The sequence below is a fragment of the Stegostoma tigrinum genome, chromosome 6, assembly GCF_030684315.1.
Source record: "Stegostoma tigrinum isolate sSteTig4 chromosome 6, sSteTig4.hap1, whole genome shotgun sequence".
Lineage (NCBI taxonomy): Eukaryota > Metazoa > Chordata > Chondrichthyes > Orectolobiformes > Stegostomatidae > Stegostoma > Stegostoma tigrinum.
This window is the reverse complement of record NC_081359.1, coordinates 114,041,202-114,185,380: the sequence shown is the minus strand read 5'-3', so window position 1 is coordinate 114,185,380 and position 144,179 is coordinate 114,041,202. Positions and strand designations below refer to the sequence as shown.

General features: G+C 47.5%; 1 protein-coding gene across 5 annotated transcripts; it reads right to left on the bottom strand.

Moving 5' to 3' along the window:
* Positions 1 to 77,165: 77,165 nt before the first annotated feature.
* On the bottom strand, positions 77,166 to 143,458 carry LOC125453449 (tripartite motif-containing protein 2-like). Of its 5 annotated transcripts, none has more exons than XM_059646905.1 (12): positions 143,349 to 143,458; positions 128,419 to 128,591; positions 127,977 to 128,211; positions 122,091 to 122,242; positions 121,607 to 121,787; positions 119,228 to 119,951; positions 116,513 to 116,616; positions 116,058 to 116,225; positions 113,635 to 113,815; positions 84,841 to 84,911; positions 83,527 to 83,667; positions 77,166 to 78,880 (listed from the first exon to the last, which is right to left on the bottom strand). In XM_059646905.1, the coding sequence occupies exons 2-12, from the start codon at positions 128,550 to 128,552 to the stop codon at positions 78,728 to 78,730; spliced, it is 2,244 nt and encodes a 747-aa protein (XP_059502888.1). In that variant the 5' UTR covers positions 128,553 to 128,591; positions 143,349 to 143,458; the 3' UTR covers positions 77,166 to 78,727. The 5 variants fall into 5 exon arrangements, with proteins under 5 accessions (XP_059502888.1, XP_059502889.1, XP_059502890.1 ...); XM_059646906.1 differs by having other exon boundaries at positions 113,647 to 113,815; XM_059646907.1 differs by having other exon boundaries at positions 113,635 to 113,707.
* Positions 143,459 to 144,179: the final 721 nt, after the last annotated feature.

Genomic DNA, 144,179 nt, shown 5'->3' with positions numbered 1-144,179 from the left:
ACAAACCTTATTGAGTTCTTTGAGAAGGTGACCAAACAGGTAGATGAGAGTAAACCGGTTGATGTGGTGTATATGGATTTCAGCAAGGCGTTCGATAAGGTTCCCCACAGTAGGCTATTGTACAAAATGCGGAGGAATGGGATTGTGGGAGATATAGCAGTTTGGATTGGAAATTGGCTTGCTGCAAGAAGACAGAGGGTGGTAGTTGATTGGAAATGTTCATCCTGGAGACCAGTTACTAGTGGTGTACCGCAAGGGTCGGTGTTGGGTCCACTGCTGTTTGTCATTTTTATAAATGACCTGGATGAGGGCGTAGAAGGATGGCTTAGTAAATTTGCAGACGACACTGGGGTCGGTGGAGTTGTGGATAGTGACGAAGGATGCTATAGGTTGCAGAGAGACATGGATAAGCTGCAGAGCTGGGCTGAGAGGTGGCAAATGGAGTGTAAGGCAGACAAGTGTGAGGTGATGCACTTTGGTAGGAGTAACCGGAAGGCAAAGTACTGGGCTAATGGTAAGATTCTTGGTAGCGTAGATGAGCAGAGAGATCTCGGTGTCTATGTGCACAGATCCTTGAAAGTTGCCACCCAGGTTGACAGGGCTGTTAAGAAGGCATACAGTGTTTTAGCTTTTACTAATAGAGGGATCGGGTTCCAGAACCAAGAGGTTATGGTGAAGCTGTACAAAACTCTGGTGATGCCGCTCTTGGAGTATTGTGTACAGTTCTTGCCACCGCATTATAAGAAGGATGTGGAAGTTTTGGAAAGGGTGCAGAGGAGATTTACTAGGATGTTGCCTGGTATGGAGGGAAGATCTTATGAGGAAAGGCTGAGGGACTTGAGCCTGTTTTCATTAGAGAGAAGAAGGTTGAGAGGTGACTTAATTGAAACATATAAAATAATCAGAGTTAGATAGGATGGATAGGGAGAACCTTTTTCCTAGGATGGTGACGGCGAGCATGAGGGGGCATAGCTTTAAATTGAGGGGTGAAAGATATAGGACAGATGTCAGAGGTAGTTTCTTTACTCAGAGAGTAGTAAGGGAATGGAACGCTTTGCCTGCAACAGTAGTAGATTCGCCAACTTTAGGTACATTTAAGTCGTCATTGGACAAGCATATGGACGTACATGGAATAGTGTAGGTTAGATGGGCTTGAGATCAGTATGACAGGTCGGCACAACATCAAAGGCCGAAGGGCTTGTACTGTGCTGTAATGTTCTATGTTCTATGTTATATATCTGGACTTTCAAAAGGCTTTTGAGATGGTTTCACACAAGAGATTAGTCAGGAAAAGTAAAGCTCATGGTATCAAAGGTCATGTATTGACATGGATAGAGAACTAGTTGGCAAATGGAAAGCAGAGGATTAGAATAAGTGGGTCATTTTCAGAGCAGCAAGCAGTGATGAGTGGGATTCTTAAGGATTCAGAGCTGGGACTTCAGCTACCCACAATATACATTAATGATTGAATGAAGGAATTGAATGCAATATCTCCAAATTTGCAGATGGCTCTAAGCTGGGTGGCAGCATGTGCTGTGAGGAGGATGCTAAGAGGCTGCAGGGGGACTCAGACAGACTGGCTGAGTGGGTAAATACTTGGAAAATACAATATAATGTGGATAAATGTGAGGTTCTTGCTATTCTTTTCTCTCATTCTTGCCGTTGAGGGAGTCTAGTGAAGGTTCACCAGACTGATTCCCAGGATAGCAGGACTGACACATGAGGAAAGACTGGAATGACTGGGCTTGTATTCACGGGAATTTAGAAAAATATGGGGGATCTCATAGAAACATATAAAATCCTGATGGGACCGAAGGATGCTCCCATTGTTGGGGAAATCCAGAACTGGGGGTCAGGGTCTACGAATAAAGGATAAGCCATTCAGGACTGAGATGAGGAAGAATTTCTTCACTGAGAGTTGTGAACTTGTGGAATTCTCTCCCACAGGAAGCTGTTGGGGCCAGTTCATTAGATATATTCAAGAGGGAGCTGGACATGGCCTTTGCAGCTAAAGGGATCAAGGGGTATGGGGAGAGGGTGGGAGTGGGATACGGACACTGCATGATCAGCCATGATCTTATTGAATGGGGCAGCAGGCTCAAAGGGCTGAAAGGCCTCCTCCCACACCTATTTACTGTGTTTCTATGTTGCCACACTGTCCCTCATCAAATACTCCCAGGACAGGGATGACACAGAGTTAGATACAGAGTAAAGCTCGCTCTATACAGTCCCCCCAACCAGGGACAGCACGGGGTTAGGTAAAGCTGTAATGTTGAAGTTGTTGAAGTTCACACAGAGGTGAAGCTGATGGATGGAAGTTTGTCACTGGCTCTCCCACAGTCTGTTAGTGCCATCATGCAGTCTGTTATTTCGGGGTTTTGTTATGGTAACTGTGAGAAGTGGAAAGCCCTTGGCTAATTCCCATGACATGAGACTGAGCTGACTGCACACTGCAGTGAGATCACGCTTTTATCTGGAGCCTGTGTCCCCCCTCTGCACTGACACATCCCATCCCCTCATTCGTCAGGAGGTTGTATGACAGGAGCCTTTATTCCTTTCAACAGAAACTGTCCCCCCCCCCCCCCCCCCCCGCGACAGAGACAAAAGAAGCTCACACATTCATCAATTTACACTCAATCGCCACATTTCTGTCCCTCAGCTGTGGGAACAGGCTCACTCCTCCCCACCCCCTGCCCCGTCCTCCTTCCTACTAAAGGTCACACAGACAGGCTCCTGAGGCCAGAGTTTCATAAAACAGTGATTGGTCCAGGAGAAAGTTGAACCATTGTCCCAAGGTGTTGGTGTGTATGGCAATAGCAAAATGAGGAATATCATTTGCACATAGTGAGTGCTTATGTTCAAAAATGCACAGCCTGAACGCATGATTAGATGCTCTGTAGCAGCAGTGTGTATTACCCACAAGATACACTGCAGAAATTCACCAAAGATCATTAGAGAGCTCATTCCAAACCCATGGCCACTTCCATCGAGAAGGACAAGGGCAGCAGATACCTGGGAACACCAGCCCCTGCAAGTTCCCCTCCGAGACACTCACCATCCTGTCTTAGAAATATATCGTTCCTTCACTGTTGCTGGTTTAAAATCCTGGAATTCCCTCCCTAAGGGACATTGTGGGTCAACCACAGCAGGAGGACTGCAGCGGTTCAAAACAGCAGCTGACCACCACCTTCTCAAGGGCAACTAGGGATGGGGCAATAAATGCTGGGCTCAGGCAGTGATACCCAGAGCCCATGAGTGTATAATAAATGTACCTTGTTACGTTTGTGTTTTTTAAAATTGTGAATTGAAATGAGAACAAACTGTTTTCAAGGCAGTGTTTTAAAGAATTGCTGCATGTTGTGAAAAGTAAGTAAGCTATCGCTAAAGGCAAACGGCCAATTGGACATGCAGGGTTAAAGTAATTCCAGGCGAACTGGGTCTGACAAGCAGTTTACAGATTCGAGCTGGCTAGTAATTAGAAATCAATTGGTCTATGAACTAGTGTCCAGTTATCGATGACAAAGACATTTTACCTGCCAACAGCCATGTTATTGGTTCAGAGATAACAGGAACTGCAGATGCTGGAGAATCCAAGATAACAAAGTGTGGAGCTGGATGAACACAGCAGGCCAAGCAGCATCTCAGGAGCACAAAAGCTGACATTTTGGGCTTAGACCCTTCATCTGATGAAGGGTCTAGGCCCGAAACGTCATCTTTTGTGCTCCTGAGATGCTGCTTGGCCTGCTGTGTTCATCCAGCCTCACATTTTATTATCTAGGGTGAGGATAGGTCAGTCCAAGGAGGACGGGCAGGTCAAGGGGGCGGGATGAGGTTAGTAGGGAGGAAATGGAGGTGCGGCTTGAGGTGGGGGGAGGGGATAGGTGAGAGGAAGAACAGGTTAGGGAGGCTGGGATGAGCTGGGCTGGTTTTGGGATGCGGTGGGGCAAGGGGAGATTTTGAAGCTGGTGAACTCCACATTGATACCATTGGGCTGCAGGGTTCCCAAGCGGAATATGAGTTGCTGTTCCTGCAACCTTCGGGTGGCATCATTGTGGCACTGCAGGAGGCCCATGATGGACATGTCATCTAAAGAATGGGAGGGGGAGTTGAAATGGTTCGCGACTGGGAGATGCAGTTGTTTATTGCGAATCGAGCGGAGGTGTTCTGCAAAGCGGTCCCCAAGCCTCCGCTTGGTTTCCCCAATGTAGAGGAAGCCACACCGGGTACAGCAGATGCAGTATACCACACTGGCAGATGTGCAGGTGAACATCTGCTGGATGTGGAAAATCATCTTGGGGCCTGGGATGGGGGTGAGGGAGGAGGTGTGGGTGGTATGTGAGAACGAGGGGGATTCTCTTTTGGCGGTTATTGAGGGGACGGGGTGTGAGGGTTGAGTTACGGGAAATGCGGGAGACACGGTCGAGGGCATTCTCAACCACTGCAGGCGGAAAGTTGCAGTCTTTGAAGAACGAGGACATCTGAGGTGTAGGAGAGTGGAATGCCTCATCCTGGGAGCAGATGCATTGGAGGTGAAGGAATTGGGATTAGGGGATGCCATTTTTGCAGGAAGGTAGGTGGGAGAAGGTATATTCCAGGTAACTGTGGGAGTCGGTTGTTGCCTGAGATGGCGACAGAAAGGTCCAGGAAGGTGAGGGATGTGTTGGAGATGGCCCAGGTGAACTTGAGGTTGGGGTGGAAGGTGTTGATGAAGTGGATGAACTGTTCAAGCTCTTCTTGGGAGCACGAGATGGCGCCGATACAGTCATCAATGTAACGGAGGAAGAGATGGGGTTTAGGGCCATGTTATTGATTCTTGGCTTACTGAGCAGCTTGGGACTGGGAACGAGAAGCCGTGGGAAGTGTTCAGATGTGCACCAGCTCAGAAGATGTGTCTTTGTTCTCTGCAGTTAAAACCCAGTTTAAACCTGAAGGAAACCAGTTTATCTTTCTTTCTGCAGTTGCTGAAAGCTGTGACTTTTAACTGATAAGTCCAAGTCTTTTTGTCAATGAAACCAGCCACTGTGTGCCTTTTACAAACTGGTGGAAGGAATACTGGAAAGGAACCTTCAGATCAACTGGAACTAACTCAACAGACTTTGTAACAATGATTGGTGAACCATTTCTCTTGTTTCCTTCTGCCCATATTGTTTCCCCATCTGCTTCTGCTGGTCTGTGTCTGTAAGGAGAACTTTATGAGAAGGTTAGAGTTTATATTGGTCATGTTATATGCTAGTGGTGCATAGCTGTTTACTTGTAGCTAGAGCCTAATAACTTGTAATAAATAGTAAGCCTTGTTAAATACAGGAACCTGGTTCATGCTTTCTGTTAACCTGGGTCTGAAACTCAGACAAATTGGGGAATTGTTGTACTCATTTTAAAATCTATAAGTGCTGCATTGACCCTGGGAGTAAGAGTAATTGATTTCCAGTACACTCCCCCAGGGAAGTGTAACACAATTTTAACTCATACCACTTTTGTTTGTTATCAGGGAGGCGTGGATTTGATAGCTAAATCGCGATTTTTAAAGGAATGAACTGAGACTGTGGCCAAACTGTCTCCTCTTTGAAGTTAAGTGAGGGGGTGATGGCCCGTTGATACTATCACTAAACTAATCCAGAATCTCAGGTAATGTTCTCCAGCATCTGCAGTTCCCATTATCTCTAATGTTTTGGGGACCCTGGTTTGAATCTTGCCATGGCCATTGGTAGAATTTGAATTCAATAAAAAATTCTAGAATTAAGAATCTAATGATGACTGTGAAACCATTGTTGATTGTCAGGAAACCCACTGCCATCCTTACCTCGTTTAGCCGACGTGACTTCAGACCCATAGCAAATGTGGTTGATTCTCAACTGCTTCAGAGATAGTAGGAACTGCCGATGCTGGAGAAGCTGAGATAACAAGGTGTAGAGCTGGATGAACACAACAGGCCAAGCAGCATCAGAGGAGCAGGAAGGCTGACGTTTCGGGCCTAGACCTGTGACAGATGGTGTTGGTGGTGGGTCAGTAGATTTTTAAGAAAACAATCGCAATCAAAGGCACAGTGATTTTGGTCACGGGTGGGGTGGGGGGGTTGGGGGGCATTGCTCAGTTGTGTGTGATCATACACCTGGGTAGAAAAGTAGTCAAGCAGACCCCAGAACTCTCATGGCACCGCGGTAGTGTCCCAACCTCTGAACCAAAAGGCCCATCTGCTCCATAGGTGTGTAATTGCATTTCTGAACAGGTTGATTAAAAAAAAGTAGTTCAGTTGAATCTAGTCAATATTTTCTGTTAATTTGAGTTTATCAAATGGAAAATCAGTGTTTTGGAACAATTTGATTAAATCTTTCAGTTTTATTACAACCTTGTGGGCAGTGGGGCACAAGGATCCCGAGTTGCTGTGACAAGCAGCTGCCCCTGTTTTGGCTCTATGCCCCCGGGGTAAATAAGCAGGATAAGGACTGCGAGAGATAATGGGAACTGCAGATGCTGGAGATTCCAAGATAATAAAATGTGAGGCTGGATGAACACAGCAGGCCAAGCAGCATCTCAGGAGCACAAAAGCTGACGTTTCGGGCCCAGACCCTTCATCAGAAGGGTCTAGGCCCGAAACGTCAGCTTTTGTGCTCCTGAGATGCTGCTTGGCCTGCTGTGTTCATCCAGCCTCACAGGATAAGGACTGCTTCGGCCGTTGTTGTTGCTGGTGTCGAGGTCAATGCCGGGTCACGCCCAGTTTCATTAATTTTCCTTTCTTGTGGTCAGAGGACTGTGGGTCTGGAGTTACATGTAGGTCAGACCAGGCGCTACAGCAGGTTACCTTCCCTAAGATGGGCATTTACAACAATCAGTAAGAGCCTCATGTCCACTGCAGCCAGTTTTCTTTCATATTTGCAGGTTAATTAATTATTTGAATATAAAAGCTGCCAGCTGCTGTAGGGTCACGAGAGTGACTCAGTGTTTGTTCAGGAATGCATTCACTTTCTGGCTTTGCCTCATTCCGAAGACTGGGAACTCCAGCCTTCTCTTCCAGCGATTTCCCCCCAGCCCGATCCTTATGGAGGGGAAACGGAGGCAATCTGAAACAGTGGGAGGGGATTCACTGGCTAGGGGTCAATAGCCCAGACAGGATGGGCCGATTGGTCACTCTGCACTGTTGAAGCTGCCTTCAGTCTCATGCAGCCATTCCCAGTGGCTCCCAGGTGAAAGTGCACAGCTCTCAGCGAGAGAAGCCTCCAACAACTGCGAGCTGGGACCATGTCTGCGATTCGATAGCAGATGGCAGCCAATCCTGCCTCCCTCAGGGAGACAGCAAAATCTCCCACATTTAAACACAGAATCTGCCGGTTCCTGTCATGTTCAGGAAACAGCTGCAGAGACACACCTGAGAACGGCGAGAATGATCCCAAAATCCCAGACAGAGCAGCAGAGACAACAAACTCAGTACAAATTACAGCAGCAGCTCAGCAAGATGGAGACAATCACTTTCCAAACTGTTACTAATCAACAAACTTTGGAGCCAACTTGTACACAGCAAGATCCCAAACACAACAAGTTCAAATCGAGTTGATAATCTACAACAGTGATACTCAAAGAGGGGAAATAGTGACCACGAAAACCGGGCCGAACCCCTCTTCATCCTCCAGACAAAGCCACTCAGTCTGTAACAGAAATTGAGCAGAACACAGCTCACAAACCAGCTTCAAAATAAATACTTCACAGTGCGGCGCTCCCTCAGCACTGACCCTCCGACAGTGCGGCACTCCCTCAGCACTGACCCTCCGACAGTGCGGCGCTCCCTCAGCACTGACCCTCCGACAGTGCGGCGCTCCCTCAGCACTGATCCTCCGACAGTGCCCACTCCCTCAGCACTGACCCTCCGACAGTGCGGCGCTCCCTCAGCACTGACCCTCCGACAGTGCCCACTCCCTCAGCACTAACCCTCCGACAGTGCGGCATTCCCTCAGCACTGACCCTCCGACAGTGCCCACTCCCTCAGCACTGACCCTCTGACAGTGCCCACTCCCTCAGCACTGACCCTCCAACAATGCGGCGCTCCCTCAGCACTGACCCTCCGACAGTGCCCACTCCCTCAGCACTGACCCTCCAACAGTGCCCACTCCCTCAGCACTGACCCTCCGACAGTGAGGCATTCCCTCAGCACTGACCCTCCGACAGTGCCCACTCCCTCAGCACTGACCCTCTGACAGTGCCCACTCCCTCAGCACTGACCCTCCAACAATGCGGCGCTCCCTCAGCACTGACCCTCCGACAGTGCCCACTCCCTCAGCACTGACCCTCCAACAGTGCCCACTCCCTCAGCACTGACCCTCTGACAAAGTGGCGCTCCCTCAGCACTGACCCTCCAACAGCGCCCGCTCCCTCAGCACTGACCCTCCGACAGTACAGTACTACCCAGCACTGTCACTCTGATATATGATGAAATATGAATTCCATTAATATCTGAAATTCAGAATTTAGTGATGCTCATGAATCCATTTTCGATTGTTGTAAAAGCCCATCTGGTTCACCAAAGTCATTGTCGGAATTGAATCTGCCACCCTTAGCTGGTCTGGCCTACATGTGGTTCCAGACACACATGATGATTCTTAACTGCCCTCTGGGCAATTAGGGATGGCAATCAATGCTGGTCTAGCCTGTGACACCCACATCCCATGAATGATTTTTTAAAAATGCTGTAGTCCCTATCATTGATTTGGCAAGAGTGCCACAGTCTGATGGAATACTCCCCACTTGCCTGGATGGGTGCAGCCCCAACAACACTGACTTCGGTCCGCCTCCTCCTCTCTCCCTATTTATTCCAGTTCCCTCACCCCATCCCCCTCTCTGATGAAGGGTCTAAGCCTGAAACATCAGCTTTTGAGCTCCTGAGATGCTGCTGGGCCTGCTGTGTTCATCCAGCTCCACACTTTGTTATCTTGGATTCTCCAACATCTGCAGTTCCCATTATCTCTGAACACTAAAGAAGCTTGACACCATCCAGAACAAAGCAGCCGCTTGATTGGCACTACATCCCACTCCCTCCACCACCGATGCTCAGTAGCAGCAGTGTGTACCATCTACAAGATGCACTGCAGAGATTCACCAAAGATCCTCACACAGCACCTTCCAAACCCATGACCACTTCCATCTAGAAGGACAAGGGCAGCAGATACATGGGAACACCATGCCCTGTAAGTTCCTCTCCAATCCACTCCACATCCTGACTTGGAAATATATTGCTGTTCCTTCACTTTCGCTGAGTCAAAATTCCCTACCTAGTGGCATTGTGGGTCAACCCACAGCAGGAGGACTGCAGCGGTTCAAGAAGGCAGCTGACCCCCACCTTCTCAAGGGGCAACTAGGGACAGGCAATAAATACTGGCCCCAGCCAACAACAGGGAATAAAAATATTTCTAAATACCTCATACTGGTGTGAATAAATGACTGGAGTGTGAGAGTGTTATGTTTTTGTTTGATTGGGATGTTGAGGAACTGATAGACAGACTATCCAAGATTTGATTTTCTGCAACAGAAGATGTTAATTAATTGTCTTCATGTGAGCAAGTCTTTCGGGAAGAGTGACCATAACATGGTAGAATTCATCATTAGAATGGAACATGAAGTTATTCAATCCAAAACCAGGGTCCAAAATGGAAATAAAGTAAATGATTAACACATGAGATGTCTAAGATTCACTGGATAATTTTTTAAATGGCTTAACAGTGGGCAGGGAATTGTTAATATTGAAAGAACGAGTGCATGCATCGTAACAAGTATAAAACAGAATGGGAATATTGACCCAACCAAGGTCAGCAAAAGAAGTTAATGTCAGCATTAGACCCAAAGGGGCATCATATAAAGTTACTAGAAACTCACAAGTCTGAGGACTGGAAGCAGTTTAGAATTCAGCAAAGAAGGAGTAAGGTGTTGATTAAGAAAATAGAATGTGGGTAAAACAGAAGTGGGTTGCAAGTGCTTCTGTAATTATGTTAAAAAACAAAGATCAGTGAAGACAAATGCAGACCCTTTACAATCTGACACAAGAGAATAGTTATTCCCAGAATCCCCAGCCTGGAAGCAGACCATTTGATCCAGTGAATCCACACCAACTCTCTGAAAAGCATCCCACCCAAACCCCTCATCCCTGTAACATGGCTGAGGATGCAGAAAGGGAGCCAGTAGAGGCGAGTGTAGGTAGGGAGGTGGGATGTGGCTTGGTCAGTGGGAAGGGAGGTGTGGGTAGGTGGGAGGGAAGACGGACAGGTCAAGGAGGTGGAAATGAGGGTAGGAGGTAGGAAGTGGGGGTGGGGGTTGGTCAGTGAGGTTGGATGAGCGGGTAGGTGGGAGGGAAGACGGGCAGGTCAAGGAGGCAGGGATGAGATGGGCTGGTTTTGGGACACTGTTGGGGGTGGGAGATTTTGAAATTTGTAAAGTCCACAATGAGATCATTGGGCTTCCGGGTTCCCAGGCAAAATATGAGGACCATACCACCTGAAGCCACCTGATGCCACCCGAAGGTTGCAGGAACAGCAACTCATATTCCGCTTGGGAACGCTGCAGCCCAATGTATCAATGTGGATTTCACAAGCTTCAAAATCTCCCTTCCCCCCACTGCATCCCAAAACCAGCCCAGTTCGTCCCCTCTCCCCACTGCATCCCCAAACCAGCCCAGCTCGTCCCCTCTCCCCACTGTATCCCAAAACCAGCTCAGCTTGTCCCCGCCTCCTTGACCTGCCCATCTTTTGTCCCACCTATCCGCTCCTCCCACCTCACTAACCAACTCCCACCCCCACTCCCTACTTACCAGACTCATCCCCACCTCCTCGGCCCGTCCGTCTTCTCCCCTCCTATCTGCTCCTCTACCCACTTTCTATCATCGCCTTCCATTCTCTCTCCAATTATTTCAGAGCCCTCTTCCCCTCTCCCATTTCTGAAGAAGGGTCCACCCTGAAACATCAGCCCTTCCTTCTCCTCTGATGTTGCCCGGCCTGCTGTGGTCATCCAGCTCCACAACTTGTTATCTCAGATTCTCCAGCATCGGCAGTTCCTACTGTCTCCCATGAATTCAAGCCTGTTTCTCCCACACCAATCTTTGAGCCACGTGCTTACCTCTTTAATTTTGTTGAGCCTATGCCAATTTGTTTGTGGCTCAGGTGGTAATCTGGCGATCATTAACTTTTTAGTTCTGCTTTATAATTTAGCCCCTAGCTGCTCATATTTCCTAGCAGTTTCTCTTTCCTCTTTCTACTGATGTCATGGTCCATGTAGGTAGCAATGATAACTGGATCTTTCTCCTCCCAATCCAAATTCCTCTGCAGCCCAGGCGAGATATCCTGAATCCAGGCACCATGCAGGCAACACGGCATTCGGGACCCTCAATCTTGACAACAGAAAACTCTGTTCATTCCCCTGACTGTGCTATCCCTGATGATGAGAATTCCATTTCTCTTTTCTCCCCCTTCTCGAATGGCGCTCTGTATCATGGTGTTGTGGTCAGTTTGCTCATCCTCCCTGCAGTCCCCCCACACAACCATTTGGGGAGGAAGAATCTCAAACCTGTTAGTCAAGCTCAAGGGCTGAGCTCCTTCAGCACTGCATCCTGGATCCCTTTGCCTGCCCTACTGGTGGTCACAGCCTTTGTGTCCCTGAGCACTGTCTGCTAATTAGTTAATCTAAGAGGCGTGACTGCCTCCTGAAACATCGCGACCAGATAATTCCAATTCCAACTGATATGTCATAGTGTTCTGAACTCAGATACTAGATCATCCTCTCCTAGGCAGACACTTAGTCCCAGCTCCACCCTCTGCAACTGGATCCTCAGCGCTCTGAACCACAGACTGCACTCTGTGAGGATAGGTAACTGCACCCCCTCCACAATAACTGCAGCCCCCCAAGGACGCATCCTTGCCCCCAACAGTACTCGATGTACACTCACACTGTGCTGCCAAATTTCAAATGAAGCCACCTACAAGTTTTCTGACAACTCCACGGCAGTGGGATGGATATCTAATAATGACGAGTCAAGCTGCAGAAGGGAGGTAGAGGGCTTGGGGATCTGGTGCAATGAGAACAAGCTGTCTCTCAATGTCGGCAAAACTAAAGAACTAATCACTGACTTCAGAAAGAAAGGGGGAGGACACACCCTCATCTACATCAACAGAGCTGAGTTTGAGAGGGTGGACAGTGTCAGAACGTCCTACGAGTAACAATAACCAGCAACTTGTCCTGGACTTCCCACGTAGATGAGACAGTCAAGAAGGCACAGCAAATGCCTCTTCTTCCTCAGGCAGCTCAGGAAATTTGGCATGTCCATGAGGACATCACCAACTTCTACAGATGCACCACTGAAAGCATAATGGCCTGATATGGCAACTGCTCTGCCCAGGACCATGAGAAACTACAAAAGGTGGTGTGCACTGCCCAGACCATCATGGACGCCAACCTTCCATCCATGGGCTCTATTTACTCGGCTCACTGCCGCACAAAGGCAGCCAATATCAAAGACCCATCCTACCCCAGTAATCATCGCCTACAGCCTCTTCCGTCAGGCAGAAGATACAGAAACCTGAACACACACACCAGCAGGTTCAGGACCATCCCCTTTCCCAGCATTATCAGACTGTTGAATGGGCACTAGCCTCAAATAATGTAACCTGTATGTCTCTTTGCTCTTTGTGATCTGTACATCCTTTGCTTGCTGTGATCTGCCTGTACCGCTCGTAAATAAATCTTTTCACTGTATTTCGGTACAAATGGCAATAAGTCAATCCTCAAGAACCAACATTTGCTGCAGATGTGATCAGAGATAACGGGAACTGCAGATGCTGGAGAATCCAAGATAACAAAGTGTGAAGCTGGATGAACACAGCAGGCCAAGCAGCATCTCAGGAGCACAAAAGCTGATGTTTCGGGCCTAGCTCTGATGAAGGGTCTGGGCCCGAAACATCAGCTTTTGTGCTCCTGAGATGCTGCTTGGCCTGCTGTGCTCATCCAGCCCCACACTTCGTTATCTTTGCTACAGATGTGATCACTATGAACCACAATGTTATCCACCAGCTCCCACATGATGTGGATGCAACACACCGCCTAGACATTCATCTCTATTTTATTTACTTAGTTCTTAATTTGATTTTTATTTAAATCGCACAGGTCTTTTAGATTGTAGCCTGTAAGTATTTCCCCTATTTATCGTTAATCTGCATGTTACACATTGGAAAATTAACAGCTATCACCGACTTGTGGTTTACCTATGTCAGTCCTGTACTGGGCCCCTGATCCGGGGTTTCAATTTATCCTGATTTTAAAAACTCTTTAAAAGTATGAGCCAAAAAATGCAAAAAGCACCTCTTCTACTCTGCAGATATAGTAGGAACTGCAGATGCTGGGAATCTGAGATAACAAGGTGTAGAAGGGTCTAGGCCCGAAACGTCAGCTTTCCTGCTCCTCTGATGCTGCTTGGCCTGCTGTGTTCATCCAGCTCTACACCTTGTTCTCTCTTCCACTCTGCACCCAATTGCCACAGTTCTTCCAAATTCCCTGAACTATATCATCACTCGTGCAGTGTCTCACGCTGGAAAGGATGTGATTAAAGGGTCAGACAGAGATGACAAGTTTCCAAAAGGGAATGGCATTGATAAACCGTGGACGTTGATGATCTGAAGTGAAAACAGGGAATACCGGAGAAAGCAGGATGGCAGTGTCTGTGGAGAGAGAAACAGAGTTAATAGTTCTGGTGCAGTAAGACTCTTCTTTGGAACACAATGAAAGGGAAATCATGTTTGCCACACGTCCTGGTATTTTTGAGGATATAACTGATAGAATAATTGAGGGTGAACCAAGGGATGTGGTTTGCTTGAATTTTCAGAAGGCTTTTAATAAAACCCCACACGAAAGGTTATTGCACACATTTAAAGCACATGGCATTGTGGCATGATACTGGCTCCAGTTGAGAGCTGCAGACAGGAAGCAGCAGGAATTAATGGGTCTTTTTCTAAATGGCAGGCAGGGACTAGTGGGTACCACAGGTGTCAGTGCTTAGACCCAGCTCTTCACAACGTACATTAATAATTTAAACAAGGAAACTAAGTGACATACTTTCAAATTTGCAGATGGCACGAAACTGGATGGGAGGATGAGCTGTGAGAAGGATGCAGAGATGAGGCAGTGTTCAGACAGGCTGAGTGGGTGGCCAAATCCATGGCAGATGCTGTAAAATGTGAACAAATGTGAGGATATCCACTTTGGGAGGAGCACAGGGAAGGCAGATTATTACCCGATTGGCTGTAAACTGAGAGAGAGGAATGAGTGCCCTTGTGCACCAGCCACTAAAGGTGAGTGTGTAGCTGCAATAGGGTGATGAAGAAGGTAAATGGGATGCTGGCCTTCACAGTGAAAGGTTTCGAGTACAGGAGCAGGAGCAATTTGCTGCCATTATACAGGACATGGGCCCTTATCTGAGGAAGGATGTTCTCACTGTAGAGGGAGTGCACACTGTGCACATCAGGGTTGGTGCAATCTCTGTGTTGTCTCTTGGGGCACAGTGGTAGTGTCCCTACCTCTGGGCTGGGAGGTCTGGGTTCAAGTCCTCCCTGCTCTAGAGATGTGTAAAAATATCTCTGAGCAGGTTAGCCACACAATATCGCCCTGGATTATGCCTTGCCTATGTAAAATAATTTAACTGGGAAAGTACAAGACACCGGTGCACCCCTGTCAGAGGAACATCCTAGTGATTATCAGGAGCTGAAATGAGCTGCTCTAAGTACATATCGCAGAGGATTAGCAGTTTAAGGAAATAGCATGAACCAATTGATACCGAGTTTGAAAGAGTTAAACACAATAATTTTGATCAGTCAACAAGCCAATTAAAGGCTGAGAATAATTATGATGCTTTTAGATTTTAGAATAATTTAAATCTTCCTTACCTTCCAAAGGGTAGGCATGATGTGGGGTTTCCAGTCGGGATGGCCAGCCCACCCTATACGCTTCACCCTTACGAAGGAGCGAGACTCCAAAAGATTGTGTTTTCAAATAGACCTGTTGGACTATAACCTGTTGTCTTGTGACTTCTGACCTTGTCTAAGGGATAGCAACAGCTAGAGAAGTAGACTATCGTTGCTGCTGATCATGAGCTGATCCATTAACCCCCAGAAATCTGAACAAAATAAAATGTGAGAGAGTGAAAGGAAGGCAGATAGCTGGGGTGGGTGTTTGATAGAAGAAACAGCCCAACAGCTCCTCCCCAGATTAGGACAGAAATTGCTGAGGGTGGAGGTGACGCTTGGAAGCTTAAATGTTTGTTGTAATAAGTCAGGTCACATGTTGTTGGAATGTCAGGAGTCATAAGATAAACCCATGGGACTTACAGCAGTCAGTAAAAATGAGTCAGAGGAGGAGCTGCAGAAAGTTAATCCCTAGGAGCAGGTTACAGTTCAAACCGCAACAGAAAGTTCGGAGGTGAATTTGGTCTTTAATAAAGAAAGTTGTCATGGGTGATGAACCAGAAGATCTACCCCCTTCTGAAGTCCAGGCCTGAGGTGTTCAACATGTCAGGTATAACCATGCTCTATACAGGAAATCTAGGTATGACCTTCACAAAGCCATCAGGGACTCCAACAGACAATACCTGAGTAAGCTGGGGTCCCAAACAAACACACAAACACACAGCAACTGTGGAACGGTCTACTCATTGTAACGGGCTACTAAGCAAAATCAAGTAAAATTCCTGGCAACTATCGCATCCCTCTCCAATGAGCTCAATGCAATCTGAGATAACAGGGTGTGGGGCTGGATGAACACAGCAGGCCAAGCAGCATCAGAGGAGCAGGAAGGCGATAGGGTCTGTGCTCATTTCAAACAGAATGGCAGTGAAATGCCGCTGGCCCCAACAGGCTCAGGTGAACCTGTACCCACCGGATTGGTATTTCTGAGGGTGACCCCACAGGAAGTGTCCCGGGTGGAGACCTCGGCCATGCACTCGGGTCCTGCATGAACGAGCTGGCAGGAGTATTCACAGACATTTTACTCCTTATTTGATTTGATTTGATTTGATTTAATTTGTTTTTTTTTGTCACTTGTACTGAAGTTCAGTGAAAAGCTTTGTTTGTGAGCATTACAGGCAGATCATATAGGAAACAAAGATGTACAGACCATACGGTGAAAGAACTTGGGCACAGTAAAGCATACAGGTTACATTGCACAGGATGTCTGTGAGGTAAGATCAACTCTCTATTTCTGAAGAAGGGTCCTGACCTGAAACGTCAGACTTCCTGCTCCTCTGATGCTGCCTGGCCTGCTGTGTTCACATTAACTGTTACTCCTGACTGGAGGAAAAAGAATTGATTATGTCCTGTGAACATGTTGAAACAACTGAGAAGAGAATGAAAATGTCCCAGTGGGTGATGTACTGAGTGTGGTCAGGGAGGTTAGAAGAAAGAACAATGAGAGCCAAAGAGCATTGGGTAACTCGCAAAGTTAGAATTAGATGTAACTTTATTCTAATTCTGATTAGACACTGAAATATGAGAGATAGCAGAGAAATTAGACACTGCACTTTAGTGAGTGGAGCAAGATCAACAGGAAGGTGCAATGACATTGCTCAGGAGCTATTGAGAAGTTTACGAAGATTCACTTGGGCGCGTCACTTTTACAAAGAGGAATTGAAAAGTTTGGGTCTATACTTGCTGGAGTTTAGTAGAATGAGGTGTGATGTAAATTAGGTCTATAAGATGCTAAAGGGGATTGACAAAGTAGGTGTAGGGAGGATGTTTCCCCTTCTGGGAGCAAACTAGAAAGAACCGTCACAGTTTTAAACCAAACAGGGTGGCACATTTAAAACAGAGATGAGGAGAACTTTCTTCCCTCAAATGGTCGGGACTCTGTTGAACTCATTCCCCCAGAGGGCATTGGATGCTGGGGCATTTAGGAGATAAATTTGATGGGATAGAGTGATTTTTAATTCGTAACAAGCGGTAGAAAGACTGGCAGAAAAGTAGAGTTAAGGCTGAGATGACATCAGCCATAATGGCATCAAATGTCAGAGCAGGCTTGAGGGGCTGAATGGCCACACCCTGCTCCAATTCTTATATTTCCTACATTCTTTAGTGAATATGATGTGAACGTTCACAACTTAGACCCGATAAAATAAACCCCATGTCAATTAAACACAGAGAAACAGACCAAAATAACAAAGGAAATCCAATCCATGTTGGACTGAGTCAGAATAATTGGAGTTCAAAATGGCAGAGGAACTTGTCCCCATGGAATGCGTCTCCTGTATTGTGTGGGAAACCAGGGACACTGCCAGTCTCTATGGTGATTATGAAAGCCGGAAGTGGACCAGCTACAGCTCCTGATCTGCTGCATGGAATGCGTATGGAGCTGCATGTGGAAGGACTCACTATAGAGAATCCATGAGGCTGAGGATGTCATGGGATAGCACATTTAACCAGCTGCTCACATCACAGTAAGGGCAACACAGCCAGACAAGTATTGGGTGACCACCAGGAAGACAAGTAAGCATGAGCAGGCACCCCACTGTGGCTATAACAGATTGAACAATGTGGGAGGGATTAGCATTTCCAGGGAAAGCAGCAACAGGCATCCAAACAGTCACACCACGACCGACTGTTGTCCTGCCAGGAGAGCCCAAGTGTAAGCAAGCAATAGTGATAGGGGGTCCTATTGTCAAGGGCTCAGATTGCCACTTTCCTGGCCACAAGCAAGACTCCAGGACGGGGTGTTGCCTCCCTGGTGCCAGGGTTAAGGATTTCGAGTGGACACAATGTTACTCTGATGGGGGAGGGTGAGCAGCTAGAGGTTGTGGTCCATACCGGTACTGATGACATGGGCAGACAGAGAGATAAGATCCTGTAAAGAGAGTTCAGGGAGTCACTTAGGAAGTTGAAAAGCAGGACACCTAACCTCAGGATTAACTTCCTGTGCCATGTACCAGTGGGTCTAGGAAAAGGAAGATAGCACAGTTAAATATATGGTTAAAGAGCTGGGGTAGGGGGCAGGGCTTCAGGTATATGGATCATGGGGATGTCTCTGAGGCAGGTGGGATCTGTACAAGAAGGATGGGCTGTCCCTACAACTGGAGGGGCACCAATATCCTGGCAGGGATGTTTGCTAGTGCCAGCCAGGAGGATTTAAACTAGTGTGACAGAATGGGGAGCAGGAGGTGAGCATGTGGAATGTTTGAGGAGAGAGGGGCTAAATCAAAAAAGTCTAGTAGGAAGAATAGGCAGGGCCAGGTGAATGAACACAGTGGAACTAGTGGTCTGAAGTGTATTTATTTACATGTAATGAATATAGTGGGTTAGGTAGATGAGCTTAGAACCTGATACAGTGCATGGGACTACAATGCTGTGGCCATTACAGGAACTTGGTTAAGTGAAGGGTAAGACTGGCAGCTTAACATTCCAGGATTTTGATGTTTCAGGTGGGATAGAGAGGGATATAAAAGGGTTGGGGGAGGTGCATTAGACACTGTATTGGGGATAATCCTGACCAACTGATTGAAGTTTCGGTGGGAGAGCATTTTGGGAACAGTGATCATAATTCCATTGGTTTTAAGATAATTATAGAAAAGGATAAGGTTGGTCATTGAGTATAAGTGCTAAGTATGGAGAAGGTTAGTTACAATGGTGTTAGGCAGGAGCTAGAGAAATTAGATTGGAGGTGGATGTTTGAGGGTAAATACACATCTGACATGGGCAAGTCTTTTAAAGGCCAGTTGATCAGAGTTCAGGACCAGCACGTTCCTGTGAGGAAGATAGAGAAGGATGGCAAGATTCAGGAATCATGGAAGATGACAGATGTTGTAAGTTTAGTCAAAAAGAGAATGGAAGAATATGTAGGGTTTAGAAACAGAAATCAAACAAAGCTCTTGAGGATAATAAAGGAAGCAAAACATAAAAAAAGAAATGAGGAAGGCTTTGAGGGGCCATGAAGTGTCCCTGGTACGTAGAATCTCAAGGCATTTTTTATGTATATGAGGAGCAAGAGGAAATGAATGCCAGTTTGCTCACTGAGCTGGAAGGTTAGTTTTCAGACGCTTTGTCACCATTCTAGGTAACATCATCCGTGAGCCTCCGATGAAGCGTTGGTATTACGTCCCGCTTTCTATTTCTAAATCTTCTCAAAACTCGCTCGCAAGAGGAAAGCTAGGGAAAGGACAGTCCTCTCAAGGACAAAGGAGGGAACGTATGCATGGAGCCAGAGGAACTGGGTGAAGTCATTGACGTGTACTTTGCATCGGTATTCACCAAGGAAGACATGGATGATGGCAAGATTAGGAAGGGGTACGTTCATATTCTAGGAGATGTCGACATTAAGGTGTGAGAGATGGTGTTGAGTATCTTGAAAAACATTAAGGTAGAAAAGTCCCCAGGGCTTGACAGGATCTACCTCAAGATACCGAGGGAGGTAAGGGAGGAGGCTGCTGGGTCCTTGATAGAGGTGTTTGATTCATCTTTAGTCACAGCGTGGTCTCAGAGGACTGAGAACAGCCAATGTTATTCCTTTGTTTAACAGCAATAGGGGTAATCCAGGAAATTAAAGGCCAGTGAGTTTTACATTAGTGGAAGGAAATTATTGGAGAAGACACTGAGAGAGAGAACTTAACTGTATTTGGAGAAGAATGAGCTTATTAGGAATAGTCAGCATGGCTTTATGCAGGGGAGGTCTTGCCTCGCAAATCTGATTGAGATTTTTGAGGAAGTGACGAAGATGATTGATGAGGATAGGCAGATGATGTTATTTACATTGACTTTATTAAAGCTTTTGGTAAGGTTAGGGTTAAGGATAGAGTTAGAATTAGGTTGTTCCAAAAGATCAAATTGCACAGAATCCATAGTTAGTTAGAAAGTTAGATACAAAATGGCTTGGTCATAGAAGGCAGAAGGTATTATTGAGGTAGTATGAGCTGCTGATGCTGGATAATCTGAGATAACATGGTGTGGAGCTGGATGAACACAGCAGGCCAAGCAGCATCAGGGGATCAGGAAAGCTGACGTTTTGGGCCTGGACCTTTCTTTTTCTGAAGAAGGGCTGAGACTCCAAATGTCAGCCTGCCTGCTCCTCTGATGCTGCTTGGCTTGCTGTGTTCATCCAGCTCCACACTGTGTTATCTCAGGTATCATAGCGGGGTGTCTTTCTAAGTGGTAGCCTGTAATCAGTGGTGTTCCACAAGGATTAATCCTGGGAACTCTGTTCTTTGTAATATGTAAAAGTGATTCAATGAAAATGTTGGTGGGCTGATTAATGCATTTGTCCATGACATGAAAATCGGTGAAGTTATGGATAATGAAGAAGATTGTGAAAGAATACAGCAGTGTAACTCCATGTCTTGCAGCAGCGTGAGTGGTGAGAACGAGGGCCAGGGGCTGCCGGGAGAAAAGGTCTCCATATCGGTAGTGCAGCTAAGTGGGAGTGGTCGAACTGTGCTCTTAAAACATGAGTGAACTGATATATTTGGGCAGTGGCTAAACCCAAGACACTACACGTGTAGCGTCTCCCATCCGCCTTCCTCCTCTGACCAAAAAAAGACAACTCTGGTGTGTTGATAAGGTAAGTGTTTTTCTTTTTTTTTAATCGTATGCTGATAAGTAGAATGATTTGGTACAAATTTTTTTCATTTCATCTATCTAGGTATTCGATATCATAGTAGGACTAAGTTAAGCTTAAAAGTAAAAAATGGCAGGAGATCCCAGACCTGGGTTATGCTGCTCTGCAAGTGTGTCCAGCTGCAGCTCTTGTTAGACTGGAGCTGCGGGTTGACTCACTTTGGAGCATCCGTGATGCTGAGCAAGTCGTGGATAGCACGTTTAGAGAATTGGTCACACCGCAGATTAGGATCACTGAGGGAGAAAGAGAATGGGTGACCAAAAGGCAGAGAAAAAGCAGGCAGGCAGTGCAGGTCTCCCTTGCCGTCATCTCTCTCCAAAACAGGTAAACTGCTTTGGATACTGTTGGGGGAGATGGCTCACCAGAAAAAGGCAGCAGTAGCCAGGTTCATGGCACCGTGGCTGGTTCTGCTGTAGAGAAGGGCAGGAAAAAAATAAGAGTAGAAGGGCTTTAGTCATAGGGGATTCAATTGAAAGGGGAGTAGATAGGCAGTTCTGCGGTTGAAAACGAGACTCCCGAATGATAAGTTGCCTTCCAGGTGCACGGTTCAGGGAGGTCTCAGATCGACTGCAGGACATTGAGGGGAGAGGGAGAAGAGCCAGCTGTGGTGGTGCATATAGGCACCAATAATATAGGTCGAAAATGGGATGAGGTCCTACCAGCGGAATTTACGGAGTTAGGAGCCAAGTTAAAAAGTAGGACCTGAGGTAGGATTCTCAGGATTGCTACCAGTGCCACGTGCTAGTCAGAGTAGAAATGAAAAAATAGGCAGGATAAATGAATGGCTTGAGAGATGGTGCAGGACGGAGAGGTTCAGATTTTTGGGACATGGGAACGGTTCTAGGGAAGGTGGGACTAATACAAATTGGACGGTCTATACCTGGGCAGAACCGGAACCAAAGTCCTAGGGGCTGCTTTTACCAACGCTGCTGGGGAGGGTTTAAACTAATGTGGCAGGGGGATGGGAACCAAATGAGGAGGTTAGTGGACAGTAAGGAGGTAGCAACTAAAGCCTGGAAGGAACTAGATAATGAAGTCAGTGTGACTAAGGGGAAGAGTAGGCAGAAAGCAGATGATGAACACAGAGGAACAGGTGGCGTGAGGCACATTTGTTTTCATGCGAGAAGTGTAGTAGGTATGGCAGATGAACTTAGGGCTTGGATTAGTACCTGGAAGTATGATGTTATTGCTATTACTGAGATTTGGTTGAGGGAAGGGCCAGATAGGCAACTAAATATCCCAGAATACAGATGTTTCAGGCAGGATAGAGAGGGAGATAAAAGGGGTGGAGGAGTTGAATTACTGGTCAAAGAGGATATCACAGCTATGCCGAAGGAGAGCACAATGGAGAACTCGAGCAATGAGGCAGTATGGGCAGAGCTCTGAAATAGGAAGGGTGCGGTGACAATGTTGGGGCTTGTACTACAGGCCTCAACAGCCAGTGCGAGATAGAGGCACACATGCGTACACAGATTATGGGAAGACGTAGGAGCAACAGTGTAGTGGAGTTGGGAGATTTTAATTTTCCCAACATTGACTGTGATTCATTTAGCATTAGGGGTTTAGATGGAGCAGAATTTGTAAGGAGCTTCCAGGAGGGTTTTCCGGAGCAGTATGTAAATAATCCAACTCAGAAAGGGGCCACACTGGACCTGGTGTTGGGGAATGAGCCCAACCAGGTGGAAGTTACAGTAGGGGATTACTTAGGGAATAGCGATCACAATTCCGTAAGATTTAGAACACTGATGGACAAAGATGAGAGTGGTCCTAAAGGAAGAGTGGTAAATTGGGGGAAGGCCAACGACAGCAAAATTCGGCAGGATCTGGGGAATGTGAATTGGGAGCAGCTGTTTGAGGGTAAATCCACATTTGGTATGTGGGAGGCTTTTAAGGAGAGGTTGATTAGCACGCAGAACAGACATGTCCCTGTGAAAATGAGGGATAGAAATGGCAAGATTAGGGAACCATGGATGGCAGGTGAAATCGTGAGACTAGCTAAGAGGGAAAAGGAAGCATACATAAGGTCTAGGCGACTGAAAACAGACAAAGCTTTGGAAGAATATCAGGAAAGTAGGGCCAATCAGAAATGAGGAATTAAGAGGGCTAAAACCAGTCATGAAGTATCTTTAGCAAACAGGGTTAAGGAAAATCCCAAAGCCTTTTATTCATACATAAGGAGCAAGAGGGTAACTAGAGAAAGGGTTGGCCCACTCAAGGACAAAGGAGGAAAGTTACACTAGGAGTCAGAGAAAATGAGTGAGATTCTTAATGAGTACTTTGTGTTGGTACTCACTGAGGAGAGGGACATGACAGATGTTGAGATTAGGGGTAGATGTTTAATTACTCTAGGTCAAGTCGGCATAAGGAGGAGGGAAGTGTTGGGCATTCTAAAAGGCATTAGGGTGGACAAGTCCCTAGGTCTGGATGAGATCTATCCCAGGTTACTGATGGGAGCAAGAGAGGAAATAAGCGTGGGTGAGGTCTCGGAGGACTGGAGAATTGCTAATGTTGTCCCCTTGTTTAAAAAGGGTAACAAGGATAATCCAGGTAATTATCGACTGGTGAGCCTGACGTCAGTGGTAGGGAAGCTGCTGGAGAAGATACTGAGGGATAGGATCTATTCCCATTTGGAAGAAAATGGGCTTATCAGTGATAGGCAACATGGTTTTGTGCAGGGAAGGCCATGTCTTACCAACTTAATAGAATTCTTTGAGGACGTGACAAAGTTGATTGATGAGGGAAAGGCTGTAGATGTCATATACATGGACTTCAGTAAGGCGTTTGATAAGGGTCGCCATGGCAGGCTGATGGTGAAAGTGAAGTTGCATGGGGTCCAGGGTGTACTAGCTAGATGGATAAAAAAAACTGGCTGGGCAACAGGAGACAGAGAGCAGTAGTGGAAGGGAGTTTCTCAAAATGGAGAACTGTGACCAATGGTGTTCAACAGGGATCCGTGTTGGGATCACGATTGTTTGTGATACACATAAATGATCTGGAGGAAGGTATAGGTGATCTGATTAGCAAATTCTAAGATGACACTAAGATTGTTGGAGTAGCAGACAGTGAAGGGGACTGTCGGAGATTACAGCAGAATATAGATAGATTGGAGAGTTGGGCGGAGAAATGGCAGATGGAGTTCAATCCGGGCAAATGCAAGGTGATGTATTTTGGAAAATCCAATTCAAGGGTGAACTATACGGTAAATAGAAAAGCCCTGGGGAAAATTGATGAACAGAGAGATCTGGGTGTTCAGGTCCATTGTTCCCTGATGGTGGCAACGCAGGTGGATAGAGTGGTCAAGAAGGCATATGGCATGCTTTCCTTCATTGGTTGGGGTATTGAGTACAAGAGTTGGCAGGTCATGTTGCAGTTGTATAGGACTTTGGTTCGGCCACATTTGGAGTACTGTGTACAGTTCTGGTCGCCACATTACCAAAAGGATGTGGATACTTTGGAGAGGGTGCAGAGGAGGTTCACCAGGATGTTGCCTGGTATGGAGGGTGCTAGCTATGAAGAGAGGTTGAGTAGATGAGCATTATTTACATTAGAAAGACAGAGATTGAGGGGGTACCTGATTGAGGTCTACAAAATCATGAGGGGTATAGACAGGGTGGATAGCAAGAAGCTTTTTCCCAGAGTGGGGGACTCAATTACTAGGGGTCATGAGTTCAAAGTGAGAGGAGGACAGTTTAAGGGAGATATAAGTGGAAAGTTCTTTACACAGAAGGTGATGGGTGACTGGAACGTGTCGCCAGCGGAGGTGGTAGAGGTGGGCACCATAGTGTCACTTAAGTTGTATCTAGACAGATACATGGATGGGCAGGGAGAAGAGGGATACAGATCCTTGGAAATAGGTGATAGGTTTAGGTAGAGGATCTGGATCGGCGCAGGCTTGGAGGGCTGAAGGGCCTGTTCCGGTGCTGTAATTCTCTTTGTTCTTTGTTCTTTGTTTCAATCATTTGGAAAGTTGGGTGGAGAAATAGCAGATGGAGCTTAATCTGGACAAGTGTGAGGTGATGCATTTTGGGAGATCAAATGCAACAGGAAAGCACACAATAAATGGCAGGACTCTTAGCATTGATATACAGAGGGACCTTGGGATGGCAGTCCATAGCTGCCTGAAAGGGCCAACACAAGTGGATAAGGTGCTAAAGAAGGTATATGGCATGCTTGTCTTCATTAGCCAAGGCACTGAGTATAAAAGTTGGCAGGTCATATTGCAGCTTTATAAGACTTCAGTTCGGACACATGCAGTGTATTGTGTGTCATTCTGGTCGCCACACTATATGAAGGATGTGGTAGGTTTGGAGAGGTCCAGAAGAGGTTTACCAGGATGTTGCCTGGATTGGAGTGTTTTAGCTATAAGGAGAGATTGGATACACTACAGCATCAGAGGCTGAGGAGTGACCTAATAGCAGTAAATGAAATTACAAGAGGTGTTGATAGGGAGGATAGTCGGAGCCTTTTTCCCAGGATGGAAATGTCAAATGCTGGGAGGCACAGGATCCCAACAGTGTGGAAGCAGGCCATTCAGCCTATCAAATCCACACCAGCCCTCTCAATAGCAACTCACCCAGACCCACCCCACTATTCTATCCCTGTATCCCTGCATTTCCCATGGCTGAAACACCTAGCCTGCACACCCCTGAACACTACGGGTAATTTAGCATGGCCAACCCACCCTAACCTGCACATCTTTGGACTGTGGGAGGAAGCCCACGCAGACACGGGGAGAATATGCAAACTCCACACATTTGTCCAGGGCTGGTATCAAACCAAGGTCCCTGGCACTGCCAGGCAGTCGTGCTCTCCACTGAGTCATTCCTTTAAGGTTTAAGGTGAGAAAGGAACCGTTTTAAAGAGATGTGCGAGGAAATTATTTTTACACATAGGGTGGTAGGTGCCTGGAATGCTCTGCTCAAGGAGGGGTACAAACAAATACAATAGTTACATTCAAATGGCATTGAGACAAATGCAAGTTTTTCCGTCGTCTTCGCCTCCACGCTCACTTCTCTAACCGGGAGTCTGACCCTCCCTCCACTGGCCCCTTCACCCTCTTCCAACACAAGTCCTCCTCCTGGACACCACCCCCAGGCCTCCTACCTTCCCTCGACCTCTTCATCTCCAACTGCCGTCGAGACATTAACCGCCTCAACCTCTCCACCCCTCTCACCCACTCCAACCTCTCCCCTACAGAACGGGCAGCCCTCCGCTCCCTCCGCTCCAACCCCAACCTCACCATCAAACCCGCAGACAAGGGTGGCGCAGTGGTAGTATGGCGCACTGACCTCTACATCGCCGAGGCCAGACACCAACTCTCCGACACCACCTCCTACCGCCCCCTCGATCATGACCCCACACCCAAGCACCAAACCATCATCTCCAACACCATTCACGACCTCATCACCTCAGGAGACCTCCCACTCACAGCCTCCAACCTCATTGTTCCCCAACCCCGCACGGCCCATTTCTATCTCCTTCCCAAAATCCACAAACCTGCCTGCCCTGGTCGACTCATTGTCTCAGCCTGTTCCTGCCCCACCGAACTCATCTCCACCTATCTGGAGATAATAAAACGTGAGGCTGGATGAACACAGCAGGCCAAGCAGCATCTCAGGAGCACAAAAGCTGACGTTTCGGGCCTAGACCCTTCATCAGAGAGGGGGATGGGGTGAGGGTTCTGGAATAAATAGGGAGAGGGGGGAGGCGGACCAAAGATGGAGAGAAAAGAAGATAGGTGGAGAGGAGAGTATAGGTGGGGAGGTAGGGAGGGGATAGGTCAGTCCAGGGAAAACGGGCAGGTCAAGGAGGTGGGATGAGGTTAGTAGGTAGATGGGGGTGCGGCTTGGGGTGGGAGGAAGGGATGGGTGAGAGGATGAACAGGTTAGGGAGGCAGAGACAGGTTGGACTGGTTTTGGGATGCAGTGGGTGGAGGGGAAGAGCTGGGCTGGTTGTGTGGTGCAGTGGGGGGAGGGGACGAACTGGGCTGGTTTAGGGATGTGGTGGGGGAAGGGGAGATTTTGAAACTGGTGAAGTCCACATTGATACCACTGGGCTGCAGGGTTCCCAGGCGGAATATGAGTTGCTGTTCCTGCAACCTTCGGGTGGCATCATTGTGGCAGTGCAGGAGGCCCATGATGGACATGTCATCTAGAGAATGGGAGGGGGAGTGGAAATGGTTTGCGACTGGGAGGTGCAGTTGTTTGTTGCGAACTGAGCGGAGATGTTCTGCAAAGCGGACTCCAAGCCTCCGCTTGGTTTCCCCAATGTAGAGGAAGCCACACCGGGTACAGTGGACGCAGTATACCACACTGGCAGATGGGCTAGGGTTCACCTATCTGGACTCCATTCTCTCCCCTTTGATCCAGGAACTCCCCACCTACGTCCGTGACATGATGGGCTGAAGGGCATGTTCCTATACTGTTCTTTGTTCTCATGTAGTACAGGCTCCTAAAGTAGACAGTTCAAAGAGATTCTTTGTAGGCTATAGGGACATGAATACAGTGACAAACACACATCCTGGATAACAAAGTGTGGAGCTGGATGAACACAGCAGGACAAGCAGCATCTCAGGAGCACAAAAGCTGCCGTTTCGGGCCTAGACCCTTCATCAGAAAAGGGGGATGGAGAGAGGGTTCTGAAATAAATAGGGAGAGAGGGAGAGGCGAACCGAAGATGGATAGAGGAGAAGATAGATGGAGAGGACAGTATAGGTGGGGAGGTAGGGAGGGGATAGGCCAGTCCACACTTTGTTATCTCGGATTCTCCAGCATCTGCAGTTCCCATCATCTCTGATCACATTCAAATCCTATTCACAGACAAGAAAGTTGCATTGAAAAGGTTAGTAGTCCGCTATTTTGTCTAAAATTGAAGTGTTAAAAAAAGAAAATTGGCAAGTCCCATTGGGAACAAGAGATAAGAAAATTTCAGTTTTTGTCTCACCCAGTGGATTTTCCCAATGCTGGGCTGCGCCATTTGGATTTGAGAATGTCCCGGCCACGTTGCAACAATTAATGAAAGGACAGAGAGCAAATGAAATGTCTAATTGTGTCATTTACTTGAATGACACTGTACCACACGGCAGAACACAGAACAGTTTGAAAATTACACAGTTACAGTCAGCTGCATTGCCGTTAAATCTAGCAAAAAGTGCATTTGCTAAAACAGAAGTGATGTGTTTGTGACATATTGTCAGCCAAAGACAAATGGTATCCAGAACAGCAAAAGGAAGGGCTTTGATTGGCTCCTTCACCCCTAAAACGAGACAAGATATAAAGATCAAAAACAAAGTTGCTGGAAAAGCTCAGCAGGTCTGGCAGCAACTGTGAAGGTGAAAACAGAGTTAATGTTTCGGGACTGGTGACCCTTCCTCAGAACCTGACCTCACCGACCCCAAAACGTTAACTCTGTTTTCTCCTTCACAGATGCTGCCAGACCTGCTGAGCTTTACCAGCAACTTTGTTTTTGTTCCTGATTTACAGTATCTGCAGTTCTTTTGGTTTTTATCCAGATATAAAGATGTTATTTCGTCAAAAGTTTCTACATAATTTCAGTGCAATAGCTGTCCCTGGCCAGTGTCTCTGTGGATTCAACTCTCTGGTCAGTGTCACTCTGGGGACTCACTCTGACCTTTGGTCAGGGTCACTCTCAGGACTCACTCTGACCTCTGGTCAGTCATGACTGGGTGTAGGGAATGAGCCTACTCTCTGTGTTAGATCTGATTTAAATGGTCTACAAGTTGGAGTAACCTAGAGGGAAAGTGAAATCTGAGGTTGGGGGACCTTGAGAGTTATGGGGAAAATTGAGGCAGATCGCAAATGCTTCTCTTGAATCTGCTGATGGAAAATGTTTTTATGAGCCTCTCAAAACAGATCCTCGGAACCACAACTACAATGTTCTTCAGCAAGCTCTCACATTCCTTTGCTGCAGCATGTTTTGGAATGTTGGATCAACTGTAAGGATGTGGGAAGGTGTCTGCTCCAAGCACATAACGCCCCACAGGGAGAGATCCCAGTCAGAACAGAGTCATTTATTTTACAGTCTCAACTGAGTGCTGGCTTCCTCAAGCCTGAGCAGAAGTGTGAGGCTGCTGCCATGCTGTGGGTGATTGGGGTACTGCAGCTCAGTTATAAAACTGCCCGCAGAGCCCTGTTCTTTTTAATTATTAATACACACGATGTGAGCATCACTTGCCGAACCAGCACTTCTTACCCAACCCTAACTACCCACAGGAGAGTTGAGAGTTGACCACATCGCAGTGGGTCTTTAGTCACGTGGAGGTCAGACCAGGTAAGGATGGCAGTTTCTTTCCATAAACGATAGTAGACATTTTCTGTGTTATAGAGATCTACAGCACAGGAAAGGCCCTTCAGCCCATCAGTCTGTACCAGACAAAAATAACTAACTTACTACTCTAATCCCATTTCCCAGCACTTGGCCCAAAGTTTTATATGCCTTGGCACTACAAGTGTGCATCTAAAAGTATGTTCAATATTCTGAAGGTTCCTGCCTCTCCCAGCCTTACAGGCAGATTCCACCCCAATCCAAATCTCCACACAAGGGGAAAAGCTCCTTATAGTCTCCCCTGTCTATGACTGTCATAATTATTCCAACAACACTGCAACAATAAATAGAGGGGGAGCAGTCACAGATTGTGGTCCACTGACAGCAGTAACAAGAGCCCTGTGCTCCTGCAGTCAAGACTTTTGGGAACTAGAATGTAAATTAGAAAGCGGGAGCTCAGAGGTAGTTACCTCAGGGTTACTCTCAGTGATGCGTGTCAGAGAAATCGGGAATAGAAGAATAAATTAGGTGAACATGTGATTGGAGAAATGGTGTAGAACCGAGACATTCAGATTGTTGAGCCACTGGAACTGATTCTGGAACAGGAGGGATCTGCAGAAGCTGGGCAAGATCATGTGGGATCTTAGATATCACGGTGTGGAACTGGAGGAGCACAGCAGGCCAGGCAACATCAGGGCAAGGGTCCTGACCTGAAAGGTCAGCTTTCCTGTTTCCCTGGTGCTGCCTGGCCTGCTGTGCTCCTCCAGTTCCATACAGTGTTATCTCTGATTCCAGCATTGGCAGGTCTTACTATCTCCAAGGATCTTAGATACTCTAACTTAATTTCCTTAACCAAAACTTTTGTGCCTTTGTTCCTAAGATGGCAGTGGAGAATGGCTACTCGGTAAACTTTTCACTGTACTCCTATATCTGTGTACTTCAATAACAATAAAACCTGACTTTAATTGTAAATACTTCAATTAAGTCACTCATCATCCTCCTTAATGTCAATGGAAACAAGCCCAATCTTTATAAAGCAACCCGGTCATTTCATGTAACAATCTCATAAACGTCCTCTGAACCATATCCAACATATCCTTCTTTAAACTGGGAGACTGAAACTATCCAGAGTATTCTTGTTTCACTAGTACCCAATAATACTGAGGCATAACAGCTTCACCTTTGGGACAGGGAATAAAATGCTAGCCAGCTGGCAATGTTCACATCACCTGAGCAATTAAACAAAACTTATAAAGCAAAAAAAACTATGAATGCTGGAAATCTGAAACAAAGACAGAATGTAGAAACCCGACAGGTCTAGCAGCATCTGTGGAGTAGGAAACAGCTAACATTTTGAGTTGAGGGAGGTTTTGTCAGAACAATCCGACTGTTTCTCCAGCACCTGTTGTTTTTGTCGTCCTCACTTTAATGTTCGCTTCCTTTTGTAGTGTCACCCTCCCTATGTCCTGCAGCTACATTATGACCTTGTATCACTGATGAACCAGAACATCTCACATGTCCCTCTGCACTTTAGAATCCTGCAGTTGTTCTGTATAGATACAGGGAGAAGAGTCTCCAAGCTGCAGCAAGGACATGGGCTGAATCTGGTAGCTTTTGTTTGGCTAAATCTGAGTTGTGTGGAGTTTTATGGAAGCTGTGAGGTCTGGCTGGTTGTCTCACCGTAACTCACTGTGATGCATTGCATTCATTACCATGGCCTGGAGGGTACGTCTCACTTCCTGCCTTCACCAACTCCCCAACACAGTGCTGTTCTCTGACCAGCTTGCTATTCACTGAAATATCCTTCCAAAGGCTGGCATTCCTGGCACCTGTATTAGGGTTAGGGTTGGGGTTAGGGTTAAGGGTTAGGGTTAAGGGTTAGGGTCAGAGGTAGTTTCTTTACTCAGAGAGTAGTAAGGGCATGGGATGCCCTGCCTGCAACGGTGGTAGACTCGCCAAGTTTAAGGGCATTTAAATGGCCATTGGATAAACACACGGATGATAATGGAATGGTGTAGGTGAGATGGGCTTCAGATTGGTTTCACAGGTTGGCACAACTTCGAGGGCTGAAGGCTGTAATGTTCTATATTATATGTTCTAACAAATTCTCCCCCATCCAAGCCCCTGTCAGTGGGGGACTCTCAGTCAATATAGGGGAAGTTAAAATCACCCACAAAAACAGTTTTCCATAAGCCGTCCACACCTCTGTCCTCTGTCACCTTCTGGCTGTTAGGTGGTCTGTAGTACAATCCCATGAAAGTGATTGCATCCGTCGTACTCCTGAGCTTTACCCACGTGGCCTGGCTAGATGAACCCTTCAAGGTGTCCTCTCTCAGCATAGCTGTGACATTTTCCCCTACCTCCTTTACATCCCTGTGTAGCTCAGCTGAAACATTTGTAACCTGGAATGTTAAGCTGCCAGTCTTGTCCGCACGTCAACACAACCTTTGTAATAGCCACATCATAGTCATCTGTATTAAGGAGCCTGTCGGGAAGCCGGTGAGTCGGAGATTTTAAATCTTTAAAGAGTTATAGATGGGGAAGGGCAATTATAATGCGATCAGGCAAGACTTAGGAGGCATAGAATTGGGTAGCAAAATGCAGGGGATGGGAAATCGAAATGTGAGCTGGTTTAATGAACAGATATTGCGTGTCCTTGATAGGTATGTCCTTGTCAGGCCAGTTGGAAGTGATAAGGTAAGGGAACCGTGGTTTACTAAAGAAATTGTATCTCTTGTTAAGCGGAAGAGGGAGGCTTATGTGACGATGAGACCAGATGGTTCAGATGAGGCGATGGAGCGTTACAGATTAGCTAGGCAGGATTTAAAGAGAGAGTTAAGAAGAGCAAGGAGGGGACATGAGTAGACATTAGCAGGTAGAATAACGGAGAATCCTAAAGCTTTCTATAGGTATGTGAGAGAATAAGAGGATGACTAGGGTAGGAGTAGGACCAGTCAAAGACAGAAGTGGGAAGTTGTGTGTGGACCCTGTGGAGATTGGAGAGGTGCGAAATTATTCTTTCTCATCTGTTTTCACTGAGGAACAGGAGAATATTGCAGAGGAGATGAGTGAGTTATGGGCTACTAGAATTGAAAGGATTAAGGTTAGTAAGCAGGAGGTGCTATCAATTCTAGAAGGTGTGAAGGTAGATAAATCTCCTGGACTGGATGGGATTTTTCCGAGGATTCTCTGGGAAGCTAGGGAAGAGGTGGCGGAGCCTTAGGCTTTGATCTTTGAGTCCTCATTGTCTACAGGTTTAGTACCAGAGGACTGGAGGATTGCAAATGTTGTGCCCTTGTTCAAGAAGGGCAGTAGAGATGACCCAGGTAATTGTAGACCAGTGAGCCTTACGTCTGTTGTAGGAAAAGTTTTGGAAAGGATTATAAGAGATAGGATTTATAGTCATCTAGCAAGCAACAATGTGATTGGAGATAGTCAACATGGATACATCAAGGGCAGGCCATGTCTCACAAACTTCATTGAGTTTTTTGAGAAGGTGACCAAGCATGTGAATGAGGGAAGGGCAATTGACGTGGTGTACATGGACTTCAGTAAAGTCTTTGATAAGGTTCCACATGGTAGGCTATTGGAGAAAATACAGAGGCATGGGATTGAGGGAGATTTAGCAGTTTGGATTAGAAACTAGCTTTCTGTGAGAAGGCAATGAGTGGTGGTTGATGGAAAATATTCAGCCAGGAGTCAGGTCACTAGTGGTGTGCCTCAAGGATCTGTTTTGGGATCACTGATGTTTGTCATTTTTATAAATGACTTGGACACAGGCTTAAGTGGATGGGTTAGTAAGTTTGCAGGTGACACTAAAGTCAGTGGAGTGGTGGACAGTGTGGAAGAGTGTTGCAGGTTGCAGGGAAACTTGGATAAACTGCAGAATTGGGCTGAAAGGTGGCAAATGGAGTTCAATACGGATAAATGTGAGGTGATTCACTTCGAGAAGAATAATAGGAAGGCAGAATACCGGGTCAATGGAAAGATTCTTGGTAGTATAGATGTACAGAGGGATCTTGGTGTCCATGTACATAGATCCCTGAAAGTTGCCACCCAGGTTGATAGTGCTGTTAAGAAGGCTTACTGTGTGTTAGGTTTTATTGGTAGAGAGATTGAGTTCCAGAGCCGTGATGTCATGCTGCAACTGTACAAAACACTAGTGCGGCCTCACTTGGAATATTGCGTACAGTTCTGGTCGCCCCATTACAGGAAGGATGTGGAAGCATTGGAAAAGATGCAGAGGAGATTCACCAAGATGTTGCCTGGCCTGGAGCGCAGGCCCCATGAAGAAAGGCTGAGGGACTTGGGTCTGTTCTCATTGGAGAGAAGGAGGCTAAGAGGGGATTCAATAGAGACATACAACATGATCAGAGGATGAGATAGGGTGGACAGTGAGAGTCTTTTTCCGTGAATGATGACTTCAGCTTGTCCAAGGGGGCATAGCTACACATTGAGGGGTGATAGATTTAAGTCAGATGTCAGAGGCAGGTTCTTTACTCAGATAGTGATAAGGGCGTGGAACGCCCTGCCTGCCAATGTAGTTAACTCAGCCACATTAGGGGCATTTAAACAGTCCTTGGATAAGCATATGGATGATGATGGGATAGTGTAGGGGGAGGGGCTCAGATTAGTTCACAGGTCGGCGCAACATCGAGGGCCGAAGGGCCTGTTCTGTGCTGTATTGTTCTATGTCCTATGTTCTAACCCAAACTATGAGATCATCTGCCTCAACTGTTGTACACCTCGCACTAAAACAAGTACACCTCAGGCTGCCAGTCACACCATATGCAATCATTTCTCCCTGTCTGTTCTTCCTCTGATCGTTCCTGGCCTTTGTCTCAGACTCCTCCTCGGTCATTCCACATGCTCACCTCCTGCTCCCCATTCTGTCACACTAGTTTAAATCCTCCTGGCTGGCACTAGCAAACATCCCTGCCAGGATATTGGTGCGCCTCCAGTTGTAGGGACAGCCCATCCTTCTTGTACAGATCCCACCTGCCCCAGAGACATCCCCATGATCCATATACCTGAAGCCCTGACCCCTACCCCAGCTCTTTAGCCATATATTTAACTGTGCTATCTTCCTTTTCCTCGACTCACTGGTATATGGCACAGGAAGTTAATCCTGAGGTTAGGGGTCCTGCTTTTCAACTTCCTAAGTGACTGCTGCAGGGGTTCGGGGCAGTCGATAGTTTTCTGCCTGTGTCAGGTACAGGCAGAATCAGAGGGTAACTAGGGACGGGCAATAAAATTCCGGCCAGCCAGTGATATCCACATCCCATGAGTGAATAAAAAAAATGGAATTTTTTTTGGCCAGTCTAAGACAGCCAAGCTGTTTGAGGTTGGTTGGTTGAATAAACATGAAGTTAATCTGAATATCTGAGTGCAGTAGACAAGGCAGATGAGCTTAGGGCTTGGATGGGTACCTGAAGGTATGATGTTATTGCTATTACTGAGGCTTGGTTGAGGGAAGGGCATGATTGGCAACTAATTGTCCCGGATATCAATGCTTCAGGCGGGATAGAAAGGGAGGTAAAAGGGGTGGAGGAGTTGCAATACTGGTCAAAGACGATATCACAGCCGTACTGAAGGAGGACCCCATGGAGGACTCAAGCAGTGAGGCAATATGGGTAGAACTCAGAAATAGGAAGGATGCAGTAACAATGTTGGGGCTGTACTACAGGCCTCCAAACAGCGAGCGTGAGATAGTGGTACAAATATGTAAACAGGTAAAGGAAAGGTGCAGGAGAAACAGGGTGGTGGTGATGGGAGATTTTAATTTTCCCAACATTGACTGGGATTCACTCAGTGTTAGGGGTCAAGGTGGAGCAGAATTTGTAAGGTGTGTCCAGGAGGGTTTTCTAGAGCAGTATGTATGTAGCCCAACTCGGGAAGGGGCCATACTGGACCTGGTGTTGGGGAATGAACCCGGCCAGGTGGTTGATATTACAGTAGGGGACTACTTTGGAAATAGCGACCACAATTCTGTACGTTTTACAATACTCATGGACAAGGATGGGAGTGGTCCTAAATGAAGAGTACTAAACTGGGGGAAGGCCGACTATACCAAGATTCGGCAGGATCTGAGGAATGTAGATTGGGAGAAACTGTTTGAAGGTAAATCCACATTTGGTGTGTGGGAGGCTTTTAAGGAGAGGTTGATTAACGCACAGGAGAGACATATTCCTGTGAAAATGAGGAATAGAAATGGCAAGATTAAGGAACCATGGATGACAGGTGAAATTGTGAGACTAGCCAAGAGAAAAAAGGAAGCATACATGAGGTCTAGGCGACTGAAGACAGACGAAGCTTTGCAAGAATATCGGGAATGTAGAGCGAATCTGAAAAAAGGGATTAAGAGGGTTAAGAGAGGACATGAGATATTGCTGGCAAGCATGGTTAAGGAAAATCCCAAAGCCTTTTATTCATATATAAAGAGCAAAAGGGTAACTAGAGAAAGGATTGGCCCACTTAAGGACAAAGAAGGAAAGTTATGCACTGAGTCAGAGAAAATGGGTGACATTCTTAACGAGTACTTTGCATCAGTATTCACCAAGGAGAGGGACATGACAGATGTTGAGGTTAGGGATAGATGTTTGCTTACTCTAGGTCAAGTAGACATAAGGAAGGAGGAAATGTTAGGTATCCTAAAAGACATTAAGGTGGACAAGTCCCCAGGTCCGGATGGGATCTATCCCAGATAACTGAGGGAAGCGAGAGAGGAAATAGCCGGGGCCCTAACAGATATCTTTGCAGCATCCTTAAACTTGGGTGAGGTCCCGGAGGACTGGAGACTTGCTAATGTTGTCCCCTTGTTTAAGAAGGGCAGCAAGGATAATCCAGGTAAATATCGACCAGTGAGCCTGACGTCAGTGGTGGGGAAGCTACTGGAGAAGATGCTGAGGGATAGGATCTATTCCCATTTGGAAGAAAATCGGCTTATCAGTGATAGGCAACATGGTTTTGTACAGGGAAGTTCATGTCTTACCAACTCAATAGAATTCTTTGAGGACGTGACAAAGTTGATTGATGAGGGAAAGGCTGTAGATGTCATATACACGGACTTCAGTAAGGCGTTTGAAAAGGTTCCCCATGGCAGGCTGATGGAGAAAGTGAAGTCACATGGGGTCCAGGGTGTGCTAGCTAGATGGATAAAAAACTGGCTGGGCAACAGGAGACAGAGGGTAGTAATAGAAGGGAATTTCTCAAATTGGAGACCTGTGACCAGTGGTGTTCCACAGGGATCTGTGCGGGGACCACTGTTGTTTGTGATATATGTAAATGATTTGGAAGAAGGTGTAGGTGGTCTGATCAGCAAGTTTGCTGATGACACTAAGATTGGTGGAGGATCTGATAGTGAAGGGGACTGTCAGAGATTACAGCAGAATATAGATAGACTGGAGAGTTGGGCAGATAAATGGCAGATGGAGTTCAATCTGGGCAAATGCGAGGTGATGCATTTTGGATGATTCAATTCAAGGGAGAACTATATAGTAAATGGAAAAGTCCTAGGGAAAATTGATGTACAGAGAGATCTGGGTGTTCAGGTCCATTGTTCCCTGAAGGTGGCAACGCAGGTCAATAGGGTGGTCAAGAAGGCATCCGGCATGCTTTCATTCATTGGGCGGGGTATTGAGTACAAGAGTTGGCAGGTCATGTTGCAGTTGTATAAGACTTTGGTTCGGCCACATTTGGAGTACTGTGTACAGTTCTGGTCGCCACATTACCAAAAGGATGTGGATGCTTTGGAGAGGGTGGAGAGGAGGGTCACCAGGATGTTGCCTGGTATGGAGGGTGCTAGCTATGAAGAGAGGTTGTGTAGATTAGGATTATTTTCATTAGAAAGACAGAGATTGAGGGGGACCTGACTGAGGTCTACAAAATCATGAGGGGTATAGACAAGGTGGATAGCAAGAAGCTTTTTCCCCCCCAGAGTGGGGGGCTCAATTACTAGGGGTCATTAGTTCAAAGTGAGAGGAGGAAAGTTTAATGGAGATATGTGTGGAAAGTTCTTTACACAGAGGGTGGTGGGTGCCTGGAACGCGTTGCCAGCGGAGGTGGTAGACGCAGACACGTTAGCGTCTTTTATGATATATTTGGACAGGTACATGGATGGGCAGAGAGCAAATGGACACAGACCCTGAGAAAATAGATGACAGGTTAGACAGAGGATCTTGATCGGCGCAGGCTTGGAGGGCCGAAGGGCCTGTTCCTGTGCTGTAGGTTGCTTTGTTTCTGTGTTTCTTTGCTCCCACAGTTTGTGTGAGGTGACGAGCTGCAGCAATTGGTTGTGTCAGCAGGACAATCACTGTTCCTATCATGCGGTGAGAGTCTTTAGTTCCCACCCACAGGTTTTGCAGTAAGCCTATCCGAGGACGGTCTAGTTGAGTATCGAAAGGACCTGAAGGAAGGTTGTGGGATGGGGAGTGTTGAGCAGAGGGAGGCAGGGTGTAGGGATTAGGGGGCTGCTATCTGGCACTTGATCACAGTGACCGGACCAGTGTTGAGTTTCAAGCTTTCAGAGCTATTGAGATCACACTATATTGAGATTGTGATTGGACATTGGTTGGCCGTTAGTTGAACTGACCTGCTATTGGTGGATCTTCATGTTGGTTTTGGCCAAACACAAATTCAGGGAAAAGCCAGCCTAGAGCTGTGACCAGCCTTGCCCCAGGCCAGTGAGTTCTGGAATACAGTCAGGGTGATTGTGAAAAAAGTGGAGGAAGGATCGCCGATCAACTGGACCTTCTCTGTGAAGAGAGTCCTCTTGGACTGTTGTGGGTTCCAAGCAGCAGAAGTGTTCTGCCTGCAGGATTTTCTCACTGGGGGCTACTTCGATGCGACCTTCAATGAACTCCTGAAGTTCATTCTCCACTTCAGGAATGTGAGCAATGTCAGCATCTCCTGAAGGTATTCAAGGAAAAAGGAGGTGCGAGTCTCTTCTCCATCCTGTCTGTGGCACCATTGTTCATTCTCCCTGCACAGCGGGGGGTCGGGTTGTAACTATCTGTTTGTATAAGCCCCATGCCCCAGCAGCACAAGTCCTGACCATCCTGGGAGGGGACAGACAGTTTGATGGAGGCAGCGCTAATGCCATGGACCCTTTCGGAATGGGGACCAGCAAGCGGCAGGTGAAGGTGACCCTGAGGTTGGATTCCAGCAGGAACATCCTCCAGCCACCCTCGGGATTTGCGAACGGAGGGATCCGAGGCTTCCTGACGTACACGGAGCAGCCTGGAGTGTGCCAAACCTGCAGGAGGACAGAGCACAAAGCAGTAGGCTGCAAAGTAACCCTCTGCAGGAACTGCGAATATCAGAGCCACCTGACTAAGGACTGCGAGGAGTCCAACAGCTGCAGCCTGTGTGGGGAAGCAGCCACCCATACAAAGCCTGTCCAAGGCAGTGAGGGTGGGGGGGTGGGGCACATACGGACAGAAAGCTGCAAGTGGCAATGTGAGCCATCAACCCCCAAAGGGCAGTAAGGTGCCACCTCACAGGAAGAAAACTGACTTAAGAGTCACCCAGAAGGAAGGACAGGCCGGAGAGGAGGGAAAGGCACAGGAACGAGGACCCAACCTCCACCTGGACAGACACAGATGATGGAGGAGGAGGAGGAGGAAACAAAAGAGCTGGGGAAGTGGATACCAGAGAGAAACAACCGGAAAAGGAAAACACATGGCGAAACGGAAACAGGCAGCTGGGTGGTGGCTATACCAACAGCTCCTCTGATAATGAAGATATGCAGAGGGATAGCCATCACAAAAATGGGGCAGAGCACCACGAAGGAGAGGAGTGGCCCCACAACCTGGAAACTCCAGATTCCCCGAGGGGCCCAACATCCAGCTGGTGACAGCCAGGGGGTACCCACCAGACCATAGCGCCAGGTCAGTGGGAGCAGGGATGCCCTGGCAGACCCTCAGTCAGGCTCAGAACCAGACCCTGCTGGCTTCATTCTCACCCCAACCACACCATGGCAGGGCAATCCCTCCAGGGAGAAACAGTTCACCCAAATCACGGGGGAGTGCATGGAGACCCCCAGTGACAAGACCAGGGTGAACGGACGCTGGGTAATGCTATAAACTTTTAAAATGGGTGCTAAAATTTCCAGCACTAACGTGCTCAGTGTTAAATCTAATATGTGATGTGGTTCCATGTTGGTGTGCCTGGTTGATGTTAAAGCAGATCTCCTGCTTCTGCAGGTGTGTGGGATACCACATCTTAACAGCTACAAGAGATAGTTGAGCTTATGGGCCCATGGCCCTTCAGGGAAATGATATTTATTCCTCACGGGTGCCTCCTCGCAGCAGACATTACTTACAGGAATCTTCCCCCGAGCCTAATTAATGTGTATGCCCCAGTGAGAGTCTGGCTGGATGTCCAGGCCAGCCATTCTGGAAGGAGACTTCAACAGCATCATTGACACAGATGGATGATCTGGAGGGCTGACAGTGAGCTGGGCTCCACGTCCAGATTCCTGAGGGAATCGGTTAAACTTGCCAAGCTGCACAACATCTTCAGCACCCCTACAGATGGAGTGCAGTGTCGATACACCTGGCCACAGCTAAAGGGTCTATCTGCTCAAGCATAGACTTCCTGCTTGCACATCACACATTCTCGGTCAGATCCCCTGATGTCAGGTCAGTGTTCTTCTCTGGCCAATTGTCACCTACAGAATCCCAGCGGGCTGGCAAGGTAATGTGGAAGCTAAACTGCTGACCCCAGAGAACATTGAGGAGCTCAAAAGGGATTACACTGGTTGGACAACTGTGAAACCCTACATTGAGTCTCCGGGTGGCTGTTGTAGAACATTCAGAAGGAACATCAAGAGGTTCTTCATCTTCAAAGGTGTTCGGAAGGTGAGAGAGAGGTGAGGAAAGCTGTCATGGCTCCAGAAAAGGACACAGAACCTGCTCCTTCTGCAGTCGATGGAGGTTGATGTCATGGAGGATCTCCGCGAGGTGAGGGGCCAGCAAGCCTTGCTCTTTGCCATGGAGGCCTCCAGGATAATCTTCTGGTCCAGGGTCCGCTCTGTGGAGCAGGACGAGACGTGCTCGCGTTTCTTCTTCCAGAAGGTGCTCAAGGAGAGCTCTGTGCTCAGCAGGTTGAAGGAAGAAGATGGCTCAGTAACGTCATCTCAGCCTGACATCCTGAGGATCAGCAAATCCTTTTATGCCAGACTGTACAATACGAAGCCCACAGACAGCACGGCCTCCCTGTCGTTCCTGTCCTTGATCACAGAGGTATTGGAGAACAGTGTGCGGGAGAGGCTGGACCAGCCAATATCTCTGGATGATCTGATCAAGGCTCTCGAGTCCTTTGCAAAGAGTAAAACTCCCAGAAGTGATGGCTTACCATCTGAGCTGTATCCGCTCTGTGGGACTTGATTGGCCAGGACCTGCTGGGCATGTACAGCAGTAATGTTTCTGGCAGGTACCATGTGCAAATCCATGATGAATCATCACCCTCATCTACAAAGGGTGCATGGCCTCTCTTGCCTCGGCTCACAAGGCCAGTCCAAACTGGTTGCAGGTGCTTGTGAGTCTCCACCCCGACAGCTGATCCAAGCAGAAAATGGTGGGGTCATCCATGTATGGGGAGGCTTTGACCTGCAGGCCTCCTCTGCATGGGATAGTCACCCGCACCCCCATGACTATGGCGGGTGGGTGCTCGTAGAGACTGTCACACATCTCCTTCTGAAATGTGCCTTTGCAAAGGAAATCAGAAGAAAATGCAGTGGTTTATGCCCAGTTTCATCCCGAGCAGCTCAGTGATGCAGGACTCTGTGCTCTATGGTCTGTTCCCTGGCACACACACCAAGACAAATATCACCTGTGCCTGGGGGACCTTCAACTCAGTGAAAGACTCTCTATGATCAGCCCAAAACTTGTCGGTCTTCCAGAGCAAGGAGTTGACCCCAACTGAGTGTTGCAGCCTGGCACATTCCAAACTCCAGGGCTACCTGCTGAGGGATGCCCTAAAGCTTGGGGCAGCTGCTGCCAAAGTGCAGTGAGGAAAGACCATTGTCTGAGGTTTTTTTTGCCGAAGACAGATGGGGGTCTGTTGAGTTATCGGATCCTCCCAGTGTGTCAAATATATGTAAATATTAGTCTAGGAGAGGTCATTGATTTTGTAGATATTCAAATGCCAACATTTTGTATATTTACTTGAAATGCTATGCAGAACTGAACTGCTTCTGTGTCAATGTGTATATAAAGATATTTTTATGAAAAGTACATTTTTGAAATTTAAAAAAAAGCAAGGAAGCTGCAATTTGTGAGCAGCCTGTCACTGGTGCAGTGCAGAACTGGCCAGAGCACCAAACCATCAACTCCCAGATCATCGACAACCTCATCACCTCAGGTGACCTCCCATCCACAACCCACAACCTCATTGTTCCCCAACCCCGCTCTTCCCGCTTCTATCTCCTTCCCAAAATCCACAAACCCACCTGCCCTGGCCGACCTATTGTCTCCGCCTGCTCCTGCTCCATCAAACTTATCTCCACCTATCTCGACTCCATTTTCTACCCCCTGGTCCAGGAACTCCCTACCTACATCTCTGACACCACCCACACCGTCCACCTCCTCCAAAACGTCCGATTCCCTGGTCCCCAACACCTCGGCTTCACCATGGACGTACAATTCCCGCACACTTGCATCCCCATGCAGATGGCCTAAAAGCTCTCTGCTTCTTCCTCTCCCGCAGGCCTGACTAATCCCCCTCCACCGTCACCCTCATCTGCCTAACTGAACTCCTCCTCATTCTAAACAACTTCTCTTTCAATTCCTCCCACTTCCTACAAAGGGGGTGGCCACGGGTACCCGCATGGGCCCAAGCTATGCCTGACTCTTTGTAGGTTACGTGGAACTGTCCCTCTTCCACACCTACACTGGCCCCAAACCCCACCTCTTACTCCGTTACATCAATAACTGTATCGGCGCCGCCTCGTGATCCCAAGAGGTTCATCCACTTCACCAACACCTTCCACCCCACCCTCTAGTTCACCTGGACCATCTCTGATACCTCTCTCTCCTTCCTGGACCTCTCTATTTCCATCTCTGGCAACCACCTGGAAAACGATGTCCATTTCAAGCCCACTGACTCCCACAGTTACCTAGAATACACCTCCTCCCACCCACCTTCCTGCAATAATGCCATCCCCTATTCCCAATTCCTTCATCTCTGCCACATCTGCTCCCGAGATGAGGCATTCCACTCCCAGACTTCCCAAATGTCCTCGTTTTTCAAGGACTGCACTTACCCCTCCTCAGTGGTTGAAAACACCTTCAACCTGTAACTCTTGCATTTCCCGCACCTCAGACCTCACACCCCTTCCCCGCAATAACAACCAGAAAAGAATCCCCCTCATCCTCACATACCACCCCACCAACCTCTGGATCCAACGCATCATCCTCCGACACTTCCGCCATCTGCAATCCGACCCCACCACCAAAGACATTCTTCCCTCCCCACCATTATCTGCTTTCCGGAGAGACCACTCTCTCTGGGACTCCCTTGTCCGCTCTGCACTCCCCACTAGCCCTAACACACTCGGCACTTTTCCCTGTAACTGCAGGAAGTGCTACACCTGCCCCTACACCTCACCCCGATCCCAGGCTTCAAGAAAACCTTCCACATTAAACAGATGTTCACTTGCACATCTGTCAATGTGGTATACTGTATCCATTGTACCCGGTGTGGCCTCCTCTACGTCAGGGAAACCAAGCGGAGGCTTGAGGACCACTTTGCAGAACACCTCCGCTCGGTTCGCACTAAACAACTGCACCTCCCAGTCACGAACCATTTCAACTCCCCCTCCCATTCTTTAGATGACATGTCCATCCTGGACCTCCTGCAGTACCACAATGATGCCACCCATAGGGACAGCAACTCATATTCCGCTTGGGAACCCTGCAGCCCAATGGTATCAATGTGGACTTCACAAGCTTCAAAATCTCCCCTTCCCCCACCGCATCCCAAAACCAGCCCAGTTCGTCCCCGCCTCCCTAACCTGTCCATCTTTTCTCCCACCTATCTGCTCCTCCCTCCTCACTATCCAACCCCCACCCCCAACTCCCTACCTACACTCACCTTTACTGGCTCCATCCCTGCCTCCTCAGCCTGTCCATCTTCTCTCCACCTATCTGCTCCTCTATCCACATTCTATCATCACCTCCCGCTCTTTCTGTTTATTTCAGAGCCCCCCTTCCCCGTTTCCGAAGATGGGTCCAGACCCGAAACGCCAGCTTTCCTGCTCCTGAGATGCTGTTTGGCCTGCTGTGTTCATCCAGCTTCACACCTTGTTATCTCAGATTCTCCAGCATCTGCAGCTCCTACCAACTCCTAGTAAAATGTGAGATGTGTTGCTGGGGGTGTCTGATCCAGTGGTTGAGCACTGGGAATATCTCATGGGAATTGAGATTGAATTGATTTGGAATTTAGACTTTGGTTGAAGTTCCTGGCCGCTGAGGTATTTTACACTGTGAGAAGTTAGGATCACAAGTTAGGCTGTAGGAGCTGCACTGAAAGCTGTAGAATTGTGTGATGGTGATTACGGATACGCTCTTGGTAGACTTTTGAAAGAGATTCTGAAAGGAACAACCAAGTTTGAAAGAGTTTGGAATAATCGCGGTAACTGTGCCATCTCTGTGCTTACAACTGGACAAGGACAATAAAAGCTGCAGGAAGCAATGATGGCCAGCAGGAGGGGCAATGTCTCACACACACACACACACACACACCAATGTGGAACACAAGGAGAAGGCCAACATTGCAACTCGAGTAACCAGATTCTGATTTACAGATGGATCATGAATAATTCTTCTCTTTGATTTAGCTCAAACGAAAAATGTCAGGAAAAAAACAGCAGCTGTGACCACACACTCTCTCTCTCTCTCTCTCTCATCATTTAGAGCACGTTTCCCACTCTCCAATATAGTAAGTTGGAACTGGTGTGCAATGTCCTCTTAGACAGAGCCGGGACACAGGCTGATTTGATGGATGTAGGTCTGTCCAGCACAGTTATAGCAAGTTCATGACCCAGAATACGATGCTAAATGAAGACAGTGAGGGCCCTCAGTGAAAACTGGATTGTTCTCACAGGAAAGGTAACAAAATGTGAGGCTGGATGAACACAACAGGCCAAGTGGCATCTCAGGAGCACAAAAGCTGACGTTTCAGGCCTAGACCCTTCATCAGAGAGGGGGATGGGGGGAGGGAACTGGAATAAATAGGGAGAGAGGGGGAGGCGGACCGAAGATGGACAGAGGAGCAGATAGGTGGAGAGGAGATAGACAAGTTAAAGAGGCGGGGATGGAACCTGTAGAGGTGAGTCTAGGTGGGGAGGGAGGGAGGGAATAGGTCAGTCCGGGGAGGACGGGCAGGTCAAGGGAGCAGAATCAGGTTAGTCGGTAGGGAATGGAGGTGCGGCTTGAGATGGGAGGAGGGGATGGGTGAGAGGAAGAACAGGTTAGGGAGGCAGGGACACGCTGGGCTGGTTTTGGGATGCAGTGGGGGAAGGGGAGATTTTGAAGCTGGTGAAGTCCACATTGATACCATTGGGCTGCAGGGTTCCCAAGCGGAATATGACTTGCTGTTCCTGCAATCTTCGGGTGGCATCATTGTGGCACTGCAGGAGGCCCATGATGGACATGTTGTCTGACGAATGGGAGGGGGAGTTAAAATGGTTCGCGACTGGGAGGTGCAGTTGTTTATTGTGAACCGAGCGGAGGTGTTCTGCAAAGCAGTCCCCAAGCCTTTGCTTGGTTTCCCCAATGTAGAGGAAGCCACACCGGGTACAATGGATACAGTATACCACACTGGCAGATGTGCAGGTGAACATCTGCTTAATATGGAAAGTCATCCTGGGACCTGGGATGGGGTGAGGGATGAGGTGTGGGGGCAGGTGTAGCACTTCCTGCGGTTGCAGGGGAAGGTGCCAGGTGTGGTGGGTTTGGAGGGGAGCGTGGAGCGGACAAGGAAGTCGTGGAGAGACTGGTCTCCCCAGAAGGCAGACAAGGGTGGGGATGGAAAAATGTCTTGGGTGGTGGGGTCGGATTGTAGATGGCGGAAGTGTCAGAGGATGATGCGTTGGATCCGGAGGTTGGTGGGGTGGTATGTGAGGACTAGGGGAATTCTCTTGGGGCAGTTATTGCGAGGGCGGGGTGTGAGGGATGAGGTGAGGGAAATGCGGGAGACACGGTCAAGGGTGTGCTCGACCACTGCAGGGGGGATGTTGCGGTCCTTGAAGAACGAGGACATCTGGGATGTGTAGGAGTGGAATGCCTCATCCTGGGAGCAGATGTGGCGGAGGCGGAGGAATTGGGAATAGGGGATGGAACTTTTGCAGGAAGGTGGGTGGGAGGATGTGTATTCTAGGTAGTTGTGGGAGTCGGTGGGCTTGAAATGGACATCAGTTTCTAGCTGGTTACCTGAGATGGAAACAGAGACGCCCAGAAAGGTGAGGGATGTGTTGGAGATGGTCCAGGTGAACTTGAGGTGGGGTGGAAGGTGTTGGTGAAGTGGATGAACTGTTCGAGCTCCTCGTGGGAGCAAGAGGCGGCGCCGATACAGTCATCAATGTAAAGGAGGAAGAGGTGGGGATTGGGGCCTGCGTAAGTGTGGAAGACGGACTGTTCCACATAACCTACAAGGTCAGGCATAGCTTGGGCCCATGCGGGTACCCATGGCCACCCCCTTAGTCTGTAGGAAGTGGGAGGAACCAAAAGAGAAGTTGTTGAGGGTGAGGACAAGTTCTGCTTGGCAGATGAGGGTGTCGGTGGAGGGGGACTGGTCAGGCCTGCGGGACAGGAAGAAGCAGAGGGCCTTGAGGCCATCTGCATGAGGAATGCAGGTGTATAGGGACTGGATGTCCATGGTGAAAATGAGGTGTTGGGGGCCAGGGAATTGGAAGTTCTGGAGGAGGTGGAGGGCGTGGGTGGTGTTGCAGATGTAGGTAGGGAGCTCCTGGACGAAGGGGGAGAAAATGGAGTCCAGATAGGTGGAGATGAGTTCGGTGGGGCAGGAACAGGTGGAGACAATGGGTTGATCAGGGCAGGCAGGTTTGTGGATTTTGGGAAGGAGATAGAAACGGGCTGTGCAGGGTTGGGGAACAATGAGGTTGGAGGCTGTGGGTGGGAGGTCACCTGAGGTGATGAGGTTGTGAATGGTTTGGGAGATGATGGTTTGTTGCTCAGGGGTGGGGTCATGATCGAGGGGGTAGTCGGAGGAAGTGTCGGAGAGTTGGCGTCTGGCCTCAGCAATGTAAAGGTCAGTGCACCATACTACAACTGCGCCTCCCTTGTCTGCGGGTTTGATGGTGAGGTTGGGGTGGGAGCGGAGGGCTGCCCGTTCTGCGGGGGAGAGGTTGGGGTGGGTGAGAGGGGTGGAGAGGTTGAGGCGATTGATATCTCGACAGCAGTTGGAAATGAAGAGGTCGAGGGAGGGTAGGAGGCCTGGGGGTGGTGTCCAGGAGGAGGACTTGTGTTGGAGGGGGGGGTGAAGGGGTCAGTGGAGGGAGGATTAGGCTCCTGGCTAGAGGAGTAAGCGTGGAGGCGGAGGGGGTGGAAAAACTGCTCGATGTCCCGACGTGACTGGTATTCGTTGATGTGTGTTCTCGCAGGAAGCTCTGTTCCAGTGAAAGCTTCCTTCACATTCAAGTGTCGACAACAGAGGAGCTGAAAACAAGGAGAAAACTGCAAACATCCCAAATTTAACACGAGCTTCATCAAAGGAGATTAAAAAGTGAATTACACTGTGAGTAGAACAACATAAATATCAATATATGAAATGCATCCAATTGGAACAGAATGCTTGATGTGAGTGAGATGAAGCTAAGAGAAAGTACAAGACAACATCACTTGGTGAATGGTTTTGTCAACACGTCCCAATACAGCAGCAAGTTTATTCTTTCTGTTGGCATCTTTTAAACTCCTCCTGTGTGGTGAGATTTGTGATTTTGCGCAGGACAAAGTTTCAGATTTCTAAATTGACAGGTACATTTAGACATTGTTAATCTAAAACATTGTCAAAACATTAAATGTATTCAAGAGGCAGCATGTTACAGTACTTGCGGCAAATGGGATCATAGGTTGCCGGGAGAAAGCTGGATTAGACTAAAGAGTTGGACAATCTGCCATGATTGTGATAAATGGTAGAGCAGAGTTGAAGGGCCGAATGGCCTCCTTCTGCTCCTTTCTTCTATGTCTATGTTAACCTATTGGGCTTTGTCCAGGGTCTCAGTGGATTTTGCATTTCTGTCAATCGATTAATTCATTCATTCATTTGTTTATTGTCATTTGTACCGAAATATAGTGAAAAGCTTTGTTTACGAGCAGTACAGGCAGATCACAGTAGCAAAGGATGTACAGATCAAAAAGACTCAGAGGCATTAAGGTTACATTGCAGGTTACATTATTTGAGGCGAGAGTTCATTCAACAGCTGGGAAAAGCTGTTCCTGAACGTGCTGGTGCGTGTGTTCAAACTTCTGCACCTTCTGCCTGATGAAAGAGTTTGTAGCAGATTGTTACCGAGGAGCAATGAGTCTTAGATGATGTTGGCTGCCTTTGCGCGGCAGTGAGCCGAGTAAATAGAGCCCATGGATGGAAGGTTGGCGTCCATGATGGTCTGGGCAGTGCACACCACCTTTTGTAGTTTCTCATGGTCCTGGGCAGAGCAGTTGCCATATCAGGCCATTATGCTTTCAGTGGTGCATCTGTAGAAGTTGGTGATGTCCTCATGGACATGCCAAATTTCCTGAGCTGCCTGAGGAAGAAGAGGCATTTGCTGTGCCTTCTTGACTGTCTCATCTACGTGGGAAGTCCAGGACAAGTTGCTGGTTATTGTTACTCGTAGGACGTTCTGACACTGTCCACCCTCTCAAACTCAGCTCTGTTGATGTAGATGAGGGTGTGTTCTCCCCCTTTCTTTCTGAAGTCAGTGATTAGTTCTTTAGTTTTACTGATGTTAAGAGAGACCTTGTTCTCATTGCACCAGGTCACCAAGCCCTCCGTCTCCTGTCGTGTATTCTGACGCACCTTTGTTAGCTATCTGTCCTACCACTCGCCAGCGAGCTTGTCATGAAAAACCTGTCTGGCACAGCAATTTGGTTGATTGCTAACTGCCCTGTGGGCAATTAGGGATGGCCAATAAATGCTGGCCTAAGTAGTGATGCCCAATTCCATGAATGAATAAACAAAAAGACCCTGAGCTTCCAGTTGCCTGCCACTTTAACACACCATCCTGTTCCCTGGCCAACATCTCTGTCTCAGGCTTGCTGCAGTGCTCCAGTGCAAGCTGGAAGCATGTCACCTCAATTTCCATCTGCGGAACCTACAGCCTTCAGGACTTAATATCAAGTTAACAATTTTAGGGCTTGGGGCACATTCTCCCATGTCCTATCCCCAACCCTCACACACCAGGCCTTGTTATCACATGGTCTGCTATGACAGACAGCCCATTGTCAGCCACTAACAATTCCCATTAACAGCTATATATTCTGCCAGACTGATTTTTACCCATTCCTTTGTTTGATCAACTATCTTACACTCTCTCAGAGTTCCGACTCCACTTATTGTTGACTTGTTTATCCCACACCCCTCCCACCCACTCATTTTCAGCATTCCTACCAACATTTTCCCAGCTGCCACCAATTCCGATGAAGGGTCACTTGACCCTAAACCTTATTCTCTCCACGGACGCTGCCAGACCTGCTGAGTTTATCCAGTAATTTCTAATTTTATTTCTGACTTCCAGCATCCGCAGTTCTTTGTTTTGCTTTGGTTTTCTCTTGAAGATATGCAAATGCTTGCCTGCGGGGTTTTTTAAAGCGAACTGATTTGGATCATTTGGCTGCTGCTCCAATCATCGAGAGCAGACACGATGACCTTTCCCAACTTCTGATCTTTCAACCCAATCACCTTGAAAGTCAAGAATGTCTGGCATGATCTTGAGATGCTGGTGTCAATGTGCAGAAGTGATTGTTACTCTGAAGGAACTGACATGAGGAAATTCATTGATGAAGGTTCACTGAAGATACAGACATGTACATCAGAATAGCCTTTGTGGTCTGGAAGAAATTTATATGTTAAGGCACTGTCACATTATTCAGAGAGAGAAACTGACTTTACAACAATCAAAGTGGTGTTGTGAGAGGGAATGGTTTGGGTTTGGGACAATTGAAGGCCAACCTGGGAAATAAACTTAACAAGAACACTTCACAAGGTGGGTAAAGACACGATCTGTTTGTCATCAAACGTACTGAAACCACTAAGGATGAGCTAAAGCCCTCAAAGGATGGTGCAACACTTTCATTGCAGAGACAGGGAGGACAGTGAGAGGAGTCAGGGTTGAGAGTCACAGAGTCTTACAGCACGGAGACAGGCCATTCGGCCCAAACTGGTCCATGCTGACCAAAATGCCTATCCGTGCTAACCCCATTTCCCTGCGCTTGACCCATATCCTTCGAAACCTTTCCGATCGATGCAATGTACAAATTCCTTTTACATGTTGTTAATGTGCCCAGCTCAACTACTTCTGTTGGCAGCTTATTCCATATCTGTACCATGCTCTGTGTAAAAAAGCTGCCCCTCCGGTTCCTATGTACTCTTTCCCCTCTTACCTTAAACTGATGCCTTCTAGTCCTCGATTCCCCAACCCTGGGAAATAAACTGAGTTCATTCATCCTACCAGCATCTCAGGAGCACAAAAGCTGACGTTTCGGGCCTAGACCCTTCATCAGAGAGGGGGATGGGGAGAGGGAACTGGAATAAATAGCGAGAGAGGGGAAGGCGGACCGAAGATGGAGAGAAAAGAAGATAGGTGAAGAGGAGCGTATAGGTGGGGAGGTAGGGAGGGGATAGGTCAGTCCAGGGAAGACGGACAGGTCAAGGAGGCGGGATGAGGTTAGTAGGTGGGAAATGGAGGTGCAGCTTGAGGTGGGAGGAAGGGATGGGTGAGAGGAAGAACAGGTTAGGGAGGCGGGGATGAGCTGGGCTGGTTTTGGGATGCGGTGGGGGAAGGGGAGATTCTGAACCTTGTGAAGTCCACATTGATACCATTGGGCTGCAGGGTTCCCAAGCGGAATATGAGTTGCTGTTCTTGCAACCTTCGGGTGGCATCATTGTGGCACCGCAGGAGGCCCATGATGGACATATCGTCTGAGGAATGGGAGAGGGAGTGGAAATGGTTCGCGACAGGGAGGTGCAGTTGTTTATTGAGAACCGAGCGGAGGTGTTCTGCAAAGCGGTCCCCAAGCCTCCGCTTGGTTTCCCCAATGTAGAGGAGGCCACACCGGGTACAGTGGATGCAGTATACCACATTGGTGGATGTGCAGGTGAACATCTGCTGGATGTGGAAAGTCATCTTGGGGCCTGGGATGGGGGTGAGGGAGGGGGTGTGGGGGCAAGGGTAGCATTTTCTGCGGTTGCAGGGGAAGGTGCCGGGTGTGGTGGGGTTGGAGGGGAGTGTGTAGCGGACAAGGGAGTCACGGAGAGAGTGGTCGCTCCACAGGACAGACAAGGGTGGGGATGGAAAAATATCTTGGGTGGTGGGGTCGGATTGTAGATGGCAAAAGTGTCGGAGGATGATGCGTTGTATCCGGAGGTTGGTAGGGTGGTGTGTGAGAACGAGGGGGATCCTCTTTGGGCGGTTGTGGCGGGGGCAGGGTGTGAGGGATGTGTTGCAGAAATGCGGGAGACGCAGTCAAGGGCGTTCTCGACCACTGTGGGGGGAAAGTTGCGGTCCTTGAAGAACGTGGACATCTGGGATGTGCGGGAGTGGAATGCCTCATCGTGGGAGCAGATGCGGCGGAGGCAGAGGGGCACCACCCAAGCCATTTTTCCATCCCCACCCTTATTCGCTTTCCCGAGAGACCATTCTCTCCATAACTCCCTTGTCCGCTCCACACTCCCCTCCAACCCCACCACACCCGGCACCTTCCCCTGCAACCGCAGGAAATGCTACACTTGCCCCCACACCACCTCCCTCACCCCTATCCCAGGCCCCAAGATGACATTCCACATTAAGCAGAGGTTCACCTGCACATCTGCCAATGTGTTATACTGTATCCATTGTACCCGGTGTGGCTTCCTCTACATTGGGGAAACCAAGCGGAGGCTTGGGGACCGCTTTGCAGAACACCTCCGCTCGGTTCGCAATAAACAACTGCACCTCCCAATCGTGAACCATTTTAACTCCCCCCTCCCACTCCTCAGATGACATGTCCATCAAGGGCCTCCTGCAGTGCCACAATGATGCCACCCGAAGGTTGCAAGAACAGCAACTCATATTCCGCCTGGGAACCCTGCAGCCTAATGGTATCAATGTGGACTTCACAAGCTTCAAAATCTTCCCTTCCCCCACCGCATCCCAAAACCAGCCCAGCACGTCCCCTCTCCCCACCGCATCCCAAAACCAGCCCAGCCTGTCTCCGCTTCCCTAACCTGTTCTTCCTTTCACCCATCCCTTCCTCCCACCTCAATCCTCACCTCCATTTCCTACCTACTAACCTAATCCCGCTTCCTTGACCTTTCTGTCTTCCCTGGACTGACCTATCCCCTCCCTATCTCCCCACCTATACTCTCCTCTCCACCTATCTTCTTTTCTCTATCTTCGGTCCGCCTCCAGTTCTCTCCCTATTTATTCCAGAACTGTCTCCCCATCCCCCTCTCTGATGAAGGGTCGAGGCCCGAAACGTGAGCTTTTGTGCTCTTGAGATGCTGCTGGGCCTGCTGTGTTCATCCAGCTTCACATTTTATTATCTTGGATTCTCCAGCATCTGCAGTTCCCATTATCACTCATTCACCCTACCCATGCCTTGTAAGGTCGTATACACTTCTAAAGATCCCCCACCACCACCCCCCCACTCAGTCTCCCACACTCTAAACGGCAGGGCAAATCCAACCTGACCAATTACTGCCCCATCAGTCTCCTCTCGATCATCAGTAAAGTGATGGAAGATGTCAGTAACAGCGCTATCAAGCAGCACCTGCTCAGCAATAACCTGCTCAGTGACGCCCAGTTTGGGCTCTGCCAGGGCCACTCAGCTCCTCATCTCATTACAGCCTCGGTTCAAACATTGACAAAAGAGCTGATTTCCGGAGGTGAGGTGAGACTGGCAGCCCTTGACATCAATGCTGCAGTCGATCAAGTGTTGCATCACGGAGCCCTGGCAAAATTGGAATCAATGGGTATAAGGGGCAAACTCTCCAGTGGTTGGAGTAATACCTGACACATAGGACAATGGCTATGGTTATTGGAGGTCAGTCATCTCAGCTCCACGACATCTCTGCAGGAGTTCCTCATTGTAGTGCCTCAGGGTACTGTCCTAGGCCCAACCATCTTCAGCTGCTTCATCAATGACCTTCCCTCCATCGTCAGGTCAGAAGTGGGGATGTTCGCCACACATTGGTTATACAATGTTCAGCACCATTCATGACTCCTCAGATACTGAAACAATCCATGTTCATATGCAACAAGATCTGGACGAATATCCAGGCTTAGGCTGACAAGTCACAAGTTCAGAGAACATAGAACACAGAACAATACAGCGCAGAACAGGCCCTTCGGCACTCGATATTGCGCCAGCCTGTGAACTAATCTAAGCCTCTCCCCCTACACTATCCCATCATCATCCATATGCTTATCCAAGGACTGTTTAAATGCCCCTAATGTGGCTGAGTTAACTACGTTGGCAGGCAGGGCGTTCCACGCTCTTACCACTCTCTGTGTAAAGAACCTGCCTCTGACATCTGTCTTAAATCCATCACCCCTCAATTTGTAGCTATGCCCCTTGTACAAGCTGAAGTCATCATCCACGGAAAAAAACTCTCACTGTCCACCCTATCTAATCCTTGATCATCTTTAATGTCTCTATTGAATCCCCTCTTAGCCTTCTTCTCTCCAAGTCCCTCAGCCTTTCTTCATAGGGCCTGCACTCCAGAACAGGCAACATCCTGGTAAATCTCCTCTGCACCTTTTCCAGTGCTTCCACATCCTTCCTGCAATGGAGCAACCAGGCCTCCATGCAATATTCCAAATGAGGCTGCACTAGCGTTTTGTCCAGTTGCAGCATGACATCACGGCTCCGGAACTCAGTCCCTCTACCAATAAAACCTAACACACCGGAAACATTTTTAACAGCACTATCAACCTGGGTGGCAACTTTCAGGGATCTATGTACATGGACACCAAGATCCCTCTGCACATCCACACTACCAAGAATCTTTCCATTGACCCGGTATTCTGCCTTCCTATTATTCTTCCCAAAGGGAATCACCTCACATTTTTATCTACATTGAACTCCATTTGCCATCTTTCAGCCCAATTCTGCAGTTTATCCAAGTCTCCCTGCAACCTGCAACATTCTTCCACACTGTCCACCACTCCGTCTTTAGTGTCATCTGCAAACTTACTAACCCATCCACCTCTGTCTGCGTCCAAGTCATTTATAAAAATGACAAACAGAAGTGGCCCCAAAACAGATCCTTAAGGCACACCACTAGTGACCTGACTCCAGGCTGAATATTTTCCATCAACCACCACTCGTTGCCTTCTTACAGAAAGCCAGTTTCTAATCCAAACTGCTAAATCTCCCTCAATCCCGTGCCTCTGTATTTTCTCCAATAGCCTACCATGTGGAACCTTATCAAAGGCTTTACTGAAGTCCATGTGCGCCACGTCAACTGCCCTACCCTCATCCACACGCTTGGTCATCTTCTCAAAAGACTCAATGAGGTTTGAGAGACACGACCTGCCCTTGACGAATCCATGCTGACTATCTCCAATCAAATTGTTGCTTGCTAGATGATTATAAATCCTATCTCTTATAATCCTTTCCAAAACTTTTCCTACAACACACGTAAGGCTCACAGGTTTATAATTACCTGGATCATCTCTACTGCCTTTCTTGAACAAGGGCACAACATTTGCAATCCTCCAGTCCTCTGGTACTAAACCTGTAGACAATGAGGACTCAAAGATCGAGGCCAAAGGCTCCGCCACCACCTCCCTAGCTTCCCAGAGAATCCTCGGAAAGATCCCATCCGGCCCAGGGGATTTATCTACCTTCACACCTTCTCAAATTGATAGCACCTCCTCCTTACTAACCTTAATCCCTTCAATTCTAATAACCCGTAACTCAGTCTTCTCTTCTACAATATTCTCCTGTTCCTCAGTGAAAACAGATGAGAAATAATCATTTAGCACCTCTCCAATCTCCACAGGGTCCACACACAACTTCCCACTTCTGTCTTTGACTGGCCCTATTTCTACCCTAGTCATCCTCTTGTTCCTCACATACCTATAGAAAGCTTTAGGGTTCTCCTTTATTCTACCTGCTAATGTCTGCTCATGTCCCCTCCTTGCTCTTCTTAACTCTCTCTTTAAATCCTTCCTAGCTAATCTGTAACGCTCCATCGCCTCATCTGAACCATCTGGTCTCATCGTCATATAAGCCTCCCTTTTCCGCTTAACAAGAGATATAATTTCTTTAGTAAACCACGGTTCCCTTACCTTATCACTTTCTCCTGGCCTGACAGGGACATACCTATCAAGGACATGCAATATCTGTTCCTTTAACCAGCTCCACATTTCGATTGTCCCATCCCCTGCATTTTGTTACCCCATTCTATGCTTCCTAAGTCTTGCCTAATCGCATTATAATTGCCCTTCCCACATCTATAACCCTTGCCCTGTGGCATGTTCCTATCCCTTGCCATCGCTAAACTAAACATAACCGAATTATGGTCACTCTCTCCAAAGTGCTCACCTACCACTAAATCAAACACCTGGCCTGGTTCGTTACCAAGTTCCAGATCCAGTGTGACCTCCCCTCTTGTCGACCCTTCGACATACTGTGTCAGGAAACCCTCCTGCACACATTGGACAAAAACTGATCCATCCGACGTACTAGAGTTATAGCATTTCCAGTCAATGTTGGGGAAGTTAAAATCTCCCGCAATGACCACGCTGTTCCTTTCACTCCTGCCCAGAATCAGTTTGCCGATCCTCTCCTCCACATCCCTGGAACTTTGCGGAGGCCTATAAAAAAAACTCCTAGCAGTGTGACCTCTCCTCTCCTGTTTCTGACCTCAGCCCATACCACCTCAGCAGATAAGCCCTCATCAAAAGTTCTTTCAGCCACCGTTATACTGTCCTTGACTAACAAAGCCACACCTTCCCCTCTTTTACCACCTTTCCTGACCTTAATGAAAGATCTGAACCCTGGAACTGCAACATCCATTCCTGACCCTGCTCTATCCATGCCTCCGAAATGGCCACATCGAAGTCCCAGGTACCTGTCCATGCTTCAAGCTCACCCACCTTATTCCGGATACTCCTGGCGTTGAAGTAGACACACTTCAAACCAGCTTGCTGTCTGTCAGCACACTCCTGTGACAGTGAGATCCTGCCCATGTCCTCCCTACTCTCTTCCTCCTGTATACTGGAACTACACCTCAGTTTGCCATCCCCCTTCTGAGCTAGTTTAAATCATGTGCCACACAGATGCCAGGCTATGACCATCACCAATAAGAGACAATCTAACCATCAGCCCTTGACATTCGATGGTGTTCCCTTCACTGAATCCCCCACCATCAACATCCTGGGGGGTGAGGTTGGTACCATGACAGGTGCTCACCCAGACTGAAGACTCACTCCCCGCCATGGACAGGACCAGTGTCATCTACAAGATCCCCTGCAGAGACTGTGAGAAACACTACGTGGGACAAACAGGAAGGAAACTAACAGCAAGAGCACATGAACATCAACTGGCTACAAGAAGACACGACCAATACTCACTCATCTCAATCCACATGGACAAGGAGAACCACGACTTTGACTGGGACAACACCAAGATCCTGGGACAGGCTAGGCAGAGACAAGCACGAGAATTCCTAGAAGCATGGCACTGCATGAAGCTTGTCATTAATAAACACATTGAACTTGAACCCGGAAGTGAGGCAATCCATCGCAACGGACCCCAGAGTTTAAGAACCAGATGGGAAAACACACCAATGCTTCATCAGAGGCTGCACTGAGGATGTTACCGAGCATGGTAACGAAACGTCTACGCAACAACGAACCAGCTCAGCGAGCCAGCCAACCTCAACACCCACAACCCGAGCTACAGATCTACTCCAAAACCATGGAGATCCTGGGAGTTGCCATTGACCAGAAACTCAACTGGACTAACCACATAAACACAGTGGCTACAACAGGCCAGAGGCTAGGAATATTGCAGCGAGTAACTCCCCTCCTGACTCCCCAGAGCCTGCCCACCATCTACAAGGCACAAGTCAGGAGTGTGATGGAACACTCCCCACTTGCCTGGATGGGTGCAGCCCCAACAATACTCAAGAAGCTTGACACCGTCCAGGACAAAGCAGCCGCTTGATTGACACTACATCCACGAGCATCCACTCCCTCCTCCACCGATGCTCAGTAGCAGCAGTGTGTAATATCTACAAGATGCGCTGCAGAAATTTGCCAAAGATTCTCAGACAGCACCTTCCAAACTCATAACCACTTCCATCTAGAAGGGCAAGGGCAGCAGATACATGGGAACACCACCACATCCAAGTTCCCCTCCAAGCCATTCACCATTCTGATGTGGAAATATATCACCGTTCCTTCCCTGTTGCTGGGTCAAAATCCTGGAATTCCCTAACCTATAGTATTGTGGGTCAACCCACAGGAGGAGCACTGCAGCAATTCAAGAAGACAGCTCGCCACTACCTTCTCAAGGGGGCAACTACGGATGGGCAAGAAACGCCAGGCCGAGCAGTGATGCCCACATCCCACAAAAGAAGAGAAAAAAAATTCAACCTGGCCAATTACTGCCCCATCAGTCTACTGTCAATCATCAGTAAAGTGATGGAAAGTGTCATCAACAGCACTATCGAGCAGCATCTGCTCAGCAATAACCTGCTCAGTGACACCCAGTTTGGGTTCCGCCAGGGCCATTCAGCTCCTGAACTCATTGCAGCCTCAGTTGAAACACAGATAAAAGGCCTGATTTCCAGTGGTGAGGTGAGAGTGACAGCCGTTGACATCAAGGCTGCATTCAACTGAGTCTGGCATCAAGGAGCCCGAGCAAACCTGGAATCAATGGGTATTGGGGCAAACATGCCAGTGGGTGGAGTCTTCATGGCCTCGTGTGAGGGAGGTCAGACATCTCAGCACCAGGACATCTCTGCAGGAGTTCCTCAGGATAGTGTCCTAGACCCAACCATCTTCATCTGCTTCATCAATGACCTTCCCTCCATCATAAGGTCAGAAATAGGAATGTTCACCAATGATTGCACAATGTTCAGCACCGTTTGCAACCCCTCGGATACTGAAACAGTCCATGATCAAACACAACAAGATCTGGACAATATCTAGGTTTGGGCTCACAAGTGGCAATTAACATTCATGCCACACAAATGCCAGACTATGATCATCGCCAATGAGAGACAAATCTAACCAGTGCCCCTTGACTTTCAATGGTGTTACCATCACTCAGTTGACAACTATCAACATCTTTAGGGTTATCTTTGATCAGAAATTCAACTGGACTCACCACGTTAACAAAGTGGCTGCAACAGCAGGTCAGAAGCTGGGACTACTGCACCGAGTAACTCACCTCCTGACACCCCAAAGCCTGTCCACCATCTACAAGGCACAAGTCGGGAGTGTGATTGAATTCTCCCCACTTGCCTGGATGGGTGCAGCCCCATTAACACAAGAAATGTGACACTATCAAGAACAAGAGATAATGAGAACTGCAGATGCTGGAGAATCCAAGATAACAAAGTGTGAAGCTGGATGAACACAGCAGGCCAAGCAGCATCTTAGGAGCACAAAAGCTGACATTTTGGGCCTAGACCCTTGATCAGAAAAGGTGGAGAGGGGAAGGGTGCTGAAATAAATAGGGAGACAGGGGGAGGCAGATCGAAGATGGATACAGAAGATAGGTGGAGACGAGACAGACAAGTTAAAGGGGCGGGGATGGAGCCTGTAGAGGTGAGTGTAGGCGAGGTGGAAGGGAGGGGATAGGTCAGTCTGGGGAGGACGGACAGGTCAAGGGGGCGGGATGAGGTTAGTAGGTAGGGAATGGAGGTGCGGCTTGAGGTGGGGGGAGGGGATAGGTGAGAGGAAGAACAGGCTAGGGAAGCGGGGATGAGCTGGGCTGGTTTTGGGATTCAGTGGGGGGAGGGGACGAGCTGGGCTGGTTTTGGGATGCAGTCGGGGGAGGGGAGATTTTGAAGCTGGTGAAATCCACATTAATACCATTGGGCTGCAGGGTTCCCAGGCGGAATATGAGTTGTTGTTCCCGCAATCTTCGGGTGGCATCATTGTGGCACTGCAGGAAGCCCAGGATGGGTATGTCGTCTAAGGAATAGGAGGGGGAGTTAAAATGGTTCAGCACTGGGAGATGCAGTTGTTTATTGCGAACCGAGCGTAGGTGTTCTGCAAAGCGGTCCCCAAGTCTCCACTTGGTATCCCCGATGTAGAGGAGGCCACAACGGGTACAGTGGATGCAGTATACCACATTGGCGGATGTGCAGGTGAACATCTACTTGATGTGGAAAGTCATTTTGGGGCCTGGGATGGGGGTGAGGGAGGAGGTGTGGGGGTAGGTGTAGCACTTTCTGCGGTTCCAGGGGAAAGTGCCGGGTGTGATGGGGTTCGAGGGGAGTGTGGAGCGGACAAGGGAGTCACTGACAGAGTGGTTTCTCCGGAAGGCAGACAAGGGTGAGGTTAGAAAAATGTCTTGGGTGGTGGGGTCCGATTGTAGATGGCGGAAGTGTCGGCGGATGATGCATTGTATCCGGAGGTCGGTGGCGTGGTGTGTGAGGACAAGGGGGATCCTCTTATGGCGGTTATTGCGGGATCGGGGTATGAGGTGAGGGAAATGCGGGAGACACAGTCGAGGGCGTTCTCGACCACTGCTGGGGGGGGCGTTGTGGTCCTTGAAGAATGAGGACATCTGGGATGTGCGGGAGTGGAATGCCTCATCCTGGGAGCAGATGCAGCGGAGGTAAAGGAATTGGGAATAGGAGATGGAATTTTTGCAGGAAGGTGGGTGGAAGGAGGTGTATTCTAGGTAGCTGTGGGAGTCGGTGGGCTTGAAATGGATATCAGTTTCTAAGTGGACATTGGTTTGTAAGTGGTTGCCTGACATGGAGACAGAGAGGTCCAGGAAGGTGAGGGATGTGTTGGAGATGGCCCAGGTGAACTTGAGGTTGGGGTGGAAGGTGTTGGTGAAGTGGAAGAACTATTCAAGCTCCTCCTGGGAGCACAAGGCGGCACCGATAAAGTCATCAATGTAACGGAGGAAGAGGTGGGGTTTACGGCCAGTGTAGGTGCAGGAGAGGGATTGTTCCACATAACCCACAAAGAGGCAGGCATAGCTTGGGCCCATGCGGTTATCCATGGCCTCTCCCTTAGTCTGTAGGAAGTGGGTGGAATCAAAAGAGAAATTGTTGAGGGTGAAGACGAGTTTGGCTGGGTGGAAGAGGGTGTCGGTGGAGGGGGACTGGTCAGGCCTGCGGACAGGAAGAAGTGGAGGGCCGTTAGGCCATCCGCATGGGGAATGCAGGTGTATAGGGACTGGATGTCCATGGTGAAAATGAGGTGTTGGGAACTGGGGAATTAGAAGTTCTGGAGGAGGTGGAGGGTGTGGATGTTGTCACGGACATAGGTAGGGGGTTCCTGGGCCAAGGGGGAGAAAATGGAGTCCAGATAGGTGGAGAAAAGCAGCCCACTTGATTGGCACCATGTCCACAAGCATCCACTCCCTCCACCATCGACGCTCAGTAGCAGCAGTGAGTACCATCTACAAGATGCACTGCAGAAACTCACCAAAGATCCTGAGACAGCACCTTCCAAACCCACTACCATTTCCATGTAGAAGGACAAGGTCATCGGATACATGAGAACACCCGCAAGTTCCCCTCCAAGCCACTCACCATCCTGACTTCGAAATATATTGCTGCTCCTCCACTATCGCTGGGTCAAAATCCTGGAACTACCCCCACAAGGGTATTGTGGATATATCCATAGCTTGGACTGCAGCAGTTCAAGGAGGCAACTCAGCACCACCTTTTCGAGGGTGGCTAGGAACGAGTAATAAATGCTGGCCAGCTAGCAATGCCCACATCCCAAAAATGAATAAATTTTTAAACATTCAGATCCATTATATACCGACAGAGCTATGTTGTCATGTCTTGCCTGTTTTTGAACGTGTGCATTTAGGATGAAGAGGCAATAGTTTCACTGCATTGGTAGCTTAGCTAATTATCAGTTTCTTCACTTGTTTAAAACGTTAGTTGGTTATTTATAAATTAGCTACTTTGAGCATATTGAAGTAACCTGATGGCCACCACTTTAGTTCTAGGTAACAGGAACAAAGAGAAACAAATTGAATGTTGTAATGATAACAGAGCGCATTTAGAGATTTGCTGCAGCTGTGGCAATAGTAGGCTCAATTTCCAGCAAGGTCCCTCAAGCAGAGTCATTACACCTTAGTCCATACTCAGCCTGCCATTTTGATCTGCAGTATCTATCAGCATACTGTAAAGCCTGGTCTGTTCTGCCATGAATGTGTTCTGGCTATTGATTAACAACCTGAGCACTGGTCTACATTCCAGTTCTTCACAGAAATACATCTGTCTTTATAACACCATTAACAATCTTTTTAAAGGCATTTAGATACATGCTTGAACAGGTGGGGAATGACGGGATATGAACCATGTGTAGGCTAATGGGTTAAGTTTAGAATGGTGTCATGGTTGGTGCTGACAAGGTGGGCTGTGCTGTACTGTCTGATGCCCTATGTTTATGCACTGCATAGCAAAAGGCAACTTACAAGTACTAAAAAGGAAATCTGCGATCCTCACATGATCTGGCCTCTATGTGGCTCCAGATTCACAGCAGTACAGCTGCCTCTTAACCACTCTCAGAAATCAGTTCAAGAGAAGTTAGGATTCAACAAGTGCTGGTCTCCAATGATGACCACATCACATGATAAAATTTCAATAAACTCACTTAAAGGCTCCCAGCTGAAACTCTGAGGCGATATAGAACATAGAACAGTACAGCACAGAACAGGCCCTTCAGCCCACAATGTTGTGCCGACCATTGATCCTCATGTATGCATCCTCAAATTTCTGTGACCATATGCATGTCCAGCAGTCTCTTAAATGACCCCAATGACCTTGCTTCCACAACTGCTGCTGGCAACGCATTCCATGCTCTCACAACACTGTGTAAAGAACCCGCCTCTGACATCCCCTCTATACTTTCCACCAACCAGCTTAAAACTATGACCCCTCGTGCTAGCCATTTCTGCCCTGGGAAATAGTCTCTGGCTATCAACTCTATCTATGCCTCTCATTATCTTGTATACCTCAATTAGGTCCCCTCTCCTCCTCCTTTTCTCCAATGAAAAGAGACCAAGCTCAGTCAACCTCTCTTCATAAGATAAGCCCTCCAGTCCAGGCAGCATCCTGGTAAACCTCCTCTGAACCCTCTCCAAAGCATCCACATCTTTCCTATAATAGAGCGACCAGAACTGGACGCAGTATTCCAAGTGCGGTCTAACCAAAGCTTTATAGAGCTGCAACAAGATCTCACGACTCTTAAACTCAAACCCCCTGTTAATGAAAGCCAAAACACCATACGCTTTCTTAACAACCCTGTCCACTTGGGTGGCCATTTTAAGGGATCTATGTATCTGCACACCAAGTTCCCTCTGTTCCTCCACACTGCCAAGAATCCTATCCTTAATCCTGTACTCAGCTTTCAAATTCGACCTTCCAAAATGCATCACCTCGCATTTATCCAGGTTGAACTCCATCTGCCACCTCTCAGCCCATCTCTGCATCCTGTCAATGTCCCGCTGCAGCCTACAACAGCGCTCTATACTGTCAACGACACCTCCGACCTTTGTGTCATCTGCAAACTTACTGACCCATCCTTCAATCCCCTCATCCAAGTCATTAATAAAAATATCACCCTCAAATCAACGGTCAGCTAATTGTGCTTTGTGTTTATCTTTAACGTTACTCACAGTTTTCTCTCTTTTGCCAATTGGAGCTTGGCCAGGGGATGTGGGAAGGTAACAGAGAAATTAGAAACAGATCCCAATTCAGGGATGGGATAGAAAGAAACCTTCGTTTCCTGAACCTCAGACAGTTTCTGAAACCAGCCCATAATCGAACATTGAATTGTCCATGTATTTCAGCTCCGTCAATACCCAGCTACTATGAATAAATGAAAATATCAAAGCTCAAAATGGATGTATTGGGTAAGAAGCGCACGCACACACACACACAGCCCTAGATCACTTTACATTGCATTTTTAATTAATGCATTTGTTTACTGAAAGACACCTGGCTCAGAGTCGAAGGTCCGAGAGCAGCTGTGATGCTCATTCACCACAGCAGAGATTTCACATCAGCTCCTTCATATCCTCACCTTCCTCAGTCCACTCCCTCGGCCTTAACCCCACACCCTCACCTGCCTGATCTTCGCACCCACACCCTTATCCACTTCACCCTATTTCACCCTCACTCGACACATTCACCCACTCACTCAACATCCTCACCTCACTCATGTCATCCTCACCCTCACTCTGCGCTCTTACCAACCTCACCCTCACCAATATCAGAAAACCAAACACTAACTGGAATTGGGATTAGGATTGACACTAGGGTGAGTACAATTTTTTTTCTGAAACAGATTCATCTTGTATATGCAACCCACCTTTGGCGCACCAGTCAGTCAGGAAGAATGTAGAACAGTACAGCAGAGGAACTTGCTCTTTGCCCACCGTGTCTGTGCTGACCATGATGCCATTCTAAACTAATCTCATTTACCTGTATGTGATCCATACTCCACTATTCTCTGCCTGGTCATGCATCTGTCTAAATCTCTCCTAAATGTTACCGTTGTATCTGCTTCTACCACCTTCCCTGCAGGGTGTTCCAGGCATCTACCATTCTCTACATAAAAATCTTTCTTCATACAACTTCTTTAAATTTTTCCCCTCCCACCTTAAAGCTCAGTCCCCTAGTATTTAACATTTCCAACCTGGGAAAAAGGCTCTGACTGACAACCCTATCCATGCCTCTCATTATTTTATTTACTTCTATGAGGTCACTGACACTCTGGAGACAACAATCCAAGTTTAAACAATCTGTCCTTTAATCCCGGCAACATCCTGGTAAACATCTTCCAGACTTTCTCCAAAGCCTCCACATCCTTCCTATGCTGTGGCAACTAGAGCTGCACACAGTACTCCAAATGTGGCCTAATTAAAGTTTATTACAGCTGCAACATGACTTGCCAACCTTCATAGTCAATGTTGCACCTGATGAAGGCAATCCTGCCTGATCCACTTGCATTGCCCATTTTTCTGTCAACATTACCAGCTGATCCACATTCTGCCACATCCTTTGATATACTTCCTCATCATCTGCAGCTCCCTAATCTTTGTGTTGTCTGCAAACTTACTAATCAGACCACCTACATTTTCATCCAAGTGATTTATATGCATTACAAACAGAGGTCCCAGCACTGATCCTTGAGGAACACCATTGATCGTAAACCTTCAGACAGAAAAATACCCCTACACAATTAACCTCCATCTTCTAAGACAAGCCAATTTTGTGCCCAATTTACCAACTCACTGTGGATTCCATGTGACTTAATCTTCTGGACTAGCCTACCACCAGGGATCTTGTCAAATGCTTCAGTAAAATCCATGTGAACATCCACTGCCCTATCCTCATCAATCATCTTTGTCAGCTGTTCAAAAAACCAAATCAAATTTGTGAGACAAGACTTCCCCTGCATAAAGCCATCCTGACGCTTCCTAATAAGTCCATTCTTCTCCAAATGTGAGCAAATCCTGTTCCTAAGAATTTTCTCCAATAATTTCTGATGTCAGACTCACCAGACTATAATTTCTTTGATTATCCGTGTTGTTCTTAAACAAAGGAACAACAGTGGCTATTCTCCAATCTTTCTGGATCTTGCCTGTGACTAGGAAGAATACAAAGATCTCTGTCAAGGCCCCAGCAATCTCCTCCCTTGGCATTCTGGGATAAATCCCATCAGGCCCTTGGGAATTATCTGCCTTCAAGTTTTTAAAGACACCCAACACCACTTCCTTCTTAATATTGATATGCCCTAGAAAATCAACAACCCCTCCCTAATCTTACAATCACCCATGTCCTTCTCCTCAGTCAATATTGATGCAAAATATTTATTAAGAATCTCACCCAATTCCTCCAACTCTGCCTATCCTACACCTTTGTGTACCTACTCTTCCCTAGCTATCCTTTTGGTCCAAATATATGTCCCCTTCTAGCCATCCTAATTTGTTGTTTAAATTTTTTCCTACTTTCTTTCTATTCCTCAAGACCCTTTTCTGATTTCAGTTTCCAAAACCTTCCATTTTCTTTTTGACTAAGCTTTCTTTAAAAGACTCCCATGTCAGATGCAGATGTACCCTCAAACAGTCTCTCCCAATCTAATTTCTCCACTTTCTGCCTAATAACAGTGTAATTAGCCTTCTCCAAATTTAGCATTTTCACCTGAGGATCAGCCTTATCCTTATCCATGATTATCTTAAACATTACGGAACTATGATCAGTTCCCAAAACGCTCCCCCACTGAAACTTTGATCACCTGGCCGAGCTCATACCCCAGCCCAAGGTCTAATTTTGCCCACAAAAACAAAGTTGCTGGAAAAGCTCAGTGGGTCTAACAGCATCTATGAAGGAAAAAAAAAGTTAACGTTTCATGTCCAGTGACCCTTCCTCAGTTCTGTTAACTGTTTTTTTCTTCACACCTATTTCCAGACTCGTTAAGCTTTTCCAGCAACTTTGTTTTTGTTCTTGATTTACCGTATCCGCAGTTCTTTTGGTTTTTGTCTAATATTGCTCCTTCCTTCCTTGGACTATCTACATTTTGTTTAAAGAAACTGTCCTGGATGCACCGAACAAATTCTGCCCCATCTAAACCTCTGGCACATAGGGATTCCCAGTCAATGTTTGGGAAATTAAAATCATTCACGCCAACCAGCGTGTTGTTCACACAGCTTTTCATAATCTGTTTGTGTGTCTGTTCCTTTATCTCCTACTGGCCATTGGGAGGCAAATTGTATAACCACACTACAGTAATTACATCTTTTTTTATTCCTGACAGATATTAAACAATCTGAAAGGGTCATTAAGCAGTCAGGAGGAGATATAAACCAATCAGAAAGGTACATTAGCCAGTCAGGAAGGGGCATTAACTGGGACCCACTTCAGTTGACTGATTTGCTTGTGGTATTTTAAATCGCCCTCATTGACTGGACTGGAAATGATAATGAGGTATTCCAGCCTCTGGCTGATTTTGCCAGAGTGAAGGTGGCATCAGCCAGCTGCCAAGTAGTTGGGTTGTCCCTGAGGAACCTTCACGGCATCTTTGCCAATCCCTGATCCCAGGTCAATCCGACAACACCCAGCAGTTACACCAGGAACCACTGGATGAAACTCCAGAGGCCCAGCGATGGGGGTGTGGGGATGAAAAAGCACAACACAGTGAACAGCTAGCTAGCCAGCCAACGTATTCACCCTGGACTGCAAGGTGCTGCAGGCCTTTCTCCTTTGGAAGGTCTGAACAGAACAGGAGCCAGCACATACAGCTCTGGTTGGCATGCACACCTCTGACACACTCTGTTTGCCCTTAAATGCATGGCAAACACTGAGGCAGCAAATTTAGATTAGGCCCGTGATCAGATTAGGATCAGGGTAAAGATCATGCTCAGGATCAGTGTGAAGGTCACATTCAGGGCAAGAGTTAGGGTAAGAATTGCCAAATAATTCTGTTCCTTGAAAATTATTTCGCAGTGAACTCATTTGATGATCCCAGTGAGATCCTGAGCACGGCTAGATCCCAAAGCAGTACTTACAAGCAAAGCATGATTACCATTTATTCCTCTTCCTCTACATCCCTGTGCCCCAGCAAACTCCTGGTAATGGCAATTGGTGCAAATCAGAATCAACCCTTCAACATTTGACCCACATTCCTGGGGCTGAAACTCCAGCTGACATTGAGGAGTCAGGCTTACTCAGACTGAATTCAAACCCAACCTCAAATGTGGTGATTTCTGATTTCTCCCAGTGTGCCATGGGCAAGTGAGTGCAGAAATATATGGTAGATAAATGCATGACTGGAAGAATTGTACAGGAGGAGGCAGTTTAGATTCTTACCTTACCCTAATAATAACATCTCTGGTGCAAACTGGACAACTTACACTTGAACAGAACTGGGACAGAATTCTTCAGGGTGTGCGTTGTTTGTGCTACTGAGGAAGGATTTAAAAATATGCAGCTAGAATGTGAGAATCAGAAAGTAAAAACAGGAAACAGGAAATGCTTGGAAAGACAGAAAGCATGAAAATAGAGAAAAGTACGTTAATAGGTAGAGTTGGAGTAAGGGAGAAGAAATGAAATTTATATCAGGGTCACATTGCACTATCTAGCAGAAAACACTGGGGACTTACCAAGAACGCTTGGCTAATACTGGGGATGGCAGAACTGTACTTTGAGGAGAGACTGGTTCTACTGGGCTTGAATGCTTTAAAGTTTTGAAGGATAAGAAGAGCTGGACAGACCAGATGTAAGAAAGATGTTTCCCCTGTGATGGGGAGTGCAGAGCCAGGAACAATGCAATCTCAGGCTATGAGGGTAGGCTATTTAGGACTGAAGCCACTTCAACTGAGGGACTCAAAAGAGCGATGTTTCCACTGAAATCAATGTGCAGGATTATGGGGTACAGCAATTGGGACCAGTTCCTGGACAAGTGGGACAAGTAATCAAGGACAAGATGACAGAAAGGAGAATAAGAAAAGTGACAGAGAAATCCAGGGCCAAACAGGGCCACAGCAAAAGATAAGTGGGAATCATAGAATTCCTACAGTGTGGAAACAGGTCCTTCAGCCCATCAACATCAAACCTCAGAGCATCCCACTCAGACCTATCCCCCTATAACCCACTTAATCTACACACCCCTGAACACTACAGGCAATTTAGCATGGCCATCCACTCTAACCTGCACATCTTTGGACTGTGGGAGGAAACTGGAGCACCCTGAAGAAACCCACGCAGACACGGGGAGAATGTGCAAACTCCACACAGACAGTTACCCGAGGCTGGAATCAAACCCAGGTCCCTGGTACTGTGAGGAAGCAGCATTAATTCCTGAGCCACCAGAATGGGACAAGTAATGTTAAAAAGACAAGTCTTGAGGCTTTGTGCCCTAAAGCATAGAACATTCACAATAACATGGATGAATTAAACATACAAGTAAATGAAAGCTGGTATCATATAATTGGGATTACGGAGACATAGCTGCAGTGTGACCAGGGATGGGAACTGAATGTCCCAGGGTTTTCACTTTTGAAAAGAGCAGACAGAAAGGAAAAGGGGGCAGAGTTGCATTGCTGGTTAAAGGGGAAATTAATGCAACAATGAGGAAGGATAGTGAAATCTTTAAGCGTCAAGCCTAGGAATACTAAGAGGGAAAGAACAATCATGGGGGTTGTATATTCACCTGCAAATTGTAGGCATGATGTTGGCAATGGAATTAAATAGGAAAACAGACACACACAATAAAGGATCATCTGTAGTTATGGGTGACATTGATCTGTACATAACTTGGGTAAATCAAATCAGCAACAATATTGTAGAGGAGGAATTCCTGCAACGTACATTGAATAATTTTCTGGGCCAATACATTAATGAACAAATTGGAGAACAGACCAACTAGACGGGGACAGGAGGATAAAGTGTTACAAATGGGACAGATTTGGCATCAGTGGGACCTGTACAAGCTGGAGGGGTTGCAACTGAACCAGAATGGGTCCCAATGTCCTTGCTAGGAGCTTTGCCTGTACTATTGAATAGGTTTTAAACTGACTTGGTGGGGGGGGATGAGCGGATGGGGGGATGCAAGAACAAAATAGATTTAAAGTCAGGAGCAAGGTCCAAACAGATGTCGAAGGAATGCTGGGACAGTCATGTTGGCCTGGCCAGTGATGCCATGAATGGATTAAAAAAAGGGCTTTGACAAGGTCCCACATGGAAGGCTGGTCCAAAAGCTGAGAGCCCATGGGATCCAAGGCAATTTGCCAAATTGGACCCACAACTGACTTCCAAATACAAAGCAAAGGGTGATGGTGGAGGGATGTCCTTGCAATTGGAAAATTAGGGGGTACTACAGGGCTTGGCAGTGGGCCCCTCAACTTTTGTTACGGACATTAACTACTAAGATGTGAACGTTTAAAGTATAATTAGCAAGTTTGCAGGGGGCTCAAAAATTGCATTGATAGTGGGAAGGATGGTCTCAGGCTAGAGTCTGATATTGAGTAGCTAGTAAATAGGGCAGAGCAAGGCAGATTGAATTTAATCCTGATAAGTACAAGGTGATACATTTCGGTATGTTTAATAAGGGAATGATGGAACACAATGTATGGGTCTTCCAAATGTCTTCCAAAGTATGGGAGTACTTTCCAAATATTGACTGGGAACACTATAACTTTACAAATATTGACTGGGAACACTATACTTTCCAAATATTGACTGGGAACACTATAACTTACCAAATATTGACTGGGAACACTATAGTTCGAGTACTATAGATGGGTCAGTTTTTGTCCAGTGTGTGCAGGAGGGCTTCCTGACACAGTATGTAGATAGGCCAACAAGGAGGCCAACAAGGGGTGAAGCCACATTAGATGTGGTACTTGGTAATGAGCCCGGCCAGGTGTTAGATTTGGAAGTAGGTGAGCACTTTGGTGATAGCGATCACAATTCTGTTATGTTTACTTTAGTAATGGAAAGGGATAGGTGTATACCACTGGACAAGAGTTATAGCTGGGGGAAAGGCAATTACGATGAGATTAGGCAAGATTTCGGGAGCATAGGATGGGGAAGGAAACTGCAGGGGATGGGCACATTAGAAATGTGGAGTTTATCAAAGGAAAAGCTCCTGTGTGTCCTAGATAAGTATGTACCTGTCAGGAAGGGAGGAAGCTGTAGAGTGCGGGAGCCGTGGTTTATGAAGGAGGTGGTATCTCTGGTCAAGAGGAAGAAGAAGGCTTATGTTAGGATGAGATGTGAAGGCTCAGTTAGGGCACTTGAGGGCTACGAGGTAGCCAGGAAAGACCTAAAGAGAGAGCTCAGAAGAGCCAGGAGGAGACATGAGAAGTTGTTGGCGGATAGGATCAGGGTAAACCCTAAGGCTTTCTATAGGTATTTAAGGAATAAAAGAATGACGAAAGTAAGATTAGGCCCAATCAAGGATAATAGTGGTAAGTGGTGTGTGGAGTCAGAGGAGATGGGGAAACGCTAAATGAATATTTTTCAACAGTATTCACTCTAGAAAACGACAATGTTGTCAAGGAGAATACTGAGATACAGGCTACTAGACTAGGTGGGATTGAGGTTCACAAGGAAGAGGTATTAGAAATCCTTCAGAGTGTGAAGATAGATAAGTCCCTTGGGCCGGATGGGATTTATCCTAGGATCCTCTGGGAAGCCAGGGAGGAGATTGCCGAGCCTTTGGCATTGATCTTTAACTCGTCAGTGTCTACAGGAATAGTGCTAGATGACTGGAGGATAGCAAATGTGGTTCCCCTGTTCAAGAAGGGGAGTAGAAATAACCCTGGTAATTATAGACCAGTGAGCCTTACCTCAGTTGTTGGTAAAGTGTTGGAAAAGGTTATAAGGGATGGGATTTATAATCATCTAGAAAAGAATAAATTGATTAGGAATAGTCAGCACGGTTTTGTGAAGGAAGGTCGTGCCTCACAAAACTTACTGAGTTCTTTGAGAAGGTGACCAAACAGGTAGATGAGAGTAAACCGGTTGATGTGGCGTATATGGATTTCAGCAAGGCGTTCGATAAAGTTCCCCACAATAGGCTATTGTACAAAATGCGGAAGAATGGAATTGTGGGAGATATAGCAGTTTGGATTGGAAATTGGCTTGCTGCAAGAAGACAGACGGTGGTAGTTGATGGGAAATGTTCATCCTGGAGACCAGTTACTAGTGGTGTACCGCAAGGGTCGGCGTTGGGTCCACTGCTGTTTGTCATTTTTATAAATGACCTGGATGAGGGCGTAGAAGGATGGGTTAGTAAATTTGCGGATGACACTAAGGTCGGTGGAGTTGTGGATAGTGACGAAGGATGCTGTAGGTTGCAGAGAGACATAGATAAGCTGCAGAGCTGGGCTGAAAGGTGGCAAATGGAGTTTAATGCAGACAAGTGTGAGGTGATGCACTTTGGTAGGAGTAACCGGAAGGCAAAGTACTGGGCTAATGGTAAGACTCTTGGTAGTGTAGATGAGCAGAGAGATCCCGGTGTCCATGTACACAGATCCTTGAAACTTGCCACCCAGGTTGACAGGGTTGTTAAGAAGGCATACAGTGTTTTAACTTTTGTTAATAGAGGGATCGAGTTCCGGAACCAAGAGGTTATGGTGAAGCTGTACAAAACTCTGGTGCGGCCGCATTGGAGTATTGTGTACAGTTCTGGTCACCACATTATAAGAAGGATGTGGAAGCTTTGGAAAGGGTGCAGAGGAAATTTATTAGGATGTTGTCTGGTATGGAGGGAAGGTCTTACGAGGAAAGGCTGAGGGACTTGAGGCTATTTTCATGAGAGAGAAGAAGGTTGAGAGGTGACTTAATTGAAAATATAAAATAATCAGAGGGTTAGATAGGGTGGATAGGGAGAGCCTTTTTCCTAGGATGGTGACGGCGAGCACGAGGGGGCATAGCTTTAAATTGAGGGGTGAAAGATATAGGACAGATGTCAGAGGTAGTTTCTTTACTCAGAGAGTAGTAACGGAATGGAACGCTTTGCCTGCAACGGTAGTAGATTCGCCAACTTTAGGTACATTTAAGTCATCATTGGATAAGCATATGGACGTACATGGAATAGTGTAGGTTAGATGGGCTTGAGATCGGAATGACAGGTCGGCACAACATCGAGGGCTGAAGGGCCTGTACTGTGCTGTAATGTTCTATAAGGTCAGTTCCCAGAGACTACTGAAGAACAAAGAGACCTGAGTGCACTGGCGAAAGTCCAGAGGAGATTCACCAGGATGCTGCCTGGAACTAAAAGTCTCAGTTATGAGGAAAGTCTGGATAGGCTGTTTATTTTCCTTGGAGCAGAGGGTGCTCCGAGTGAGGTACATAACATTATGACAAGTACAGATAGGGTAGATTGTGAGAATCTTTCCCCCATGGCAGATGTGTCTAAGACCAGAGGGAATAAATTTAAGATGAGGAACAAGTGGTTTAGAGATTTGAGAAAAATGTCTTTCACCCTGAGAATGGTAGAAATAAGGAACCTGCTGTGTGAGAGGGTAGTGGAGGCAGGTACTCTCACAACATTGAAGAACCATCTGGACGAGCACTTAAAATGCCAGGGTATAGTAGGCTGTGGGCCTAGTGCAGGTAAATGGGATTAATGTAGTTTGGTGACGGCAAGAACTGCAGACGCTGGAGTCAGAGACAACAGGGTGGAGCTGGAGAAACACAGCAGGCCAGGCAGCACCAGAGGAGCAGGAACATTGACGTTATGGGTCAGGAATGGCGGGGTGGGGGGGGGGGGGGGGTGGGAGGAGTACAGCTGTATGTTACAAACGACAAGACCTTCTGGTCGCGAACTATTTCAAACACTCCTCCCACTCCCTGGGTGATATGTCCATCCTGGGCCTTCTCCAGTGACACAATTAGACCACCCACAATGGCCGAAACATGGAATTCACCAGTTTTAAAATCTCCCCATCCCTGGCCTCATCCCATGGCCAACCCTCCCCCTCTCATCCCTGCCTCCGTGTCCTGACACAAACCATCTATCTTCTCTCTCACCCGTCCACCCCATACACCTCAGTGACCAATCCCCACCACTGCCAACCTGCACTCACCTTCTCCAGCCCCACACACCCTCTCTACTTATTTGAGCTCTCTTCCACCAGCCCCATTTTTGAAGAAGGGTTCCAAACTGAAACATCAGCTTTCCTGCTCCTTTGATGCTGCTTGGTCTGCTATGCTCATCCAGCTCCACACTGTGATGTCTCTTAATGTAGTCTGGTGTTTGATGGTCGACACATGGCACTCCAGTATTGACTAAGCCATTTAGGAATTTGATGAGGAGGAATGTCTTCACCCAGGGAATTCACTGTCAGAAAAAGCATCAGGGCTAAAGTGCTACGATCTCAAGGAGTCAGATGCAGCAATCAGGGCTAAAGGGTCCGAGGGAAAAGCAGGAACAGGACCTTGAGATGAACGATCAGCTGCGATCAAATGAATGCCGGAGCAGGTTGAACAACGCACTGCTGGTCCATTTCTGTCTCAGCGCTCCCTCAGCACTGACCCTCCGACAGTGTCCACTCCCTCAGCACTGATCCTCCGACAATGTGACACTCCCTCATCACTGACCCTCCGACAGTGTCCACTCCCTCAGCACTGACCCTCCGACAGTGCGGCACTCCCTCAGCACTGACCCTCCGACAGTGCGGTGCTCCCTCAGCACTGACCCTCCGACAGTGTCGCGCTCCCTCATCACTGATCCTCCGACAGTGCGACACTCCTTAAGCACTGACCCTCCGACAGTGTGGTGCTCCCTCAGCACTGACCCTCCGACAGTGTCGCGCTCCCTCATCACTGATCCTCCGACAGTGCGACACTCCTTAAGCACTGACCCTCCGACAGTGTGGTGCTCCCTCAGCACTGACCCTCCGACAGTGCGACGCTCCTTCAGCATTGACCCTCCGACAGTGCGACGCTCCCTCAGCATTGACCCTCCAACAATACGGCGCTCCCTCAGCACTGACCATCCGACCGTGCGGCGCTCCCTCAGCACTGTCCCTCCGACAGCGCGGCGCTCCCTCAGCATTGACCCTCCGACAGTGCGGTGCTCCCTCAGCACTGACCCTACGACAGTGCCCACTCCCTCAGCACTGATCCTCCAACGATGCGGCGCTCCCTCAGCATTGAGCCTCGAACAATACAGCACTCCCTCAATACTGACCCTGCGACAGTGTGGCGCTCCCTCAGCACTGACCCTCCGACAGTGCGGCGCTCCCTCAGCACTGACCCTCCGACAGTGCGGCGCTCCCTCAGCACTGACCCTCCGACAGTGCCCACTCCCTCAGCACTGACCCTCCGACAGTGCGGCGCTCCCTCAGTACTGACCCTCCGACAGTGCCCACTCCCTCAGCACTGACCCCCCGACAGTGCAACGTTCCTTCAGCACTGACCCTCCGACAGTGCCCACTCCCTCAGCAATGACCCTCCGACAGTGCCCATTCCCTCAGCACTGACCCTCCGACAGAGCTACGTTCCTTCAGCACTGACCCTCTGACAGTGCCCACTCCCTCAGCATTGACCCTCCGACGGTGACCACTCCCTCAGCATTGACCCTCCAACAATACGGCGCTCCCTCAGCACTGACCCTCCGACAGTGTCGCGCTCCCTCATCACTGATCCTCCGACAGTGCGACACTCCTTAAGCACTGACCCTCCGACAGTGTGGTGCTCCCTCAGCACTGACCCTCCGACAGTGCGACGCTCCTTCAGCATTGACCCTCCGACAGTGCGACGCTCCCTCAGCATTGACCCTCCAATAATACGGCACTCCCTCAGCACTGACCCTCCAACAGTACGGTGCTCCCTCAGCATTGACCCTCCGACAGTGCAGCACTCCCTCAGCATTGACCCTCCGACGGTGACCACTCCCTCAGCATTGACCCTCCAACAATACGGCGCTCCCTCAGCACTGACCATCCGACCGTGCGGCGCTCCCTCAGCACTGTCCCTCCGACAGCGCGGCGCTCCCTCAGCATTGACCCTCCGACAGTGCGGTGCTCCCTCAGCACTGACCCTACGACAGTGCCCACTCCCTCAGCACTGACCCTCCAACGATGCGGCGCTCCCTCAGCATTGAGCCTCGAACAATACAGCACTCCCTCAATACTGACCCTGTGACAGTGTGGCGCTCCCTCAGCACTGACCCTCCGACAGTGTCGCGCTCCCTCATCACTGATCCTCCGACAGTGCGACACTCCTTAAGCACTGACCCTCCGACAGTGTGGTGCTCCCTCAGCACTGACCCTCCGACAGTGCGACGCTCCTTCAGCATTGACCCTCCGACAGTGCGACGCTCCCTCAGCATTGACCCTCCAACAATACGGCGCTCCCTCAGCACTGACCATCCGACCGTGCGGCGCTCCCTCAGCACTGTCCCTCCGACAGCGCGGCGCTCCCTCAGCATTGACCCTCCGACAGTGCGGTGCTCCCTCAGCACTGACCCTACGACAGTGCCCACTCCCTCAGCACTGATCCTCCAACGATGCGGCGCTCCCTCAGCATTGAGCCTCGAACAATACAGCACTCCCTCAATACTGACCCTGCGACAGTGTGGCGCTCCCTCAGCACTGACCCTCCGACAGTGCGGCGCTCCCTCAGCACTGACCCTCCGACAGTGCGGCGCTCCCTCAGCACTGACCCTCCGACAGTGCCCACTCCCTCAGCACTGACCCTCCGACAGTGCGGCGCTCCCTCAGTACTGACCCTCCGACAGTGCCCACTCCCTCAGCACTGACCCCCCGACAGTGCAACGTTCCTTCAGCACTGACCCTCCGACAGTGCCCACTCCCTCAGCAATGACCCTCCGACAGTGCCCACTCCCTCAGCACTGACCCTCCGACAGAGCTACGTTCCTTCAGCACTGACCCTCTGACAGTGCCCACTCCCTCAGCACTGACTCTCCGACAGTGCGTCGCTCCCTCAGCACTGACCCTCCGACAGTGCCCACTCCCTGAGCACTGACCCTCCGACAGTGCAACGTTCCTTCATCACTGACCCTCCGACAGTGCCCACTCCCTCAGCAATGACCCTCCGACAGTGCCCACTCCCTCAGCACTGACCCTCCGACAGTGCAACGTTCCTTCAGCAAAGACCCTCCGACAGTGCCCACTCCCTCAGCAATGACCCTCCGACAGTGCCCACTCCCTCAGCACTGACCCTCCGACAGTGCGACGTTCCTTCAGCACTAACCCTCCGACAGTGCTTCTCTTACTCAGTACTGATCATTGGACAGTGCGGCTGATTGTTGAAATACTTTCTCCTTGCAATTCCAACAACGTTCAAGAAGCTTGACACCTCCTAGGGCAAAGCAGGCCACTTGGCATCGCGCCAACAAGCATCCACACCCTCTGTCACCAACACTCAGTCGCAGCAGTGTGTACCATCTACAAGATGCACTGCAGAAATTCACCAAAGATCCTCTGGCAGCGCCTTCTAAACCCACGATCACTTCAGGAAAAACAAAGACAAGATACATGGGAAGACAAACAGAAGTTGCCATAAGTTCTGTGCTGTCTTGTTGTATGTATGTATGTAAAAGCTCAGCAGCTCTGCAGCCATCTGTGGAGAGAAACCAGAGTTCGCATATCGGGTCCAGTGACCATTCTTCAGTACTGAAAGTAGCCAAGAAAAGATTGGTATATACGATAGATACGGTGTAGGGGGAAGCTGATGGAATAAACACTGGCTGGAGATAGAGCCGATAGAGAGAAGAACAGTTGGACAGACAAGGGAGTGGATAACGGTCAGTGTAGAACAGTGAATTGCTAATGGGGACTATTAGTGACTAACCATAGGTTGTGTGTAATAGCAGACCATGTAATAACAAGGCCTAGTGTGTAATGGAATTGGGCTACGGACATGGGAGAAGTTGCTTTAAGCCCTAAAATTGCTGAACTCGATATTAGGTCCAAATGTGGTGCTAGTTTATGAGCTTGCACTGAACTTCAGTGGACACTGCAGCAAGCCTGAGGCAGAGATATTGGTTAGCGAACTCAGTGGTGTGTTGAAGTAGCAGGCAACTGGAAGCTCAAGGTCATTTTTGTGAACAGGACATAGGTGTTCTGCGAAGGGGACCTCTGTGCTTTGTTTCCCCAATGTTGAGAGAGGAAGTAAATGGGCAGGTACTACACCTTCTGCAGTTGCAGGGGAAGATTCTGTGGATCTATGTAGGCTGTTGGGAGTGAAAGAGGAGTGTGCCAAGATATATCAGAGGGAACAGGCCTTGCACAAGACTGACAAGGAGAGCAGAATATGTGTCTGGAGGTTGCAGATTTGGCAGCTAATAATCCTCTGGTTGCAGATGTTAGTGGGATGGTGGTTGAGGGCAAGGGGGACACCATCGCTGTTGTGGAGAGGAAACAAGGAGGTGAGGGGTGAAGTGTGGGAGATGGATCAGAACCAGCTGAAAGTCCTGTCAGACTTTCAAGGTGCTGAGGAATCCTTGGGAGAGGAAAAAGGTGGACATTTCAGAGGCTGCCTTGTTAAAGTTGGCCTCATCAGAACAGACGCAATGGAGGCAAAGAAACTGGGAGAATAGATAGAGTCTTTACAGGAAGCAGAGTGAGAGCAAGTACGGTCAAGGTAACTTAGCGAGTCGGTGGGTTTGTAATCGAAAGAAGGTCACCAGAAAGGAAACGTTGAACTTGATTGTTCTCCACAGATGCCGCCAGACCTACTGAGCTTTTCCAGAAATTTCTGTTTTTGATTCAAGTTTCGAGCAGCACTGTTTTCTTTTTTAACACGGGAACACCACCCCCTGTAAGTTCCCCTCTAAGCCACTCACCATCCTGTCTTGGAAATATATCACCGTTCCTTCATTCCCTCCCTAAGGGCATTACGGGTCTACCCACAGCATATCAACTGCAGTGGTTCTAGAAGGCAGCTCAGCAACACCTTTCCAGCTTGTACAAGGGGGCATAGCTACAAATTGAGGGGTGATTGATTTAAGACAGATGTCAGAGGCAGGCTCTTTACTCAGAGAATGGTAAGGGCTTGGAACACCCTGCCTGCCAATGTAGTTAATTCAGCCACATTAGGGGCATTTAAACAGTCCTTGGATAAGCATATGGATGATGATGGGATAGTGTAGGGGGAGGGGCTTAGATTAGTTCAAAAGGTCGGCGCATCAACGAGGGCCGAAGGGCCTGTTCTGCGCTGTATTGTTCTATGTTCTATGTTCTCTAGGGCAACTAGGGACGGGCAATAAGTGCTGGACCCAGCTAGTGACACCACATCTCAAGAATGATGAAAAATAAAAGTGCAATTGAGCAAATGGATGGAAATCAGAATGTCGATTGTCTTTGTAGCTGTTAATTTCCTATTATTTACAACCCCCCAACATGATCCACAGAAACTTACGTATTAATGCTCTTGATTCCAGGCACAAAACATCAGCAGAACACTGATCACAGCAATTAGCACTTTCAACAGTACAGAATCTATCTCAGAATACACAGCACCTGATCCCCCACACACAGTGACTCTCACTGGGCTACAGTCCCACACACTGACTCTCACTGGGGTACAGTCTAACACACTGACTCTCACTGGGGTACAGTCCCACACACACTGACTCGCACTGGGGTACAGTCCAACACACACTGACTCTCACTGGGGTACAGACCCACACACATTGACTCTCACTGGGGTACATTCCCACACACACTGACTCTCACTGGGGTACAGTCCCACACACTGACTCTCACTGGGGTACAGTCCCACACACACACTGACTCTCACTGGGGTACAGTCCCACACACACTGACTCTCACTGGGGTACCGTCCCATACACATTGACTCTCACTGGGGTACAGTCCCACACACACTGACTCTCACTGGGGTACAGTCCCATACACATTAACTCTCACTGGGGTACAGTCCCACACACACTGTCAATGGGATACAGTCCCACACACACACTGACTCTCACTGGGGTACGGTCCCACACACACACTGACTCTCACTGGGGTACAGTCCCACACACACACTGACTCTCACTGGGGTAGAGTCCCACACACACACTGACTCTCACTGGGGTAGAGTCACACACAGACACTGACTCTCACTGGAATACAGTCCCACACACACACTGACTCTCACTGGGGTACGGTCACACACACACTGACTCTCACTGGGGTACAGTCACACACACACACACACTTGACTCTCACTGGGGTATGGTCCCCCACACACACTGACTCTCACTGGGGTACGGTCACACACACACTGACTCTTACTGGGGTACAGTCCAACACACACACTGACTCTCACTGGGATACAGTCCCACACACACACTGACTCTCACTGGGGTACGGTCACACGCACACTGACTCTCACTGGGGTACAGTCCCACACACACTGGCTCTCACTGGGGTACAGTCCCACACACACACTGACTCTCACTGGGGTACAGTCCCACATACACTGGCTCTCACTGGGGTACAGTCCCACACACACACACTGACTCTCACTGGGGTACGGTCCCACACACACTGGCTCTCACTGGCTTATATTTCCACACACACTGACTCTGATACTTGCCCACTGTCATCAGTTCAGCGTCGGAGAGGTGGCCCTGCATGTTGGACAGTCTGCATTGTGGCAACTGCTATAATGGGCCCATTCCCCCTCTTTGCTTGGGAAGTTTGTCTTCAGGAGCATCCGTGGAGATTGGTGGGACTTTCTGGGCAAGCCCCTTTGAGTCAGCATTGCAGTCAAGTGTTCACTTTGTGTCTGGGCAATGGGATTGCCCACTGGTGAACTCTGACCTTGGGCCTTGCTCAAACATTGCTGCTCTCTGTATTTACAACAAAAACACAAAACCCAAAAGCATCACTTGTCCTGCAATGGACAAAATGCACAGCAAATTAAAGTAGGCCTCGTGTTTGGGCCTCTGACAGAGTTATGGAAGGGATGGTCACTGCAAGTATCGGTAAATCTTGAAGCAGTGATTCCCCGAGTCAGCAACAGCCACGTGTCCATCTGAGGTCAGTGCCAGGCCCTGTGGTCCATACAGAGGGTCAGCAGAGGTGTTAATGTAAGACAGGAAGGATCCAGAGCTATCAAACACCTGTGGAAAGAGAGACAGAGAGAGAAGAGTGAGAGTGGGGAGAGAGATAGACACACTGACAGAGAGGGACGGTGAGGTTGGAGGTGAGAGAAACACAGAAGGAGAGAGAGTATTATGAAATGAGAAATAATAATTGTCAGTCTAGCTATGTGAAGCAACATGGGAACGAACAAGCAGAATATGATAGAATTCCTCACTGAAATGGACGGTGAGGTAGATGACTCTGAGAGCAGGGTCCTGCACCTAAACAGAGGAAGCCATGCTGGTGCAAAGCACGAGCTAGTGATCATGCACTAAAGCTCCCTCTGCAATGCCCCCTCAAGAAATACACCAGGATAGGTACAACAGGGGGTAGAGACAGAGTACAGTTCCCTCTGCACCGTCCCTGATCAAACAATCCCACAATAGGGACAGTACAGGGTTATGTACAGAGTTAAGCTTCCTCTACACTATTAAACACTCCCAGGACAGTGACAGCACAGAGTTAGATACAGAGTAAAGACCCCACTACACTGTCCTCCTCAAACACTCCCAGGACAGGGACAGCACAGAGTTAGATACAGAGTAAAGACCCCACTACACTGTCCTCCTCAAACACTCCCAGGACAGGGACAGTATGGGGTTAGATACAGAGTAAAGACCCCACTACACTGTCCTCCTCAAACACTCCCAGGACAGGGACAGCACAGAGTTAGATACAGAGTAAAGACCCCACTACACTGTCCTCCTCAAACACTCCCAGGACAGGGACAGTATGGGGTTAGATACAGAGTAAAGACCCCACTACACTGTCCTCCTCAAACACTCCCAGGACAGGGACAGCACAGAGTTAGATACAGAGTAAAGACCCCACTACACTGTCCTCCTCAAACACTCCCAGGACAGGGACAGTATGGGGTTAGATACAGAGTAAAGACCCCACTACACTGTCCTCCTCAAACACTCCCAGGACAGTGACAGCACAGAGTTAGATACAGAGTAAAGACCCCACTACACTGTCCTCCTCAAACACTCCCAGGACAGGGACAGTATGGGGTTAGATACAGAGTAAAGACCCCACTACACTGTCCTCCTCAAACACTCCCAGGACAGGGACAGCACAGAGTTAGATACAGAGTAAAGACCCCACTACACTGACCTCCTCAAACACTCCCAGGACAGTGACAGCACAGAGTTAGATACAGAGTAAAGACCCCACTACACTGTCCTCCTCAAACACTCCCAGGACAGTGACAGCACAGAGTTAGATACAGAGTAAAGACCCCACTACACTGACCTCCTCAAACACTCCCAGGACAGGGACAGTATGGGGTTAGATACAGAGTAAAGACCCCACTACACTGTCCTCCTCAAACACTCCCAGGACAGGGACAGTATGGGGTTAGATACAGAGTAAAGACCCCACTACACTGTCCTCCTCAAACACTCCCAGGACAGGGACAGTATGGGGTTAGATACAGAGTAAAGACCCCACTACACTGTCCTCCTCAAACACTCCCAGGACAGGGACAGTATGGGGTTAGATACAGAGTAAAGACCCCACTACACTGTCCTCCTCAAACACTCCCAGGACAGTGACAGCACAGAGTTAGATACAGAGTAAAGACCCCACTACACTGTCCTCCTCAAACACTCCCAGGACAGGGACAGTATGGGGTTAGATCCAGAGTAAAGACCCCACTACACTGTCCTCCTCAAACACTCCCAGGACAGGGACAGTATGGGGTTAGATACAGAGTAAAGACCCCACTACACTGTCCTCCTCAAACACTCCCAGGACAGGGACAGTATGGGGTTAGATACAGAGTAAAGACCCCACTACACTGTCCTCCTCAAACACTCCCAGGACAGGGACAGTATGGGGTTAGATACAGAGTAAAGACCCCACTACACTGTCCTCCTCAAACACTCCCAGGACAGGGACAGCACAGAGTTAGATACAGAGTAAAGACCCCACTACACTGTCCTCCTCAAACACTCCCAGGACAGGGACAGTATGGGGTTAGATACAGAGTAAAGACCCCACTACACTGTCCTCCTCAAACACTCCCAGGACAGGGACAGTATGGGGTTAGATACAGAGTAAAGACCCCACTACACTGTCCTCCTCAAACACTCCCAGGACAGTGACAGCACAGAGTTAGATACAGAGTAAAGACCCCACTACACTGTCCTCCTCAAACACTCCCAGGACAGGGACAGCACAGAGTTAGATACAGAGTAAAGACCCCACTACACTGTCCTCCTCAAACACTCCCAGGACAGGGACAGTATGGGGTTAGATACAGAGTAAAGACCCCACTACACTGACCTCCTCAAACACTCCCAGGACAGGGACAGTATGGGGTTAGATACAGAGTAAAGACCCCACTACACTGTCCTCCTCAAACACTCCCAGGACAGGGACAGTATGGGGTTAGATACAGAGTAAAGACCCCACTACACTGTCCTCCTCAAACACTCCCAGGACAGGGACAGTATGGGGTTAGATACAGAGTAAAGACCCCACTACACTGTCCTCCTCAAACACTCCCAGGACAGGGACAGTATGGGGTTAGATACAGAGTAAAGACCCCACTACACTGACCTCCTCAAACACTCCCAGGACAGGGACAGTATGGGGTTAGATACAGAGTAAAGACCCCACTACACTGTCCTCCTCAAACACTCCCAGGACAGGGACAGTATGGGGTTAGATACAGAGTAAAGACCCCACTACACTGACCTCCTCAAACACTCCCAGGACAGGGACAGTATGGGGTTAGATACAGAGTAAAGACCCCACTACACTGTCCTCCTCAAACACTCCCAGGACAGGGACAGTATGGGGTTAGATACAGAGTAAAGACCCCACTACACTGTCCTCCTCAAACACTCCCAGGACAGGGACAGTATGGGGTTAGATACAGAGTAAAGACCCCACTACACTGTCCTCCTCAAACACTCCCAGGACAGTGACAGCACAGAGTTAGATACAGAGTAAAGACCCCACTACACTGTCCTCCTCAAACACTCCCAGGACAGTGACAGCACAGAGTTAGATACAGAGTAAAGACCCCACTACACTGTCCTCCTCAAACACTCCCAGGACAGTGACAGCACAGAGTTAGATACAGAGTAAAGACCCCACTACACTGTCCTCCTCAAACACTCCCAGGACAGGGACAGTATGGGGTTAGATACAGAGTAAAGACCCCACTACACTGTCCTCCTCAAACACTCCCAGGACAGGGACAGTATGGGGTTAGATACAGAGTAAAGACCCCACTACACTGTCCTCCTCAAACACTCCCAGGACAGGGACAGTATGGGGTTAGATACAGAGTAAAGACCCCACTACACTGTCCTCCTCAAACACTCCCAGGACAGGGACAGTATGGGGTTAGATACAGAGTAAAGACCCCACTACACTGTCCTCCTCAAACACTCCCAGGACAGGGACAGTATGGGGTTAGATACAGAGTAAAGACCCCACTACACTGTCCTCCTCAAACACTCCCAGGACAGGGACAGTATGGGGTTAGATCCAGAGTAAAGACCCCACTACACTGTCCTCCTCAAACACTCCCAGGACAGTGACAGCACAGAGTTAGATACAGAGTAAAGACCCCACTACACTGTCCTCCTCAAACACTCCCAGGACAGTGACAGCACAGAGTTAGATACAGAGTAAAGACCCCACTACACTGTCCTCCTCAAACACTCCCAGGACAGGGACAGTATGGGGTTAGATACAGAGTAAAGACCCCACTACACTGTCCTCCTCAAACACTCCCAGGACAGGGACAGTATGGGGTTAGATACAGAGTAAAGACCCCACTACACTGTCCTCCTCAAACACTCCCAGGACAGGGACAGTATGGGGTTAGATACAGAGTAAAGACCCCACTACACTGTCCTCCTCAAACACTCCCAGGACAGGGACAGTATGGGGTTAGATACAGAGTAAAGACCCCACTACACTGTCCTCCTCAAACACTCCCAGGACAGTGACAGCACAGAGTTAGATACAGAGTAAAGACCCCACTACACTGTCCTCCTCAAACACTCCCAGGACAGGGACAGTATGGGGTTAGATACAGAGTAAAGACCCCACTACACTGTCCTCCTCAAACACTCCCAGGACAGGGACAGTATGGGGTTAGATACAGAGTAAAGACCCCACTACACTGTCCTCCTCAAACACTCCCAGGACAGTGACAGCACAGAGTTAGATACAGAGTAAAGACCCCACTACACTGTCCTCCTCAAACACTCCCAGGACAGGGACAGTATGGGGTTAGATCCAGAGTAAAGACCCCACTACACTGTCCTCCTCAAACACTCCCAGGACAGGGACAGTATGGGGTTAGATACAGAGTAAAGACCCCACTACACTGTCCTCCTCAAACACTCCCAGGACAGGGACAGTATGGGGTTAGATACAGAGTAAAGACCCCACTACACTGTCCTCCTCAAACACTCCCAGGACAGGGACAGTATGGGGTTAGATACAGAGTAAAGACCCCACTACACTGTCCTCCTCAAACACTCCCAGGACAGGGACAGCACAGAGTTAGATACAGAGTAAAGACCCCACTACACTGTCCTCCTCAAACACTCCCAGGACAGGGACAGTATGGGGTTAGATCCAGTTTGTTGTTCACCTGTATTCGGCTGTTTCCCCAGTCAGCGACAATGATGTTCCCATTGGTATCAACGGCCACCCCAGTGGGAGCATTGAACTGTCCGTTCCCCTCTCCATGCGATCCAAACTTGAAGAGGAATTCACCATCAGAATTATAAACCTGTCCAGATCAGAAATGCAGTGTCAATGTTCCCAGCCTCGAAACAGCCTGTCAAGAGGCAGCGTGTATGACACTGTCCACACACACAGCCCGAAGGTCTCCCTGACCACACGCACTATGGGGGGGATGTGTGTCCCTGACCACACGCACTGTGGGGGGGGGGTGTGTCCCTGACCACACACATTATGGGGGGGGGGTGTGTACCTGACCACATGCACTGTTGAGGGGGTGTGTACCTGATCATACGCACTGTGGGGGGTGTGTCCCTGACCATACACACTGTCGGGGGGGGGTGTGACCCTGACCATACGCACTATGGGGGGTGTGTACCTGATCATACGCACTGTGGGGGGTGTGTCCCTGACCATACGCACTGTGGGGGGTGTGTCCCTGACCATACGCACTGTGGGGGGTGTGTCCCTGACCATACGCACTATGGGGGGTGTGTACCTGATCATACGCACTGTGGGGGGTGTGTCCCTGACCATACGCACTGTGGGGGGTGTGTCCCTGACCATACGCACTGTCGGGGGGGGGTGTGACCCTGACCACACGCACTATGGGGGGTGTGTCCCTGACCATATGCACTATGGGGGGTGTGTCCCTGACCATATGCACTGTGGGGGGTGTGTCCCTGACCATACGCACTGTGGGGGGTGTGTCCCTGACCATACGCACTGTCGGGGGGGGGTGTGACCCTGACCACACGCACTGTGGGGGGTGTGTCCCTGACCATACGCACTGTCGGGGGGGGGTGTGACCCTGACCATACGCACTGTGGGGGGTGTGTCCCTGACCATACGCACTGTCGGGGGGGGGTGTGACCCTGACCATACGCACTGTGGGGGGTGTGTCCCTGACCATACGCACTGTCGGGGGGGGGTGTGACCCTGACCACACGCACTATGGGGGGTGTGTCCCTGACCATATGCACTGTGGGGGCACTGAACACACACAGTATTGGGTGAAGGGGCTCTAACAGTATTCCTGGAGTAGGTAGTGACTGTAATCCAGGGTGGGGATGGCCCTTTGGGGTCATTCTCCCTTCCTCACTGGGGATTCACCCCACCTCATCCCACCCCAGAGCTCACTCCTCCCTCTGGGTTCTCTCTCAGCCCAGTGTTGAGGGTGGTGGGACAGTGCAATGTAGCTGCTGGCTGTGATCTGCCTCACCTTCACCGAGTGGTTGTGGAAATCTGTCACCAGGATCTCGTGTCTATTGTTCACCGCCACAAAGTGAGGGCCTGGAAAAGCAGTAAAACTGAGATCAGTCAGGGTATAGCCTACATCAGCCCAGCCAGGCCTGGCCCAAACCCACAACATGGAGCCTGCCAGAGGCAGACATGCCCAGCACCCACACTGCCGCCCCACCTCACTGCCCAGGGACAAGAGGAGTCTCCCCCATTCCCTCTGACTGCCCAAGGCAAAAGGAGTCACCCCCCCCACCCCCCACATCCCCAACGGCAAGAGGAGTCTCCCCCATTCCCCCTCACTGCCCAAGGCGTGTTGCCCCCCCCAGCCCCCCAGGAACAAGAGGAGTCTCCTTCATTCCCTCTCACTGCCCAAGGCAAGAGGAGTCGTCCCCCTCCACCCCTAGGGACAAGAGGAGTCTCCCCATTCCCCCTCACTGCCCAGGGCAAGAGGAGTCTCCCCCACTCCCCCTCACTGCCTAGGGCAAGAGGGGTCTCACGCCACCCTCCAGTGACAAGAGGAGTCTCCCCCATTAGCCCTCACTGCCTAGGGCAAGAGGAGACTCCCCTCACCCCCCAGGGGCAAGAGGAGTCTCCCCGATTCCCCCTGACTGCCTAGGGCAAGAGGGGTCTCACCCCACCCCCCAAGACAAGAGGAGTCTCCCCCATTCCCCCTCATTGCCCAGGAGCAAGGGGAGTCTCCCTCATTCCCCCTCATTGCCCAGGGGCAAGGAGAGTGTCCCCCATTCCCCCTCATTGCCCAGACAAGAGGAGTCTCCCCCAGCCCCCCTCATTGCCCAGGGGTAAGGGGAGTCTCCCCCATCCCCCCGATTGCCCAGGAGCAAGGGGATTCTCCCCCTCCCACTACTCAGGGGCGAGGAGGGTCCTGAGGAAGCTCAAACAGAAATCCCAGAAGAGGCTGGGATTAGATACAGTAATCATGAATTGGAAGGTAGGATGCTCAAATTTGTTTGTTAAAAAAAATGGAGAAGAGTGCATAGTTCATTTAAGAGATAAAGTGTTTTTTTTCTAAGCTTAGGGATTCATACAAGGATAAAATGTTTCTGGATGAAGCTGAGGCTGTAAACTAGTTCTGAAATTGAAGCATGTATCAATTGGCTTGTGATTGGAATCTTTAGGTTTGTTTTGATGTTTTGGCAACTAGCTGGAATTAGCCAATTAATTTAAACCAAGCACTTAGGGACTGAAAACCAACTGAATTTACATCTGATGGCTTTGACAACCTCCGGCCAATGCTACTGTAAGAAAATTGATATGTCATCCAAAGTATATAGAAGAGGGATTTTGAAAATTGGTGTGAGAGTAAACCACCGCCTGAGAAATAAGCATTGAGCTCCCGCAAGAAATCGCTAAACTGTCTAAGAAAGCACCATCCATCCATAACAGGTACAACGGCATTTCTGGCTAAGTGTCCTGACAGAAGATTTGACAGAGGAAACATCCCTGACAGCCAGAACGGCAGAAGAAAAGTGTTTACGACTTGAGAATAGAAGAAGAAAGGCATGTAGACTTTGAGTGAGGAAGTTTTAATTTATTTTCTTGTTACTTGCATTTATATAAGTGGGTTTTGTGTGTACTGAAGCAGCAAACCAGTAGAATTTAGTTCAGTAAACATAAAGTGTGTTTAGTCAGTAGTTTGACCAATCAAATTGCGTCTGGAAGTAACACCTTATACTTACCTTTAAAATAAGGCAAAGTTAGGGTCCAGACTATCTTTTCCATATACTTTGAAACCCCAAACAGTGTAGATGCTCAGTTGTTGAGTACATTCAAATCTGAGATTAACAGGTTTTTGGCCCTGGGGAAAATCAAGGAACATGGGGAACAGGTGGGAAGTCCAAAGTTTTCAAGAAGAATTGTAACTCAGGTTGTGGATGAGGTTGTAGACCTGTAGACCATCTCGCCAAGCCAATGTGTTTGATTGCAAATGTTTCGCCACGCTGCTAGATAACATCGTCAGTGCATCTCTGGTGAAGCGTTGGTGTTCTGTCCCGTTTGTTGTTTATACGCCTCAGTTTGCTGGGGTGGTTGGTACCACTTCCAGTTCTGTTTTTCAGTGGGTTGTACACAGGCTCTAATTCAGTGTCAGAGATAATGGGAACTGCAGATGCTGGAGATTCCAAGATAATAAAATGTGAGGCTGGATGAACACAGCAGGCCAAGCAGCATCTCAGGAGCACAAAAGCTCCTGAGATGCTGCTTGGCCTGCTGTGTTCATCCAGCCTCACATTTTATTATCTCTAATTCAGTGTGTTTGTTGAAGAAGTTCTAGTTGGAATACCAGGCCTCCAGGAATTCCCTGGCATGTCTCTGGCAGCCAAACTGGGGTAATTTACAAAATACCATGCAAGGACTGTGAGTAACATTATATGGGCCAAACGGGAAAAAAATTGACAGTACGGATACACGAACACCAACTAACCACCAAGAGACATGACCAATTCTCACTTGTCTCACTTACACAAGGACAGCGAGGGACAAGAACTAGACTGGGACAACACATCCATAATCGCACAAGTAAAACAGGGACATGCCAAGTAAAATAAACTTTTAAATAACCTTGTTGCACTCCCTTCACAGCAAGAGCATCCTTCCTCAGAAAAGGAGACCAAAACTGCACACAATATTCCAGGTGAGGTCTCACCAAGACCCTGTACAACTGCAGCAGGACATCCCTGCCCCTGTACTCAAAACCTCTCACAATGAAGGCCAACATACCATTTACCTTCTTCACCAATTACTGCACCTGAATGCTTACCCTCAGCAACTGGTGCACAAGGACACCCAGGTCCCACTGCACACTCCCCTCTCCCAATTTACACCCATTCAGGTACTAATCTGCCTTTTTGCTTTTGCTTCTGCTTCCAAAGTGAATAACCTCATTTATCCAAATTGTACTGCACTGATTTGCCTACTCACCCAACCTGGCCAAATTATGCAGAAGGATCTCTACATCCTCATCACAGTTCACCCACCCACCCAACCTGGTATCATGTGCAAACTCTGAGATGCTACTCTTTGTTCCCTCATCCAAATCATTAATATGTATTGTGAATAGCTGGGATCCCAGCACCGATCCCTGTGGCATCCCACCCGTTACAGCCCACCAATTTGAAAAACGTCCATTATTTCCTACTCTTTGTTTCCTCTCTGCCAACCAGTTTTCTATCCATTTCAATACATTTCCCACAATCTCATGAGCTTAACTGGCTCCTCCTCGTCAACTCTACGAGTTGCATCTTCATAGAACATAACAGCACAGTACAGGCCCTTTGTTGAGGGCTGCCAGAGCAATTCCCTCCTGTGCCACTACCTCTGCTGGGTCTGTCCTGGTGATGGGACAGGACACATCCAGGGACGATGACATCTGGGACGTTGACTGTAAGGTATGATTCCGTGAATACAAGGTCAAGTTGTTGCTTGATTAGTCTGTCATACAGCTCTCCCAATCTTGGCACTATTCCCCAACATTAGTACAGAGGACTCTGCACAGTCAACAGGGCTGTTTCTGCGGTTGGCTTTCCTGGTGCCTACGTCAATTACCCATTCTTGTTGTTAAGGCTTGATTAGCGATTGATACAACTGAATGGTTTGCTAGGCCTTTTCAGATGGCAGCTGAGAATCAACCACATTGATGTGGGTCTGGAGTCACATGTAGGCCAGCTAAGGATGGCAGGTTTCCTTCCCTAAAGGACATTACGTACCAGATCAGGTAGCAAGAACTATAGATGCTGGAGTCAGGGATAACAAAGTGTGGAGGTAGAGGTACAGGAAAGTTGACGTTTCGGGTTGGGACCCTTTTTCAGAAAATTCTCAGCTCTCCTGTTCCTCTGATGCTGCCAGGCCTGCTGTGTTCCTCCAGCTTGACACTTTGTTATGTATCAAATTATATTTTTTAATGCCCTTTTTTATTGACCCTTCAACTAAAGGGAACAGCTGCTTCCTATTCACACTGTCCATGCCCCTCATGATCTAATACATCTCCATCCAGGCCAACTCAGCCTCCTCAATTACAAAGAAAACAACCTGAGCTTATCTAGTGACCTGCTCCATCCCAGGCAACACCCCATCCAGTGCAATCACATCCTTCTAAAAGTGCACTAACCAATACTAAGCATAGAACTCCAGCTGTGGCTCACCCAAAGTCCTGTTCAGCTCCAACATTACCTTCCTGCTTTTATAATCTACGCCTCAATTGACAAAGACAAGCGTCCCATTTACCTTCTTAACCACACTATTAACCCTGTCCTGCCGCCTTCAGAGATCTGAGCTTCCAAGTATCCTGCCACTCATTGAGTATTTCCTTGTCTTGTTTCTACTTCCAAAGGGCATCACCTCACACTTATCAGGATTAAATTCTGTCACTGTCTGCCCATCTGACCAATCTGACTTTATCTTCCTATAACTTAAGACCTTCATGTCGTCCTCAAACTGACTTATTATTCCCCCATCCCATACGTTCTCATCAACATCATTTGTAGATATCACAAACAATAAGGGACCCAAGACTGATCCTGTGGGACACCACTGCACACCAGGCTCCAGTCACACAAATAGCCCTCTACCACCACCCCCTGTCTCCTGTCTCTGACCCAAATCTGGATCCAACTTGCCAAGTTACCTAGGGTCCCGTGTGTTTTTACATTCCTCATCAGTCTGCCATGTGGATCCTTGTCAAAGCATTTGTATCGGAGACATTGCCAGCATACCAGAACTTCAAGTCAGCCAGGGGGCAGAAGTGAGCGTATTGGCCATCACCAAGGAGAAAGTACTGGAGAAGCTGAAGGTAGTTAAATCATCTATATCTGATGGACTACATGGCCTAGTGGTATTATCACTGGACTGTGATAACAGGGACCTAGCTAATATCTGGGGACCCAGGTTCGAATCCCGCCCCAGCAGATGGTACTATTTGAGTTCAATAAATATCTGGAACTAAGCGTCTAATGGTGACCATGAATCCATGGTCAGTTGTCAGAAAAACCCATGTGGTTCACTTATGTCCTTTAGGGAAGGAAGCTTCCATCCTTACCAGGACTGGCCTACGTGTGGCTCCGGAACCACGACAAAGGTCACTTAAAAGTCTCTAAAATATCTGACTCCACTACTACTACCAGCAGCGCATTCCACACACCCACCACTCTCTGTGTAAAGAACCTACCTCTGACATCTCCCCTCAGCATGGCTTTGTGACGGGCAGGTCATGCCTCACAAGCCTTACTGAATTCTTTAAGGATGCAACAAAACACATTGATGAAGGCAGAGCAGTGGATCTGGTGTACATGGATTTTTGCAAGGCATTTTGTAAGGTTCCCCATGGCAGGCTCATTCAGAAAGTAAGGAGGCATGGGGTACAGGGTGATTTGGCTGTCTGGATTCAGAATTGTTTGGCTGACAGGAGGCAGAGAGTGGTTGTAGATGGTAAGTATTCTGCCTGGACCTCAGTGACCAGTGGTGTTCCGCAGGGATCTGTTCTGGGACCCCTGCTCTTTGTGATCTTTATAAATGACTTGGATGTGGAAGTGGAAGGGTGGGTTAGTACATTTGACAATGACACAGAGGTTGGTGGAGTTGTGTACAGCATGGAGGGCTGTTGTAGGTTGCAACGGGACAGTGACAGGATGCAGAGCTGGGCAAAGAAGTGACAGATGGAATTCAACCCAGAAAAGTATGAAGTGATTCATTTTGAAAGGTCAAATTTGAATGCAGATTACAGGATTTGTGGTAGGATTCTTGGCAGTGTGGAGGAACAGAGGGATCTTGGGGTTCACATCCACAGATCCCTCAAAGTGGCTACCCAAGTTGATAGGGCTGTAAAGAAGGCATATGGTGTGTTGGCTTTCATTGGCAGGGGAATTGAGTTTAAGAGCCAAGAGGTTATGCTGTAGCTCTATAACACCCTGGCTAAACCTCACTTGGAATATTGTGTTCAGTTCTGGTTGCCTCATTGTAGGAAGGAAGGATGTGAAGCTTTAGAGAGAGCGCAGAGGAGATTTTCCGGGATGCTGCCTGGACTGGAGGGCAGGTCTTATAAGGAATGGCTGAGGGACCCAGGGCTTTTCTTATTGGAGCAAAAAAGGATGACAGGTGACTTGATAGAGATGTACAAGATGATGAGAGGCACAGATAGAGTGGGTAGCCAGAGACTTTTTCCCAGGGTGGAAATGGCTATCAGGAGGGGGCATAATTTTAAGGTGATTGGATGAAGGTATAGGGGAGATGTCAGAGGTAGGTTCTTCACACAGAGAGTTGTGCGCTGCCGGCAGTGGTTGTGGAGTCAGATACATTAGGGCCATTTAAGCGACTCTTGGATAAGCAGCGATAACAAAGTGTGGAGCTGGATGAACAGAGCAGGCCAAGCAGCATCTCAGGAGAGGTGTGCCGCATAGATCAGTGGACCTCACCTGTCAACTAATTATACAAATGATTTTGATGAAAAACGGCCAGTATGGTTTTCAAATTTACCGATGATAGAAAGGTCATTTTGAAGGTAAGTTGTAAAGAGGACACAAGGACATTGCAAAAGGACATTGATAGATGAAGGGAAATAGCAAAAATCTGATAAATAGAGTACCATGGGAGAAAAAGTGAATTATCCATTACAACCAAAAGACTGGGTGGAGAGGTTGCAGAGTTCTGAGATCCAAAGACATCAAAGTGTCCCAGTGCATGAATCTCAGGTGGTGAGTATACAGGTTCAGCAAGTAATCAGGAAAACTGTCCTGTAAACAGAAAGCAGGACAGTTCGAACCCGGTCAATTACCGCCTCATCAGCCTACTCTCAATCATCAGTAAAGTGTTGGAAGGTGTCAGTAACAGTGCTATCAAGCAGCATCTGCTCAGTGAGGCCCAGTTTGGGTTCCGCCAGGGCCACTCAGCTCCTGACCTCATTACAGCCTCGGTTCAAACATGGACTGACACCCTTTGACATCAAGCCTGTATTCAACTGAATGTGGCATCAAGGAGCCCTAAAAAAACTGGAATCAAGGGCAAACACTCCACTGGTTGGAGTCACACCTGACAAATAGGGAGATGGTCATGGTTATGGGAGGTCAATCATCTAAGCTCCAGGACATATCTGCAGAAGTTCCTCAGTGTATAGTCTTCTGCCCAATCATCTTCAGCTGCTTCAACAATGACCTCCCCTCCATCAATCAGTCAGAAGTGGACATATTCACTGGATGATTACACAATATTCAACACCATTCGCAACTCCTCAGGTACAAATGCAGCAAGATGTAGACAATATTCAGGCTTGGGCTGACAAGTGGCAAGTAACATTCACACCACACAAATGCCAGGCTAAGACCATCACTGGATTCTCCCACAATCAACATTCTTGGTGTTACCATTGACCAGAAACTCAACTGGACCAACCACATTAACACAGTGGCTACAAGAGCAGGTCAGAGGGTAGGGATATTGCAGCAAGTAACTCACCTCCCGACTCCCCAAAGCCTGTCCACCATCTACAAGGCACAAGTCAGGAGTGTGATGGAATACTCCCCACTTGCCTGGATGGGTACAGCCCCAACAACACTCAAGATGTTTGACACCGTCCAGAACACCACATCCACAAACATCCACTCCCTCCACCACCAACGCTCAGTAGCAGCAGTGTGTACTATCTACAAGATGCACTGCAGAAATTCACCAAATCTCCTAGAATGGCAGCTTCCAAACCCATGACCACATCCATTTAGAAGGACAAAGGTGGCAGACACATGGGAACACCCTACCTGCAAGTTCCCTTCCAAACTATTCATCATCCTGACTTGGGAAATACATTGTTCCTTCCGTGTTACTGGGTCAAAATCCTGGAATACCCTCCCTAAGGGCATTGTGGGTTAAACTACAGCACATGGTTCAAGAAGGCAGCTCACCACCACCTTCTCAAGTGCAACTAGGGATGGACAATAAATGCTGGCCGAGACAGCAACGCCCACATCGCACCAGTTAAAAAAAAAACAAGCTCATAGGATGGTATAAAGTATAAAAGTGAGGAAGTGATGCTACACCTCTACTGTAAAATTCAAAGATTCTATGAGCCTCCAAATGTTATGGTTTGTTGGGAGAGGAATTCAATTTAAGAATAGGGAGATAATGTTTCAGTTCTACAGAGCACTGGCGAGTCCACATCTGCAGTACTGTGTACTGTATTGGTTTCTTTATAAGGATAGATGTCAATGCGTCAGAGTCCGTTCAGAGAAAGTTAACCAGGCTAACCCCTTGACTGGGTGCGTTTTTTTTTTGAGGAAAGACCAGATAGGCTGGGCTTGTACCCATGAGTTTAGAAAATTCAGAGGTGATGAAAACAAGTAAAACCCCAAGGACACTTGATCAGGTTGGTAGGGAGAGGATGTTTCTTCTTGTGGGAGAATCTCGAACTAGGGCTCAGTGTTTCAGAATCAGGGGCACCATTTTCAAACAGAGATGCAGTATAGTGTTCCCTTCAGAGGATTTTAAGTCTCTTCCCAAGAGAATAATGGAAGCTGAGTTTTATTCATATTTTATGCAAATGAGGACCAGGAGGAGGCCATTCAGCTGCTTGACCCTTCTCCCCCATTCAATAGGATTGTGGTTTATCTGGTTGCAACTACAATCTGCCCTCCAGCTCCCTTCCTAATAACCTTTCACCTCACTGATTATCAAAAATCAGTCCATCCTGTCATATTAAAGGGATTTAGCTTCCACCACCTTCTTAGGAAGAGAGTTCCAAAACACCCTCAACCCTCAGAGAGAAAATGTGATGATTTCCCTCGCCTACTGAATTTCACGTTGATGAAGCTCCAGTTGGCTTGGCTTCGAGTTCTGAAGCATGACGTCACAAACCAGGAATTTCCAGATGGGGCCATTTGTAAACTCAATCTGATTCCAAGGGACTCCTTCCAGGAAACAGGATTTCAGGGGACAGACGGTTATGTTAGGGATATCTACTGTGACTGGTGGGTCTGGAAAACAGCTCTGAAACCAGAGAAGGTTACATAGAACACAGAACATAGAACATAGAACATTACAGCACAGTACAGGCCCTTCCGCCCTCGATGTTGTGCTGACCTGTCATATCGATCTCAAGCCCATCTAACCTACACTATTCCATGTACGTCCATATGCTTATCCAATGATGACTTAAATGTACCTAAAGTTGGCGAATCTACTACCGTTGCAGGCAAAGCGTTCCATTCCGTTACTACTCTCTGAGTAAAGAAACTACCTCTGACATCTGTCCTATATCTTTCACCCCTCAATTTAAAGCTATGCCCCCTCGTGCTCGCCGTCACCATCCTAGGAAAAAGACTCTCCCTATCCACCCTATCTAACCCTCTGATTATTTTATATTTTTCAATTAAGTCACCTCTCAACCTTCTTCTCTCCAATGAAAACAGCCTCAAGTCCCTCAGCCTTTCCTCGTAAAACCTTCCCTCCATACCAGGCAACATCCTAGTAAATCTCCTCTGCACCCTTTCCAAAGCTTCCACATCCTTCTTATAATGCAGTGACCAGAACTGTACACAATACTCTAAGTGCGGCCGCACCAGAGTTTTGTACAGCTTCACCATAACCTCTTGGTTCCGGAACTTGATCCCTCTATTAATAAAAGCTAAAACACTGTATGCCTTCTTAACAGCCCTGTTAACCTGGGTGGCAACTTTCAAGGATCTGTGTAGATGGACACCGAGATCTCTCTGCTCATCTACACTACCAAGAGTCTTACCATTAGCCCAGTACTTTGTCTTCCGGTTACTCCTACCAAAGTGCATCACCTCACACTTGTCTGCATTAAACTCCATTTGCCACCTTTCAGCCCAGCTCTGCAGCTTATCTATGTCTCTCTGCAACCGAAAGCATCCTTCGTCACTATCCACAACTCCATCGACCTTAAGTGTCGTCTGCAAATTTACTAACCCTTCCTTCTACGCTCTCATCCAGGTCATTTATAAAAATGACAAACAGCAGTGGACCCAACACCGACCCTTGAGGTACACCACTAGTAACTGGTCTCCAGGATGAACATTTCCCATCAACCACCGCCCTCTGTCTTCTTTCAGCAAGCCAGTTTCCGATCCAAACTGCTATATCTCCCACAATTCCATTCCTCCGCATTTTGTACAATATCCTACGGTTGCTAAGCAACTGTCAGCATAGGATGCTCTGTCCTCACAGTGACAGATTTCTGCATAATTAAGTTGACAAAACCCCAACACTTAGCTTCTTGAAAGTGGGCTAATTGCTCAAATTGATTTTTAACACATTTTAAATCAGTAAGGGATCAAGGATAATCAAGGGAGAAGGCAGGAGAATGGAGAGAAGGATTCTCAAATCAGCCACAATCTCACGGCACAGCAGAGCAAACTTAATGTATTGAATGGCCTACTCTTGCTCTGACCTTGTGTGGTCTTATTTCCAGTAAAATCAGCTAGCAGCTAAAAGCTCCAGCAATTAAACTTTCAACTGTTCATTTTGTTTCCAAATTAGCAAAAGGCAACCCCTCTCAAATCACAAACTGTTCAAATATCCAACAGGACCAAAATCTTCCAGCTTCTTTTCCCAAAGTCAGCTTGGAAATAGTCAGCATGGATTTGTCAAGGGCAGATCATGTCTCACAAACCTTATTGAGTTTTTTGAGAAGTTAACCAAGCATGTGGATGAGGGAAGGGCAGTTGATGTGGTGTACACGGACTTCAGTAAAGCCTTTGATAAGGTTCCACATGGTAGGCTATTACAGAAAATACGGAGGCATGGGATTGAGACAGATTCAGCAGTTTGGATTAGAAACTGGCTTTCTGTAAGAAGGCAACGAGTGGTGGTTAACAGAAAATATTCAGCCTGGGGTCCGGTTACTAGTGATGTGCCTCAAGGATCTGTTTTGGGACCACTGCTGTTGTCATTTTTATAAACGACTTGGACGCAGGCATAGGTGGATGGCTTAGTAAGTTTGGAGATGACACTAAAGTCGGTGGAGGGATGGACAGCGTGGAAGAATGTTGCAGGTTGCAGGGAGATTTGGATAAACTGCAGAATTGGGCTGAAAGGTGGCAAATGGAGTTCAATACAGATAAAAATGTGAGGTGATTCACTTTGGGAGGAATAATAGGAAGGCAGAATACTGTGTCAATGGAAAGCTTCTTGGTAGTGTGGATGTGCAGAGGGATCTTGGTGTCCATGTACATAGATCCCTGAAAGTTGCCACCCAGGTTGATAGTGCTGTTAAAAATGTTTCCGGTGTGTTAGGTTTTATTGGTAGAGGGACTGAGTTCCAGAGACGTGACGTTATGCTGCAACTGTACAAAACGCTCGTGCGGCCTCACTTGGAATATTGCATGCAGTTCTGGCCGCCCCATTACAGGAAGGATGTGGAAGCACTGGAAAAGGTGAAGAGGAGATTTACCAGGATGCTAACTGGTCTGGAGTGAAGAAAGGCTGAGGAACTTGGGTCTGTTCTCATTGGAGAGAAGAAGGCTAAGAGACATACAAGATGATCAGAGGATTAGAGAGGGTGGACAGTGAGAGTCTTTTTCTGAGGATGATGACTTCAGCTTGTACGAGGGGGCATAGCTACAAATTGAGGGGTGATAGATTTAAGTCAGATGTCAGAGGCAGGTTCTTTACTCAGAGACTGGTAAGGGCGTGGAGCCCCCTGCCTGCCAATGTAGTTAACTCAGCCACATTCGGGGCATTTAAACAGTCCTTGGATAAGCATATAGATAATGATGGGAAAGCATAGGGGGAGGGGCTTAGATTAGTTCACAGGTCAGCGCAACATCGAGGGCCGAAGGGCCTGTTCTGCGCTGTATTGTTCTATATACTCCTCTGATATACATACATATCCCACAAGAACCCAGATTTCCAAACAACCAAGAAAACAAGTACAGGAAAATGTTCTTACGCAGTATGTGGATGCACTCACTGGAGGAGGTGCTAAACCCGACCTACTCTTGGGAAATAAGGCAGAGCAGGTGAGTGAGGTGTCAGTGCGGGAGCATTTTGGGACCAGTGACCATAATTCTATTAGTTTTAAAAATAGTGATGGAAAAGAATAGACTGGATCTAAAAGTTAAAGTTCTAAATTGGAGGCGACTGGGGGCAATGTTCACATAGCTGGAAAGTGGGAAGCCTGCAAAAATGAGATGATGAGAGTCCAGAGACAATATGTTCCTGTCAGGGCGAAGGATACGGCTGGTAGGTGTAGGAAATGATGGGTGGCTAGAGAAATTGAGGTTTTGGTCAAGAATAAGAAGGAAGCATATGTCACATACAGACATCAGAGATCGAGTGAATCCCCAGCAGATTATCAAGGCAGTAGGAGTACACTAAAGAGGGAAATCAGGAGGGCAAAAAGGGGACACGAGACAGCTTTGGCAAATAGGGTTAAGGAGAATCCAAAGGGATTCTACAAATATATTACAGTCAAAACAGTAACTAAGGAGAAAATAGGATCCCTTAAAGATCAGCAAGGCGGCCTACACATGGTACTGCAGGAGTTGAGGGAAGATACTAAATGAGTATTTTGCATCAGTGTTTACTATGGTGAAAGGTATGGAAGCCAGAGAAAATGGGGAAATAAATAACTACATCTTAACACATTTCCAAATTGCAGTGGTGGTGGTGGTACTGGACATCCTATCCACCTTTATGCGTTCTAAATCCCCAGAACATGATCAGGTGTACCCTAAGACTTGATGGAAACCTAGGGAAGTGATTACTGGGTCTTTTGCTGGGATCTTTGTATCGTCACCGCCATAAGTGAGGAGTTGGAATACTGGAGGTTGGCTAACGCAATGCCACAATTTCGGGAAGGTTGGTAAGGAAAAGCCAGGAATCTATAGACCAATGTGACTGTCATCTGTAGTGGGCAAGTTGTTGGAAGGAATCCTGAGGGACAGGACTCACGTGTATTTGGAAAGGCAAGGGCTGATTAGGGATAGTCATACGGCTTTGTGCATTGGAAATCGTGTCTCATGAACCTGATTGTCCCTTTGAAGAAGTAATGAAGAGGACTGATCAGGACAGAGTGGTGGATGTTATCTAAATGGACTTCAGTAAGGCATTGACAAGGTTCCTCATGGTACACTGGTCACCAAGGTTAGATCGCATGGAATAGAGAGAGAAGTAGCCATGTGGATACAGAACTGGCTCAAAGATAGAAGACACAACATGGTGGAAGAGGATTGTTTTTCAGACTGGAGGTCTGTGACCAGCAGCATACCACAGGGATCGTTGTTGAGTCCACTGCATCTCATCATTTATATAAACAATTTGGGCCCAAACATAGGAGGCATGATTAGTAGGTTTGCAGATGGCACCAAAATTAGAGATGTAATGGACAGCAAAGAACACTACCTCAGAGTACAATGGGATCTTGATCAGATGAGCCAATACGTTAAAGAGTGGGAGACGGAGTTTAATTTAGATGTGAGATGCTGCATTTTGGAAAGGCAAATCAGGGCAGGATTTATATTCTTAATGGTAAGGTCCTGGGGAGTGTTGTTGAATAAACAGACCTTGGGGTGCAGTCGCGGGTAAATAGGACAGCGAAGGTGTTTGGTATGCTTGCCTTTATTGGTCAATGTATTGAGTATATGAGTTGGGAGGGCATGTTGTGGCCGTACAGGATATTGGCAAGGCCACTTTTGGAACACTACATGCAATTCTGGTCTCCCTGCTACAGAAAGGATGTTGTGAAACTGCCAGGAACTGGAGGGTTTGAGCTATAGGGAGAGGCTAAGTAGGTTGGGGCAACTTTCCCCTCAAGTATTGCAGACTGAGAGGTGACCTTATTGAGGTTTATAAAATCAATAGAGGCATGGATAGGGTAAATAGACAAGGTCTTTTCCCTGGAGTGGTAGAGTCCAAAACTAGAGGGGCACAGGCTCCAGCTGAGAAGGTAGAAATTTAAAAAGGACCTAAGGAACAACGTTTTCACACAAAGGGTGGTGTGTGTATGGAAAGAGCTGCCACAGGAAGTGGGAGAAGCTGGTACAATTACAACATTTAAAAGGCATCTGGATAGGTCTATGAATAGGAAGAGTTTAAGAGGGATATGAGTCAAATGCTAACAAATGGGACTTGATTTATTTAGGATATCTGGTCAGCCTGGATCTGTTGGACTGAAGAGTCTGTCTCTGTGCTATACATCTCTATGACCCGAAGTCATGTCAATGATCACAAAAGCAAGCGAGAATGTTTACAATGTTCAAACGGAAAGGACATAATCACCACTTCAAAGCTAAAGCAGAATATTGAAAATTGTGGGGCAAAGAAAACCTGTGTTTTGTCAGGACATTCCAGACCCTAACCACTCAAGTGACCCTGCCAACCCATACATACTCAGTACATTCCAGATCCTAACCCCTTGTTGTGAAAATATTTCTCCTCATACCACCATTGCTTCCTACTTCAATTTCCTTTAATCTGATTTCTGATCTTTCCATAAACAAGTACAGCTCCTTGCTGTCTGTTGTCAAGCCCATTTAATTTTGAAAATGTCTATCAAATCTCCTCTTATCCTTGGACAGAAGGTGGCTAGCAGTCCCAATTTAGAGTCTCACAGCATAGAAACAGGCCCATTGGCCCAATGAGTCCACACTGACCAGATTTCCTAGTTGAATTTGTCTGTGCTGGGTGTCTAAACCTTTCCTATGCATGTAAACTGGACACTACAATATATACAGCTATTTTGGCTTTCATTGGTAGGGGAATGGTGTTTAAGAGCCGCAAAGTTATGCTGCAGCTCTATAAAACCCTGGAATATTACGCTCAGTTCTGATAACCTCATTATAGGAAGGAAGGATGTGGCAGCTTTAGAGAGAATGCAGAGGAGATTTACCAGGATGCTGCCTGGAACGGAGGGCACGTCTTATGAGGAAAGGCCGAGGGAGCAAGGGCTTTTTTCATTGGAGCGAAGAAGAATGAGATGTGATTTGATGGAGGTGTGTAAGATGACGAAGCATAAATGGAGTGGATAGCCAGAGACATTTTCCCACCTGGAGCAGAAATAACAATTATGAGGGGGCATAAGTTTAAAGTGATTGGAAGAAGGTATATGGGAGATATCAGAGGTAGGTGTTTTATACAGAGTGTGGTGGGTGCATGGAATGCACTGCCAGTGATAGTACTAGAGTCAGATACATTAGGGACATTGAGGCAACCCTTGGATAGGCAGATGGATGATATTAATGAAAGGTATGCAGGGTAGTTTAATCTTCGAGTAGAATAATAAGTTGGTACAACACTGTGGGCTGAAGGGCTTGTACTGTTCTATGTTCTAAACGTCAAAATGTCTTTTAAATGCTGTAAATGAAATAACTCCACAGGGACGAGTATCCCATCACCCAGTCACACTTTATTTATACATGGAGAGTCCTTGTCTCTAATCCAGGTTCCACAGAGCCAGGTCTAGAGTGAATTAGAGCCCCTGGCACCCGTCAGCCAAGGCTCCCGATTGGACCAGATTAACAGCCCCAAGCAGGGAACTCAGATTCTATGAGGAGCACCTGGCTGACCCTGCTACAAATCAATACTTCCCTCCCAGAGTCAGAGGGCACAGGCAGGTTCCTTTACCTCCAGTTTCTCCAGCGGTCTTTTCGCACCAGGTCAGGTTCCTCCAACTCGCGCTTTGAGATGAGCATGTATAATGCACAGTCACTTGTGTCGTGTGCCCAGAGTACCTCAGAAGAAATTTATTCCCTTCTTCAGGCAGCAAAGGAGTTAGGGTGGCAACATCTACCGAGTCCATCTCAGATTCTATGGTATCATCAACGCATGACAGGGAGAGAGAACCCACAGGTCCCAGAACAGTCAGAAAGGCTGTTGAGGAGCCTGGCACATTTTGCTCATGCCCGTCTGCAAGTTTGCAGCTTTCATATGGTCCACATGCTAGTTCAGGACCGTCGCACCTAACCAATCTTAATACAGCAAGGGGTCTGACCTCACATTGACTATGCCTCTCACCCACGCAGAGCCATTCCAGTGGTTCCTACACCAAACTTGGTCCCCTGAAGTAAACTGTCTCTCTCACTGAGCAGACTCTGGTGTGAGGCCTTGATGTCCCCAGCAACATTTTACTCTCCCCCACAGATCCAGAAAGATCAGATTAAACCTGGCAGAGTCTTCTCTCCATTAGCAACTCTTCTGAAGCTATTTCTGTAATTGCATGAGGGATGGTCCAATATTTAATAAGGAACAGGGACAGTTTGGTATCTGGTAAAGCTGTAGGCTGTTTCTCAAGGATGCCTTCAAAGTTTGGACTGCTCCCTCTGCCAGACGGTATGGAAACATCCTGCGAAGTCGAATGCCATTCAACTTTAGAAAATACTCAAATTCCCTGCTGATTAACAATGGCCTGTTACTTGTCACCAACACTTCCGAGAGTCTGCGTATTGCAAAAGTTGGGGACACTTTTTCTATCTCTACCCTTGCGTTTGACAAGTCAACTCTATCTACGTCCAAGCACTTTGAGTGGGTGTCCATCATGACTAAGAACGTTGAGTTAAGGAAAGGGCCAGCATAGTCAACATGTAACTGAGTCCAGGGTTTACCCAGCCATTACCACAAAAGCAGGGACGCTGTTGGCAGTACTGACCCACCAACATAGCAACGTCCACACCCAAGCCTTGCTACCAGACATAACTTTTCACCAACACTTTCATTTTGGAAACTGCTGGATGACCCAAGTGGAGCTCACCACACATCTGGCAGCCACTTTTGTCAAGGACAATCATTCTTGCTCCCCATAATGATATGCCATCTTCTACTGCAATCTGGTTTCTCTGGGTCCAAAAGGTTTCAGTTCCAGTTGTAATGGCCCTCCGGTTTTACCCCCATCACCGCCCACTGTTTATTTTCCCAGGACCGAATCTTTCTACATCCAAAGTCTGATGTTATCAGCTGCGAATAGAAGAGTGTCCAGAAAATTTAAAACCATTACGTAGCCTTCCATTGGGAGTACCACAGGTGTTGGATCTGCGGGAGGTGGCTCAATACATCCACATTCGCTACTTGGCTTCCCAGACAGTGTTGCAACTTGAAATTATATGCGCTCTAATATTAGAGTCCACAGCTGAAGTCAGCCTGAATCTATAGGCAATACTGTCCTGACCCACTTTATGCAGACATAGCAGGGGTTTGTAGTCTGTTACTATTACAAACTTATGTCTGTAAAAGTATTAATGCAGCTTCCTGGCTCCAAATCTGATCAGCAAACCTTCTTTCTCGATCTGCCAAAGTCCTGGATGCATACGTTATTGGGTATTCCTTCCATTGGACCACTGGTGAGCTCACAGTACCCCGATGCTGTATAAAGAGGCATCATGTTTCAATACCAGATCTCACTTGGGATGATAGTATGCCAACACCTCAGGATAGCACAGTCAGAGAGTAACAGAGCATTGAAACAGGCCCTTCGGCCCAAACTGGTCCATGCTGACCATTATGCACACGCAGCTTGTTTCAATTATCCACATTTGGTCCATATCCCTGTGAACGATTCCCATCCACATACCTGTCCAATGCTTTTATTAAAATATTGCTATTGACCTGCCTCAACAATTCTGTCTGACAGTCCAGCCCAGATACACACAACTCTCTGCGTGAAGAAGCTGCCCCGAAGTCCCATCTTAAATCTTTCCCCTCTCACCTTAAACCTATTCCTCTAGTTTCTCCATCCCGAGGGAAAAGACTGTATGCATTCACCCAATCTATGCCTTCAAGATTTTGTACACCTCAAGATGATCACCGCTCATTCTCCTCCCTCTCAAGGAAAAAAGTCCGATCTTGGCCAAATTCTCCCTCTAGCTCGGGCCTACCAGTCCTGGTAAAATCCTCGTAAATCTTCTTTGCACACTTTCCAGTTTAACTGTGTCTTTCCTATAACAGGGTGACCAAAACTGTACACAATACACCAAGTGTGGCCTCACCAACAACTTATACAATTATAACATAACATCCCAACTCCTATACCCAATGTCTCGATTGATGAAGGCCAGCATGCTAAATGTCTTCTTCACCACCCTGTCTACCTGTGACTCTGCTTTCAATGAACTAAGTACTTGGGCTCCTAGGTCCCTCTGTTCCACAACACTCCTCAGGAGTTTACCATTTACTGTAGAAGTCCTACCTTGGTTTGGCTTTCCAAAATGCAACACCTCACACTTCTGTGTGGAATTGCATTTGCTAATCGTCAACCCACTTCCCCATCTGATCAAGATCCCTCTGTAATTTTTGATAACCTCCTTCACTACCAATGATACAAAATTAGGAGGTATCAACCATCAACTTACTAATCATGTCTTGTACATTCACGTTGAATCATTTACATAAATAACGAATACCAAAGGTCCTTGCACTGACCCCTGTGGCACACCACTAGACACAGGCCTCCAGTCTGAGAAACAACTTTCAGCCATCGCCCTCTGCTTCCTACCATCGAGCCATATTTGAATCCAGTTAGCTAGCTCTCCCTGGATTCCATACAACCTAACCTTCATGACTAGCCTGCTGTGCAAGACCTCATCAAAGGCCTTACTAAAACCCATACAGACAAATCCGCTGCCCTATCCTCATCCATCCTCTTGGTTACTTCTTTGAAAATCTCAAAGATTTGTCAGACATGACTTTCCATGCACAAATCCATCCTGACTATCCCTAATTAGACCCTGACTATCCAAATGTTGGTTGACCCTGTCCCTCAGTATCCCCTCCAGTAATGTCTGGCACAAATATCCAGCTCACTGGCCTGTAGTTCTCTGGCTTGTCTTTGCTACTTTTCTTAAGCAATGGAACATTAGTCACCCTCCAGTCTCCCGGAATGTCACCAGTGGCTAAAGATGAGGCAAAAATATCTGCAAGAGCCTCTGCAATTCCTTCCCTAGCCTCCCACAACATCCAAGGATGGACTTGATCAGGCCCAGGGAATTTAGCCACCCAAATGCACTTCAGGACTGCAGACATCTCCTCTCTGGTAAAAACTGAAACAACATATACGAAGTGCTATAAATCAGGAACAAAAACAGAAGTTGCTGGAAAAACTCAGCAGGTCTGGCAATATGTGAAGAAAAAATAAAATTTAACATTTCAGGACCCTTCTGGGGAAGGGTCACCGGATCTGAAACATTAACACTGATTTATTCTTTATAGATGTTGCCAGGCCAGCTGAGCTTTTCCAGCAACTTCTGTTTTTGTGCCTCCTCTCTGGTCATGTGTATGCAATCAAAAACATCTCCACTTGTTTCCCTCATTTACTTAGCATTCATGATTCCGTCCTCTGTAACCACGGAGGACAAATAGTCATTAAAAATCTAACCCCCATCTCCTCTGGCTGCATACATAGATGGCCATGCCGATCTTTAAGGGGACTATTCTCTCACTAGCCACCCTCTTACTCTTAATATAACTATGGAACCTCTTGGGATTATCTTTACACTTTTATGCTGGATCAATCTCATACCCTCTTTTGGCTCTTTCAATTTCCCTCCTAAGGGCGCTCCTACACTTTTTATAGGCATCTAGGGATTCACTCGAGTCCCTGAGCTTAAACTCAATGCATGCCATCTTCTTGTTCCTGACCAGAGCCTCAGTATCCCTTCTTTCAGCCATGTTTCTATTATGGCGATAATATCCCAGTCCCCTTCTTCACTTCCCTGAAAGCTATGACTTGCCTATGTGACCATTTCAAGGCTGACCCTTTTAGACAGTGGATGCTATGCCAGGATGGAGGCCAGGTTATCTCTGAACTTTCTGTAATAATTCACCAGTCCAAGGAAAGTCCCAAGCTCCAGTACAGATGGACAAGCCAGGACACCTTTGGTTGCCCTCACTTAATCTTCCAATGGGTGTGACCTGTCAACTCTGTAGCCCAAGGACATCACTTGGGGCAGCCTACAACACACATTTTTCCCTCCTAAGGCATATGCCCACTTGGCAGAAAGGTCGAAGGACTATGCCCAAGTTCTAAGTGTTCCTTATTGACTCTTATTAGCACATCATCTATATAAATGATGACCTGGGGTTCCGTATAAAATCTTATGCATATCCACTGAAAAATTGCAAGGGCTGATGATATCCCAAATGGCAGTCGCATATATTTGTACAAATCCTTATGGGGTATTACTGTCACATTCTTCTGGGAATCCTCTATCTACAATATCAGGTTCACATGGCTCATTTGCAGCTTCGAAGAACAGTCTCCCTGCCAGCTTTGTCTGTAAATCCTCTATGCCAGGGATTGGGTATTTATCCAGCTGTGGAAAGCAGTTTGTTTGAAATCCCCACAAAAACAAACCGACCCATTGGGTTTCCCAATCAATATGACCAGTGCTGGGGCCATTCCACAAACTGTACGGCTTTGAGGATTCTTTCGCATTCCAGCTTCCTAAACACTGCTCCTACTTTTGCCCACAGGGCAATGGCACTGGGACAGCTTTGCAGAATTGTAGAATTGCATCTTGATCAACATGCAAGATGGTCTTGGCTCCTCTGATAGTCCCTCGACTTTCCTGAAAAGCTTCCAGATATTTAGTTAGGACTTCACTCAGTTATTTTCTGATCAAAACATTTTGAGCCAATCAAGATGAATCTTTCCTCAACAATTTCATCCCAGCAAGCTTGGACCTGAGCCTTTCACTACAACCATTGGGAACTGAGCCAGCAGCTTACGACAGACCAAAACCAAAGTCATACCCTCAATCTGGAAAGGTTCCCCCAATATAGGTTCTCAGTCTGGCCAAGGTCTTGCACAAACCTAAGTATTGTAGCTCCGACCAAGTTTTGGTAAAGACTCGTTCTACAACCACTGATACAGCTGCACTGATTATCAATCCACTAAAACTGGGCGACCGTTTCACCATGTTTATTTTGAGTGGTTCTGATTTGAATGTTTTTAAGTAATTTAACTGTTCTAAACCAGATGTAGGTGGGCTTTCTAGGGTGTGCACTTTCCTGGACACAGTTGTTGATTTCTCTTACTCAAATTAGGTCTAAAATAAGAACCTTTTGCTGTCTCCAATCTGCAGACAGGCAGCAAATGCAATGAAGAAAATTTTAATTATTTAGCCGAGTCTTGGCTTTGTTTTGAGGTTTTGCTGTGGGCTGACCTGGAGCCCCTATATTCCAAATAAATCCTGAGTGAGGCTTTGCAACTGCCTTCAATCAAGTTGTGTCTCCCAAGCTCAATTAGACTGGTCAGAGTGTCCACTTCCATTAGAATACCCTACAACTCATATGCTCTACTTGCTGTATTTTCCAATGATTAAGCCTGTTTGAGATCCAGTTGGGCTTTAGGTAGTGAGTCCTTTTGCAAGCATACACGATTAATCCCACATACCAAACAGTCTCTCAACATCTCATTAACACCGGTGATGAATGGTGTCCGCAGGGTTCTGTGTTGGGGCCACAGCTGTTCACCTTATATTAATGATTTGGATGAAGGGACTGGGGGCATTCTGGCGAAGTTTGCCAATGATACGAAGATAGGTGGACAGGCAGATGGCACTGAGGTGGTGGGGAAGCTGCAGAAAGATTTAGACAGTTTAGGAGTGTGGTCCAGGAAATGGCTGATGAAATTCAACGTGAGTAAATGTGAGGTTTTGTACTTTGGAAAAAAGAATACAGGCATGGACTATTTTCTAAACGGTGAGAAAATTCGTAAAGCAGAAGTACAAAGGGATCTGGGAGTGTTGGTCCAGGATTCTCTAAAGGTTAACTTGCAGGTAGAGTGCGTGATTAAGAAAGAAAATGTAATGTTGTCATTTATCTCAAGAGGGTTGGAATATAAAAGCAGCGATGTGCTTTTGAGACTTCATAAAGCTCTAGTTAGGCCCCATTTAGAATACTGTGTCCAATTTTGGGCCCCACACCTCAGGAAGGGCATACTGGCCCTGGAGCATGTCCAGCGGAGATTCACACGGATGATCCCTGGAATGGTAGGTTTAACGTATGATGAACGGCTAAGGATCCTGGGATTGTATTCATTAGAGTTTAGAAGGTTGAGGGGAGATCTAGTAGAAACTTACAAGATAATGTATGGTTTAGAAGGGGTGGGCGCTAGGAAGTTGTTTCCGTTAGGCAGGGAGACCAGGACCGGTGGGCACAGCCTTAGGATCAGAGGGGGTAAATTTAAAATGGAAATGAGATGACATTTCTTCAGCCAGAAAGTGGTGGGCTTGTGGATTTCATTGCCACTGAGCACAGTGGAGGCCGGGATGTTGGATGCCTTCAAGGCAGAGATCGGCAAATTCTTGATCTCACAAGGAATCAAGGGCTACAGGGAGAGTGCAGGGAAGTGGAGATGAAATGCCCATCAGCCATGATTTAAATGACAGAGTGGACTTGATGGGCCAACTGGCCTTACTTCCACTCCTGTCTCTTATGGTCTTACTAAGGGTTCAACCAAAGTCACATGACTCTGCCAGTCATCTTAATTTAGTCAAAAATCCTCATGCAGATTCTCCTGTTTCTTGAATTGCCAAGTAAAACTGACAGTGTCTTAGAATCAGAGGAGACTTAAGCTCTTACTATTCATCAAGTAAATCCATGAACTCTTGAAAGTTTTGAGTATCTGGTGCCTCAGAGATAATGGGCTCCCAATAACCAAAAAAGCTGCAGGTCTACAAGATGTCAGACGAATTAATCGTTGCTTTTCATCTGCCCCAATAGCATTCACCTGGAAAAAGTATCACATTCTTTCCACACACTGGGCTCGGTCCTCAAAAGTAGGATCAAACAAGTCAAGCTTCCCAAGTAATGGCATGATGCTAGAAAGGTGACCACTGCGAGCAAATTTTTTCAGGACATGCGTTACTGTCCATCGCCTCTAAAATAATTCCACAGTGGCCTATACCTCATCACTAAGTCACCTTTACATGTGCAGAGTTCTCGACCCTGATCCATCATCCTCAGAGCCAGCTGTCAAAACTGCACAGGATGCCTGACACTCCTGTTCTTATCTGTCAGCCAGTGCTCCTTTATTGGGCTAGATTAAGAGCTCCAATCAGGCGACTCATATCCTATGATACCCACTTAGCTGACCTCATTACAATCAAAACCGTAAACTTCTTCAATCTTTGCTGATCATCGAAGTTTCTCATTCCTGGAACCATTCTTATAAACCACTTCTGCATTCTCTATCCAGTGCACTTGCATCTTTCCTGTAATGTGGTGCCTACAACTGTCCACAGTACTCTAACTGAGGTCTAACACGCTCACTGTCAGGTCTTTGCTCCTATGCTCCAGGTCTGAGATACTGCTTTGTAATGACTAAGTTTCCTCATTCTGACTCAAACTAATCAAAACAGGAGTAGGAACTAAGATAACAAAAAGTGTGAAGCTAGGTGAACACAGCAGGCCAAGCAGCATCTCAGGAGCACAAAAGCTGACGTTTCAGGTCTAGACCCTACATCAGAGAGGGGGTTGGAGAGAGGGGGAGGTGGACTGAAGATGGATAGAGGAGAAGATAGGTGGAGAGGAGAGTATAGGTGGGAGGTGGGGAGGGGATAGGTCAGTCCGGGGAGAACTGTCTATCTCAGCCTTGAATATACGTTAATGAGACAGCCCCTACAGCCCTCCGCAGTAAAGAATTCCACAGAATCACTCCCCTTTCAGAAGAAATTCATCATCTCCGTTTTCAATGGACAGTCCTTTAATCGGAGATGTGGCCCTCCAATCAGAGACTCTTCCACTAGGGGAAGCATCCTCTCCACATCTACCTTGTGAAGTCTCCTGGCAATCTTGCAGGTTTCGGTAAGATCACCTCTCAATTTTCTGAACTCTAATGAGTACAAACCCAACCTACCGAACCCTTCTTCATGAGACAGTCTCTCCATACCCAGATCAGCTGAGTGAACCTTCTCCGGGTTGACTCTGATGCCAGGTTATCTTTTCTTAGATAAAGGACACACAACTGTATTACAGCTGTAATCTTACTAGTGCCTTATATAATTTAAGCAAAACCTCCCTGCCTTTATACTCCATTTGAAATAAAGGCCAACATTCCATTTGCCTTCCCTATTGAACTTGTATGCTCATCTTTTATGATTTATGCATAGAATATAGAACAGTACAGCACAGTGCAGGCCCTTCAGACCACAATGTTGTGCCAAAGTTTTACCCAGAACCTAAGGTCTATCTAACCTCCACCGCTATGCTACACTATCACCCATTTGCCTATCTAATAGCCGCTTAAATACTCCTAATGAGGCCGACTCCACTACCATCTCCGGCAATGCATTCCACGCCCTGACCACTCTGAGTAAAGAACGTATATCTGACATCTCCCCGATTCTACTTCCTTTCACTTTAAAACTAGGCGCCCTCGTAAAAGCTACCTCCACCCTAGGAAAAAGTCTCTGGCTGTCTACTCTATCTATACCTCTGATCATATTGTACACCTCTATCAAGTCATCTCTCATCCTTCGTTGTTCTAAACAGAAAAGCCCTAAGCTTTCTCAACCTTTCCTTGTAAGACCTTCCCTCCATTCCAGGCAACATCCTGGTAAATCTGCTCTGCACCTTTTCCAATGGTTCCACATCTTTCCTGTAATGAGGTGATCAGAACTGGACACAATGCTGCAGATGTGGCTGAACCAGGCTTTCGTATAGCTGGAGCATAACTTCACGGCTCTTGACCTCAATCCCTCTATTAATGAAAGCTAACACACCATACACCTTCTTAACAATTCTATCCACCTGGGTGGCAGCTTTCAGGGAACTGTGAACATGAACCCCAAGATCCCTCTGCTCCTCCACACTGCCAAGAATCTTTCCACTAACCCTGTATTCTGCTTTCAAGTTGGTCCTTCCAAAATGAATTACCTCACACTTTTCAGAGTTAAACACCATCTACCACTTCTCAGCCCAACTCTGCATTCTATCAATATCCTTTTGTAACCTTGAACAGACCTCGCACTGTCCATAACCTGACCCACCTTTGTATCATCTGTGAACTTGCTAATCTATCCTTCCACTCCTACATCTAAATCATTTACAAAAATCACAAATAGAAGAGGATCCCAGAACAGATCCTTGTGGTACACCACTCGTAACTGAGCACCATGTTGAATATTTTCCATCCACTACCACCCTTTGTCTTCTAAGGGTCAGCCAATTCTGAATCCAATCTACCACATTTCCCCCATCCCATGCATCCTTACCTTCTGCACGAGCCTACCATGGGGTACCTTATCAAACGCTTTACTTAAATACATGTATAGCACATCCACTGCTCCACCTTCATCCACGTGTTTGGTCACCTCTTCAAAGAATTCAATAAGGTTTGTGAGGCATGATCTAACCCTCTCAAATCCATGCTATCACAAATCAAACTGTGCCTTTCCAAATGATCATAAATCCTGTCTCTCAGAGCCCTTTCCAATAATTTTCCCACCACTGACGTAAGACTAACTGGCCTGTAATTTCCAGGGTTATCCCTGTTCCCTTTATTGAACAAGGGAATGACGTTTGCTCCTTTCCAATCTATACCTGTGTACAGTGAGGACGAAAATAACATCGCCAAAATCCCTGCAATCTCAGCCCTCACTTCCCATTGAATCCTTGGATAAATCCCATTGGGCCCAGAGGACTCATCTAGCAAAAGGGGACTTCTTCAAAATTCCTGGTACATCATCTTTACTAACATCAACTTCTTCTAGCCTATCAGCCTGTTTCACACTGTCCTCCTGTACAACTAGGTCCCTCTCAGTTGTGAATACTGAAGAAATGTATTCATGAAGGACTTCTCCTATCACTTTAGACTCTGTTCACGAATTCCCTTCACAATCCTTGATTGGCCCTACCCTTTCTCTGGTCATTCTCTTATTCTTCACGTACGTGTAAAAAGCCTTGGAGTTTTCCTTGATCCTACCCGCCAAGATTTTCTCATGCCCCCTTATAGCTTTCCCAAGCCCTTTCTTCAGCTCCTTCCTGGATAACTTGTATCCCTCTAGCACCTTTTCTGTTCCTCTTTTCCTAAACCTTACATAAGCCTCCTTCTTCCTCTTAGCCAAATCCAAAGTGGCCTCTCCTCATGTTGGTCCATCGGCATTCTGTGTCAGGAATCCACCCTGAACGCGCTGGACAAAATCTGTTCCATCTAAACAATTAGAACTAAAATGTTTCCAATCAATATTTGGAAAGTTGAAGACACCCATGACTACAACCCTGTGACTTCTGCACCTTTCCAGTATCTGCCTCCCAATCCGCTCCTCCACTTCTCTGCAACTATTAAGAGGTCTGTTTTAAAAAAAACCCCAAAGTGACTGCTCCTTTCTTGTTCCTGACCTCAACCCAAACTGACTCTGTAGACATATCATTCTCGAACTACCTTTCAGTAGCTGCTATACTCACCCTGACTAGCAATGCCACTCCCATCTCTTTTTCCACCCTCCCTATTTCTTTAAAAGCATCTAAATCCCAGAACTTCCAACAACCATTCCTCTCCCTGAGTTACCCAAGTTTCTGTAATGGCCAAAACATCTCAGTTCCAAGTACTGAACCATGCTCTAAGTTCATCTGCTTTATTTCTGATACTTCTAGCATTAAAGTGCACACACCTCAAACCATCTCAGCGTCACAATTACGCTCCATCGACTGCATTTCTTTATGAACCACCTAACTCCCTGTTACGTCTGGAAGGCTGAATACCTCATCCTCTGAATTATAAATTCAGATCCTCACCCCCTGCCAAACTAGTTTAAACCATCCCGTACAGCTTGGGCAAACCTCCCTCCCAGGATATTTGTGCCCTTCCGGTTCAGGTGCAACCCGTCCTTACTGTACAGGTCCCAACTTCCCCAGAATGTGCTCCAATTATCCACATAACAGAAGCCCTCCCTCCGACACCAGCCCTGCCCTGTAGCCACATGTTTAGCTGCACACTCTCCCTATTTCTTACCTAGTTATCACGTGGCACTGGTAGCAATGCAGAGATAACTACCCTGTTCGCCCTGGACTTCAGCTTCCAACCTAACCCTCTGTACTTGTTTTTCACATTCTCAGTCCTTTTTCTACCTATGTCATTGGTACCGATGTGCACCATGACTGCTGGTTGCTCACCCTCCCCCTTAAGGATCTTGAAGACACGATCTGAGACATCACGGACGCTGGCACCTGGGAGGCAACATACCATCCTTTCATCTCGTTTGCGTCCACAGAACCACCTGTCTGTGCCTCTTACTAACGAGTCCCTTATGACACTTGCTCTCCTATTCTCCCCCCTTCTCTTCTTTGCCACAGGGTCAGGCTCAGTACCACAGACTTGTTCACTACGGCCTTCCTCTGCATAGGGATTCCCAAATCCCTCTCTTCATATAAATATTCAGCTCCAGTGGCTCAGTGGTTAGCACTGCAGCCTCACAGCACCAGGGACCCAGGTTCAATTCCAGCCTCGGGCGACTGTCTCTGTGGAGTTTGCACATTCTCGCCATGTCTGCATGGGTTTCCTCTGGGTGCTCCAGCTTCCTCCCACAGTCCAAAGATGTGCAGCTGGGTGGATCGGCCATGATAAATTACCCATAGGGTTCAGGGGTGTGTGGGTTATAAGAGAATGGGTCTTGGTGGGATGCTTCAAGGGACGGTGTGGACCTGTTGGACCAAAGGGCCTGTTTCCACACAGGAGGGTATCTAATCTAATCTATTCTTCCTGCCAACGCACATAACCTCACATTTTCCCACGTTATATTCTATCTGCCTAGTTTTTGCCCATTCACTTAACCTGTCACTATCCTTCTGCAGACTCGCCATTCTCACCACTAGACTTCCCAAAGATTTTTGTGTCATCACAGCTATCAAAGTCATTGACAAATATTGTAAATAATTGTAGCCCCAGTACAGATTCCTGTGGCCCCTCCACTAGTTATAGGCTGGCATCCCAAAATGCCCCCCTAATCACAATTCTCAATCTTCTAAGAGTTGGACAGTCCTCTATCAATGCCAATGTACCACCTCCAACGCCACAGGCTCTTATTAAGTAACCCAATGCATGTCACCTTATCACATGCCTTTCGAAAGCCCAAATCTATTAACTGACTGTTTCATCTTTATCCATCCTGCTTGTTATCTCCTCAAAGAATTCTAATAAATTTGTGAGGCATGATTTCCCCTCTGTGAAGCCATACTGACTCTGCTTGATTGTTAAGTTTTTCTAAATACTCTGTTATTACAGCCTTTATAACAGACATTTACCTAACATTAAGATAATGGCCTTTAGTTGCCTAATCTTTTGGCTTACCATTAAACTCAGCCACATTATTTTTGTTTTTTCTTTCAATTTAATGCTATCTTTAACTTCCCTGGTTAACCATGGTTGGTTTATCACCTCCCTAGAATTCTCCTCCCTCATTGGGATGTATCTTTGCTGTGACCCATGAACTATTTTCTACAACAGCCATTTTTCTTCAATTGTCTTTGGTGCTAAACTCCTTTGACAGCCTATTCCAGCCATTGATACCCTCATTCCTTTGTAATTCCCATATTTGCACTTAGCAGAGTGTTTCCAACCCCCAAGTTGTTCCCTCTCAAATTGAATGTTAAATTCTGCTATTTATTCTCAAATTCCCCCAATCCCTTGGAGAAGTGACAATGGGGCAGGACACAATCCAATAGGAAGGCAGCAAGATGGCACAGTCACAGGGACAATCTCTGGTGAGGGAGCAGAAGGAATGACCAAATTGGAGGGGAACAGGAAAGAAAACATGATATCTGGGCGACCCATCATGCACCTGCACCACAAAGAAATGCAATGAAGGAGGTGATTGGCTGAGGTTATTACCGTCCAGTATACCTGCAAACTGTCTGTCTGCAGTGCCACGCACCCCGAACCGAGACACCAGCTTCCCATTGCACTGAAAAATGAAGACACAGCATGCCTTGTTATCCACCACGATCAGATGACCATTGTGATCGATAGCCACTCCCTTTGGTCCCAACAGCTTCCCAGCTCCAATCTTACCCTGTGGGTGGTGGGGAGAGGGGTGGGGTGAAAAGAGAGAGAGAGACAGAGAGAAAAAGAAAGAGAGGGACGATGTCAGAAAGTGTGAAGTTACGCACTTTGGGAAGAAGAATAGAGGCATGGCCTATTAATAAATAGCAAAAGGATTCAGAAACCTGAAGAACAAAGGGACTTGGGAGCCCTAGTTCAGGATTCTCTTAAGGTTAACAGGTAGGGCCAGTTGGCAGTTAGGCAACATTAGCATTTATTTCAAGAGGGCAAGAATAAAAGAGCAAAGATGTACTGTTGAGGTTGTATAAGGCTCTGGTCAGGCCACATTTGCAATACTGAAAGCAGTTTTGGGGCCCATATCAAAGAAAGGATGCGCTGGCCTTGGGGGGAGTTCAAAGGGGGTGTACAAGAATGAGCCCAGGGACAAAGGGCTTGTCAAATGAGGAGAAGTTGAAAACCCTGGGTTTGTAATCAATGGAGCTTAGAATGATGAGGGGAGGGGGTCTGATTGAATCTTACAGAACACAGAGAATGGATATAGTTAGATAGCCTAGATAACCTGGCACAGCTTTAGGGTGGAATAACGATCCTTTAGAACTGAGATGAGGAGGAATTTCTTCAGCCAGAGGTTGGTTAATCTGCGGAACTCACTGCCACAGCCCACAGAGGGCTGTGGAGGCCAAGTCATTGAGTGCATTTGAGAGAGATAGAGGGGTTCTTGATTGGTAAAGGTACCAAGGGTTACAGGGAGAAGGCAGGAGAATTAGTTCGAGAAAAATGTCAGCCATGATCAAATGTCAGAACAGACTGGATGGGCTGAATGACCTAATTCTGCTCCCATATCTTATTGTCCTACAAAGACTAATGGAATATTGGCCCTTATTTCAAGCGGGTTGGAGTACAAGAGTAGGGAAGTCTTACTGCAGCTGTACAAGGTGCTGTTGATACCACATCTGGAGGAGTGTGAGCAGTTTTGGTCTCCAGATTTAAGAAAATATAATTTTACATTGGAGGCATTTCAGAGAAGCTTCTCTAGGATGATCCCTGATAGGAAGGGGTTGTCTTATGAGCAAAGGCTAAACTGTTTGAGACTCTACTCACTGGAGTTTAGAAGAATGAGCGGTAATCTCAGTGAAACAAAGGATTCTTAGGAGACTTGACCAGGTAAATGCTGAGAGGATGTTTCCCCTCATTGGAGAGTGTAGGACCAGAAGACACAGTCTCAAAATAAAAGGGAGGCAATTTAAGACTGAGATGAGGAAGAATGTCTTCTCTCAGAGGGTTGGGTGTTTTTGAACTCCTTGCCACAGAGAGTTGAGGGGGCAGAGTAGTCATGCATATTTAAGGCAGAGACAGATAGATTCTTGATCAATAGGGGAATTGAAAGAAATGAAGAAAGGGCAGGAAAGTGGACGTGAGGAATGTTAGACCAGCCATGATCCTATTAAGTGATGGAGCAGGCTTGAGTAGTGAATGATCTACTCCTATTCTTATTTATGGTCTTATGCTAAAAATATTGGTTAAGTAGAAAATTGGTTGATTTACAGGAAAGAGAGAATGGGAATAAATGAGCCATTTTGGGGTTAGCAAGATGTTGCATGAGTTGTGTCATTGGGACCAGTTTGGGGATTTCCCTGTTTAATGATTTTAATAAATGGGCCGAGGCAAAGGGGCGAAATTTATCAATGATGCCATGATAAGGAGGAAGGTTAGTTGTGATTCAGACATGAAGTATCATTCAGTCATACAGTACAGAAGACGCCCATCAGCCCATTGAGTCTGCACTGCCCAAATATATCACTACATGCACTCATTCCACTTTCCCGTATTAGGACCTCCTTGATAGTGAGATCAATGATTAGGGCTATAAAATTAAGGTAAGGGTAGGAAGTTAAGGGGATGGGAAGAAAATCTTATTCACCCAGAGGGTGCTGGTAATCTGCAACTCACTGCCTGTAAGGGTGGGAGAGGCAGAAACTCTCAGAACATTTAAGCAGGCACTTGCAATGTCAAGGCTTGTGCCAAGTGCTGGAGCATGGGATTAGAATATATGCTGGCAAGGACACGATGGGCCAAAGGGCCTTCTCTGTACTGTTGATCTCAATGTCCCTCTGACTCTGCACTGTCCCCAACTTCTTCACTTCCCCACATCCCCCATCGACCTCACCTCCCCCACTTCATCCATCTTCCTCCCCCATTCCTCTCCTCCTCACCTTCCCCAACAAAAACAACCCTGTGCCCACCCCCCTCACCTTGAACTTGCCATCAGGGGTGAAGGTGCTGACCCAGCGGTTGTCATAATCGGCTACAATGATGTCCCCGTTGGGGTCAATGGTCACTCCGGTTGGCCGTTGCAGTTGTCCTGGCGACCGTCCCCGGACCCCGAATCGCAGCTTGAATTGTCCATCATTGGAAAAGACCTGGGAGGGAGGGAGGGAGTGGCAGGGAAACAGTCTCACCCACATATGGAAAACCCACAGTAATTCAAATCCGCTACACCCCTACCCCCCCCCCCCCCCCACAACCCCACCCCCACCTCTACCTCCACTACCACCCGAGAGGTTGAAACCCCACAACAAGAACAGCCTCTCTCCCTAACCACCGTGGGCCTTAAGTCACACCACACGAGTCCAGGCCACAGCTGAAGTCTGACACTTGCCTGCCTACCGTGGGTGGTGGATTTTGGGAGACAGGTGGAACTGGTTACCTGGATACACTGGTTATTGCTGTCAGCCACTACAATGCGATTATTTCCTGATGCAGAGATTCCCTGAAGGTTGGTGAATTCCCCTTTCTCTCGGCCTCTGGTCCCTAAAGGGAAAAAAAACAGAATAAAATTCACATCTGGCGAATAAACTCTCAACTCCCACAGAGTGACTGGGCAGGCTAACAACAGTCCATGCCCAAGGACAATGACAACAACCTTGGCAATTGGCCAAAGCAACAGGCCAAGGGATCACTGCAGGGAACAACATGGGCTTCAGATCGGTTTGACAGGTCAGCACAACATCGAGGGCCGAAAGGCCTGTACTGTGCTGTAATGTTCTATGTTCTATAACAATACTGATGCAGGCAAAGGCTACACTAAGGAGCACTTTTACCCAGGCTGATTTGTACCTGCTCCAGTCCTGCTCCGAGAGCTTGAATCTGGAGTTCAGGGAAAACAGAGAATAGAATCAACTCCTGTCTCACTTTCATCAAGAGAAGTCAATCCAATATCGCGATCAGAGGTCCCAGTTCCTACAGACAAAGGGGGTGGCCATGGGAAACCGCATGGGCCCAAGCTATGCCTGCCTCTTTGTAGGTTACGTGGAACAATCCCTCTTCCGTAGCTACACTGGCCCCAAACCCCACCCTTTCCTCCATTACATTGATGACTGTATCAGCACCACCTCGAGCTCCCCAGAGGAGCTTGAACAGTTCATCCACTTCACTAACACATTCCACCCCAACCTCAAGTTCACCTGGACCATCTCCAACACATCCCTCACCTTCCTGGACCTTTCTGTCTCCATCTCAGGCAACCACTTAGAAACCAAGATAATGAAATGTGAGGCTGGATGAACACAGCAGGCCCAGCAGCATCTCAGGGGCACAAAAGCTGACGTTTCGGGCCTAGACCCTTGGATTCTCCAGCATCTGCAGTTCCCATTATCACTTACAAAGCAATGTCCATTTCAAGCCCACCAACTCCCACAGCTACCTGGAATACACCTCCTTCCACACACCTTCCTGCAAAAATTCCATCCCCTATCTCAATTCCTGCACCTCTGCCACATCTGCTCCTAGCATGAGGCATTCCACTCCCGCACATCCGAGATGTCCTCATTCTTCAAGTTCAGCAACATCCCCCCCCCCGCAGTGGTCGAGAATACCCTTGACCGTGTCTCCCGCATTTCCCGCACCTCTTCCCTCACACCCCGCCCCCGCAAAAACAGCCAAAAGAGAATCCCCCTAGTCCTCTCGTACCACCCCACCAGCCTCCGGACACAACGCATTATCCTCCGACACTTCTGACATCTACAATCCAACCATACCACTAAAGACATTTTTCCATCCCCACCCTTGTCTGCTTTCCGGAGAGACCACTCTCTCCAAGGCTCCCTTGTCCGCTCCAAACTCCCTTCCAACCCCACCACACCCGGCACTTTCCCCTGCAACCGCAGGAAGTACTACACCTGCCCCCACACCTCCTCCCTCACTCCTATCCCAGGCCGCAAGATGATTTTCCACATCAAGCAGATGTTCACCTGCACATCTGCCAATGTGGTATACTGCATACACTGTACCCGTTGTGGCTCCCTCTACATTGGGGAAACCAAGCGGAGGCTTGGGGACCACTTAACAGAACACCTACGCTTGGTTCACAATAAACAACTGCACCTCCCAGTCACGAACCATTTCAACTCCCCCTCGCATTTCTTAGACGACATGTCCATCCTGGGCCTCCTGCAGTGCCACCTGTAGATTGCAGGAACAGCAACTCATATTCTGCTTGGGAACCCTGCAGCCCAATGGCATCGATATGGATTTCACCAGCTTCAAAGTCTCTCCTCCCCCCACTGTATCCCAAAACCAGCCCAGCTCATCAGCACCTCCCTAACCTGTTCTTCCTCTAACCTATCCCCTCTCCCACCTCAAGCCGCACCTCCATTTCCTACCTACTAACCTCATCCCACCTCCTTGACCAGTCCGTACTCCCCCAAACCCACCCCCCCCCCCCCACCCGGACCATACTCTCCTCTCCACCTATCTTCTCCTCTATACATCTTCGGTCCACCTTCGCCTCTCTCTCTATTTATTCCAGAACCCTCTCCCCATTCCCCTTTTCTGAAGAAGGGTCCAGGCCCGAAATGTCAGCTTTTGTGCTCCTGAGATGCTGCTTGGCCTGCTGTGTTCATCCAGCTCCACACTTTATTATCTCTCAATCCAATATTGCTCAGGTTACAAGGATCACATCCTGGTCTTTCAAGATAAATACCATGATCAAACCCAGGGAGGAGCCCAAGGTCTTGGGAAGACATTGGTGGGTCCATTCCCACAATGAGAGGTGTGTGTTCTGGTGAGAACCAGTCCAGCCAAATTGAGGCTCACTTTCAATTAGGGAGTGATTGTGGAGTGGTGCCAGGGTCCAGGCCAATGTCGTGTGGGCAAGGGTTCACACCCCAGCAAGGCCACTGGGTGAATTTACATTCAGTAAGTCAACCCAGAATTGAAAGCTGGTCTCCATGATAACCAGAAACCATCGTCGATTGTCAATTAAAACCCATCTGGTTTATTTCAGGAAGGAAGTCTGGCCTACAGGTGACTCTTAGTGATGTGGTGAAATGCCAAGTGTGACATTCAGTTCATAGGCAGAGGTACCAAAAGCCGGTCCTGCCAACAATGCCCACATCCAAGTGAAGAACAAAGAGAAACTCACCCACACGGATAATTAGCTCATCCTCGATGGGGTTCTCCTTTTTTTTGGCAGTGCCATACATGCTGGCCGGACGGCGGACGGCTTTCTGACGGATGTGACCACTACTCGGAGACTTTACCCTGCGCTTGACGTCCTCAGGAGAATGTGAGGAGTCAGAGGGTTTGGTGGCTCGGACTCGGTAAGGACTTCCTTTGACAGGTTGATTATACAGAGTCACAGACAGTGTGAAGTCACCCTCCATCTTCAGTGTGTAAAGGAGCTCATACGTTCCATTCCTATTGTCCACAATCTCGCCCAGAGTGCAGCTACCGTCAGGAGCAATGATTTCTGCCTGCAGGGTCGCATTACCGCTCTTCACAAGCTCTCCATCTTTATCCTTGGTTGTTATAGTAACTGTGGTCTGCTGGCCAACCACAGCATGCCGAAGACCCTCTCCAGTGGCTACAGTCTGCTGTGCTACGGCATTGGTGGTGACCAGAACTCCAAGATTCAGGATAGACTTCCTCACCACGTCAGTCTCCACCCTCAGGTCTAGGTGCTCATTTTCCTGGGGTTGGAGAGGAAAGTCCTGTGCAGCGAGCTCGCTTAATGTCTCCGTCATCTGTTTTTTCACCAGGAGCACCTCAGTCTCCGTGCCATGGCTCAGGGCCTGCTCCGTGAATTCTGAGCTACTCTGTATCTTCTCCTGACCCTGCAGCAGATAGTCCAACTGCTTCTCAAGAACCTGCAAGATTGAGGAAGAAGGTCAGCCATTAAGCAGGTGGAGATACATAGCCAGATGTGGTACAAACTGGAGATGGAGGGTATGGGTGGGGTGTCTGCACAGATCTCAGACTGGGGAACATCGGCACAGGTCACCAGCTTCTAGGAATTGGGGCCTTGGTGTTGAGGTCTCCTTCTGGTGTCAGGCCTTGCCACTCTCTGATTGATTGTTACAATCCAAGAGAAGCCAATCAGCCAATGATTTATTGATTGTTCTGATTTTTTCAATGCCTTACCTCAGAAGAACAGTTCTGTCTTTTCTTTATTCACTTGTGGGTATTATTGGCCATTGCAGTGTTCAATGCCCATCTCTAGTTGTCCCTTGAGAAGGTAGTGGTGAGCTGCCTCTTGATCTTTGGAAATTTGCTTACCTTTGCTGTATGTGTTTTCCACTCATTATACCAGAGTCAATTCCTCTGTCTTTTATATATGAGTTGTGTGCAAGCATGGAGGTTCTTTTTAAAATTCATTCATGGGATGTGGGCATCACTGGCAGGATAGTATTTATTACCCATCCCTAATTGCCCAGACGCAGTTCAGAATCAACCACATTGTTGTGGGTCTGGAGTCACACGTAGACCAGACCAAATTTCCTCCCCATAGGACTTTAGTGAAGCAGATGGGTTTTTCTGACATAGAACACAGAACATAGAACAATACAGCACAGAACAGGCCCTTCGGCCCTCGATGTTGCGCCGACCTGTGAACTAATCTAAGCCCATCCCCCTACACTAGCCCATCATCATCCATATGCTTATCCAAGGACTGTTTAAATGCCCCTAATGGGACTGAGTTAACTACAATGGCAGGCAGGGCGTTCCACGCCCTTACCACTCTCTGAGTAAAGAACCTGCCTCTGACATCTGTCTTAAATCTATCACCCCTCAATTTGTAGCTATGCCCCCTTGTACAAGCTGAAGTCATCATCCTCGGAAAAAGACTCTCACTGTTCACCCTATCTCATCCTCTGATCATCTTTAACGTCTCTATTAAATCCCCTGTTAGCCTCCTTCTTTCCAAGGAGAACAGACCCAAGTCCCTCAGCCTTTCTTCATAGGGCCTGCGCTCCAGACCAGGCAACATCCTGGTAAATCTCCTCTGCACCTTTTCCAATGCTTCCACATCCTTCCTATAATGGGGCGACCAGAACTGCACGCAATATTCCAAATGAGGCTGCACTAGCATAGCCAATAATACCCACAAGTGAATAAAGAAAAGACAGAACTGTTCTCCTGAGGTGAGGCATTAAAAAAAAATCAGAACAATCAATAAATCATTGACAATTGACAATGGATTCATTTTCATCATTACACTCTTTGTTCCAGATTTTTATTACATTCAAATTCCACCATCTGCCATGGCAGGATTCGAATCTGGATCCCCAGAACGTTAGCTCAATCTCTGGATTAACAGACCAGCAGTAATATCACCAAGCCATTCCCTCCCTTATCCAGGGAAATGGGAGATGTTCCATTCAATGTGAAGCAGGTAATTGACATGGTGGCCTGTGAACTGGGAGGGCTGTAGGATGTGGCGGTGTTGTTGGGAGCTTCAATATCCAACAGTACCAGCTGCAGGAACGTTAAAGATTGTACTGTGTCCCTCCTGCCCTCTCACCTTCCGTTTACCGTTACAGAGCCCCTCCAGATCGGAGATGAGTGAGGCCTTCCGTAGCTGAATGGCTTGCTGCAGCTCCTCAAAGCTGGTGCTGATCTCAGTGACCGCGATGTCCTTGTTGGCAATCAGCTGTTGGCAGATCCCATGAATCAGCTCAATGGCAGCATTCAGCTGGGGCAACCTGGTGAAGGTGGGAGAGTGGAGAATGCACCATGAGGTCTGGATATTTGGGGGTTGGAGGGTTCAGGAATGAACTAGGGTTGGGGGAAAAGGGGAAAAAAAATGAGGGGATTGGAAGAATGTGGGAGAGTCCAAGGAGTTGGGGAATAGGGAAGGGAGGATGAGGAGTAAGGGGAGGAGAAATGAGGCAGTGGGCGAGGGGAGGGGGATGAACAGTTTGAAGTGGTGAGTCAAAACGAGGGGAGGCGTGGAGAGGATGAGGGAGAATGGGGGGGGGGGGGTCGGGTGTGGTGAGGGCTCTCACCGGGATTTGATGGCGTCCAACTGCAGCCGGAGCGAGGCCTTGTGCTGATCGACCACATCACGGAGCGGCACTGTGCGGTGATCGCGGTGCTCAGTCTCAGTACACTCCCTGCACATTGCAGTCTCACAGGATCCACAATAAAACTCCATTCCCTAGACAAAAGAGCAAGAGAGTTAGGGGAGAAGTTGGGGGAGGGTAGGAGGTAGAAAGAGAAAGACCGATCTGGACAGGAGAGAAGGGAGCGAGGGAGCGAGGGAGATACAAGGCCAAGGAAATGAGGCTTCCAGACACCTTTTGAATGGACTCAGTGAAGGTTGAAATAAGAATGCCATGATACCAGGGCATTGAATTCCCATGGACTGTGGTGCAGGACAGACTTCCCCATGCGCCAGATTCTGGCTCCATTCGACAGGGTTGGCTTCTGATGAGCAACAATGAAACGGGTTCCACTGAAACACATTAATAACACTGCCACTCCCAACTTCCAATTACAGCAATTGTTCATAGAGACAGTGTGAAGGGGAGAGAGGGGGGGCGAGAGCGCATGTGTGAAAAGGGGCCCTTCCGCCCTCGATGTTGTGCCGACCTGTCATACCGATCTCAAGCCCATCTAACCTACGCTATTCCATGTACGTCCATATGCTTATCCAATGACGACTTAAATGTACCTAAAGTTGGCGAATCTACTACCGCTGCAGGCAAAGCGTTCCATTCCCTTACTACTCTCCGAGTACCTCTGAGATCTATTCTATATCTTTCACCCCTCAATTTAAAGCTATGCCCCCTCCTGCTCGCCGTCACCATCCTAGGAAAAAGGCTCTCCCTATCCACCCTATCTATTCCTCTAATTATTTTATATGTTCCAGTTAAGTCACCTCTCAACCTCCTTCTTCTGTAATGAAAACAGCCTCAAGTCCCTCAGCCTTTCCTCGTAAGACCTTCCCTCCATACCAGGCAACATCCTAGTAAATCTCCTCTGCACCCTTTCCAAAGCTTCCACATCCTTCTTATAATGCGGTGACCAGAACTGTACACAATACTCCAAGTGCGGCCGCACCAGAGTTTTGTACAGCTTCACCATAACCTCTTGGTTCCGGAACTCGATCCCTCTATTAATAAAAGCTAAAACACTGTATACCTTCTTAACATCCCTGTCAACCTGGGTGGCAACTTTCAAGGATCTGTGTACATGGACACCGAGATCTCTCTGCTCATCTACACTACTAAGAATCTTACCATTAGCCCAGTACTTTGCCTTCCGGTTACTCCTACCAAAGTGCATCACCTCACACTTGTCTGCATTAAACTCCATTTGCCACCTTTCAGCCCAGCTCTGCAGCTTATCACAGATAACATACAGCATCCTTCGTCACTATCCACATTCCACCGACCCTAGTGTCGTCTGCGAGTTGAAAAGGGGAGAGAGGGAGAGAGTGTGTGAAGGGAAGAAAGAGATGTGTGAGTGTGAAGGGGAAAGAGAGAGAAAGTGAAGGAGAAAGAGAGAGTGAGTGAGTGAGTGAAGGGGAAAAAAAAAGTGTTGCAAAGTTGGGCAGAGCACTTCTGGATTGGGAGGCAGGAAGTTAGAATTTGGTGTTTATAAAGTGCTTGAGGGAACAGCATTGCATGGTCCCTTTAAAAGATCATGTGCTTTTTCTATGCTTAGAGATTTAAAAATGGATGTCTGTAAGCAGCAGCTTGAAAGTTTGTAAGTACACAGAGAGCTCCCAAATTGAAACACTTGTATCAAAAGGCCATACAGCTAGCAGGTCAAGCAGTAGCTTTCTCCCCAAGGCAATAAAGTTTTTGAATTTAGCCAATCTGAAGCAGGCCCCTAGATGCCAAAAACCTACTAAATTTAACCCTGACAGTCTTGACAACATTGTACCAATCCTATTGCAATAAATATTGATATGCCATCAATGGTATAAAAGAATGAGGCAGTTGGACAAAGATATTAGAGTTAGTTGCCATTCACTAGAGCTAATGGCCCTCAGCTCTCGAGAGAGAGAATCATGGGCTCTCACAGCCTGCTCTATGCCTTCAAGAAAGCACCATCTAAATACCAACGGTACCAACATCACAACTAGTTAATATTCCTGACAGAAGAATCAATGGTGAAGGCACAGAACATTCCAGAAGACATGTAACCTGGCTGTAATTTTGAGACTTAATTTTTTTTTAATTAATTGGGACTTGTATTTATTTGAACAGCATACCATAAGAACCTTGCTTTATTCAGGAACAGTTAGTAGTTAGCAGGGGTTTTTCATTTTGCAAATAGTTTAGTCAATTTGTTCATTGTTAGATTTGTTTTTCAAATTTCAATTTGTTCATTGATCAATAAATTGTTACTTATTGATCATAAAGTGAGTGATAGAGATTTATTTTGTTTAACCACTGCAAGTTGCTGAAAAGTAGATTACACTAAATTTCACACTCCTTTTACAGATTATTGGGCAAGGTGCTCCTCTTTGGATGTTTAAGTTTGAGTTCTCATGGAGGATGTCAACATCTGCTTTAAAACAAGAGTGAAGGGGAAAGAGAGGGCACACCTGGGTGGAAATGCGGGGAGGGGGGAAAACAATGTCAGAAACTGGGAGGTTATGCGCTTTGGGAGGAAGAATAGAGGCATGGCCTATTTATAAATACCAAAAGGCTTCAGAAACCTGAAGCGCAAAGGGACTTGGGAGCATTAGTTCAGGATTCTCTTAAGTTTAACAGATAGGCTCAGGTGGCAGTTAGGAAGGAAAATGCAACGTTAGCATTCATTTCAAAAGGGCAAAAATACAACAGCAGAAAGTACTGCTGAGGCTATATTAGACTCTGGTCAGGCCGCATTTGGAATATTGAAAGCAGTTTTGGGCCGTGCATCAAAGAAAGGATGTGCTGCCCTGGGTGAGGGCCCAGAGGAGGCTTACAAAAATGATCCCGGGGATGAAGGGCTTGTCAAATGAGGAGCAGTTGAGGACTCTGGGTCTGTACTTGGAGTTTAGAATGAAGGAGGTGACGGGGGGGGAGATCTGATTTAATATTATGGAATACTGAGAGGATGGGTGTAGTTGGATATAAAAACAGAAGTTGCTGGAAAAGCTCAGCAAGTCTGGCAGCATCTGTGAAGAAGAAAACAGAGTTAACGTTTCAGGTGTGGTGACCCTTCCTCAGAACTGGTGATAGCTGGGAAAACATTGGTTAATATATAGAAAATAGTGAGGGAGATGGGGTAGGGAGGGGATATATAAACAATAGGATAGAGCCCAAAGAGACAGAAGAGCAGTTGGATACACAAAGGAGTTGATAACGATCAGGCTCGGAGGGCAAACAGTTGTTCATGGGGGCTGTTAGTGTCTAACAATAGGTAGTGTATAATGGCAGGCTACATGATAAATGTGACCAGGTAAATGCTGAGAGGATGTTTCCTCTCATTGGACAGTGTAAGACCAGACAGCACAGTCTCAGAATAAAAGGGAAGCAATTTAAGACCAAGATGAGGAGGAATTTCTTCTCTGAGAAGGTTGAATGCTTTTGCAACTCTTTGCCACAGAGAGGTGTGAGGCAGAGTCATTGTGTATATTTAAGGCTGAAATAGGCAGATTTTTGATCAATAGAGAAATCAAAGGAAACGGGGAAAGGGCAGGAAAGTGGGCGTGAGGAACATTAGACCAGCCTTGATCCTATTGAATGATGGAGCAGGTTCAAGGAGTGAATAATTTACTCCTATTCTTATTAATGGCCTTATGATAATATTCCATATCAAAGACAATGACATAAAATTTCACAGCATAGTGGGAAAACATCATTTAGATAGAAGATTGATTGATTTTCAGGAATGAGAGAATGGGAATAAATGAGCCATTTTGGTGTTAGCAAGATGTCACAATTGGAGTGTCATTGTGAGCAGTTTGAGGATTTATTTGTTCGACTATTTTAAATGATTTTAATAAAATGGACTGAAGCTATAGGTTTAAATTTATCAATAACCCCATGATAGGGAGCAAGGTTAGTTACGAGTCAGACGTGCATTCCATGCCTCTACCACTCCGAGTAAAGAACATACCTCTGACGTCTCCCCTACGTCTATCTCCACTCACTTTAAAACAATGTGTCCTCGTCATAGCTACCTCCACCCTAGGATAGTCGAGGCATACCGTTTAAGAGCAAGGAGGTTATGTTGGAACAGTATAAAATGTTGGTTAGAACACAGCCTAACTATGTGCAGTCCTGGAATCTACATTGTAGGAGGGATGTGATAGCACTGGAGAGGGTGCAGAGGAGATTTACAAGCATGTTGACTGGGCTGAAGAGTTTCAGTTATGAAGAAAGATTGGATAGACAGGGGTTGTTTTCCTTACAACAAAGGAGATTGAGAAGGACATGATCGAGGTTTATGAAATAGCGAAGGTCATAAAAAGGGTCGTCGGGAAGAAACTTCTCCCCCTTGATGGAGGGATCAATGACCAGGGGATGAAGATTTAAAGGAAGGGGGAGGAGGTTTAAAGGAGATGTGAGGAAAAATCTGTTCACCCAGAGAGTGGTGGGAATCTAGAATTCACTGCCTATAAGGGTGGGAGAGACAGAAACGTTCAGAACATTGAAATCTGGCTGGACCAAAGGACCGGTTTACTTACTGTATAACTCTATAAATATTTGGATGCACATTTACAATGCCAAGGCATCCAAGGCTGTGGAAAAGTGCTAGGAAATGGGAATAGAATACTGAGGTGAATAGTGAGTTAGACAGGGCCTGTCTCTGTGCTGTAGATCACTATCGCTCTAAACTGCTGCATTCCAGGCAACATTCCAGTGAATCCCTTTTGCAGCCCGTCCAGAAGAGGTCATACAAATTAGGACTGGTTTCTCTAGAATTTAGAAGGTTAAGGGGGTGGTCTGATCAAAGTTTTCAGGCTATTAGCAGGAAAAGACAGGGTCAATAAAGATAAACTATTGCCCCTGGTTGGGGATTCCAGAACTAGGGACATAGTCTGAGAATTAGGGCAAGATCGTTCAGGAGAGATGTTAGGAAACACTTCAGCACTCAAAGGGTAGGAGATGTTTGGAACTCTCTCCCTCAAATTGCAGTGGATGCTGGATCAGTTAATTTTCAATCCAGGAGTGATATATTTTTGTTAAGTAACAGTATTAAGAGATATGGGCCAAAGGCAGGTAGATGGGGTCAGGCCACAGATCAACCATGATTCCACTGAATGGTGGGACAGGCTCTCTTCCTATGTGACTAGCTGCTCCTTTCTTCCTGCCCAATTGCAAAAACTCACATTTTCCACATTTTGTCATCTCTGCCAAGGTTTTGCCCACTCACTTACCCTGTCTACATCCCTCCGCAGACTTGGTGCCATTCTCACCACTTGATTTTGCCCGAGGCAGGAAAAGAAGGAATGAGAGGAAGTGGGGCAGGACTGAGCAAGAATTTTCCCAGCTGGGCATGAGTTAATACAGTCTAGCTGTGCAGGGGTCACAAGGGGCCTGGGGTTAATGGTCAGGATTTGGTGCGGAGCACTCAGTGGGTGAGCTCTGTGCTGCCCCGACACCTCTCTCTGAAACCAACACCATGTGGTCACACCTGACCTCTCACTCGGAGCCCACTCCTGGTTCCCTCACCCTGACCGCTGTATCCAGTGCCTGACCCCTGCATCCAGTGCTCGCCCCCAAACTGACCCCTGCATCCAGTGCCCGCCCCCAACCCCCTCAGTCAAAGCCAACCCTCGACTCCTGCACCCCATGCCCATTCCTGACACTTGATCCCCGTGCACAGTGAATCCATAAACCACCCTGCCCTCAGTATCTTCCCTTGACCTCTGACTCCTGCCCCATTGCTTTTGTATCCTCTCCCAGACCCAATGCCAGCTTGAAGCGGCTCCTCTTGGCACTGACCTTGCCTTCATGGTTGGGACACGACAGGGAGTGTCCAGACACTGCACTGACCGTATCCTTCAGAGAGGCTTGCTCCTGGTTACAGGCTGCATTGCCCTGCAGCACCTCCATCAGGTTGGTGATGAAGAAATTATTCTGCAAAGCGGACACTCCTTTTTCAGGGAGGATCGAGGTCTGACGGCAGACAGGGCACGACAGGGTCAGGCTCTGTGGGGGGATGTAATTCTGCAGGCACCTAAGGGAGCAGAGAAAATAAGAATCCTGGTGAGCAAGGCTACAGGGTCCTGGCCCCTAGAGGCACCCAAACACAGCTCCCCTACCCCGGGCCCCGCATCCAGCCCCCAAACACAGCACAAAACATCCAACGCTCAGTGTGGTGTATCACGAGGTATCCTCACGTCCAGTCCTAGACCCTGATGGCAATCAGGCCCCTCATTCTTACCTCTCACAGAACGTGTGCAGACACGGCAGCACTTTGGGGTTGTTGTATCGGTCAAGACAAATACTGCAGACCAGAAACTGCTTGTCAATCTGTCGCACCACTGGGCTAGTGATGGAATCACAGCCCGCCATCATAACCTCCCCAGGAAGCAACCGTCACAAAGAAAGAGTAACCTGCAGAGAGAGGGGTGAGTAGAGGCAGGAAACAGAGGGGTGAGAGGAGAAGGGAAGGGGTAGGGCAGAGGGAGAAACAGAAAGTGAGATGGGGGAATGGGGTGGATAGACAGACGGGAAAGGGGAAGAGAGAAAGAGATAGAGGAAAAGGGAGAGGCAGACAGATAGGGAGGGGAGCAGAGAGAGAAATGAGACACAGATACAGGAAGGGGAAAGAGGGAGAAGGACAGTTTAATAATGCACACCAGGGATTCACAAAGATTCTAACACAGGAGGAGGCCATTCAGCCTGTGTCCTGGGCTGACTGTGCAACAACTCACCCAACACTATTCTCCCACATTCTCTGCATTGCCTGAACCTACTGCCTCCATAAAATATCAAGTGAACCTGCCTACCCCATACTCTCAAGACTGTACATTCCAGACTCTAACCATTCAAACAAAAGAAAAGTCATATGGTGAAGATTTGTGAGAAGCCAGAAGATTGGGAAGTAATTAAAAACCAACAGAGGGTAAGTGAAAAATCCAGTAAGGTGGGAGAAGATGAAATATGAGGGTAAGGTAATTACTAAAAGAAGTTTGCAAGAGATTATTTTAGATATGTAAAAGGTAGAGTGTAAAGTGTGGACATTGGACTGTTGTAAAATGAGGCTGGGGATGTAGTAATGAGGAACAAAGTGCACCCAACTCTTGTTCCTCCAGGACTGCATTAGGGAGCGGGAGCTGGACGAACTTCGGATCATTCAGGAGGCAGAGTCAGTGATAGACAAGAGTTACAGGGAAGTAGTTACTCCTAAGCATGAAGAAAGCTGGGTAACTGTTAGAAGAGGGGAAAAAGCAGTCAGTGCAGGGATCCCCTGTGGTCGTTCCCCTGAAAAACAAATACACCATTTTGGATACTGTTGAGGGGGCTTGGGGGGGGGGGGGGGGGGGGTGGAGAGACTTACCATGCACTGGGGTGCAGGTCTCTGGCACAGAGTCTGACCCTCTTGCACAGAAGGGAAGGGGGGATAGAGAGTAATAGTCATTGGGGACTCAATCGTTAGAGGGACTGTCAGAAGGTTTATTACCCGTGCCACATGATAGCGAGGCAAAGAACAGGGAGAGATTTCAGCTGCAGGGATGGTGCAGGTGGATTTAAATAGCTCAGCAGGGGAATGGGAAACGGTGGTGTAGTTCCAGTATACAGGAGGAAGAGAGTAGGGAGGACATGGGCAGGACCTCACTGTCACAGGAGTGTGCTGGCAGACAGCAAGCTGGTTTGAAGTATGTCTACTTCAACACCAGGAGTGTCCGGAATAAGGTAGGTGAGCTTGCAGCATGGATAGGTACTTGGGACTTCGATGTTGTGGCCATTTCAGAGACATGGGTAGAGCAGGGTCAGGAACGGATGTTGCAAGTTCCAGGGTTTAGATCTTTCATTAAGGTCAGGGAAGGAGGTAAAAGAGGGGGAGGTGTGGCTTTGTTAGTCAAGGACAGTATAACGGTGGTTGAAAGAACTTTTGATCAGGACTCGTCTACTGAGGTGGTATGGGCAGAGGTCAGAAACAGGAGAGGAGAGGTCACACTGCTAGGAGTTTTTTTTATAGGCCTCCACAAAGTTCCAGGGATGTGAAGGAGAGGATTGGCAAAACGATTCTGGGCAGGAGTGAAAGGAACAGCGTGGTCATTATGGGAGACTAACTTCCCCAACATCGGCTGGGAATGCTATAGCTCTAGTACAATGGATGGATCAGTTTTTGTCCAACGTGTGCAGGAGGGTTTCCTGACACAGTACATCGAAGGGCCGACAAGAGGGGAGGCCACACAGGATCTGGTACTTGGTAACGAACCAGGCCAGGTGTTTGATTTCGTGGTAGTGAGCATTTTGGAGAGAGTGACCATAATTCGGTTATGTTTAGTTTAGCGATGGCAAGGGATAGGAACATGCCACAGGGCAAGGGTTATAGATGGGGGAAGGGCAATTATAATGTGGTTAGGCAAGACTTAGGAAGCATAGAATGGGGTAACAAAATGCAGGGGATGGGACAATCGAAATGTGGAGCTGGTTTAAGGAACAGATATTGCGTGTCCTTGATAGGTATGTCCCTGTCAGGCCGGGTGGAAGTGATAAGGTAAGGGAACCGTGGTTTGCTAAAGAAATTGTATCTCTTGTTAAGCGGAAGAGGGAGGCTTACGTGACAATGAGATGAGATGGCTCAGATGTGGCGATGGAGAATTACAGATTAGCTAGGAAGGATTTAAAGAGAGTGTTAAGAAGAGCAAGGAGGGGAAATGAGCAGACATTGTGATCATAGATAATGAGAACTGCAGATGCTGGAGAATCCAAGTGGGGCTGGAAGAACACAGCAGGCCAAGCAGCATCTCAGGAGCACAAAAGCTGATGTTTCGGGCCGAGGCCCTTCATCAGACCCTCTCTGAAGAAGGGTCTTGGCCCGAAACATCAGCTTTTGTGCTCCTAAGATGCTGCTTGGCCTGCTGTGTTCATCCAGCCCCACACTGTGTTAACATGAGCAGACATCAGCAGGTAGAATAAAGGAGAACCCTAAAGCTTTCTATCGGTGTGTGAGGAATAAGAGGATGACTAAGGTAGGAGTAGGACCAGTCAAAGACAGAAGTGGGAAGTTGAGAGTGGACCCTGTGGAGATTGGAGAGGTGCTAAACGAGTATTTCTCATCTGTTTTCACTCAGGAAAAGGAGAATATTGTAGAGGAGAAGACTCAGTTACAGCTACTAGAAATGAAAGGATTGAGGTTAGTAAGGTGGTGGTATCAATTCTAGAAGGTGTGAAGGTAGATAAATCCCCTGGGCTGGATGGGATCTTTCCGAGGTTTCTCTCGGAAGCTAGGGAGGTGCTGGCAGAGCCTTTGGCCTTGATCTTTGAATCCTCATTGTCCACATGTTTAGTACCAGAGGATTGCAAATGTTGTGCCCTTGTTCAAGAAGGGCAGTAGAGATGACCCAGGTAATTATAGACCTGTGAGCCTTACATCTGTTGTAGGAAAAGTTTTGGAAGGGATTATAAGAGATAGGATTTATACTCAACTAGCAAGCAACAATTTGATTGGAGATAGTCAGCATGGATTCATCAAGGGCAGGTCGTGTCTCTCAAACCTCTAAGTTTTTTGAGAAGGTGACCAAGCACGTGGATGGGCAAAGGGCAGTTGATGTGGTGTACATGGACTTCAGTAAAGCCTTTGATAAGGTTCCACATGGTAGGCTATTGGAGAAAATACAGAGGCATGGGATTGAGGGAGATTTAGCAGTTTGGATTAGAAACTGGCTTTCTGTAAGAAGCCAACGAGTGGTGGTTGATGGAAAATATTCATCCTGGAGTCACGTTACTAGTGGTGTGCTTCAAGGCTCTGTTTTGGGACCGCTGCTATTTGTCATTTTTATAAATGACTTGGACGCAGGCATAGGTGGATGGGTTAGTAAGTTTGCAGAATACAATAAATTCGGTGGAGTGGTGGACAATGTGGAAGAATGTGGCAGGTTGCAGGGAGACTTGGATAAACTGCAGAGTTGGGCTGAAAGGTGGCAAATGGAGTTCAATGCATATAAACGTGAGGTGATTCACTTTGGGAAGAATAATAAGGCGGCAGAATACTGGGTCAATGGAAAGATTCTTGGTAGTGAGGACGTTCAGAGGGATCTTGGTGTCCATGTACATAGATTCCCTGAAAGTTGCCACCCAGGTTCGTAGAGCTGTTAAAAAGGTTTCCGGTGTGTTAGGTTTTATTGGTAGAGGGATGGAGTTCCAGAGCCGTGATGTCATGCTGCAACTGTACAAAATGCTAGTGTGGCCTCACTTGGAATATTGCATGCAGTTCTGGTCGCCCCATTACAGGAAGGATGTGGAAGCATTGGAAAAGGTGCAGAGGAGATTTACCAGGATGTTGCCTGGTCTGGAGCGAAGGTCTTATGAAGAAAGGCTGAGGGACTTGGGTCTGTTCTCATTGGAGAGAAGGAGGCTAACAGGGGATTTAATAGAGACGTTAAAGATGTTCAGAGGATTAAGTAGGGTGGACAGTGAGAGTCTTTTTCCAAGCATGATGACTTCAGCTTGTACAAGGGGGCATTGCTACAAATTGAGGGGTGATAGATTTAAGTCAGATGTCAGAAGCAGCTTCTTTACTCAGAGTGGTAAGGGCGTGGAACGCCCTGCCTGCCAATGTAGTTAACTCAGTCACATTAGGGGCATTTAAACAGTCCTTGGATAAGCATATGGATAATGATGGGATAGTGTCAGGGGATGGGCTTAGATTAGTTCACAGGTCAGCGCAACATCAAGGGCCAAAGGGCCTGTTCTGCGCTATACTGTTCGATGTTCTATGAACAAAGAAATGGTGCAGGAAATGAATATATACTTTGCAACAATTCCCACAACAGAAGACACCAGCACCATACCCAAACTTCAAGAGGGTCGGGGGCAGAGGCGAATCTAGTCAGCATCACCGAGGACAAGGTGCTGAAGTAGCTTAAAGATCTGAAGATGGATAAATCACCCAGACCAGATGGTCTACATCCCAGAGTTCTTAAGGAGATAGCTGAAAAGACAGTGTAGGCCCTCATGGTGGTCTTTCAGGAGTCACGGAGGAGTTCCAGAGGACTGGAAAATAGCAAGTATAAACCCCGGTTTAAAAAGGTAAAGGAAGCAGGTGACTGGAAATTATTGATAAGTGATAATGGGAACTGCAGATGCTGAATCCAAGATAATAAAGTGTGAAGCTGGATGAACACAGCAGGCCAAGCAGCATCTCAGGAGCACAAAAGCTGACGTTTCGGGCCTAGACCCTTCATCCATGATCATGGACATGATCTAATTGGATTTCCAAAAAGCCTTTGGCAAGGTGCCGCATAGGAAGATGGTAAACACGTTAAGAGCCCATGGTGTTCAGGCAAGGTATAGCACGGATAGAGGATTGGTGGACTAGCAAAAGGCAGAGGGTGGAGATAAAGGGATCTTTTTCAGGATGGCAGCCAGTGACTGATGGAGTTCACAGGGGTCAGTGTTGCGACCACAAGTATTCATGTTATACATCCTAAACAAAGGAACTGAGGGGATTGTTGCTAAGTTTGCAGATGACACAAATACAGGGAGGGCTAAGGAATGTTGAGAAAGCAGGGAAAATGCAAAAAGGCTTGGAAAGGGGGCAAAGAATTGGCAGATGGAATACAATGTGGGAGAGTGTGAGGTTATGCACTTTTGTAGGAAGAAGAGAGACAGAGCCTATTTTCAAAATGGGAAAGACTTTAGAAATCTGAAGCACAAAAGGGATTCGGGAGTCCTGGTTGAGGATTTTCTTAAAGTTAACAAGCAGGTTCATTGGTAGTTTGGAAGGCAAATTCAATGTTAACATTCATTTCAAGAGGGCAAGAATAAAAGAACAGGGATGTATTGCTGAGGCTGTATAAGGCTCTGGTCAGACCACATTTGGAATATGGAGATCAGTTTTGGGCTCCATATCTAAGAAAGGACCAACTGGCCTAGAAGGGGATTCAGGAGGAGTTTAAAATAATGACAACAAAGTTGCTGGAAAAGCTCAGCAGGTCTGGCAGCATCTGTGAAGGAAAAAAACAGATTTAACATTTCAGGTCCAGTGACCCTTCCTCAGAACTCAATAACCCTTGATCCTCTTTCTAAGTAAACAGAGTAAACTATACAATAATGACCCCAAGGATCAAGGAATTGTCAAATGAGGAGCAGCTGAAGACTCTTGGTCTGTACTCAATGCAGTTTAGAAGGACGGAGTGGCGGGGGGAGCTGATTGCAACTTACAGAATCTGAGGGGCCTGGATCGAGTGGACATGGAGAAGATGTTTCAATGCGGACCCGAGGGCACAGCCTCAGAGTAAAGGAACAACCTTTGAGAACTGAGATGAGGAGGATTTTCTTCTGCCAGAGAGTGGAATCTGTGGAACTCATTGCTGCAGGTGGCTTTGGAGGTCAAATCATTGAATGTATTTAAGACTGACATCGATAGGTTTTTGATTAGAGGGGGAACAGGAAAACGGGGTTGAGAAATATACCAACTATGATCAAATGGCAGAGCAGACTCAACAGGCCAAATGGCCTAATTCTGCCCAATATTTTATGATACTAAGGAGTCATTCTGATCACCCCCCTCCACATACTCAGACAGTACATTCCAGACCCTAACCACTCAAGTGAATCTGTCTTCATCACACAACTGTGCACAAGCCTGCAACTGAGGTCAAACAAGTAGCTTGTACCAATTCACCATCAGCTCTCTATGAAAGGGTGCTCTGACTCAAAGGAAACAAAACTGGCAAAAGGAAGTAGACAGATGGTGAGAAAAATGAGAAGTCAAACAAATCACATGCAAACAGCAGACATGATCAAAATGGAGAAAGCTCTCTCTCTCTGATATATATGTATTATATGCACCTCGTAAAACACAGAGGTTGCACTGGGAAAGGCATTTCAGAGGATCGAGAGTGGCCACCAGCCTTTAACAAATTCAATGCTTCTGTTTAAGTTGGATACATGCTTTTTGAGTTAACCACAGATCAGAGGCAGACCCTGTAACCTGCTCTGTCATTCTACAAGATCACGGTGATTTGTGTTTTGACTCCACATTCCTATCTACCCCTGCATTATCCTCTACCTTTCTGCCGAACAAGAATCTATTCAGCTCAATACATGATGGATAGCACAACATTAGATACAGAGTCAAACTCCCTTTTTCCTGCTCTCCCATTAAATACTTCAAGGACAGGGACTACACAGGGTTAGGTGGAGTAAAGCTCCCTGTGCAGCATCTCTAATCAAACACTCCCAGGGCAGGGACAGCACAGTAGTAGATCCAGAGTAGATTCCACGACACTATCCCCAATTACTCCGAACAGGGACAGCACAAAATTAGATACACTGTAAAGCTCACTCTACACTGTTCCTATCAAACACTCCCATGACAGAAACAGTAGAAGGTTAGATGCAGAGTAAAGCTTCCTCTAAACTGTCCCCCATCACAAACTCCCAAGACAAGGACAGCATGGGTGAAATACAGAGTATCTAAGCTCTCTCAACAACATCCCATTAAACATTCCCAGGACAGGGTCTACTATATTAATGCGAGGAGTGTAATAGGTAATACTGATGAGTTAATGGTGTGGATTGACACATGGAAGGATAATATTGTTGCCACCACAGAAACATGGTTAACGGAAGGGCTGGAGTGGTAACTCAACATTCCAGTACACAGGATCGTTAGACAAGTCAGGGGAGGGTGTAAGAATGTTGAACACCTCAAGAAGGTCATCTCTTTACCTTCTCAGCTGCCAGGAGAACAAGCTCAATCTCTCTAACCTTTCCTTGTACCTAAAATTTTTCAATTGGGTAATTCTGAGGGGATTTCAACTTTCCCAGCATAACACTATGACTATCCCAATTTAAGGGTTTAGAGGGTACAGATTTCTTGAAACTTATAGAACATAGAAATGTACAGTACAGCCCTTCGGCCCACGATGTTGTGCCGTGGATTAATCCTAATCCAAAAGTAAAATAACCTAACGCACATTCCCCTCAATTCACTGCTGTCCCTGTGCATGTCCAGCAGTCGCTTAAATGTCACTAATGACTCCGCTTCCACGACTACCACTGGTAAACTATTCCATGCGCTCACAACTATCTGGGTGAAGAACCTCCCTCTGACATCTCCTCTATACCTTCCTCCTAACACCTTAAAACTGTGACCCCTCGTGGCAGTCAATCCTGCCCTGGGGAAAAGTCTCTGGCTATCGACTCTATCCATGCCTCTCATTACCTTGTGCACCTTATCCAGGGGAGTTTTTTCTATCAATACGTAGAAAGCCAACAAGGGACGGCTCAGTGCTGCATCTGGTTCTGGGGAAAGAAACTGGAAAAGTGTTGATGTGGTAGCGGAGGAATTTTTTAGGTGATAGCGACAACTATAGAGTGCAGTTGAAATTTGGTCTGGGCAAGGTAAAAGATAAGACATAGAACAGTACAGGCCCTTCAGCCCATGTTGTGCAGAACTTTTACCCGAAACCTAAGGTCTATCTAACGTCCATCCCTACCTTATGCTATCATCCATATGCCTATCTAATAGCTGCTTAAATGCCATTAAAGAGGCCGACTCCACCATCCTCTCCGGCAATGCATTCCACGCGCCTACCACTCTCTGAGTAAAGAACCTCCATCTGACTTCTCCCCGATATCTACCTCCCTACCTCCTTTCACTTTAAAATTATGTGCCTTCGTAAAAGCTATCTCCACCGTAGGAAAACGTCTCTGGCTGGCTACTCTATCTATACCTCTGATCATTTTGTACACCTCTATCAAGTCATCTCTCATCCTTCGTCATTCTAAAAAAAAGCCCTACATCTCTCAACCTTTCCTCGTAAGACATTCCCTCCATTCCAGGCAAGATCCTGGTAAATCTCCTCTGCACCTTTTCCAATGCTTCCACATCTTTCCTGTAATGGGGTTTTAACTGTATAGAACACAGAACATTACAGCACAGTACAGGCCCTTCGACCCTCGATGTTGTGCCGACCTGGTCATACCAATCTGAAGCCCATCTAACCTACACTATTCCATGTACGTCCATATGCTTGTCCAATGACGACTTAAATGTACCTAAAGTTGGCGAATCTACTGCCATTGCAGACAAAGCATTCCATACCCTTACTACTGAGTAAAGAAACTACCTCTGACATCTGTCCCATATCTTTCACCCCTCAATTTAAAGCTATGCCCCCTCGTGCTCCCCGTCACCATCCGAGGAAAAAGGCTCTCCCTATCCAATCCTCTGATTCTCTTATATGTCTCAATTAATTCACCTCTCAACCTTCTTCTCTCTAACGAAAACAGCCTCAAGTCCCTCAGCCTTTCCTCCATACCAGGCAACATCATAGTAAATCTCCTCTGCACCCTTTCCAAAGCTTCCACATCCTTCTTATAATGCGGCAACCAGAACTGTACGCAATACTCCAAGTGCGGCCGCACCAGAGTTTTGTGCAGCTGCAGCATAATCTCTTGGTTCCAGAACTCAATCCCTCTATTAATAAATGAGGGTTAAACGCCATCTGCCACTTCTCAGCCCAGCTCTGCATTCTATCAATGTCCCTTTGTAACCTAGAACAGTCCTCCACACTGTCCATAACATGACCCACCTTCGTATCGTCCACGAGCTTGCTAATCCACCTTTCCACTCCTTCATCCAAATCATTTACAAAAATCACAAATAGAAGAGGACCCAGAACAGATCCTTGTGGGACACCACTTGTAACTGAGCACCATGTTGAATATTTTCCATCCACTACCACCCTTTGTCTTCTAAGGGTCAGCCAATTCTGAATCCAATCTGCCACATTTCCCCCATCCCATGCCTCCTTACCTTCTGCATGAGCCTACCATGGGGAACCTTATCAAAACACCTTACTTAAATCCATGTATACCACATCCACTGCTCTACCTTCATCCACATGTTTGGTCACCTCTTCAAAGAATTCAGTAAGTTTTGTGAGGCATGATCTACCCCTCACAAATCTATGCTGACTATCACAAATTAAACTGCACCTTTCCAAGTGATCATAAATCCTCTGTCTCAGAGCCCCTTCCAATAATTTGCCCACCAGTGACATAAGACTAACTGGTCTGTAATTTCCAGGGTTATCCCTGTTCCCTTTTTTGAAGAAGGGAATGATGTTTGCCTCTTTCCAATCTGCCAGTACTATATCCATGGACAATGAGGACAAAAAGACCATTGCCAGAGGCCCTGCAATCCCATACCTCCTCACTTCCCACAGAACCCTTGGATAAATCCCATCAGGACTTGTCTATCTTCAACTTCTTCACAATTCCTAGCACGTCATCTTTACTAGCATCAACCTCTTCTAACCTATCTGCCTGTTTCATAACATCCTCCTCTACAACTAGGTCCCTCTCAGTTGTGAATACTGAAGAAAAGGACCTCTCCTATCTCTTAGTGCACAAATTCCCTTCTTACAATCCTTGATCAGCCCTACCCTTTCTCTGGTCATTCCCTTGTTCTGCACATACACCTTGGAGATTTCCTTGATCCTATCCGCCAAGGTTTTCTCATGCCCTCTTATAGCACTCCTAACCTAAGATGGCCTGCAAATGACAACTTCAATTGGCAGAAGGCAGATTTTATTAAAAGAAAGCAGGATCTGGCCACAATAGACTGGGAACAGCTCCTCGCAGTTAAGTCTACAATGGAGGTCATTCAAAAAGAAGTTGGGAAGCCCCAATATGTACCCCGTAGAGGGAAATATAGATACAGTACATTCAGAGAACTCTAGATGTTTAGGACAATTCGGGATGGGATAAAGAAGAGTAGGACTTTCAGCAAGTCCAAAGGGAGCAATTCAGCTGCAGCCCTAAAGCAATACAGGAAGGGGAGGAGGGAACTTAAGAAAGCAATCAGATGTGTAAAGAGGAGGCATCAAAAAGAACCTGCAAGCAGGATTAGGGAGGATGCTAAGATATTTCATAAATACATTAAAGGGAAGAGGTTTACCAGAGAAAGAGGAGGGCCCATTAAGGACCAAAGAGGTAACCTACACGTGAAGCCACAGGATTTCAGAAGGATGTTGAATGAATATTTCTCTTAAGGCTTCACTCTGAAGAAGGAGAACGTAGGCATAGACTCCTGGAAAAGGAGCTGAGGAACTTGCAAAGTTTGGCACAGGAAATGGGGAAGTATTGGAAACTCTGTAGGATTTAACAACAGATAAATCCCCTGGCCCACATGACCTGCATTCCAGGCTGCTGTAGGAAATGAGGCAGGAAATTGCAGGGGTTCTGATAAATTTTTAATTCCTCTCTGGCCACAGGGCAAGTGCTAGAGGACGGGAGGACGGCTAATGGGGTTCCACTTTTTAAGGGGGGTGGCAGAGGTGAACCAGGAAATTACAGAGAGGTCAGTCTCATGTCAGTGATAGGAAAACTACTGGGGTAAATTCTGAAGGAGCAAATTCACGCCCACTTGGAAAAGTATGGGTTAACTAGGGATAGTCAACATGGATTTGTCTAACAAATTTGTTAGAATTTTTTCCAAAATGTGATCAAGTGCGTGGATGAAGGAAGTTCAGTTCACGTAGTTTATATGGATTTTTAGCAAGATCTGACGAGATCCCACTTGGGACACTGAGTGAGAAGTACATTCTGGAGGAGGAAGTTGGGAGGTGATGGCCCAGTGGTATTATCACTAGACTGTTAATCCAGGAATCCAGATAATTTTCTGGTTCACTAATGCCCTTTAAGGGAGGAAACTGCCATCCTTACCTGGTCTGGCCTACATGTGACTCCAGACCCACAGCAATGTGGTCGACTCTGAACTGCCCTCTGGGTAATTAGAGATGGGCAATAAATGCTGCCCGGTTAGCGACATCATCATCCCGTGAATGAATAAAGAAAAAAATCATGGAAATGAGGGAAACTTGGCGAGATGGATCAGAAACCAGCTTAGTTTTTGGACACAAAGGGTAATGGTAGACACCTGTTTGAGTGACTGGAGGCCAGTGTCCAGCGGTGTACCACAAGGATCAGTATTAGGGCCCTCATTGTTTGTTATATACATAAATGTAGATGTAAATGTGGGGTAACGTAAAGCAAATTTGCAGAGAACACCAAGATAGGTAGTAAACGAAAACCTTAAGAACTGCAGATGCTGTAAATCAGGAACAAAAACAGAACTTTCTGGAAAAGCTCAGAAGGTTTGGCAGCATTTGTGAAGAAAAAAAAAATCGGAGTTAATGTTTCAGGTCCGGTAACCCTTCCTCAGAACTGCAGTTTTTCCAGCTGAGCTGAGCTATTCCAGCAACTTCTATTTTTGTACCAAAATTGATAGAATGGTTAATAGCAAAGATGGTTGTAACTTATAGGCAGATACAGATGGGTTAGTCAAATGGCAGACAAGCAGCAGATGGTGTTTAACCCTGATAAGTGTGATGTGATGCACTTTGGAAGAGCAAACAAGATAGGGGAGTATTTAATGAACGGAAGGACAGTGGCTAGCTTAAAGGAACAGAGAGATTTTTGGATTATTATTCACAGATCCCTGAAGTCAGTGGACCACATGAGCAGGTTAGTTAAAAAGGCATATGGGACACTTGCTTTCATCATTCGTGGCATATACAGCATAAGAGCAAGGAGGTAATGTTGGAGTTTACATAATATTGGTCGGGTCGCAACTGGAGTATTGTGTGCAGTTCCAGTCACTTCACTCCAGGAGAGATGCGGTCGCACTAGACAAGAGACAGAGATGGTTTATCAGGATATGGGGAGGCAATGGCCTAGTGGTATTATCGCTGGACTGTTAATCCAGAGACCCAGATAACATTCTGGGGTCCTGGGTTCAAATCCCATCATGGCAGATGGTGGAATTTAAATTCAATAAAATATTTGGAATTAAGAATCTAATTAATCCATTGTTGACTGTCAGGAAAAACCCACCTGGTTCACTAAAGTCCTTTAGGGCAGTTAGGGATGAACAATAAAAGCTGTCTAACCGGTGACATCCTCATTCATTAATGAATTAAGAAAACATTGCCTGGGATGTAGAAATTCAGCTATAAGGTGAGACGAGATGGGCTTGGATTGTTTTCTTGACAGCAGAGAAGATTGACTGGGATATGATTGAGGTGTATAACTGGGTAAATAGAGAAAAGCTGTTCCCTTTGGTTGAGGGGTCAATCATGAGAGGGCAAAAGTTTTAGGGTACGGGGCAGGAGATTGAGGAAATTTGCAAGAAACCTTTTTCACTTAGTGCATGGTGGGAATCAGAATGCACTGCCTGAGAAGCTTTAAACAAAAATTGGATAAGTACTTCAAATATCATAACATTCAAAGACCTGAGACAAGTGCAGGAAAATGGGATTAGTGCAATTTTACTGGTAGTTAGGTGGGTGTGGACTCAATGGGAATATGGACCTTTTCTGCACTGTATGAATCTAAAAGCAAGCGTTTAGATAGAGTAAAGCTCCCTTGGGAATATCTGTGGGAAGGGTAAGGTGAGGGGACAAGGGAAGGTTCTCACAAGTTCATCCAGAAGGAGTTTTCTGGGATGACACACTTGGTGGTGAAACCAGTTTTCAGAGCCAATGTGGAGATGGATTTGAGCATCCCAAATTCGAGGAGAAATTGCTATAGCCAGATCCCCACTGCCATTTGTAGTCCGTGTTTGTGACCAAAGAGCAGAGATCCCCTCAGCTGTTTGCAGTGGTAACCATCCCACTGCAGCAATGACTGTAAGGCTGCAGAGTCATCAGTTTCCCAGTATTCCAACTGCATTTCCAAAGTGATGCTATGATTTCCACCAATGTTGCATAAACCCTATTCCCGGTATTCAAAAACACTTTCCTTCAATGCTGGCAGACACAAGGATCTGCGAAAAACAGCTGAGCTTTCAAATAACCCCAATGCTTGCTGAAAACGACTTCAACTACCAGTCCAACACTCAACACACAGAGATAATGGGAACTGCAGATGCTGGAGAATCCAAGATAATAAAGTGTGGAGCTGGATGAACACAGCAGGCCAAGCAGAATTTCCTGATGAAGGGTCTAGGCCCAAAATGTCAGCTCTTGTGCTCCCGAGATGCTGCTTGTCGTGCTGCGTTCATCCAGCCCTACACTCGGCAGACACACACTGAATTGGCGAAGATACACTCATCAGCAACATCAAACGCCAGGGCTTTGAAGTGAGGGTGCGCCACACCGTTGGAGGGTCAGCACTGAGGGTGCGCCGCACCGTTGGAGGGTCAGTGCTGGGCCAGCAGCAGGGTGGAGATTACATTTCTCTTGCTCTCTGTTGTTTGTTGTGTTGTTTTGCTGATGTTGGGGCTCAGGGGAATCTGATGCTCACCGAGATTAACGTTGAACATGTGTCCAGCTAAGAGGGGCTCAGAACTGGCAGTGAGTTTATGAAAACCTGCCCTTTCCCCGGTCAGCCTGTACCACCCCCAGCTCTGACAGAATATTGCTGAAAATTAGTAAATATTACCGATTATGAGCGAGTAATACCGACTGCTGGAATTCTGAAGACTGTCTTCCCCGGCACTGCCACAGTTTTCATCAGCTTTCACCCTCGGTGCAGGCAGAGTGGGGACAGCAGCACCCCAACCCTCAGCTGCATAGACACACACACATGGGCAGGGACACACACGCACGCACACACACGCACACAGACACACACACACACACACACACACACACACACACAGACACACAGACACACAGACACACACACACACAGACACACACAGACACACACAGACACACACACACGGGCAGGGACACACACGCACGCAGACACACACACACACACAGACACACACACACACAGACACGCACAGACACACACACAGACACACTCCATTCCCCTCACCCCAACCTGAACACACCCACCACTCCATCCCATACCCTTCCCCCTAACCCCCACAACGACAACGCCTACAATTCGCTGCCCCACCCTCTCATCACACCCCCCCCCACCACTCCCAAGGAGACACACAACCCCCTCCGACCCCACACCCACAGCAGACACACCCAACCCCCTTGTGCCGGTCCGCGGTGACCCGGCCGTGCCCCGTGCCTCGTGGAGGGGGGGTGTGAGGAGGGCCCGGGGGGGGGGGGGTCAGCGGGTGGCGGCTCTGCCCCTCTCCCACAGCCAGGCCCCGCGGTCACCAGGCCCAGTGCCCGGGGTCGGGCTCTCTCCCCAGGCCCGGCCCGGCCCCTCACTTACCGAGCGGCGGGACATGCCGGTCTCAGCCTCGCTGCCGACTCGGAGCTGCCCACCCGCCGGCCGCAGAGGCGGGGGGGGAGAGGGGGGGGTGACTGGGGGAGGGACAAGGCGGGGGGCGGGCGGCGCTGGGCCCGGCAGGAGGGGAAGGCCCGCCCTCGCGGTGACGTCACGCTGCCGCAACCGCGAGTCATCATCCAGGACGCGCCCAGTCGCCGATCGACCCGCCCATTTCACCCTCCACGTCACTCCCCTACCCCCAATCCCTCAGTCACCCCTCCCCCTCACACCCCCCTCAAACACCCACCCCCTCACACCCCTCATACTCCTCATACCCCGCCGCCCTCACACCACACACCCCCACATCCCCATCCCCTCACACCCCTCCCCCCAAACCCCCATCCCCACACACCCCTCCCCACCACACCCCTCCCCCCAAACCCCAATCCCCACACACCCCTCCCCACCACACCCCCTCACACCCCTCCCCCCACAACGCCTCACACCCCCATCCCCTCACACCCCTCCCCCCACTCCCCTCCCTGACACACCCACACCCCTCCCCCCTCACACCCCTCACACCCCAATCCCCTCACAACCCTCCCCCCCACACTCCCATCCACTCACATCCCAACACCCTTAACCCTATCCCCTCAAACCCCAACACCCCTCCCCCATACCCCTCACCCCCAAATCCCTCCCTTCACACTCCCATCCCCTCACACCCCTCCCCCCCACTCCCCTCCCCGACACCCCCTCACACCCCCATACCCTCACACCCCAACACCCCTCCCCTCACAACCCCCACACCCCTCACCCCCAAACCCCTCCCTC

Bases quoted from the DNA above. Each gene is read 5' to 3' on its own strand.
- LOC125453449 (XM_059646905.1), bottom strand. From the start codon at position 128,552: ATGATGGCGGGCTGTGATTCCATCACTAGCCCAGTGGTGCGACAGATT. The intron at 116,226-116,512 runs GTAACCAGTTCC...CCTCCCTCCCAG, and splicing joins GCAATAACCAGTGTATCCAG to GTCTTTTCCAATGATGGACA. The intron at 78,881-83,526 runs GTGAACAACAAA...CTCTTTCCACAG, and splicing joins GGGGAAACAGCCGAATACAG to GTGTTTGATAGCTCTGGATC.